The 144,179-nt window shown below is 44.2% G+C and overlaps 1 protein-coding gene and 1 long non-coding RNA gene across 2 annotated transcripts; one reads left to right on the top strand and one right to left on the bottom strand.

Annotated features, from left to right (window-relative positions):
- The first annotated feature begins 26,540 nt into the window (after positions 1-26,540).
- AREG (amphiregulin) lies at positions 26,541-36,786 on the top strand. Its single transcript, XM_038400259.2, has 6 exons — positions 26,541-26,716; positions 27,400-27,582; positions 30,577-30,769; positions 31,234-31,392; positions 33,994-34,093; positions 35,678-36,786. Exons 1-5 carry the CDS (start codon positions 26,656-26,658, stop codon positions 34,079-34,081), a joined length of 684 nt encoding a protein of 227 aa, XP_038256187.1. The 5' UTR covers positions 26,541-26,655; the 3' UTR covers positions 34,082-34,093; positions 35,678-36,786.
- Positions 36,787-71,090: 34,304 nt separating this feature from the next.
- Positions 71,091-143,660, bottom strand: LOC119854962. Its single transcript, XR_005292708.2, has 3 exons — positions 143,540-143,660; positions 74,626-74,700; positions 71,091-72,878 (listed from the first exon to the last, which is right to left on the bottom strand). It is a non-coding gene; the product is annotated as an uncharacterized LOC119854962 (long non-coding RNA).
- Between the last annotated feature and the right edge of the window lie 519 nt (positions 143,661-144,179).

Raw genomic sequence — 144,179 nt, 5'->3', positions numbered from 1 at the left:
AAAGGGTCAGGTCTGGACTAGCAGGGGTGTTGTGGTGAAGTGTTAGCAAAATGTACAAATCATTTACTCAAAGCAAAGCTGGACTAGGCCAAAGCTAGTTGTCCCTCTCTTTCATGGACACTAAAAGAAAGAAAGAAGAGCTCCATCCGTAACTATAGAAGAATTTGGTCTTGCACAAATAGCCATAATTAATTTAATGGAGCTGGCGCCAAACCTAAATTACCCAAGCACTCCCATTATATAATTCCATTCTGTATGATTAAAGCTTTCTCAGCAAACCCAGAGATCAAAACACAGTGCTGGTGCAAATTTCTAGGACAGCTCAAAAAGATTGGGAAATCTCTATATGCTGCCTGGAACGATGCCAGTCCGATCCTTCTCAACCAGCGATCCAAAGGCACCACCTGTCCAAATGCTATCAAGCATTGTCCAAAATGTTACCAAGTCTTTTATAGTCCAGATTTAATTACGGTATGGGGCAGTGGTTCTCCAACTGTAGTCTATGAAGCATTTGCTAGTGGACCACAGAAAGGTGGCAGGTCACATGATGCTGGCTCTTTTTCCCCCCTCCAGCTGCTTCTGTGGCCCCATTGTCAGGTCCTTCCTTACAGAGAAAAGCCTGGACAGCTGTAAAAACAGTTGGAAACAAGGAAGAGAAGCCAGCTTAGCTGCCTCCACCAGAGGCTGCTGCTACATCACTGGAAGAGGAAATAGGAACTGACCTCAAGGATTGGAGCTGTCACCCAGTGGGGCCAATGGGAGATGAACGTCCACCAAGACAGTGGAGAAGATGGTATATCCACAGAAGAAGGGAACCAAGCAGCTGGGCCAATTTGCAGGTGAGACTGGGAAAGTGACAGGGCACTGTATGGTGGAGAAGAATTGGACCAAGCAGGGGAAGCATGTGTAAGTGGGCTGGACACAACTGAGGTACAGAGCAGATTGGAGCGGGATTAAATGAAGAGAGAGAGAAAGAGACAGTGCGACTAGGAATTGAGGGTAGTGAACATCTCACCACACCCTGGCTGAACTCCAACAGTTGGCTTTTATTTCTCTGTTCCTCCCCCCCCCTTCGCCCCGCTCTCCAAAACCAGTGACCTTTGGTCTGAAATGATGAGACCAAATGTGGAAAGGTTAAGTCCCAAAGGAAACTTTTCAGCAAGTTAATACTCCTACCCAGTTCTTACCTAGCGCGTCCCATCAGTAGATCTCAAAGCACTTCACAAAGGAGGCCAGTATCATTATCCTCACTTTACAAATGGGGAGTCCCAGACACAGAGATGAACTGGCTTGCCCAGGCCACCCAGCGGCAAAGCCAGGAATAGACCCAGGTTTCCTGAGTTCTGTTCCAATGCTGTAGTCACCAGGCTGGAAGCATTTAAACACGTGAGGTCAGATTCTCAGCTGGTGTACATCTGTTAGTGGAAGCTGTAATCGTTAGAGATGATCCTCAACCAGCCCCCTGGCTCCCATCACTCCTAAACTTCTGGACAGTTTCTATCCCGATCTGAATGTTGTCAGTCTCGAATAATAACCCCTTTGTATCAATTTTTGAAACATCAGGAGAATATGTAATGGATTTTAAATCCTGACCTGATCCACAGTTGCTTCTCCTTGTTTGCTTAGCAGCCAGGGAAATGCAGAGCTATATGCAGTCACCGGCGGAATGCTGGTATCTAGGGCACCAGACTCTTTGTCACCAATACCAGACATCTCCCTTCTTCGCTACTTCCCTTGGGTGCTGCACTAACTCTGCCAAGGCCATGGTTTCCCACCTCATCACCTTGTGCTGACTCACTGAATTCCAGCTCTGCTGCTGCCTCAGCAGATTCATCTCCGCATGCACTCTGTGATGCACTTCATCCCGAAAGGAGTCGAGCCAGTAGCTCCATAGCCAAGGATGCCGCACTTTTCATTTGAAATAGAAGTGGCTGGGAATTTTGCGATGGAAAATGCAACTTCCACAAATTTCTGGCTTTGTCAGGAAAATCAAATGAAGTATTTTTATTTGGGGCTGGTTTGGCTTGAATCAGAATATTTCAATTTTTTAACTGATCCAAAACATTCTGCTCTGAATCAGTTAAAAAAAAATGTAACTGCATTACCCTATTGCACATTGTCTTATGGGGTTTTTAGTCCTGGCCCCCATTATCCTTGGAGGACTACATCTGTCATATCGCAGTGCGGATTGTCCTGTGTGGTGCATCCTGGGAGTCACGTGATTCTGGATGCATTACGGAAGATGTAGTCCAGCCATAGGAGAGAATGGGGGCTGGAACTACAATTCTCATAACGCATTGCATCATGGACAACGCAGTTTAATGTTGACATGACTTGAAAGGAATGCTTCCAAATCATGTCAACAAACTGAAACATTTCAGTTTTTGAATTCTGAAACGAAATGTTGCAACATATCCAAATGGAAATTTTTTTGGAATTTCTGTTCCACCAGATATTTTGAAATTTCAACTTTTTATTCCACTCCAGGGGAAAAACAGAAGTTGAAATGTGGGAATTTCCCATGGATGGGAATTCTGAATTTTGTTCAGCTCAACTTTGAAGTATATAATAGTTCTATAATGATCTCATCATGCATTATGTTTCATGACCTCAATTTAATTACAACTGTTTAAGCAAGACCAAGAGCCTCCACATTTTACTAATAGAGCTTTCTGTCCGTCTTTCTCTCTCTAACTTTATTGGCCACAATATAGAAGGACTAATAGCAGTTGGTTATGTAGGTGCTGTGCAACCAAACTGACTGCTTCTAAGAATTGACCCACAAGACCACTGCTACCCCAAATCCCGGCTTCTCTTGAACAGAGGCTGGAAACTGTGTCAAATGACATCATTGATTTTCAGAGCAGATTTTCCTGCAATCTCACCAATTTCGAAATGATCTGCTAAAGCTCATCTGAGAATGTAATAGTCACTGTCCGTTTGCTCCTGGACACTTGGCATGACATCAGCTGGGAGACATTTAGCATCCCAGTCCACCAGCAAGTACCCAGAATTATAAAACCAGTGAGTGCTACTATAGTAATTCTGGAGCCTCATTGGCTGAGGGGCGGGGAGGTAGCAAAGGGTTACGTGTGCAGTTGGTAGCGCATGAAGAGAAATGGTTTTTCTCCCTTTCCTTGCATTGCTGTGTATGAGCTGATGTTCAGAATAGCATCAAGAATGGTCTGTGGCAGGGGGAGAGGCAGGCTGGCGTGTCTTGGAGGGCAGCTTGGGAGGACCCTGATGCACTCTCTAAGCTTTATGAGCAGAGCGAATGTCTGGTGCATGTGAAACCCCTTGGCCTCCTTGCAGCCCCTCACACAGATTAAGAAAACAGTCACCTTAGTGGAAACTGAGAGGCCACCATTATATCCCATTCTGAGCGTGGGGGAGTAAAGGAGAGCTTTACTGGGTGCCCAGAAGATTCACCCACAGAAGGAACCCTCCAAACGTAGATCTCCCCATTCCCATGTGGAAGGGTGGCTCAGCCTTATCCCTGAGCCCTGAGCTAGCCCCTCTGTCGATGGGAGGTGAATGCACAGCAGGAGAAGGAGAGTAGTGGGAAGGCTGAGCCAGGACTGCGGAGAGTCACATGTTGGCCCTCTCCAGCCCAGTCAGCCTTACTCAGGAAAGACAGGCTGTCTTATGTTTTCCATGGAGCCCCCTGGGAGCCCGGATCCCTTTCTAAGATATGGCCTTGGAGCCCAGGGCAGGCCAGTAACATGGTTCCATCTGAGCCACACTGCTGGGGTGGGAAGACCTGCCAGGAGAACAAAGCTGCAGCAGGCCATTGGGCCTGCATGCTGTTGGCCCAGGCACTGGAGGTGGGTCCCATTGCTCTGCCATGTGGAGAGCAAACCTGAGCCCCTGGTGGAACAATGCGGAGGAATCCTAGTGAAGGTGAATGTCCTCTTGGAGACTTCCCCCTGTTGCAGCAAGGGCAGTCCAGCCATAGGGTAGTCCAGCCGTATGTTTTTTCATATACCTCTATGGGGTAATTCTGGGTAAACATTTACTTTTTGATTAATCACCCAGCTGATCCCTCTGAAATGTTTGTTCATCTATGGTTTAGGAAGAAGACCCTTTGCCTTTTGGCCCGTGCTCCAGAAATGAACTTGCTGTCTGTGTCATGCATCTCAAACAAACTATTCCATTTATTGGCAGAGTATCTTTAAAAGCAACCACTCTGCTGTTTTCAGGTAAGGAGGTGTTTACATCTCTCAGTTTCTAGTACCAAGGGCAACCTGAGTATGTTTTCAGGTAGCAGCAGAATTTTGGGGTGCATGAATTTGCCTAATGTCAGCATTTTGGGGGTTGCGCCTCTGTGGAAAGTTGTTTGCAAATGTATTTTTCAAGCTGAATCTGTGGCCCATTCATAGTTAGAGATTGCACCATTCCCACCTGACTATTTCAATCTTATGTCCTGCTTGCTTCTGTCCAATTAATCAGCAGCTTGCATGGGAAAGGGGCGTTGGCATCTACTGAAGATGAGCAGTCACAAATGAAGGGCAGCTTCTAATCAAATATATATGGCATGCAATCCACCAAAAATGCCCGGAATCAATATGCAAATTGCTAATGTCACACACTCCACTTTGAAAATGTAACTTTTAAGTTTTATACTAATCTTTTGTAGTCTGATCTCTTCCGGTAGGGGAAATTAAGGCTTAGTCTATGCTTAAAGGTTATATCAGCATAGCCACCCCTAGCAACATAGCTACGCCAGCAAAACCCCCAGTGTAGTCGCAGCTATGTCAATGGAAGAATGTTTCTGTCAAGGTAGCTAATGTTGTTTGGGGAAGTGGTGTTCCTACATCGAAGCTGAGCCCTGATTAGGGGGTGGGGCTTCTAACTAGAGGTCCTATAAAGGTAGCCAGCCAGTCAGGCAGCGGCACAGACTGCTGTAGTGGCACAGGAGCTAGCAAACAGAGCTGTAAACAGGGGAGTTTGAGTGGGAGTTTGAAAGGGGAGTTTATATTGTGGTGCTTGTTTGGGGTTTGCTTTTGCTGGGGAGGGGGTGGTCTTTTTGGTGTGACTTGTGTTTCCCAGATTAACAGGACTTAGGTGGGAAGGCGATGATGGATATGGAGGCAGCAGTGGGAGTGACTCGTGTAGTGGAAGACACATTGAGGATGACTGTATGTGGAAGCTGTGGTATGTACATGATCCTGGAGGGGGGAACCGGTAAGAGTTTTGTCTGCATGAAATGCCGTCTGATAGAGCTGATGGAGGAAAAGATCCGAGGTTTGGAGATGCAGGTGGAAAGTCTGGTTGAGTTTAGGAAGGGGTTTGAGCAGATGATGGAGCAAAGATATGAGGTATCTGAAGGGAAAAGCTCAGACTCACGGATGGAAGCAGGGCTGGGGAATTTTGAGGGGAGACTGGGTGAGGAAAGTGGTCAGTGGAAGCATGTGACTAAAAGAACCAGGCAGAGGAAAAGACGGGCTAGTGAAGGAGAAATAGAGCTTAGGAACAGGTTTGCAGAGTTGAAAAATGAAGAAGGGGCTCAGCAGGTACTTGTTGAAGGTGGAAGGGTAAGGAAGAAGAGAAGAGAGGCTAGTCCTATAGGAAAAGCGGAAGAGTCAAGGGAGACTACACCAAATATGAGCCCCAGGAGGATACAGGATGGGTTGAAGAGGATTATAAGGGAAAATAGGAATGGAAAGAACTTGCAGCCAGAGGGAACAGGGGAGAGACTGGAGAATAGCACCGTCACCAGGAAAAGGCAGGTTTATGTGATCGGGGACTCTTTATTGAGAAGAATAGACAGGCCTGTAACTAGAGCTGATCCAGAGAATAGAAGGGTGTGCTGTCTTCCGGGTGCTAAGATACGGGATGTAGACCTGAGGTTGAAAAGGATCCTAAAGGGAGCGGGAAAGAATCCCCTAATTATCCTTCATGTGGGAACAAATGACACGGCTAGATTCTCGGTGGAAAGTATTAAGGGAGACTATGCTAGGCTGGGGAAGACGCTTAAGGAAATTGAGGCTCAGGTGATCTTTAGTGGGATCCTTCCTGTTCCTAAAGAAGGGCAACAAAGGTGTGACAAGATTATGACTGTCAACAGATGGCTTAGGCAGTGGTGCTATAAGGAGGGCTTTGGGATGTATGGCCACTGGGAGGCATTCATGGACAGAGGACAGTTCTCTCGGGATGGACTTCATCTGAGTAGGGAAGGAAATAGACTTCTAGGATGGAGGCTGGCACAACTGATAAAGAGACTTTAAACTAGGAATTAGGGGGAGATGGTTGGGAGATGTCCAAGTAATCTCCACGCCAGATTTTAGCACTGAGAGGGAAGAAGACGAAGTAAGAAAGGATACAGCCGTGGGTAGGAGAATGTATATAAGGAGCGAGGGCAGTGTGGATACTAGTCTAATAGGTTATACTGGCTGTAGAATGACTGTGCCTAATAGGGTAGAAAATGTGAGCGAGGCCAAACAGCAAAAATTAAGATGTTTGTACACCAATGCGAGGAGCCTAGGTAACAAAATGGAGGAACTAGAGCTACTGGTGCAGGAAGTGAAATCAGATATTATAGGGATAACAGAAACATGGTGGAATAGTAGTCATGACTGGACTACAGGTATTGAAGGGTATGTGCTGTTTAGGAAAGACAGAAACAAAGGTAAAGGTGGTGGAGTAGCATTGTATATCAATGATGAGGTAGAATGTAAAGAAATAAGAAGTGATGCAATGGATAAGACAGAGTCCGTCTGGGCAAAAATTACATTGGGGAAGAAAACTAGTAAAGCCCCTCCTACGATAGTGCTTGGGGTGTGCTATAGACCTCCGGGATCTAATTTGGATATAGATAGAGCCCTTTTTAATGTTTTTAATAAAGTAAATACTAATGGAAACTGCATGATCATGGGAGACTTTAACTTCCCAGATATAGACTGGAGGACTAGTGCTAGTAATAATAATAGGGCTCAGATTTTCCTAGATGCGATAGCTGATGGATTCCTTCATCAAGTAGTTGCTGAACCGACTAGAGGGGATGCCATTTTAGATTTAATTTTGGTGAGTAGCGAGGACCTCATAGAAGAAATGGTTGTAGGGGACATGAGCTAATTCAGTTCAAACTAAATGGAAGGATTAACAAAAATAAATCTGCAACTAGAATTTTTGATTTCAAAAGGGCTGACTTTCAAAAATTAAGGAAATTAGTAAGGGAAGTGGATTGGACTGAAGAATTTATGGATTTAAAGGTAGAGGAGGCCTGGGATTACTTTAAATCAAAGCTGCAGAAGCTATCGGAAGCCTGTATCCCAAGAAAGGGGAAAAAATTCATAGGAAGGCATTGTAGACCAAGCTGGATGAGCAAGCATCTTAGAGAGGTGATTACGAAGAAGCAGAAAGCATACAGGGAGTGGAAGATGGGAGGGATCAGCAAGGAAAGCTACCTAATTGAGGTCAGAACATGTAGGGATAAAGTGAGACAGGCTAAAAGTCGAGTAGAGTTGGACCTTGCAAAGGGAATTAAAACCAATAGTAAAAGGTTCTATAGCCATATAAATAAGAAGAAAACTAAGAAAGAAGAAGGGGGGCCGCTAAACACTGAGGATGGAGTGGAGGTTAAAGATAATCTAGGCATGGCCCAATATCTAAACAAATACTTTGCCTCAGTCTTTAATAAGGCTAAAGAGGATCTTAGGGATAATGGTAGCATGATAATGGGAATGAGGATATTGAGGTAGATATTACCATATCTGAGGTAGAAGCGAAACTGAAAGAGCTTAATGGGACTAAATTGGGGGGTCCAGATAATCTTCATCCAAGAATATTAAAGGAATTGGCACCTGAAATTGCAAGCCCATTAGCAAGAATTTTTAATGAATCTGTAAACTCAGGAGTAGTACTGAATGATTGGAGAATTGCTAATATAGTTCCTATTTTTAAGAAAGGAAAAAAAAGTGATCCGGGTAACTACAGGACAGTTAGTTTGACATCTGTAGTATGCAAGGTCCTGGAAAAAATTTTGAAGGAGAAATTAGTTAAGGACATTGAAGTCAATGGTAAATGGGACAAAATACAACATGGTTTTACAAAAGGTAGATCGTGCCAAACCAACCTAATCTCCTTTTTTGAAAAAGTAACAGATTTTTTAGATAAAGGAAATGCAGTGGATCTAATTTACCTCGATTTCAGTAAGGCATTTGATACCATGCCACATGGGGAATTATTAGTTAAATTGGAGAAGATGGGATCAATATGAACATCAAAGGTGGATAAGGAATTGGTTAAAGGGGAGACTGCAACGGGTCCTACTGAAAGGCGAACTGTCAGGTTGGAGGGAGGTTACCAGTGGAGTTCCTCAGGGATCGGTTTTGGGACCAATTTTATTTAATCTTTTTATTACTGACTTTGGCACAAAAAGTGGGAGTGTGCTAATAAAGTTTGCAGATGATACAAAGCTGGGAGGTATAGCCAATTCAGAGAAGGATCGGGATATTATACAGGAGGATCTGGATGACCTTGTAAACTGGAGTAATAGTAATAGGATGAAATTTAATAGTGATAAGTGTAAGGTTATGCATTTAGGGATTAATAACAAGAATTTTAGTTATAAGTTGGGGACGCATCAATTAGAAGTAACGGAAGAGGAGAAGGACCTTGGAGTATTGGTTGATCATAGGATGACTATGAGCTGCCAATGTGATATGGCTGTGAAAAAAGCTAATGCGGTTTTGGGATGCATCAGGAGAGGCATTTCCAGTAGGGATAAGGAGGTTTTAGTACCATTATACAAGGCATTGGTGAGACCTCACCTGGAATACTGTGTGCAGTTCTGGTCTCCCATGTTTAAAAAGGATGAATTCAAACTGGAGCAGGTGCAGAGAAGGGCTACTAGGATGATCCGAGGAATGGAAAACTTGTCTTATGAAAGGAGACTCAAGGAGCTTGGCTTGTTTAGCCTAACTAAAAGAAGGTTGAGGGGAGATATGATTGCTCTCTATAAATATATCAGAGGGATAAATACAGGAGAGGGAGAGGAATTATTTAAGCTCAGCACCAATGTGGACACAAGAACAAATGGGTATAAACTGGCCACCAGGAAGTTTAGACTTGAAATCAGACGAAGGTTTCTAACCATCAGAGGAGTGAAGTTTTGGAATAGCCTTCCAAGGGAAGCAGTGGGGGCAAAAGATCTATCTGGTTTCAAGATTCTACTTGATAAGTTTATGGAGGAGATGGTATGATGGGATAATGGGATTTTGGTAAGTAATTGATCTTTAAATATTCAGGGTAAATAGGACTAATCCCCTGAGATGGGATATTAGATGGATGGGATCTGAGTTACCCAGGAAAGAATTTTCTATAGTATATGGCTGGTGAATCTTTTCCATTTGCTCAGGGTTTAGCTGATTGCCATATTTGGGGTCACAAAGGAATTTTCCTCCAGGGCAGATTGGAGAGGCCCTGGAGGTTTTTCGCCTTCCTCTGTAGCATGGGGCATGGGTGACTTGAGGGAGGCTTCTCTGCTCCTTGAAGTCTTTAAACCATGATTTAAGGACTTCAATAGCTCAGACATAGGTGAGGTTTTTTGTAGGAGTGGGTCGGTGAGATTCTGTGGCCTGCGCTGTGCAGGAGGTCGGACTAGATGATCAGAATGGTCCCTTCTGACCTTAGTATCTATGAATCAGCAGGAAAAACTCCTTTTGTTGATGGAGGCTGCATCTACACTATGGGACTATGTTCGCATAAGCTCTGTAGTGTAGCCCGAGCCTTGGAGTATATAGCTTTCTCCTGTAGAAATCTTTGAGATAAGCCGTATGACTATGTTCTGGGGTAAGTCATTTTTGAGTCCGTTATTCTGCTCTATAGCAAAAATATATCAGGAGGCAAACTTGTGTTACTCTAAATAATCACAGTCAAAATCTTCAAAATTTTGGGTGCCAACTTGAGACCCTTTAAAGAGGATGGCTTTTCAGAAAGCACCAGGCACCCACCCTCTGAAAACCAGGCCTCTTCCATGGCTCTCAAGTTGGGCCCCCAAAATCACATCACTTTAAAACATCGTGGCCTACCTCCCATGGCGGGAGCGTGGGAGTTTTAAATGCACTCAGCTTTGGTCTAAGTCTGCTCCCACTGAAGTCAATGGTAAAACCCTAGCCAGTTAGACCAAGACTGAGTCCTTTCAAAAATCCTGTCTTAAGAGCGTAGCAACAGATGTCCAGCCATACTCATCACATTGCCAGCTCTGTCTTACATTAGGTGATCTGAACAAGGTCATCCAGGGGTTGGGCCTGCAAAATGCTGAGCATGCCAGTCCCAATCCAGCAAAGCACTTAAGCACATGCTAAACTTTAAGCACATCGCGATTTCCATTGACTGCAATAAGACCACTCACAAAAAGTTAAGTATGAGCTCAGGTGCTTTGCGGGATCAGGGCCAGAATCATGGACTGCACCCTTATTGGTTGAGTAAGAACTGCTGCCAACTGATTCACTGTTGACCACATTCTTTCCGCAGGAAGCCACCATGCACTAGACACCTATCAAGAGATTTTTATCAGTTACAGAGGCTACCCCATCCTCTCATGATGGCCTTGCAGTAACTGCACATGCTCAGATACTGCAGCTCTCTGAGCAGGGCTACTCCACCATTTGGAATGAAGCAGCATGTTTGTGGAACCCACACCCACGCGGGGCGGTGCTCTGGCCCCAGCTAATGGTGGTTGGACCACAGATAGAGGTTGATGATCCTGCTATGGCCTAATAGAGTTGGGCCTTTTAGCTCCAGGAGTAGGGTCTCGTAGTTTAAGATCAAGAGGTTGCAGGTTCAGTCCTGGCTCCAATAACCCACCCAGGGGTGTTGTGTTACAAGTGGCTGCCTGTGTGAGGCTTGGAGCACAGTATTACATTTGCACAGTATCTGGAGCTACCACGATGCCCATCCTCCCTCACTGGCTACCTTTATAATGGCCAATTGATTTTCATCTAAGACTGGTTTTTAAAGTACGGAATGTTGCACAACCGGGCTGTATTCCAGACCTGCTCCTCTAGCTTTAGTTTAATGGGTATCTGGGTACGTGCACACCCTTTAAGGATCCCACCGCTGCAACTTGAGTCAGTCAAAGCTGAATTTTCAAAAGAGCTCAGCTCCCATTTATGCTCCAGAAATAAACAGGCAGATTTTCAGACATGCTCAGCCTGTTCTTTTGAAAATCTGATACGTTTTCATCCTGCTTAGAAAGTGGTCACAATTTTTCCAAAATGTGAAGTTTCAATGGAAAAATTTCAGGACAATTTTTGGAAAAGTTTTGCAAACGGCTTTTTGCATTTTTTTTGACCAGTGCCATCTTTGAAATGCATTTTAATGTATATGTATTATGCAATACAGTGCCCTGGGATCATAAGTGTATTTATGTGCAAGGGCTTTATGATTACAATTATTGATGATTTCTCTCAATATTATTACATTTTTTGTTTGCAAAATTCTAAAATAACTTACATTTCATATTTATTTTTGCTCTCGCTCTCTCTCTCTCTCTCTCGGGTGTACAATGGTTTTTACTTCTTGTTTGCCGTGTTGTTGTACCCATGTTCCTCCCATGATTAGAAAGACAAAATGGGTGAGCTTACATAGAGCTTCTCAATAGACCTGAAGAAGAGTTCTGTGTAGCTCAGAAGCTTGTCTCTTTGACCAACAGAAGTTGGTCTTTTTACCTTATCTTTTTACTTCTTGGCAGCTGTCAGATTGAGAAAGGTTGGAAGTAACTTGTCTAGGTTATAACTGAAAGAGGAGACCATTCATTGTCAGCGATGCAGGTAAATCAGGAAAAAAAGGAGAATTTTCCTATTACAGGAAACGTGTTAATTATCCAATTCCAGTCATAATAAATCCATCCTGCCCCCACATAGACAAACACCTATCAGGGATGGTCTAGGTATACTTAATCCTGCCTCAGCACAGAGGGCTGGACTAGAGGACCTCTTGAGGTCCCTTCCAGTCCTGCATTTCTATGATTCTGTGTAAAATTTAAACATTTAACCATCATTGACAAAAAAGAGAGAGAGAGAGAAATAGTTTTGTATCCAAGTGGCAGATTTCTACCACAACCCTTCTCCTGCTCACCACCAGCACGTTTCTTCCTCCAGGGACTGGTGCTCTGAACCAGACTTTCATCTCACATCTCCCTAGTTTTACACCAATTTATTTCCATTGACTTAAGCTAAGCCACCTGTAATTTAGTAGGAGAACAGAGACAGGCTCTAACTCTTCAGGGAGATGTAAGCCGGGGCAGTCCAAAATGAGGAGAAAGAGGAGTCCAAAAAGTGATGTCCAGCATGCACAAGAGTCTGCCACCTTCACTCAGCTTGCTCCAGAGAGAGTCATATTGAAATCAATGGAACAATTAGTGACGGGACATGTGCCGATACACTTAGTCATGTTGATTAGCCCCTTGCTACACCTGAAGAGAGCTTCTCAGGGTGGACGGTAAAACTCATGTGAGAAGGGTATCAAATCCAGCTTAAAAAAAAATTGTTTTTAAAAGGAGTGCTCAGTGGCAGAATGGCTGAATGTGGCCTTGAATAAGCAGAGATATGTGGTAATAGATGTTTGAGGACAAGGGAAGAGATAATCAGCTGAACATGAGCTCCCAATGTGATGCTGTGGCCAAAAGAACTAATGCGATCCTGGGATGCATAAACAGGGGAATCTCGAGTAGGAGCAGAGAGGTTATTTTACCTCTGTATTTGGCACTGGTGCAACCACTGCTGGATACTGTGTCCAGGTCTGGTGTTCACAATTTAAGGAGGATGTAGATACATTGGAGAGGGGCCAGAGAAGAGCTAGGAGAATAATTAAAGGATTAGGAAACCTGCCTTATAGTGTAGTCTCAAAAAGCTCAATCTATTTAGCTTAACAAAGAGAAGGTTAAAGGGTGACATGATCACAGTCTATAAGTACCTACATGGGGAACAATTATTTAATACTGGGCTCTTCAGTCTAGCAGAGAAAGGTTTAACATGATCCAATGGCTGTGGAAGTTGAAGCTAGACAAATTCAGATAGGAAATAAGGTGTACATGTTTAATGGTGAGAGTAATTAACCATTGGGTCGTGGGGAATTCTCCATCAGTGGCAATTTTTAAATCAAGATGGGATGTTTTTTCTAAAAGTTCTGCTCTGGGAATTACTTTGGGAAGTTCTCTGGCACGTGTTATACAGGTGGTCAGACTAGATGATCACCGTGGTCCCTTCTGGCTTGGAATCTATGCATCTTGGATGTGTGACCAGAACCCAACTCTCCAGTCTTCCTAGCCATGTGTTCTGTCAGTGGGGCTTCTTCATGGCTTAAAAAAGTAGCACTGCTTCTATACAATTGCGAACTTCTCCCTGCCAGAGGAAACAATTAGCTACCGAGTGTGCCTTGGAAGCCTCATTCAGGGCCTGATTGCACAACCTCTATGCTAATGAGCAAGTACTCACGCAACAGTCCCCATTGGTGCTCCCCAAGGTGAGTAAGTGATCCACAGTCCAGCCCTGCTCCCTGTGCATATGAGCTGCTCTAAGAAGTGGAATTGATCATGGGTGTATGCACAGGTTGCAATATGTTCAGATTGGGAGGTTGGTAGTAGCCTTGCAAAGCAGTAACCCCTCAGTGCTATTTCAGCATGTCAAAATCAATGGCCGTATATGGCCGTGGTCGACTTATTCCAATGACACTTTTCACCTTTACAGCACATTCATTAGGGCCACGGCATAATTAATTAAAAGCCACCAACGTCACAAGAGTGACTCCTATGCAGGTACTCCCAAAGAACAATAGGATTTCCAAGGAAGCAAAACAAACATGACTGTTAAATTGAATGTGCTCTCTGGTCTCTTTGCTTATTCACAGTTTGTGGGACAACAAAATCCAGCGAGTCTGCGTAATCATTATGTACGTAGAAAGGCTTGCCTGGGCTTTGTTCTGGTGAAGTTTCTACTTGGTAATAGAGCTAGAAAAATCTAGTTTTGGCAAAGATGTAGAGGAAAGGAATTTTTAATTGCTTCAGTTTTTGCTTTGTGATTCATTGTTTCTAAACATGTAAAATTCCTTTAGCAGGTAAAGTAAATAGGACATTCAGTACTCAGATGGGAAAAGCTAAATGCAGGGGATACATAGTATAGTCCATTCAGAGTAATGATGACAGTGAGATGCTGGCTCTGATCCTGCACTCCCTGAAATGGGTGTAAATCAGGAGGAAATCTATTCACGTCAGTGGGGATATATGATCCACATTTACACTGATGCTCTTTTATGCTGCTCAGGCAGTGGGAAGGGACACTAAAGTGAATGTAAATGTACCTTATGCCCACTCTCAGGGCTCTCAGTGGACAGGAGGATCAGGCCCACACAAATGTAAAACTGGTCCAGATGAGAGGAAAATAGGAACTTAATGCACAATTCTAAACTGATTGATACCCTTTGGGCCTACTTCTGATCACACCATTGAGTTCGGTGAAGCTAGCGTACTCCTGGGTCACCTGGTGTAGGATGATCAGCCACTGCTCCTCCACTGTAGACAATGGGCTTGCAGAGACAGTAGGAGTACTTGGGTCCTGCTTTCGCACAGCACTTAAGCAGGTCCTTATTTTTAATCCCATGCTTGAGTCTCAAGGAAATTGATGGGATTTAAGGCCATGTTTAAAACTAAGACCCAAGAAGAGAATTGCACCCAGGCTATTTACCAACCGCAAAGATCAAACTATCTGCAGTGTCAAAAGATGATTCCAAATGATTTCTCAGATTTTACTGTTGGCCCCACTGAAGTCACCGGGAGTTTTGCCATTGAATTCAAGGAGGTAGGGGGAGGTCAGGATTTCACCTCAGATGTTTGTATATGCACAATAGAGCGGGAGCATCTAGGCACTACCATCATAATAACAAACAAATAAATAAATAATATTTAATAATGATTTTGCATTTCTACGTGCTGAGAAAGGCGTTTCTTTTGAAATTCCACCATGGTTATCAGAGGGAAAAGGGTCCACTTTCTCATTAAATAGCACAAAACATAGGAGAGAAAAAATATGATTGCTCTGTCACGGGCTGCCAACAATTGCCTAAGACTACAATCCCCAAAGTGTACAAATGCCCTAGACCTTGCTTGCATGCAGTGGTTTGCATGGGGACTTTTACATTAGCTGATACACATTTTCAGATGCATCTTCCTAGTGGCTTCATATCTAAGCCACTCATATAGAAGTATAATTAACCCTGCTGTACAGAAGCAGTTATTCTACCTATGCAACCTTCATGTTTTGGACTGTGCTTTGCACTCAAAACATCCCCTTCTGGGAATCCTTTTGCTCAACCCGGAATTGGTGCTGCTCCAACCTAGACCCCTTCTGGATAGATCGTCATGATTTATGCATTGCATCAATGTGCCCATCATAATACCTCATTTAAATGCTATCTCTGATGGCAGGATTGAGCCCTTGATTGTATCAACGCAAACATGCATTTTATGGATTAAGACTAAGGTTGGACCGTGGTGTTTAAAGATTATTAACGGCAGTAGCACCAAGCACGTGCACTGACAGAAAGTCTTTTATCACAGTTACAGGTAACATGATCATCAGGAAGTAGTGGGAGATGAGCGGAATAGAAGATGCATGACTAACATCCTAGGAACTAACATCCTAGTAGCCAGACTCAAGCCTTTAAAAAGCATTGCCTGATTTAACATGTTGACAATTTCTCTTTAAATGTTCAGCTCCATGCTCGGAATTGGCTATCAAACCCTTGGGAGACTGATGAAAATGCTTATTGTATTGAAGTATCATCATCATTGTCCAACTACTGTACTGAGCATATAATTGCAGTCGGTCTATACATCTATTGTGTTCTGTACAGTAGCAGTCAGCAAGCTGCGAGAACTTTGAGACCTATTCAATTGCTATAAAGAAGACCGGGCCTTTGAACTTTCCAACATAGCGCCACATTTAAATGGAGGAGCACTTAGAAAATGACATGTTGGCCATATCGCAGTTTGGAAACTTACTAAGAGGCTGTTGTACTATACGAGTTGCAGGCTGGACTTCATCTAATGCTGATTACTGCACAGAAATTTTACAGGGCGAATGCATTAAGTGATCCTAGTGTTAGTCTCTAGCAACTAAATAGGTCTATTAATATGCAGGTTAGCAGCCACTGTTTTATTTTCAAAGCAGCAACAGCCCATGGCATGATAGACAAAGAGCCAGATGCTCAGAACATCAGTGAAGCTGCAGTAAATCACAAATTCACCCCCAGTGAGGATCTGGCCCCAAATCGTCATGTGACCTGTAACAATGACCTGGGACTGTTTATTTCTTTTAGTTCCATAGTGCCAAGCCAGCACAGTGACTAAGACTGTAGCATTCTGTATTACCATGGAGATCTAGGGTTGGCAGGGAACTTGAGGACTCAGTCCCATGGGTAGGGCTGAGCACTGAGATGCTCCCGGAGGATTCGGCAGAAAGTTTCCCTGTGCCACCTTATCTATATCTAGTAGCGACTGGAAGAAAGGACACAATTTATATTGCTTTCAAGCACGCCAATAGGCTGGGTCATATAGTACTCTGGTGGAAGTCAGCTGCGGGCCAGATTCTGATCTTAGTGATATACCAGCATAAATCCAGAGTAACCTCACCAGAATCACTGAGTGAAGTTCCTCTCAATGTGCACTGCTCTAAATGAGGTCAGACTCTGTCCCGAGTGTCTGCAAACTATCCCTGCACAGAGCTGGTTAGCACCGATGAATGTATTTAGTTATATTTTACATAAGAAGATGCTCTATGCACCATGCATAGAATAAACACACAGCCCGAAAATACAGCAATAATACGCCGGAACTTAGCTCCAACACAACAGAGCTTCTGTGAAACCTTTCTTGGCCTCCAACAAGGTCTCTGTCATGACCTCATTCCTGGGAGAATAGGTGAGCCTTGCAGCATGTCTTGAAGATCACTAAATCTCAGAAACTCTGCCAGTTTCTGCCTTCACGTTTGTCCCACCCACAGAGCTCCAGTAAGCACAACCATGAGGGCAGCATCTGATCAACCAAAGAGCTTTGCTAGACCACATGGAATTTTGGATGGAATGGGTGATTGGACTGCACTTCAAAGAGACTCGCAGCTCCCTTTGCATTGCTCCTTCAGCACAAGGGAGTGGAAAGCAGCCAGGGATTCCCTTGGCATGGAGAGCCCCCAGCTGGCATAGAACTAATGGAGCTGGCTCCTCCACCACGTCCCCATCCTTGCAGCCTTGGCAGTGTGGGTTGGGAGCCAAGAGGACTGGGTGTGGCTGGACTGTTGGCAGACAGCCATTTGGGGGCCCTAGCCAGCTGGCATAGTTTAGAGTCTAGATTGTGCTAACCCTCCCTCTCAGCTGCACTCTGAGAAAGCAAATGGACAGCAAGGGGGCCAGAATGTGCCCCAACATATGCAGATATTAGGCACCATTCCCCAGTGCCCTGCCCCTTGGGTGGCTGTTTACACATGTACAAAGCAGATGTTAAAAATCCTGCCATTCTGAGTTGGTAGCATTTTACACCCACTTTGCAGAGGGGCAGGGCTGTGGAGAATCAGGCCAACTGGCCCAAATACTTTAGCACAGTTGTATGTTCCCTATCTGAATGAATTGCTACTCTATTCAATTATGGGCCAGATTCTCAGCTGACTTTCCCAAGTTTAACTTCCCAGGGTAACTCCACTGGGCCAGATCGCCAGATGGTGTAAGTCAGCATTATTCCACTGAAATCATTGGTGTTATGTCAGTTTACACCAGCTGAGGATCTAGCCCATGATTTTAATGGGGTATTTCTGAGTTACACTGCTGTAAATGAGAGGGGAAGCTAGCCCTGTTTGTCATGTAGACCCCTGGGTTCAGAGCTTCTATTGTATTTTTTGGAAATGCCATAAAATTCACTTTTTTGGGGGGTTGATTGTTAAGACACTCAAAATACATGCAGCCAGACAGCTTCCCATTGGCTAACCAACTGATGATGGTCAAAGGTGTCAATTATTCCATCCCCAATCAGTTTTCAATTACACAATCATGCTCCAGTCCAAATCTTTCTGGGAAAAGATAGAAAAATTGCAACAGTTTGGAAATTGCATCTCTCTGGGGGCCAGATCACAACCCCATTTGGAGGCTGTGAGCTCAAAATGCATACATCATGTGGATCTGGAGATCTTGGAGGCTGTGAGAATTTTCATTGACCAGCAAAATGGCTACACTCAGGCCTTCGCTTGCATTAGAAATATGACCAGATCCTCAGCTGGTGTGAAATCTTGCCACCCCATTGTCTTTGCTGGGGCTGTGCTGATTTACAGGAGCTGAGGCTTGGGAAGGCAGGTCACAAACCCGATTGCAGCACTTTTACCCGATAGATGAGGGCAGCAGTACTGATACCAGAAGACAGTGACATTTGCCAATCAAAAGCTGAGAGAAAGTCCAGTGAGCCACCCAGACAAATGCAAATTCCGTTTGAGTCATTGCTTTTAGCAGGTTCCCATGCAGTAAGTCATATCTGGAATGGTGAGAAAGGATAAATCATGCTCTAATACCCAGGTCAGTCATGCCACACCCTTAGAAAATATACATTTTATTCTGCTGGAGCAATTGATGTGTATGCACTTGATCCATTTCCTTTACATTCACGCATTTCAGTGGCACATTAGTGAAAGCAAATCGGATGAATAATGAGAGATCTTAGTTGGCACATGTACTGAGGATGCAGGCCCAAGCCCTTTGCATCATGCCAAACTGTTGTCAGGCTCAGTCAGTCTTGGGCAGAGCTCACGTTCACACCACTTACTGTCACATTCACTGGCATTCTTGAGTAATGGCCTGTAAAACAGAGCTTGTGCCTCAGTGGCTACTGGATTGGGGCTCTGCATTGTTGGGGGGAGCAAAACTATGCAATAAACTAAACCAGGACAACTCGGGGGACACATAAGGCTTGATCTTCAGCTGTGGCTGAGATACGCTCAGAGCTGAGGAGTGGGATGAGAGAAAAGGGGGTTCTAACCTCCCCAATCCTTTGGCTGACTGGGGGGGTGCCATCCTGGGACATAATTTTGCTCTAGCAATATATAACTTCACACACCCCTTGCACGTTACCTCTGGAGCTTTGCTCACTCCATCTCAGAGCGTCTTACCTGGTGTAATTACCTGGCGAGCCCAGAAGAGAATGGTGTAACAGGAAAAAGCAACTAATACCAGGTGTAAGTTAATACAAGATCTGGCCTAAATCCAGGAGCCTTAAAATTCCACTTGTTGTGTAGCAAGAGAGGGTCCTGTTAACATGAACTCAATGATAGTCAATGGAATTCACCATGTAGCTAGGAAATTCCTGCAGAACAAAGCCTGATTCTTCATTCTGTTATGCCAGCTTATGCCAGTGTGGCCTTATGACTTCAGGACTAGACAACAACAGCCTTTTTATTTATTATGAAATGCAATTGTTTTGTTAGATGCTCAGTTATTCTATGGTGATGAGCATGGGATAAGTGCGATTTGGTAGGTAGACAGATTCACTTAGACTCCCCTGTGAATTTGGTCTACTGAATCAGAACGTCATCACCTGTGCTGCATTTCACGAAAACAGCACCAGGATAACATCCATCCGTTGGTGTCAGTAACAGATACTTTATACATTGTGGGCTGCTTCAGCAAGTCAGTGTGTTGTCAAAGTTTCACATGCCCCGGGTTTAACAAAGCCACAATAAAAGTATTAGTATTACCTGCATGGTCCTCGGCCATTCGTTTCTGTAGGGAAAACTGCAGCACCCATTCCTCCAGCATGTCGTCCCCTAACTCTGGCCGGGGTGATGGTGGCCTAGCAGGAAGGGAAGGGCTGGGGTCTGTAAACCAGCACTGGATGGAACCTACATATCCCTGGCTAGAGCCACCCATCAGAAGAGCCTCCACTCTGCCTCCAGCTCCTGGCTTCCCATCCAGCAGCACAGCTGGTTGATGTGTCACAATGGCACTGGCTGCTCCCTCCAAGGAGGACTTTAATGCCTTGGGGCAGGGACTAAGGCCGGCCTCAATAGCATTAACATCCATGGCAACTGGCTGTGGCATTTCCCAGAGAAGCACACAGTATAGACGAGCTACTCACTGGCTCCACCCCTTTCTCCTGCCAGCCTCCCACCCATGTACAGCAAAGCCCCAATCACACGGTGTTGATGCAGAATAATTCCCAGCTGCTCAAAATAAGGAGCATGTTTCAGAGATACCAAACCCTCCTCCTTGATCCCCCATGAGAGAAGAAGGATGGTCCAGTGGTTACAACACTGCTTGGCTTCAGTTTCTTCCTCTGCTACAGACTTCCTGTGTGGCCTTGGGCAAGTCACTTTAGACTTACATCGCATCAGCTCTCCACCTGTAAAATGAAGATGATAGCACTCCCCTGCCTTGCAGGAGTCCTATGAAGATAAATACACTAAAGATCGAGCTGGTCAGGTCCCATAATAAGGATATCTAAGACTGGCATGTTTTGTTTCCACCCTTCTGCCTTGCTTGTTTGCCTTCCTCTGAACTGTTCACCTGAAGGGTCGCTGCTGTGAGCAGTGCGCGGCCCTCGTTCTGCAACTGTTTTGAAGTGAACGCTAAGATCAGTTACACTGATTTGAGACGCTTGCTCCAATGTTACCTTTCTTCTCTGATGTGAACGATAATTTTATTCAGGTTTGCAGTCACAGCAATGGAGGCAGGGATCGTATCAGGTGTCCTGAACTACGCAAACTAATGGGTTCCCCATCCAGGAAAATCCAGGTGCTGCAGGAACGAGGCTGGTGATTCAATAGGCGGCACCCTTCCCTCCGTCGGCGTTAGCACTGAACCAGTGTCCTAATGGAATGCTGGAGGCGTCCTCCAGGTGCAGCCTACGTCCATCACCCACAATGAAGAACAATAGATCTTTAAGAATGTTATCAAAACCGATCTTTGAATTATTGCTGGTGAATGATACAGGATGGACAGTCCTGGTATCCTCTGTTTAAACAGAAATCAGCTATGGGATGAGCAATGGCAGTGCACATTTCCCAGTGCCCCTGCCAACCTGGGCATGAGAACGGAACTTGGTTTCTAAGACCATTTCATCTTTGGCTTCTCTGCTGAGACTGGCCAGAAGAGGCCAAAGACTGACAAGTGCTGGTGTTTTTCGTGATGCCACCTTCTGCACACGTTTGACACAGGGCATCAGGCAACAATAACTTTCACTTACTACCCGCCCGAGGCAGAGTTGTACTGGCAACCCAGCAGTGAAAATGTATCTATGTCACAGCCACATCACCAGTCCCTTGAGCCTCAGAGGGACTTGATTATAGACCCTGATGCTGTGGGGGTATCTGACACTGGACTCAGGTGTACACGTTGTTTCCCCAGGAGTAATGGTCCCATTAAGAGCTCTTGATGCCGCTAAAACAGTCCATTGAGAAGGGGCCTTCCAATCCTGCAGTAACACTGTGGCAAATCAGGACGATTGTCTCCGTAGTGCATGCAGTGAGTTGGGGTATCTGAGATCAGGGACCACAGGCCAAAATCAAAAGGCCATGAATGAAAGAGGGGGCAAATCCTGCCAACTTCACTCAGACAAAACTCCCAGTGGCTCCAATGACAGTTTAATCTCAGTAAGAATATGGTGAGCACTTCAGGATTTGGCCCTATAGATTTGAAAGATGGGATTCTCTAAAACAGAGACTTCTATGGAAGCAGAATTAAACCAGTGCTGAGTGCTTTATGAAGATCCCACCCTACTTGTCTTGTATTAGACACCCTTGAAGAATGGCTACCCTGGGGAGCAATCAAGTTCAGGAGTGGTTTCTCTGCTTCAGATTTCAGAGGCATGAGTTGCATTCTTCCCCAAGCATGAAACCCCCAGTATCTACATTACTGAGTCAGGGCCGGGTTCTGCCTGTCTTACTCATTGAGTAGCACCTACCCCATAAGTAGTCCCATGCACTATCCTGCATAGTGCTGACACTGTGGCTCTGAGGAAGTCCACAAGGCCAGATGGGGGCAACCACTATAGCTCCAGGGGCGTGGTGCCAATTTTCCCAGGTGGGTATCTGGGCCTTAGGTTTCAATGGGACTAATAATATGCTTAAAGTTAAGCCCTTAGATGCTACTCGGGGTGAGTAAGGATGGCAGAGTTAGGCCCTCAGTAACAGAAACTAATTGAAATGGGCATTAATTTGCAAGGCATGTGTTTATTACATTTCCAAAAGGGTTTAGGAATTCTCATGATGTTACCAGCACTCCCACTGACTAGGGACAGGAGACCGTGGCAATGAATCGAGATTTGGTCAAACTATCATCTTCCAGAGAAATGAGTGAAGAAAGTTTTTGCATCCACCTTCCAGGGCCTCCAATGAGAGTAATCACATGCCCTTCAATGGCCTTATTTCCCCAAGTAAGGCAACCAGAATGTGACTCTGAAAGCACATGGAGAAGGAACAAGTATAGGAAAATATTTGAGATTAATTGAGCATGTATCCAGATTCAAAACTCCCTGGAAGCTAACAAAAGAGGCAGATAAGGCAAGCTTGATGACTCCAGCAGAAGCGAGTAAATGGTGGCATTTCTGCTTTTTATTTTTAAAACCAGACAAGTTCTGAAGAGTGTGAATTAGGCAAATAGCACAGTTCACTATCACAGTTGAACCTCAGCAATGTCATAAAGAACGCCAAAGCTCTCCAAAAAGTTCATTTTTCTTTCACAGGGGGAAAAATGGTTTGCTGAATATTTCACATATGTGAAATGTATTGGAACAAATTCTCTGCTGCTGTGGATCAGGGAAGCTCCATTGGCAGGAGAGATGGTATAGGGTAGAGAACTGCACTGGGAATCAAGAGACCTGGGATTTATTCCTGCCACTGACCTGCTGCAGGACCTTGAGAAGACATTTCCCCTCTGTTTCCCTTCCCACCCTTTGTCTGCCTTGCCTATTTAGGCTGTACAAGTAGTATGCTCCTTGGGGCAGGGGTTGTCTCTTAGTATGTGTTTGCATCTAGCACAATGGGACCCTGGTGTTGGCTGGGGTCTCTAATCGCTGCTGTTACACAAATAGTTCCAGGCAGCGCTACCAACTAAGGTTGTCCTGTTTCCAGTGGCTTGTAACTTTGCTACCTTTCATCGTTCGGGTTGAAATTTTCCACGGCCGGTGTCTGTCTCAGGCTGAACTTTTTGAAAAAGTTTCAGCCATTTCTGAGAACAAGGATAGGTAAAAATATATTGCTTTGCCAGGACTGAAAAAAAAATGCTTACAGCCCTTTCACTGAGATGGAGCACCTCCATGCTTGGGAGCAGGGACTTGAAATTTGGAGGGGGTGGGGGGTTGACGATATGTCATGGATGTGCCTTTGCTGCCCTATGAAAAAACATCCACATTTGGCCAAGTTATAAGCCTTCGGGAAACTTCAGGTCACACACACTCAGGGGAGACTTGTTCGAGTTTGGCATATAAAGTCTCAGAAGATTCCGTCTAGACTGAGCATGTTCCACCCAAGGATTGCACGGGCTGATTGGGATTTTCTCTGCAACTACTGCTCCTGGCTGCTATGGAGAAGGGCACTGGAGCTGAGAGTGCAGAGAGCGTGGAAAAAATAGGATGTGATCATGTAATTAAAGACTTTATCAAAGTGCACACACGCAAGGGAGCCACATTAAGGCTGCCCAGGCGACTGTAACTCTTGCATGTCCAAACGTCGGAGTGCTTGATTTTGCAACCTTTGTGTTCTTTTAATGCATTTCCTTGGTTGTTAAAAAATTCCATCCTGTGTAATCATTAACGCCCACATGGGTCATCAGCTGGGCTGGAATCCCCCTCTTTTGATCTCCCTCTTTTAATAAGCCTGTGTTTTGTGGGTGACAGCAATTAGCAGACATTGGTTGACAATTTGGCCCATTGTCTCTGGCTCAGATTGACCTGGATCTAAATATAGAGCTAACCTGAGTTGGACACCTCTCTGAGAGCTATCTATCGCCCTTCGCAGTGTGTAACACAAGGAAGAAGGCGGGATGAATGAATGAATAACATGGAACGCCACCAAGTTCAGCAGAGGATTTTATAAATTTACTGAACTATAAATAAAATATCAACCTATGCAGATTAGAGGAAAAGAGCCAATGCAAAATATCCCTCCAGTTCCCCTTATTCATTTCCAGGAAAGCATGTCCTTGCTTGAAACCTAAATCTTTAGGGGGCCAAAATCTCTCTCCCACAGAAGCTAATCAAAAGGAATCGAAGAGATGATTCACCTCTCATGGTGAAAAACCTTGGGGTCAAATTCCCAGGGCTAGCTTGTGCCTGACCCTCGCCCGGAAGTGCACGTGTGGTGGAAGGACTCAACGAGCCTTCCCTTGCCCCCCTTGTGCGGCCCATGCACTCTACAGACCTTATCCCCTATCTGATGGAGTCAGTGGAGCTGTGCTTTTTTCTAGTGGACACTGGGAGCACAGGGTCAGTTCCCTCCCTGCTAAAGGGGAGCACAGTGTGTGCCCTGGAGATGGTGAGGAGATGAGGCTATAGCTCCCCTACACAATGGCCCAGCAGATCAGGGACGCTATGCAGTAATTCAAGCTGCACCCTGCAGAGAGGTGTAGTAGCAGTCACCCAGCATATGTGCACCTGGAGTTCTAGGGAGTATTCTGTCTCTCCAGTGTAAATACCCCTCTCCCTCCCAATCCCCTTCCCTCACCCCCCACCCCCGCCTAAGTGACACAATGCAGCTGTTACTCATGCCTTACTCAGGCAAACACTCACTGGCTGAGTAAGGAGATCAGCATCTGTTCCTTTAGTTGCTTTTTTGCTGGTGAAAAATCATATTCACTATCATAGCTAGCGTGCGTTCACCCACGTGGCCGGGGGGGGGGGGGGCAGGGTGATTTGCTGGGATCATCCCTGCAATAAAATCCTCATTCCTCTGGGTATGACAAACAACAGGTTCCTATGGCAACTCTTTGCGGCTTCAAAATATTTTCACTTTATTGTGTAATTGAGTCACAGCAGAAACTGGGGGTGTAGGGGTGTCAGGCGTGGGGAAGGACTGGCTGACACTTGGACAGAGAATTTTTCGGAGGACTTTATAACATCTTATACGGTCTACATGTGACAATAGTAATAACACAGGCCCTGATTTTCAGCACATGCTTCAAGTTAACAGGATGTCAGCACAGGTTTAACGGTAAGCAAGAGATGAAGTCCTTTGCTGAATCGGGGCCTGTTTGACATGGTTTTCAGTCTGGTTTCTAGTCCACGACTGGGATGTAGCGTTGCTCTCTTAATCACAGAGCCAGGGTGGCCAGAGCCTTGCCAGGCTCATGGGCCAAGCAGAACGGCAATGGGGTATTTAGGTAGTCCTCTCCTCTGAACACCCTCAGGAAGCCCCAAAGGGGCAGGGAAGGGATGGAATCATGGCTCCATCCACAAGGAGGAAGCCACATGGGGGCGGGGTGGGGGTGTCATCAGGGCTGCACACCCAGAAGCATTGTTCCCCCAAGGCCGTGCTCCCCCCTGCAGCACACTGAGAAGACAGCGCCCTGGGGGGGAATGATACAGAGGCAGAATGGAATGCTCTGGCACTGGGGATTTACCCATAAAACTCTAATCCTTCCAAGCCTGCAAGTAAGGAAAAGCCTGGCCCTGCACTAAATCCCCTACAATCTTAGGTCCAGATCTTGCAAACCCTTATGCACCATCTTAACCAGGCAGTCCCATGGACATCCAGGCGAAGTTTGGGCATAAGGTTTTGTACGGCTGGACGCTGGCTATATGGGGAGAGCCAGCAGAGGGCTATAGCAAGCCATCCTTTCCAGGCAACAGGTGCTAGCAATACCCACTTTCCTTAAAAAGAAAAGGAGGACTTGTGGCACCTTAGAGACTAACACATTTATTTGAGCATAAGCTTTCGTGAGCTACAGCTCACTTCGTCGGACTTTCCTTAGGCACCCAAAGTCTGTTCTCAGAAATAAAAGTCAGTACGAACGACACTTAGAACAGATGCAGAAAGGCGGGGAAATCTTATCGGCACTCCAGATGTTGCTCTCCCCAGAAACTGGCTGAAAAGCAGCAAACACTTGTCGGGATCTTTTTGAGAACAACGGGGGGGAGGGGGGGAGCATTTGCCAAAGATTTCGACATTTGCCTTCTTTGGACCAGGTGTAACTGGAAGGAGGCCAACCTAGGCCAGCGCCAGGGTCAGTCAGCGGGGGGGGGGGGGGGTGCGATCAGATGATGGCCCAGGGAGCCTCTCCGGGGGGACAAACCCGTGCCCTGAGCCCGCGCGTGGGCCGGGGTGGGTGCAAGGCGCTGCAGGGCACGTGTAAGAGGAAGCCCTGCCCGACTTTCACGGCCTGCCCGGGCTCTCCCCACACCCGCGGCCCCGCTAGCGGGTCCCCCTTTGCTCCGGGCCACGCATTCCTCCCGGCGGCCGCCCTGCGCACCCAAGGGTGGCGCCTGCCCCGCCCCGCCCCGCCTCCAGCCGCGATCCACTCCGCTGACGTAGGCCGACGCTCCTGCCCCAGCCCCAGCCGCTGCCGCCTATATAGAGCGGCGGCGGCGGCGGCTCCCTATTGAGCGTAGGCAGCTGGGGCCCGCAGCTCAGCGCGCACAGGGACCCGCCCCGTAGTGAAGCCGACCGGGAGGCCAGGACGCCGCCGTCTCCAATGCGAGCCCTGCCGCCGCCGCCGCTGCTGCTGCTCCTCTCCGCGCTGGCCTGGCTCTGCGGTGAGTGCGGGAGCCGCCGCGGTCCAGTGGCGGGGCGTTCCGCCGGCCCCCCGCCCCGGGGAGGGAGGCGCGTGGCTTCCCGCTGCAGGGCAGGCAGGGCGCTAGGGCTGAGCAGCGGTCAGGTCTCCTAACCCGTGGCTTTCCGGGCTGGACCTGGCTGAAAAAGAGCCCCCGGTGCTGTAATCCGGATTAGAAACCCCTGTTTCCTTCAGCCCGGCCAGCAGAGTCGGTTTTGCTCATCTGGTAGGACTTGCCATGGGCCGGTGTTGCGCTGTCCAGGGGTCAGCTTTCCGCTGGTGGCCAGATGGAGGAAGGCTATTCACTCTTCAGCAATTTGGAAACGGCTGGTATCACTCTAGAAACTGACTTCAATCAACCCCTGTTCTGCCTTTTGTGGGGTAGCATGGCCCCCTGCAGTCCTCCTGGGTTTTGGGTCTGTCCCTGCTAAGAAGAAGAAAAACTAAAACCCAGTCTTCGTTTGTTTTACATCATTGGACTGGCATAAGTGAACTTGCCTTTGAAAAGCTCAGCGCTGCTTCTTTAGTGACTAACTTGTGAATGATGGCATGTGTTCAGTCGCCCCTTAATGTGTGCACCACGGTTGAACACTTTTGCTGGCTTTGATTTGAGGGGTAGGCCTGGGATCCTGATTCACTTTAACACGTCTTCATTCTGTTCTGTAGGGTGCCCACCTGCAGCTGGATTAGGACTAAATGCGACCGAGCAGGAGGAAAATGTGCCTATGGTATGGGACCACAGTGTGGCTGGGAGCACCGTGCCTTCAGGAATGGACTATGAAGATGCTGAAGAGGACGAGGAGGAGGACCCAGCAGCGCCTGTATATATTGTAGATGATTCAATTAGAGGTGAGTTGAAGTGATGCTTCTGCGTGTTGCCCCCCAAGGATCCCAAATCGTGTTTGACCAGGATAATGTATCACATGGACACAGGTCACTTAAAAGATGGAGAAATCTCTTTGAGTGAGCTTGCTCAGTACTTGGCTACTAACTGTTACATGCAAGAATAATCTTCTTGTTCTAAAGATGACTATTTTGACACGCCTTGAACTTGCCTTCCATTGATTTGTGCATCCTAATATTACACTGCTTGGTTTGAAAAATATATTGGCAACCAGTGCCAGTGCAGGACGTTGAAGCATTTTAGCATTCCCCAAAAATCTAAAACTTTTTAGCTGGTATTCTCTGCTGGTGTAGTTACTTTAAAGTCTGACATATGAAGTGGATGGACTTTCATATGTGCCCTGTACTACTTGCTCTCACGAGGTGCTAGTTGGTGTGGAGTTCTTGCAAAAATCTGGCTTAGAATTTTTTGACTTGCAATAAAATCAATGCAACTTCTCTGCTGGGAAGGAGCTACCAGGTACCTAGTAAGCACCAGTTTATTGTCCAATGATTGGAGTATGTCTAGACTAGGATAAAAGGTGGGTTTTTAAATAGTAACTACTGGTCTTGTCCAACGTGTTCTTAAAACATTAGTGTAGGTGGGGCAAGCTTGTATTGTAACATGTTAGCTGGTTGAGGTGAACCCTAAATACAGCTTGTCCACACCAAAGCTTTTAACTTAAAATTCACATTAGCAAACATTATAATCTTTGTGTTTAGATGAAGCCTCCAAGTTGCTCATAACTGTTTTGTATGACTGTGATCCAGGAAAGCACTAATATATCTAAAATGGTGACTAATAGTACAGGGGCTTCTCCTGTTTGGCCCATGCCCTTATATGTTAGGGAGGCTTAATAGGGAATGGCAATGGAAAAAGTCAGAGGGCTACTTACAGGACTTGAAGTCAGATCTGCAGTCTATAAGGTTGTCCTTATATTTAACATCCAATAGTCTGCAAGCTCCAGTGTGCTATGGGGCATAATCTGGTTGCCATTAGTCAGTGGAAAGATGCCCATGATTCCAGTGATAGTTCAAAGGATCTGGCTCTTAGACACAAGCCTGAGCTACAGTGTTCTAAGTAGAACTTGCTTCTTGTGAAGGTGGATTTTGTCTGGGCCCATCTCTGATCTGTTGTGCTGAATGGTCTACGCTTCCATGAGAAAATGAATCTGTCAGCATAAGTTGGGCCTGAAATGTATTGGTTCAAGAGCTCATGGTCTAAATAATAGTTGCACTTGAAACTGGGCTGTTAACCAGAGGCTGCTGTCTTGTTGATGGGGTATGGACTTTTTGCACTGGGCTGCTTAAAGCCCCACAAACTTAAATTCAGCATCAGGTTGCTTGCCATGCCATACCCTAAGATGCCTAGGCAGCTTTAAGGATATACAACTTGCAAACTATTGTTGGTTTGTATTAATAAAACCATCAGGACAATTGGACAACAGTCTTTTCCTTTTAAACCCAAACTGACAGGTTGAGTCCTGTAAGGTAAGGGATGAAAGAAGGACCTACTGTCAAAGTAGATTGTCTTGATCTGCCAAAGTTAACTGAACAGCTGACACCCTTGTCCTGACCATAGTGACTATTGATGGCTTTATTCTTCTAGGGGAAAAGAAACTAGCCAACCAGGCCAGCACTTTTTGGTTTGCCTGCTGGTATAACTAATATCACTTCAGTCAAACGTCTGCTAGCTGAGGATGGTGTCTTCTTCTGAGTAATCAAAATACATGACAAATGTAGTTAATAACTTAAAATGCTCAGGTGTATATTTGGAGGCTTTTCTGCAGCTAAGCAGACTCTGGTTTTATGATAACCAGGGAGTTGAACCAGCCTTTATGAGAACTGTAAGGTCATGAAGCAAATGACTCTCAATCTATGGCTTATCAAATTGGTTTGTAAGTTGCATCATGCCGTGAGAGAGTAAAATATTTATTTGAGAATATGGTGTACTGCTTGCACCCATCTGTAAAGCAAGCAAGTAAGATAAATAACTGTAGTTATTTAGTTCATGAAAAGGACTAACAGTATAAATTGATTCTCCTTGCTGTGCATTCATGTGTATATTGTCTGCATTCTAGAGGCTGCTAGGACTATATATTATAGCTAAAGAGAAATAGCTTGTCCTCAGTATTTAAGGATGTTACCATCTTTCTTTTGGAATGTAAAGAAAGGCAGTATAATTGCCTAGGCTAGCAGTTGAAGTTAAAAAATCACTTGCAGCATCATTAGTTTCTGAAATGTATCTAATCTGGGATGACAATAGCAACAGCAGAAGTAGTAGACCTGAAGTGACTTTAACTCTGGTGTGAAATTTCCTTTCCAGTATAAGATGTGAAGAGCTCTGAAGTAGGCATAGTTACACACAATCTATCGTATTGCACGTTTCTTTTCGATCAATGTATCCAACATAGCCATTGGGGATATCCTCACTCTAAGGTGTGAGGTCAAAATCTGCCTTTATAGGTGCATGCTGGCACCTGATTGACAAGTGCTACCTCTGCTCACTGATGCGGTGGGTTTGGGGGTGGGGGGGGAGTCCTAAGTCAGTGGTTGCGGAACTTCACTCATAGTAGACCAAATCCTGTTTGTCTTGCAATTATTGTGAATAGTCCATTTGGCCAATTCTTCATCTTGGCTTAAACGTGCCCCTGTAAACTAATACAGCAAGGACACCTTAATCAGTGTTTTATCTGAATTAAAAACCATGTGAAACAATGCTTAAGTTTTCCCTTCATCCTTCTATAGGGGTCATGTTTGAGGCTAAGTGAAAGAATCTTGGCCAAAGAATGCTTAGTTATAAATGTTCATTTGCATATAAATGGTTGTGTGGTTCCCCTCCCCCCCCGACTCATTTCCTCACTCTTTTGCTGTAGGGTTAAGGCCTAAGGTATAATTCCATGTTGAACGGGATTAGCTGTTATAAATTCTGGACTGAACATGACTTTATCTCTTTCCCAGTTGAACCTGTGATTAAACCCAAGCAAACAAAAACAGATCAGGAAAAGAATCCTGATAAAACAAAAAAGAAAAACAAAGGGAAGAAAAATAAAAAGAAGAAGAAGAAAGGAACACCATGTGAAGCAGAATACAAAAATTTTTGCATTCATGGTGAATGCAAATACCTAGAAGACCTCAAAGAAGTAACATGCAAGTAAGTTACAACTCAGAGGTTGTCTAGATTATAAAAGTGTATCTGAATCTATGGCAAGGTACTCATTGCGAATAATGGCTTAGTCAGAGGGAAATCAACTTGGTTCAACCTCTTGGATTGTCATGCAAAAGAAGCTTTCCGCCATGTAAACTAAATGATGGTGGAATTCATAAGCTGCATAACGAGCCACTGAACTCATCAGTTGGCCATAAAATTGAAAGCAGAAAGAATGAAAAGGTGTGCCTTCCTGAAACATCACACCCAAACTGATCTCAACTTGTTTTAATACCAACAAACCTTGGGCTAGAATGATGACTGCATTTCCTGCAAATTCTCTAATATTAGCACCTGGACCCCATGTCAATTGACTGAAATGTCACCTGAAGGCGCCTGTTTGCTTGGCTTCAGACAGGCCACCCAATGTTGCTGGAACTAATGCTGATATTAATGTGGGTTATTTTCAGGTGTCATCAGGATTATTTTGGTGAACGCTGTGGTGAACAGTTCATGAAGACTCAGAAGAAAAATGACATAGGCAACTATTCAACAACGATATTGGTGGTGGTAGCTGTTCTGCTGTCCAGCATCAGCTTCATTGCGATTGTCGTCATTGTTATAGTGCAGTAAGTAAAGCTAGACGGATAGACTTGGAAGTGCTAAATTAAATAGTAGCTTGTGCAGTATGGTACCATTACAGAACAATACTCTGGGGTTACACTGCTGCAGAGCAGGTTAAGTGTGCTCAGCCCTTCATGTGCATAAAATAAGACTGGTCCCTGCCTTGAGGAGTTTACAGTCCAGCATGGATTTAAAAAAAAAGTAAATTGATCGATCAATGGAGATGAGGTTGTAAGGTGACCACAAAAGTGGTTGGCTGTGCATTGAGCACAAGGAGTCTGGGTCGGTCACTCGTGTTCGGTTGTATAGCTTTGCCATAGCTGGGAGCAGAAGTGACATTGGAGGACACGGAAGTGGAGACTAGTGGTGAAAAATGCTAATGCTAACTTGTTCAGTTGGACAGTCTCCATTACAAGTGGATAATGTCGTCTAACAGGAACATGGAGCTCCATTGATGTCCAAGGGGAAGGTGGGAAGTGGAGGTGGAGTATGACTGTATAGAGCTCTAAATGTACTCTTAACTTCATAGGAGTAGGCCATCTAGATCACTAATCCCAGACAGAAAAACTGTAATATATATGCTTAGTGTAATCTCTATGGACAAGAAATTGATTTGCAAGAAACTCAGGCAAAACTCTGCCTCTACACTCAACCAAACCTCAATATATTGGACACGTAATGGGGGGACCAAAAGTCATTCTTGTCAAGAGCAAGCTATCAGTTTACAAACAAACTAAGTTGCATAAGTAACTGCCTCTTGAAAAACTGAACATGAGGGACATGGAGTAATTGCTAACCCAAAATCTTGCTGACTTTACCAGCATTTTGGTTCAGGTGGTGATCTAAATGACATTTATCTTGGATAGGCACATGCGAGGGGGGGGGGGGGGAGTAAATGGGAACTATTGAGTTCCACCATGCCAGGTTCACAAGATCATGTCTTCAAGGCTGGTGCCCAGAAAGCACAGTGAACTTGTGCTCTGGTATATTGCCTTGATTCTTATCTCAGTGATGTTACTCATGCAACTGGGTGACCACAAATAAAGTAATTCCATTGTTACACTGGGGAACTAGAGCCCAGTCTTCAGTGAAGCGTTCCTCATGTGGGCATGTGTCAGATATCTGTCCCTCCCTCTATTCCTCTAAAATGTACAGAAACACCATTCCCAGATAAAGGCTGAGGGCATTGAATGTAGCCAAAATCTGGAGCTCTATCCACAATAAACCATTTGAAAGCTGTTCTTACTAATCCTTTGCAAAATTTGCCAGTTCTGAGCACTGCATTGTAGCTGATGTGTGAAATGCATTGATGACACTCTGGTTTGTGCTTATGTTCCACTTTTAAAAACTTTCATGTCAGTTAGGGCAGGCTGCTATATGATGTGTAGTGAACTAGCGTATAATGCCACTGTGGCACTTAAGCTGGCTACGCAATAAGTCATACTGTACTGCAGCCTGGGTTAATGCAAAGCAAACGCCAAAGTCAGGATCTAAAACTAGACTAGACAGACTACACTAGAATAACTGAATCAGGTACATGTTGTATCTATTCCTGCAATTCAGAAAACAAAGGTGTGCACTTTTGTCTGTTTGTTGCTTCATACTTAAGTCTCATTTAAGAAATGCTGATGCAGACACAAATGGCCTTAAGTATTCACCACATTACAGATGGGATACTTTTCATACTCCATGGTATTGTGAAGAGTAACTAGCTCACATATGAGAAGCATGGGGGTGATTTAAAATAGGGATTATATATTAGTGTGGGATAAGACCAGTTTAATTTTATTTTATCAAACTAGGACCTTCCACAAATGCACCTTTAGGCATAAGCTTCAGGTTTGCAAAAAACTGACTAAAATCGTCCATATCTGAAGACACCCTTGGAAAGAGCCGCTGGTGCTGAAAGTTCATTGAGCATGCTATGTGGTGTCAGAGTACTTCATCTTCAGAGCAAACACCCTTATAACAACCACGTGGAATAGTTAAATGCGACTTAATTTTCTGTTAGATATGGAAGCTGCTTCTTTCTGAAATAGAATGTGGGGTTTGTTTTTTGTTTTTTTGTTTTTTTTTTTTACATTCTCCTGCTGACCTATGGTTTGGGCAAGAAGCCCTCAAATTCTTAAGAACAGTAATAAAAGACAGTAGTTAAAGCAGGCGCGGTTGCGGGTGGTGGTGAATTCTTGGCTTCTATTCCAGAACTGTTGTATAATCTTGGACAAGGTACTTGGGGTAGAATTTATCAAAAGCGCTCAGCCTTGGCCTGTTACCTTTGGAAATCAATGGGGGAAACCGATCAAAATGAGGATTGTGATATTTAACCCTTTCTTGTAAAGCACATGGATGAAAAGTCCCATGGAAATGTCCAGTATTCTAGAACTTGGAATTTCCTTTTGCTGGACCCAGCCCTGGAGCTGTGCATGGATTACAGCAGTGTACGGTCCAAGCTGGAGAATGCTTGGCAAACAAAAGCAGTTCTCCTGCTTTCCACAGGCTGGTTCCTTAGAGCTACAGCCTGACTACTGGAGGATACACTTTAGGGATGGGGGGGCAAACATACGCACTCAGAATGAGCTCTAAACCCTAATGCTTTGACTCCACAGGCTCAGGAAAATGTATCCTCAATGTGAAGAAAAGGAGGAAAGAAAAAAGCTCAGACAAGAGACTGGAAATGGCCACGTCGGCGTGTAAAGGAGAGCACAGGTACAGAAGGACATTGCGTTAGTTTGATATTCTAAGCTTGTACCATCCACAAATCACTTGCACACTTCATAATTCTGCATAACCAGGAGTTTTAGACTCTTGCTCTGTGCACAGCTGTTTGGAAACAGGATCCTAAACTCCTGGTGTGGGTAATAGCCTTGTTGGTACTCGCAGAACCTGTTGTCTTTTATGCAGAGGCAAGGGATGGGAAGACCCTGAAATGCCTGATCACAGGTGAATGACCTGGTAGCCTCTTGTCTCCATCAAACCTTGACAAACCTAAAGCCGCAGGAATTTCTGTGTGGGTCTAAAAGCATCCAGGCTCCCTTCTGTGTCTGCTTTCCCCTGGTTCACAGGAGGGGCTGGAGCTGAGGGAAAGCCTCACAAAGGGGGCCATTGGCAGAATGGGAGTAGTACAGAGCCTCCCTCCCCATGGGCGCTCTGGCAGTTTGAAGCATGTGCTCCCTCTGAGGTCACAGACTGCTTCTGAGTCATGACAGAAGAAGAGATGGAACGTGGGCCACCTGAGGGGAGGGTGCCAAGCACTCCTTTCCCTGTCATGGGCTTTTCTACTCATTCGGTTACCGAGGGAGGCTGCGTAGTATCTAAATAAGTGATGTCGGCACTTAGCTCCATGAAAGTCATTCAGACTTTGCCTTGGAGACCAAATTTCCTCCGTACAAGAACAGCACAAGCTTCCTAACAGCTTGTCCCCGCCTCGGCCTGCAGGAGCCATATTTAAACGAGGAAAGGAAATGTCTAGTCGGTTGATACAGACATTGTCCACTTGAGTGCCTACAGTTCTGCCAGCCTGCCATGATGTGGGCATCTGTCCTGTTGGAGAACTGACACCACCAGCATGTATTTGCATGGGGGGGGATAAGAGGAGAAGGCAGCACATGGCCTAACTGAGTGCTGTAAAACAAATTCTCTTGCATGTCATGCCTTGGCTAAAACCTTGTCATGTCCTAGCTGTATTTAAATATGAACTAGTGACCTCCATGTGACTTGATATCCTGGCAGCTCTCTGAGCCATCCAGTTCTACTTGGTCTTTCAGTCCTCCCTAAAATCCCTTTAAAATCTAGCTTTATCCCACCTACTTATGCAAAATCCAGATGGCATTTTTTTTAATGCAGTAAGCTATCACTTCCCCCTCATCTCAGAGCCAAGGATGCCTGGCATATCTAGCTCATTGACTATAAGGGGCTGATGCAGTTGGCCAAGAAATAACTGGAAAGAATAATCTTGAGTACAAGCCATGGGGCCACATCTTGAACTGTTGTAAACTGTAGTTGGTGGATATATGCAGATTTACACAAGCTGGGGATCTGGCCCCATAGCTTTAGATTTATGCCTGGACCAGTTGATGCTTACTGCTTTTTTTTCCCCCAAGGAAATAAGTATTCAGGCCTTAAAGCTTCTTTGATAACTGCTAATAGAAGGGCAGTAAGAAACCCCAAATCTTTCAACATGTAGACTCTGACAGCAAAGACTGTGTTCAGTTTGTTGTGGCTTGACTTTTTTAAATCTGGTCATAACTTGCTTTGCCCTTCACATGGTATGATTTAGTCTTTCTCTTGCAGAACATGAAGCTGAAATGACCTTTGCCGAAGCTGCAGAGCAACTCCTTCATGAAGATACAAGCAGGAGATGGCCAGTGTTGGGGCCTCCTGGCAACAGCTCCTAGTGGCTCCACTCAATCAATATGGATCCTGTAAGGAGGCATCTGAAGAACAACTTGATGCTGAGAAACTAGCTGGGCAGGGCTGCTGCCTCCACATTGGGCAGCCAAGATGTGTTGGATGTTGCAACTAGAGGGTTAAAAGCACCACTGTTAGGAGCTACAGGAACTTCTGACATTGGGCCCTGTCCAGTCATTGATGGAAGACTACTATCTTTCTGCTGCTACCTGGATAACATTCCTTCTGACTCTTGCTGTTTGCTGCGAATGTCCTGCAGTCAGGCTTGTTGTAGAAAATCTCCCTTAAATGGAGACCATGGCTTTAAGGAGAACAGAGCTTGATGCACCACTCTTTCCCATTTTTACATAAAAGGAAGTGGGACGAGATTTGATTAAGCTTGTTCCCCAGATCTTTGACTGGAGGTGCACTACAGGTGTAGGGACAAGCTTTCTTCTCCCACCCCTGTGATCCTACGTGCTGTATCTGCTTTATTAGTAACAGGCCAGGAATCTGAAGGCTTGTCTGCACCACAGGGGTCTGAATTCTAGTGTGCTGTGGACTAACTGGTCTGTGTCAACCTTGCTGGTGCATGCTACAGATTTACCTCGTGCGGAGTTGCATAGTCCTGTTTCAAGCAGTAATGCACACTGGGAAACTTGCAATGCCAGCAGGGTCCACATAGTCCAGTTTGCACATGACATACTAGTTCAAACTAAAACATGGTGTAGACAAGCCCTGACTCTGGTTCTTCCCCAAAATCTACTCATGATATCTCACTGAAGATCCCTTGTAATAAACCTGGGCCCTGATCCTGCGAACACTTAAACATGAGTAATTCCATTGACTTCAATTAGACTATTCATATGAGAAGTTATGCACCCATTTGCTGGGCTGAGTGATTGCTTTGGAGTCTCAGTTAGAATCATAGACTATCAGGGTTGGAAGGGACCTCAGGAGGTCATCTAGTCCAATCCCCTGCTCAAAGCAGGACCAGCCCCCCACTAAATGATCCCAGCCAGGGCTTTGTCAAGCCAGGCCTTAAAACCTCTAAGGATGGAGATTCCACCACCTCCTTAGGTAACCCATTCCAGTGCTTCACCATCCTCCTAGAGAAAGATTTTCCTAATATCCAACCTAAACCTCCCCCACTGCAACTTGAGACCAATACTCCTTGTAGATTGTCTCCAGGTTTTTCTTCTAGTACCTTGGACAATGAAAACCTTGATCTTATGAACTTAAAATTAGAACAAAGAACTATGTGCTGTTGCCCCAGCTAAGAAATACATTAAAGAAAACATGAGCACTCTGCAATTCCAGAAAATGTGGAATCAAACCCTTAGTTTTCAGGTATTCCTTGGGTCTTTTTTTTTTTTTTTTTTTTTTTACAGATCCTCTGCCAGATAACTTTAGTCATTTGTTTATGATCTCATTGTCCATAGCTTCCTCCCTGGGCTTCCAGATCTTGGTACACCGGACCCTCACTAGAACGTGGGATTTTGGATCCATGCATGGTACTGCGTTAACACAGGGACCGCATTAAAATGAATTGTAATTAAATTTGGCATCCATGGCCATGACTGCATTATATGTGAATTCGCCTTCTATAGATGTGCATTCTAGCAAGGGTCTGGTGTACTTCCAACTAAACCTCAAGTAATAAGATGAAGTCCTAGAAGCCTAAGATATAAAATGTTTTTTAGATTCAATAATAGAGAACCCCTCTTCTGGAGAAGAGCTAGAGTAAGATGCTACTGCTTGCTGAATATCAACAGTATCTTTTATAGATGTTGTGACTTCCCCCCCCACCCTTGAAATGCACAGAATTTTCTAAAGTACTTTGTCTTAAAAATCTCCTTTTGCTGATCTGTGTCCTTATGATCTCATTTGAGAACTTTCCTTAACAGATTCAAACCAAATCTTATGCATGAAGTATTGCATTCTTTTCAGGAGTCAAGTATGTTTATAACTTATTTCAGAGTAGCAGCCGTGTTAGTCTGTATTCGCAAAAAGAAAATGAGTACTTGTGGCACCTTAGACTAACAAATTTATGAAGTGAGCTGTAGCTCACGAAAGCTTATGCTCTAATAAATTTGTTAGTCTCTAAGGTGCCACAAGTACTCATTTTCTTTTTATAATTTATTTCAAAGGCTTAATAGAAAAATCTTTTCTGATAAGCAAAACTGTAAAATTAAATTTTATTTCTGTAAGTATGTAAGTACAGAGTTTTATACTATTGTAAATATTTATTACTGTATTTAATATTTAAGGTATGTGCATAACATAAAGGAAACCTATTTATTTTATAATTAAACTTTTTATGTAAATAGTCTAGTTATTCTGATCAAGGGGTGTCGAGATAAAAGAAAAATGATGACCCAAAACTTGATCCCTCAACTAGGGGTTGCAAACAGGGAGAGAGACTGTAAACACACCCCCTTCTTAATGAGAAGGGAAACTTCTCAGTTTTCTGTTGTGAATCTCTAGTTTCCATGGGCAAGGCTGCAAACCAGTGATCTAAAGAACTTAGAGTAAACTAGTTATACAGCCACAGATCTCCAGAGGTATGTAGCCTCACCCACATGCTGCTCTATCCAAATATGGAAAAGGAAGACACTGATTTGGTAAAATAGGAGCACTTTGTTCAGTAACTCCTGTAAAAGGAACTAATCTTCCAAGCCTTGCATTAATGGATGGTGGAGTTGGACCTAATCTCTTCTGTAGGAGAAGGAGGTCTAAACTCTAGTTGTACAGACCATCAGCCCAACAGTATGTAATGGGAGGAAAGCTATGCATAATAAGTTGAGAGATTAATACTATTTAGTCTTTACTATCCTGCAGCTCTTTAATGAGTTTAGTGGCACACTCTACTAGGGCTCATAGTCTTGAAATGGTATGTAGAACAGGAAAAACAGAATGTTTGAAGGTTATTAGTCTGTTAGCATGTTGCCTTAAAGCCACAACTACCCTTTGAATTGAAAGTGACTTGCCAGTTTTAGTCTGTGTCTTCTACCTCTTTCACCTTGTATTGCTACCTGAGACTACATTAGCCTTTATTGACAAGATTTCAGAGATGACAAAAACAGAAGTGTAGGCACTTGTAGGGTGACACCAAGGGCAGGGATAAGAAACCTTTCTGGGAAACATCACTCCGGATGGACTGGGGTACAGTCTTATCTCTTGACTTTTTCTAAATTAATGGCTGGATGTTACTGACTGCTTCCATTACAAACATCTCTGTAGCAGGCTGGGGCTGTGATTCTGTAAGGGATGTTGGTTCTAGAAGTACAGTCACATATGTCCCTTGGGAGGGCTGTTTGATGTTACTCCCTAGGCATTGCCTCAGGGGCCTTTACCACATGAGCATAAAACAAATTCCTATTTTTCTTCACATAAGCCTGCGGCCCTAATTATCTTAGCTGCACCCTATTACTATGAAACACTCCATGTACCTCACTCCTTCTGTCCTACTTGTGAGTATGAAATTGGATTGAACATCAAGGAGACAGCTTCCACCTGACCAGTATGTATTGCAACATTTTATGGCTAAGATTGTAGCACTTTGTTCCAGGGAACCAGCCTTTAAGTAAACAGCAGGCCCCTTCCCGCTCTCTTCTCTTCTCTTCTCCCCTTCCCCCCCCCCCCCCCAGTGGCTTTTCTGCTGTTACTTGCTACTAAAACTGGCAGGAAAGGCTGCCATCCTGTCTTAGGCATCATGTGAGTCATTTCCATTTTGCCTTAACAAGCAGTTTAAAGACTTCATGCTATGACAATCCAGGAACTAGTGTGTAGAATCAAACTGCCATGACCCTTTCCCTATAAGCTTCAGCAACCTCACAAACTCTCATTCACATGATGGCTGCCTACCTGCAGAATAAGTCCTATAATTTATTATTTATATTCCAGTACAGCCTCGAAGCCACCAGTCACAAACAAGGACCCCATGTGCTAGGGCCTGTACAAGCACAGAACAAAAAGATGGTTCCTGCCCCAAGGGGCTTAAACTGGAAGTATAAAACAAAAGCCAACAATTGCTATAGACGGCAGTATAAGGCAACAGTGAGACAAAACCTAGCACGAGAGAGGCTGGTGGCGTGCAGAAACTAACTGAAGTTTTTTGTAGTCATTACAGCAGACGAGAGAGTGGAAGGTAGCTCATGAAGTGGCTGTTTATGGGGAATGACTTCCAAGCATGGGAGAAAGCAGAAAGGTGGGTGTTTGCCCACTTGCTCAATTTTCAGTAGAGGCTGGAACTGATTTTTCTATAAGATGGATGGGGTCCAACAATTTTGCAACAAAGTGTTAATCATTTCCCCCCCTCCTTGGTGAGAATGGAGGGCAATGCAAGGGAAATTTCCACTGTGTAATCAAGCTGTTCACCACTGCCCGAGAACTGACTATCTCAGGTTATTCCTGCACTATGTGAACTTGTTCAGTTCCCATTACTCATGCAGGATACCTCCTCAGTAAATCAAGTTTATTATACCCTCTCACGGGTAGAAATTATGTTACCTTCCTAGTTCATGAACAAGTAGGGTGACTTGAATATAGCCCCCAAAAGCATGTGGCCAGGATTTGTTAAAATGACTAGTGATGCTGGAGGTCCAGGTTGAGTCACTGTGAAGAAGTCTGATTTTCCCAGGAGATTATACAGCATTTCCAGAAAAAATCAAGCTCCACAATTGCTAGCTGTATATTTCCATGGCCAGTAGAACCTCCAGAAGCATAAGTGGCCAGGTTTTTCAAAGAGCTCTGCTTCCGTTTAGGCCCATAAATAAGTAGGGCCCTATCAAATTCATGGTCTGCTTTGGTCAATTTCACAGTCAGAGGATTTTTAAAATTGTAAATTTCATGATTTCAGCTATTTAAATCTAAAATGTCATATTGTTGTAATTGTAGGGATCCTGACCCAAAAGGGTGTGTGTGTGTGTGTGTGTGTGTGTGTCACAAGATTATTATGCGGGGGGGGGGGGCGGTTTGCGGTACAGCTACCCTTACTTCTGTGCTGCTGCTGGTGGCGGCTCTGCCTTCAGAGCTGGAGAGCGGCAGCTGCTGGCCGGGAGCCCAGCTCTGAAGACAGCGCCACCAACAGCAACAGAGCAGAAGTAAGGGTGGCATGGTACGGTATCGCTACCCTTACCTCTGTGCTGCTGCTGGCAGGGTGCTGCCTTCAGAGCTGGGCGTCTGGCCAATAGCCTCCACTCTCCAGCCGCCCAGCTCTGAAGGAAGCACAGAAGTAAGAGTGGCAACACTCCAATCCTCCTTCTCCTAAAATAACCTTGCAATCTCCCTACAACTCCCTTTTGGGTCAGGACCCCCAATTTCAGAAATGCTGGTCTCCCCTGTGAAATCTGTATAGTGTAGGGTAAAAGGCCAGATTTCACAGGGAGACCAGATTTCACAGTCCATGCTGCGTTTGTCATGGCCGTTAATTTGGTAGAGCCCTGTAAATAAGGGATAGATTTTTTCAAACAGAACTAAACACCCAGCAGTTCTCATTGTGAAACACTTCCTGCTAAAATTTTCAATATAGCGCAGATTTCTTTTGGTGCCTAAAATGGGAGCTCTAAGCTCTTTGGTCCCCAGATTTCATAGTCTCTGAAACAGGTGCCTCAGCATTAGTAACGACACTTGCATAGCTGTCACCTACAGTGCTATTCAGCTGATTTCTTCTGGTAAATGTTGCACTTAGAGGTGGCCTCTGTGACGATCCCTGGCATGTGTTCCACGCTTGCCAAAACATGTCCTGTAAAGCCAACTAAATAAATAAAATGGTGAGCCTATGTTTAAGATCTGCAGCATCTGCCATGATGCGTTAGATTCCACTTAGCCTCTCAGTGTGAAGCACGTGCCACCTGGCTGGGTTGTGAACTGATGTAAAGGTTTATACGTTAAAAGTCTCATGAGTCAGATTAAATAGTAATTATGTCCTCCAGCCAAAATAGTCATGGTCTACAATTGTTTTTTAAACATGTACTAATTTTTCCCTCATACAGCCTTTAACACTGAATGATTACTGCCCGTTACCAGCTTTTACTATGAATCAAATATGCAAGTGCTGGCATGATCTGGTGCATGAATAAGTGTATTCATGCCAGTGGGCCAGCCCACACATCAACGCTGCGAGGAAGAGCTTTTAGCATGGATCCCCTGCTTTACACAGACGGGTGGCTCCCAGACTTTTTGATGCCATGACCTCCTTTGGGCTCAGTACTAGTAACACGGGCTCAGTGCTAGTAACATGACCTTCAGGGTCCCTAACTACAAGTGTTGGATGTGGGTTGGGTCAGAAACCAACCCAGCTTTGGGTTGGGCCAGGCTGGGTTCCCTCGCCTAGCCTGTGGGTTACGCACTGCAGCAGCTGATGCTTCCCTATGGCGTGGTGAGAGCGTGCCAACGTGTCGCAGCACACACAGTGAGGGGCCAGCGGAAGCAGGGCACGCCGCCATCTCTCACTGCGCTGCACACGTCTCACCACACTCTGGACCCAAAGTTTGGGAAATGCTGACAGGGAGGGAAAGGGAGGCATATGGAGGGTCGTTACTTGCCCAAGGTCCTGCAAGAGTCTATGGCAGAGCTAGGACTGTTGCCCAGACTATTTCCCCTGGTTTCTAATCACACCCATAAAACTAACCTGCCTCCAGTCAGCCTAGTTGTGCTTAAATAAATGCCATACCCAGGTTAGCTTTCAGCAAACCGTGCGGATGGGGCTTTCACAAAGGCTCTGATTGGATTTAAAAGGAGCCGAGTTGGATTTAAAAGGCCAATGCTGCGCGCCTTTGAAAAAATCCTCAACTGAATGTATATAAAGCAATTGCATCTCTCTCTGACAGCAAAGCACTTGTAGCTCTTTCCGTTGGAATCTCACTGATTGACTTGATACCTTGATACTTGGTTTAAATAAGGAGCCTCATTTCACGGGGTTTTTTTAACATTTTTATATATATATATATAGAGAGAGAGAGAGAGAGAGAGAGAGAGAGCACTAGAAAGGCCAATTTATTCCCAACACCAAGAGAAGAGTCTGGTAGGCTAGTCCCTTTTTCCTACAATGGCCATCAGGTACAAATGGGAGCCTATAAAGTTATTTGTTTTTGCAGCTTCTACCTATGAATGTAACACAGTGAGTTATCTTTCTCATATCATAGACTCATAGAATATCAGGGCTGGAAGGGACCTCAGGAGATCATCTAGTCCAGCCCCCTGCTCAAAGCAGGACCAATCCCCAATTTTTGCCCCAGATGCCTAAATGACCCCCTCAAGGATTGAACTCACAACCCTGGGTTTAATAGGCCAATGCTCAAACCACTTTCTCATATCCTTGATGGCATTTCCAGTAATGGGTGTAAGAACCATTTCCTTAAAATAACTCCTGGCAGCTTTTAAATCAATATGCTAACAACACTGATTAATAGGCCAAATCTTTTGGTAAACATCACACATCCGAAAGCTATATTATTGTCAGGAAGAAATCCCTCTCCATCTGAATCTTTATCAATAAAGACTCTCTAAGCAGCTGCTCGTTAAAAACATATGGAATGGTTACATACTACAAAGGGCTACTATAAGACAGCTTCAGAAGCACACTAGGCTATTGCTAGTCTGTGGAGCGGCATATGACTTTGAAAAAAAGAAAAGGAGTACTTGTGGCACCTAAGCCCTGGTCTACACTAGGCGTTCAGGTCGAATTTAGCAGCATTAAATCGATGTAACCCTGCACCCGTCCACATGACGAAGCCCTTTTTTTTTCGACTTAAAGGGCTCTTAAAATCGATTTCCTTACTCCACCACTGACAAGGGGATTAGCGCTGAAATCGGTTTTGCTGGGTCGAATTTGGGGTACTGTGGATGCAATTAGATGGTATTGGCCTCAGGGAGCTATCCCAGAGTGCTCCATTGTGACCGCTCTGGACAGCACTCTCAACTCAGATGCACTGACCAGGTAGACAGGAAAAGGCCCGCAAAATTTTGAATTTCAAATTTCTGTTTGGCCAGTGTGACAAGCTGAAGGTGACCATGAAGAGCTCATCAGCAGAGGTGACCATGCAGACTCATCAGCAGAGGTGGCCATGATGGAGTCCCAAAATCACAAAAGAGCTCCAGCATGGACCGAACGGGAGGTACGGGATCTGATCACTGTATGGGAAGAGGAAGCCGTGCTATCAGAACTACGTTCCAGTTTTCGAAATGCCAAAACATTTGTGAAAATCTCCCAGGGCATGAAGGACAGAGGCCATAACAGGGACCCGAAGCAGTGCCGCGTGAAACTGAGGCAAGCCTACCAGAAAACCAGAGAGGCGAACAGCCACTCCGGGTCAGAGCCCCAAACATGCCGCTTCTATGATGAGCTGCATGCCATTTTAGGGGGTTCAGCCACCACTACCCCAGCCGTGTTGTTTGACTCCTTCAATGGAGATGGAGGCAACACGGAAGCAGATTTTGGGGACGAGGAAGATGATGAGGAGGAGGCTGTAGAAAACTCACAGCAAACAAGCGGAGAAACCGGTTTTCCCGACAGCCAGAAACTGTTTCTCACCCTGGACCTGGAGCCAGTACCCTCCGAACCCACCCAAGGCTGCCTCCCGGACCCAACAGGTGGAGAAGGGACTTCTGGTGAGTGTACTTTTTAAAATACTATAAAAAGTTTAAAAGCCAGCATGTTTAATGATTAATTTGCCCTGGCATTCGTGACTCTCCTGGATATACTCCCAAAGCCTTTGCAAAAGGTTTCTGGGGAGGGCAGCCTTATTCCATTCAACATGGTATGACACTTTACCACTCCAGGCCAGTAGCACGTACTTGGGAATCATTGTAGAACAAAGCATTGCAGTGTATGTTTGCTGGTGTTCAAACAACATCCGTTCTTTATCTCTCGGTGTTATCCTCAGGAGAGTGATATCATTCATGGTCACCTGGTTGAAATAGGGTGCTTTTTTTAAGGGGACATTCCGAGGTGCCCGTTCCTGCTGGGCTGTTTGCCTATGGCTGAACAGAAATGTTCCCCGCTGTTAGCCACGCGGTGGGGGAAGGCAAAATGCAACCTTGTAACGAAAGCACATGTGCTATGTATGTAATGTTAATAGCAAGGTTTACCATGAAAGAGTGTACCCATTGTTCTATAAAATGTGTCTTTTCAAATACCACTGTCCCTTTTTTTTTCTCCACCAGCTGTATGTGTTTCAAGGATCACAGGATCTTCTCCTTCCCAGAGGCTAGCAAAGAAGGCGAAAAAACCACACTCGCGATGAAATGTTCTCTGAGCTCATGCTGTCCTCCCACACTGACAGAGCACAGATGAATGCATGGAGGCAGACAATGTCAGAGTGCAGGAAAGCAAAAAATGACCGGGAGGAGAGGTGGCGGGCTGAAGAGAGTAAGTGGTGGGCTGAAGAGAGGGCTGAATCTGAAAGGTGGTGGCAGCATGATGAGAGGAGGCAGGATTCAATGCTGAGGCTGCTGGATGCACAGATGAATGCGTGGAGGCAGACAATGTCAGAGTGCAGGAAAGCAAAAAATGACCGGGAGGAGAGGTGGCGGGCTGAAGAGAGTAAGTGGTGGGCTGAAGAGAGGGCTGAATCTGAAAGGTGGTGGCAGCATGATGAGAGGAGGCAGGATTCAATGCTGAGGCTGCTGGAGGATCAAATTAATATGCTCCAGCGTATGGTTGAGCTGCAGGAAAGGCAGCAGGAGCACAGACTGCCGCTACAGCCCCTGTGTAACCAACCGCCCTCCTCCCCAAGTTCCATAGCCTCCTCACCCAGACGCCCAAAAACGCGGTGGGGGGGCCTCTGACCACCCAGCCACTCCACCCCAGAGGATTGCCCAAGTAACAGAAGGCTGGCATTCAATAAGTTTTAAACTTTTAAAGTGCTGTGTGGCCGTGTCCTTCCCTCCTCCACCACCCCTCGTGGGCTACCTTGGTAATTATCCCCCTATTTGTGTGATGAATTAATAAAGAATGCATGAATGTGAAGCAACAATGACTTTATTGCCTCTGCAAGCGGTGATCGAAGGGAGGAGGGGAGGGTGGTTAGCTTACAGGGAAGTAGAGTGAACCAAGGGGCGGGGGATTTCATCAAGGAGAAACAAACACAACTTTCACACCGTAGCCTGGCCAGTCATGAAACTGGTTTTCAAAGCTTCTCTGATGAGCACCGCACCCTCCTGTGCTCTTCTAACTGCCGTGGTGTCTGGCTGTGTGTAACCAGCAGACAGGCGATTTGCCTCAACCTCCCACCCCGCCATAAACATCTCCCCCTTATTCTCACAGATATTGTGGAGTGCACAGCAAGCAGTAATAACAGTGGGAATATTGGTTTCGCTGAGGTCTAACCGAGTCAGTAAACTGCGCCAGCGCGCTTTTAAACGTCCAAATGCACATTCTACCACCATTCTGCACTTGCTCAGCTTGTAGTTGAACAGCTCCTGACTACTCTCCAGGCTGCCTATGTATGGCTTCATAAGCCATGGCATTAAGGGGTAGGCTGGGTCCCCAAGGATAACTATAGGCATTTCAACATCCCCAATGGTTATTTTCTGGACTGGGAAGAAAGTCCCTTCCTGCAGCTTTTGAAACAGACCAGAGTTCCTGAAGATGCGAGTGTCATGTACCTTTCCTGGCCATCCCACGTTGATGTTGGTGAAACGTCCCTTGTGATCCACCAGTGCTTGCAGCACTATCGAAAAGTACCCCTTGCGATTTATGTACTCGCTGGCTTGGTGCTCCAGTGCCAAGATAGGGATATGGGTTCCATCTATGACCCCACCACAGTTAGGGAATCCCATTGCAGCAAAGCCATCCACTATGACCTGCACATTTCCCAGGGTCACTACCCTTAATATCAGCAGATCTTTGATTGCGTTGGCTACTTGCATCACAGCAGCCCCCACAGTAGATTTGCCCACTCCAAATTGATTCCTGACTGACCAGTAGCTGTCTGGCGTTGCAAGCTTCCACAGGGCTATTGCCACTCGCTTCTCAACTGTGAGGGCTGCTCTCATCTTGGTATTCTTGTGCCTCAGGGCAGGAGAAAGCAAGTCACAAAGTTCCATGAAAGTGCCCTTAGACATGCGAAAGTTTTGCAGCCACTGGAAATCGTCCTAGACCTGCAACACTATGTGGTCCCACCAGTCTGTGCTTGTTTCCCAAGCCCAGAATCAGCGTTTCACCACATGAACCTGCCCCATTAGCACCATGATGCCCACATTGGCAGGGCCCGTGCTTTGAGAGAAGTCTGTGTGCATGTCCTCATCACTTTCGTCACCGCGCTGATGTCGCCTACTCGCCCGGTTTCACTTTGCCAGGTTCTGGTGCTGCATATACTGCTGGATAATGCATGTGGTGTTTAATGTGCTCCTAATTGCCAAAGTGATCTGAGCGGGCTCCATGCTTGCCGTGGTATGGCGTCTGCACAGAAAAAAGGCGTGGAACGATTGTCTGCTGTTGCCCTGACGGAGGGAGGGGGGACTGACGACATGGCTTACAGGGTTGGCTTACAGGGAATTAAAATCAACAAAGGGGGTGGTTTTGCGAGAAACTGAATGGCTGCCTCAAGGATAGAACTCAAAACCTCAAGGATAGAACTCAAAACTGGGTTTAGCAGGCCGTCAATTTCACAGAGGGAGGGAGGAGAAAATGAATACAAAACAAATCTGGTCTATTTCTTGTTTTGAGCCACTTCATCTATCTTTATACATCATGCTGGCAGCAGATTGTGCAGTAGGACTGCTAGCCATTGTCACCTCCTGGGTGCTCGGCAGAAGATGGTGCAGTATGACTACTGGCCATCGTCTTCTGCTGGCTGCAAATTAAAAGACAGTGCACTGCCAGTAGGACTCAATCGCCATGAGACGAAACAAGGGAAATGACCTGGCTGAGTCACTCCCATGTTTGCCCAGGCGCCCGGTTAAAAGAGAACCCAGGACTACGTCGACGACGGCTACCAGTCATACTGCACTGTCTGCTGCCAAAAGGCAATAAACTACTGCTGTGTAGCAATGCAGTACCATGTCCGCCAGCACCCAGGAGACATATGGTGATGCTTAGCTGAGCGGGCTCCATGCTTGCCGTGATATGGCGTCTGCACAGGTAACTCAAGAAAAAAGGTGCAAAACGATTGTCTGCCCTTGCTTTTACGGAGGGAGGGAGGGAACGGGGGCCTGACAATATGTACCCAGAACCACCCGCGACAATGTTTTAGCCCCATCAGGCACTGGGATTTCTACCCAGAATTCAAATGGGCGGTGGAGACTGCGGGAACTGTGGGATAGCTACCCATAGTGCAAAGCTCCGGAAGTCGACGGTTGCCTCGGTACTGTGGACAGAGTCCTCCGACTACATGCACTTAGAGCATTTGTGTGGGGGGACACATACTCGACTGTATAAAAACGCTTTCTACAAACCGACTTCTATAAATTTGACCTAATTTCGTAGTATAGACATACCCTTAGAGATGAACAAATTTATTTGAGCATAAGCTTTCGTGAGCTACAGCTCACTTCATCGGATGCTGTAGCTCACGAAAGCTTATGCTCAAATAAATTTGTTAGTCTCTAAGGTGCCGCAAGTACGCCTTTTCTTTTTTGCGAATACAGACTAACACGGCTGCTACTCTGAGCTATCGAGTGGTTTAATGAGGCATCTATCATTTGTCAACATAGAACAGTGGTACCAAGCTCAAATATTTTCCTGCCAATGCACTGTCTTGCAGCTCCAAGTCTGGTGCAATTTCATGCCTTGTGAGCAGTTTAAAACAAGAAATGAGCAAGGGGAGCACTAGTCACCTGTGAATTTGCATATTCATCCACAGTCACATGAGTAAAAAGAAAAGGAGTACTTGTGGCACCTTAGAGACTAACAAATTTATTAGAGCATAAGCTTTCGTGAGCTACAGCTCACTTCATCGGAGCTCACGAAAGCTTATGCTCTAATAAATTTGTTAGTCTCTAAGGTGCCACAAGTACTCCTTTTCTTTTTGCGAATACAGACTAACACGGCTGCTACTCTGAAACCTGTGAGTCACATGAATGCAATCAATGGACAAAAGTGTCAGACAAGCTTTAATAAGCAAAGCTACATCACTCCTACTTTGCTGGCTAAAGCTGTGCATACCTATCATTCTCTCACTTGTTACAGTGCCCTGAAGCAAGCTACCCTCATTTACTGCAGCTCTGGCTTTGCCTGTCGCTAAAGATTGCTCCTTTTAGAGCACTATATCTAGGAGGGTTGAAGGGAAACAGTGTCATACCAGCCAGTGTTCACTTGCTGTAGATGTACAGCCTGACAGAAGCATGAAAGATGTGTAGCATTCTCACTCAGACATGCCCTAGAAGCTGAGATACCAGTGCCAATGTAGCATGACTATTTCAATAGCGTTGTCAATGTTTTTTTGTGTTTTTTTTTAAACTATAGAAAAAGGCATGATTCCCCCCTCTCCCCCGAAAAAAACAAATGTCAACAACTTTTAGGGTATGAACACACTTCAGTTTAAATTGGTATAAATTATGTCGCTCAGGGGTGTGCATAAGCCACTCCCTGGAGCGATTAAGTTATACCAACCTAAGTGTAGGTGTGGACAGCGCTATGTCGGGGACAGGGAGTGCTTCTCCTGTCACCATAGCTACCGCCACTCGCAGTGGCTGGAGGAATTAAGTCCATGGGAGGGCTATGCACTAGCAGTGCTACAGGTAGTGCAGCTGTAACCTCTGTAGTGTAGCCATAACCTTCATTTGAAAAATTTTCACCTGCTTTACTGGCCGCTGTTGGGGGCCAGAATGTGAAACCACATGGTCCATTGGTCTGATTCACTCTGGCCATTCCTCTGATCCCATCCGTATTCATCTTCTCTTCATGCATAATTCAGACACGGTAACATCAACATAGCTTCCATCTGCTTTTGGCCAGAGATACTTTGGGGCCAGATTTTTCAGCAATAGTATCCTTCTTGCACGTGCAATTTTCGAATCCCAGTTAGCTGTGAGTGCAAAGACCACAATTAAGTACCGGATTGAAACCACAAATCAGGTCACTCTAAATGGTGACCCTTCAAACTTTGCCAGTTTTACTGAAGACAGATAAGCTATAGTCAGCCTCAGAAGTATTCCCTTGTACTTATTAAAGGCAAGCCCTTGAAAACTGCAGCTAACTAATTTCAAAAACATATTTAGTTAGCTAAAACAATTAGCAAGTTTTTAAGGGCCACGACTGTATAGTCTATCTACTAAGTGCTTTGAGATCGATGGATGAAAAGCACTATATAAGAGCAAGGAAATGTTATTATATGGCTCCCACCCCTGTAATGTCTGAGCACCTCAGAAACATTCACGACTTTCCCCTCACAAGACCCCTGTGAAGTAGGCAGGTGTTCTCATCCCGGTTTCACCAATGGGGCCAGAGGTACAGGATGATTACATGAGTTGCCCAAGGTCTCACAGGAAGGCTGTAACAGAGCCAGGAATTGGCCCTTGTGCCAGTCCAATGCCTTAACCATGAGACCATCCTTCCTCTCACAGCTATCATCTGTGTAAGTGGCATGATTTGTGCTCACAGCTTGTGATTTGTGCTTACAGGTGTGACAATGCAGAGGGAAGTAATTGCAAGCGCAAATTTCTGACCTAATTTTCAGAGGTGCTTGAGCATCTGTGGCCTCCACTGACTTCAGTCCCTACTTTTGCGTTCTAAGATCTCCACCAGAACCCCTTGGCTCTCTAGGTTTTAGCTGAACACTTTGTATGAGGGTGATCTCACATTTATAGGGTTCCTTCCAACCACCTGGATTCCCAAGCACTTTACAGTCTATGCACAGGGATCACTTCAACCACTTCTGAATGCAGCCACCTCTTGGGTGAAGCATGGCAACTGGCTTACAGAGTTGAACAAAACTGCACCATGGTTTTGGACAAGAAACACCCTCCCAGTCACCCCACTATTCATTTATGATGAAAGCCAAGTTGAGAAACATGAACATGAACTGTGAGTCTCAATCTTATTTAGATGTTATGTGAGCATGTAGAAAAATTGCCTTAACAAGATAACAGAGTTTGGGATATTATAATATTTCTAGTCTTGCAGGTGGAGTGAGGTGAGTGAATAGTGTCAAAACAAAACAGCCAGGAATCAAAAATAACTCCAAGGTGTTACATCTTGGTAACAGAACCATAAAACTGCCATGAAAAATGATACAGGATTTTTCAATCTCTAAATACAACAAAAAGATAATTTGAATTAGTTCTATCATGAGATTTAAATCAACACTTTAAGTGTTAAATGCCCAAAATCAGACCGAGGTTTTTTTCCCCTATCTCTTTGCCAAGCCCATGCAGATGTTAAAAACAAAACACCATCAATAAGCCACATTCTATTTTTAAAATAAAACAAACAAAGCATCCATAACACTGTCGGCATTCCGGTACATACAGTCCACCCTACATTAAAGACCTTTGTACCTCTGTGCAATAGCAGAATGGCATTATGTGAATGAGGGAAGGTAGTGCGTACTGTGACAAGAAAACAGATTTACCTTTCAAGTTTCCAAGAAGTTCATATAAACAGCTGTGAGAATAAAAAAGGATTATTTAAAAAGCGGGAAAGCACTTAGAGAATGCACCCTTTTGAGCTTTACCAATTGCCACATAGGTATGAGGAGTTTTTGTTCTGCTATTTTTACAGTTAACATAAGACCATAAGAACGGCCATACTGGGTCAGAGACCAATGGTCCATCTAGCCCAGTATGCTGTCTTCTGACAAGTGGCCGGTGAGAAGATGCTTCATAGGAAATGAACAGAACAGGGCACTTACCGAGTGATCCACCCTTGTCATCCACCCACTTAGAGGCTTAGGGACACCCAGAGCATGGGGTGGCTCTGAAATGGCTGAGGAGCTACATAGATAGCAAATAAACTGTAATTGTCAGCCACACAACCATCTCTTTCAAAGATAAGGTCAATGTTTTAAAACAAGTTTGAGATCCAAAAAAAACGTCAATCTGGACGTAGGTTGCACACCCAATGACTGCAATTGCACATACAAATTAGGTGCCTATATGCACAAAGGGGTTGTTAGGTGAATTTGTATTTGCAACTGGCCAGTTTGCACACACAGCTGTAATTCAGATTGCAGCTGTACAGTTGCAATTGAATGCATATTTTCATGCATGCCCTTTGGATTTTCTTCTTTAAAAATTGGGCCCTAAAGGTCTGTCTATACTGCAATCAAACACCTGCAGCTGGCCCATGCCAGCTGACTCGGGCTCACAGGGCTTGGGCTGGGTAGCTGTAAAATTGCAGTGTAGACTTTCAGGCTCAGGCTGGCACTCAAGCTCTGGGCCCCCACAATGGGGCAGGTCCCAGAGCCCGGTCTCCAGCCTGAGCCCAAAAGTCTACACCACAATTTTGCAGTGCCATACCCTGAGTCCCGTGGACCTGAGACAGCTGGCATGGGCCAACTGTGGGTGTTTCAATGCCGTGCAGGCATATTCTCAATGTCTATGTCAGTGGTTCTCAACCTGTGGCCCAAGCAGCACACAGCTGCCTCCCAGGTGACATCCTCAGGGCCATACAGGTAGTATAGATATTGTGTGGACTTGGCCCACATCATATATAGAGAACTGCATGTGCAGTCCACAAAGGTAAATAGGTTGAGAACCAATGGTCTGTTGTTCTCTTGGTTTCATCAAAGTGCACATAGAGAGTTTTCCATTGTGGCAGTGCAAACTGGACCTAAATGAGTTACACTGTGGCTCTTATGATTGACACAAGCATTCCCATAATGCAGTGGCTTTGTGCAAACAGTACAAAACCCGACAATGCCCCTCTGTTACCCAGGCTATCATTAGGAAAGCCAAGGTGGGATTTTCATAAACTGTCAGCATTGGCCTAAATGTTCCGACTGAAATCAAAAGGAGTTTTTACTATTTACTTCCAACAGGACCGACACTGAATGGATTTGAAAATCCAAGCTTTACTGCTGCTGTGTCTCATGACAAAGTGTTCTTTAGGACTTGATTAAAGCACTTCATACTTCTCACTTCTGGAGATTATCCTGCCAGTGTTTAACAGCTACTTTCACTCAGGAAAATATATATGGCTGGATAAGGTAATTCTGTTGTGTTCAAATGTACTTTAAACACACTGTTTTAATTTGCATCCCTAATTGACTATGAAAACCTTGTTTCTTGAGTTACTTTATTTTGTGTAAAACCTTATTGAAGAGACTTGAACCAGGTCCAGTTCAGTTGTTACCTATAATCTTCAGGTTGCATTTAAATCCCAATTCTGATAAGTGGGTTTTAGCCCACGAAAGCTTATGCTCAAATAAATTTGTTAGTCTCTAAGGTGCCACAAGTACTCCTGTTCTTTTTAGGGAATATTTAGTAATCCAGAGTGAGAATGGGATTAATATGGACATCAAACCAGACCAGTCCTTTAGCTGTCACATGGGAATGTTGCATAACAGCAATCACAAACTCTAAATGAGATCCACATTTGCACATGCATGATTGCAATACATCTCCTCCATGTATGTATTGTTAGGGTGACCAGATGTCCTGACTGTATATAGACAGTCCCAATATTTGGGACTTTTTCTTATATAGGTGCCAATTACCCACCACTCCCTGTCCCAGTTTTTCACACTTACTATCTGGTCACCGTGTGTATTGTTATTATTAAACATGTTTATTACAGTAGTGTCCAAGGACCAACCAAGAATGAAGCCCTGTGTACTCTGTACACAAGCATAGAGTAATGGACAGTCTCTGCCCTGATGGGCTTTCAATTGAAATAGACCAGCCAGACAGCAGGTGGTGGAGAGTAGCAGAACACATATACAGAATGAGCTGGTGATGGAGGAAAATGTCATGTTAGTTCCATGGTTTTATTTTAAGGTGGGTTTAATTAGGAACTGATCTGGTGGTCCCTCTTGGCTTTAAACCCTACAAGGACAGGATCAGCTACATGGAAAGAAAAGGGACGAGAGAGGAGACATTGAAGCGAAGGGGGGTGAGGGTAGGTCAGGGGAGAAGAGGGTAAGGAGCAGGTGTGGAGTGACCCTGAGGTGAAGAGTCTGGGAAGGAAGTGGGAGGGTTGGAGCAAACAGCCAATCAGCACAGGGCACAAAAAGTCCAGACAACACTGTAACTTCTCTGCCTGTGCAAAGGGCCTTGTTTTGGCTGCTTCTGTTCCCACCAGCCGGAGACTCTTGCTGGTTCCTCTGCAATTTTCCCACGCTACAGAGTATGGGGGAGGGGAAGGACTGCCTGGTCTTAGTTTCCCTAGGATGTGTATGGGGGTCTTCCCTGCACAGTTATGGGTCCTGGGCTGGCTGGCATGGAAGGGTGGCTCCAAGTGGGCCCCATTTTATTCCCTACCCCCAGTTCTTTGCTTTGGCTGCTTTTACTGCTGCTCTGACCACTTGGAGGTACGCCCAATGGAATGGTCAGCCTGTAGGAAAACAATACATACAATCCATTATTTGTGAAGAGGAGCTGATTAATTACACCCGCTATCATCAAATGCAACTTCACACATTTTCATTTTTATGGTGCTTCGAACTGGAAACCTTTTGTGCGGCCTTACACACCACCCAGCAATTCTAGCTAACCCCCTCCCAGCCAAATTCCAAGAGGCAACATTGAGTTTGGAGCAAGGGTCTGAGCCAGTCCAGAGGGACATGGTTAGAAAATAGCTAGCTATTTTGTTAGGAGATTTAATTCAATTGCACGAGCACTGGAGATGGAATGCTCACCGAGCTGGAGAGACCAGTTCTGATGGTTTCCACGAGACTCCACCCACCGAGGCTCCAGCATGGCATTTCAATTATAAGCATGACATTGCCAGACCAGACTCTCATTGGATGAGCCAGTGAGCCTGAAAGTAGAACAGTGTCACCTGGAGAAAAAAGACAGCGAGAAGATTAACTCTTTCATGGGTGTGGGATACACCACAGGTAACCTGGTGAAATAAGAAATGGCACCATTCAAGTAATGTTGCCATCCCGGGCAATAACCAACCATCCCCAAAGTGATAGCTACATCACCACAAAACAGATGGGGCAGATTCTCAGCTAGTATAATTTGAAATCAATGGAGCTATCCTCACCTACACCACCTGGTCCCAAACATGAACCCCACTTCAGCTTTTCCAGCAAGGACAGCTCTGATTTACTATGTCATCTGCTCATGATTTGATTGTGAGTCTCACCCTTTTGACAAAAAGAACGAGGAATACTTGTGGCACCTTAGAGACTAACAAATTTATTTGAGCATAAGCTTTCGTGGCCTAAAACCCACTTCATCGGATGGATGAAGTGGGTTTTAGCCCACGAAAGCTTAAGCTCAAATAAATTTGTTGGTCTCTAAGATGCCACAAGTACTCCTCGTTCTTTTTGCTGATACAGACTAACACAGCTACCACTCTGAATCCTGTCACCCTTTTGGGTATATTTCCTAAAGCCCCCGCTCCCACTATCCTGACCATCTCAGCTGTCATTAAAAATAATACATTTCTAGCCCTCAGGGCTGTGCCGGAAACCTTGAAAACATGAAGAGCATGCAGCCCAGTTGCTAGGAAATTAGAAGACAAATAAAAAGCACAATAGATAGACAATGATTTGCAAGCCAATCTCATGATTTTTGGGGGCATTTCATGTTTTTTGAATGCTGGGTAATAACTGCCCTATAGCCGGGGGAAAGAACTATGGGTCCTCAAAGGAGAAATGCCCATCTCCTGTCCAGTCCGTGTTAGACCATGAGATAGTCAGAGGTTCCAACCTGCTGATCTCATGTGGAGTGATGGGAAGTAGGGCAGTCCTCAGCAGACAATCCCACAGGCCTGGTTGTGAAACATACATGTACAGTACCTCCAATTACAAAGCGTACCAAGGCCCACAGCTGCAGTGAGTATTTTACTAATTATGTCCCTGCCTGTGCAAGGAGGTGTCTCGCTTCCCCACCCCCACACCATTACTCCTGTCTTGAAAATGCTGCATTGGGAATGACATTGCAGCCTAGAGAATGCTGATTAAACAGGTGATATCACAGGGTAGTGCCACAGAGTGGCCACAGCTACCGCTCAGCTGTCTTTGCAAAACAGGATACATAATACAACACACATTGTCAGCAGGCACAGCCACATCATTCAGTGCCATGGAGCCAAGAGCTTGGATGGTCTGTCATGGAAGTGCAACCTCACCCATAGCTATGCTGCCTCTATTAATGGAGATTTTGGCCCTCATACCTCACATACATTGCCACAAATATTTCAGACATGTATGTTAGCAAACCTGATGATAACAGCAAGAGCCAGTGCAGGCTGCCCTGAAGATTTTGGAATTTATGCCACTCGATCATGGGAGAATTCCTCGCTCCGTGGGCATTCCCCAAGTACACCCACCCTTTTCTCCATGTTACATTCCTGTCCTTGACGTGATGCAGAAAGTTCTGGTTCCAGCTGCCAACATGCTACTGATTAGGTGTTTCTGTCTTATGGATGCTCTCCTAGGCATTCCAGTGTACTCAGCTACTTCTCACAGAGGGGCCTACCCAACCAAATTCAGCAGCACCTACATTTCCTCTCTACCCCTAGGTGTTGAAGGACATGGTGCTGGTGTTCACTGGACAGGGGAGGCCGTGCACCTTGCGTACTCAGTAACAGCTGTGCAAAAGGGGTGTGTCACCCTAGCATGTCAGAACGAGGCAGTCTCCATTAAAGATCTCATGATGCTTTTTCACTAGAATAGGGGGTGTATCCCCAGTGTTCTGGCCAAATTGCAACCTGGGTAATTATAGAGTGCCCGCCTGCCTGTCTTCCCCCTAAAAGCTTTAATTGGTGAAGACATTCTTCACTTGCAATCCCATACTTCAGGGGTGTCGTGTGTTGTTGATGCAGTTGGATGACAGGTGATGTGATCCCTGTGTGATTACTGGGGGCCCGCTAGTTATGTTTGCAAAGTATTTGGAGATCCTTCAGGATAAAAGGAGCAATTCAACACATACAATATACTTACTGAGGGTAGCCTAATTTGAAGATTAAGCTGCATGATTCTCCTTGACACTAATTCTCCTTCCACTACGCCACTCTGGCAGCAGAAATGTAATGCCCTCCACCACTCTCTTCAGACATTTTCAGTCTGCCACAGAGGTGCAAGGGGGCCTCCCTGCAAAGGAGAACCAAGCCTTTCTTGTCTAGCCTGCAGGAGACTACCAACAAGGTGTGTAGCATCACTTCAGGCACTAGCCAAGAATATGACACTTGGTTCTAAATGGCTGCTGGTTTCAGCACTACTAGGACACCATCTCTCAGTGCCTCAGCTTTGAAATACAAATTTTAACCTTGGGTAAAAGACACCAGGGTGATTTGCACGCTATGGCTATAGTGCTCTCTATATACCATAGATAGATAGATAGATAGATGTTTCACCTATTTATGGCTATTTAAGGTTAATTTCCACCAAAATGAAAGTATTGCATGAAATTATAGTCCTTGCACACCAGCATCCCAAAAGGAATCTAAACCTTCTAGAGATACACTCAGGAAAGAATAGCTTCTTAGCTCTATACAGGTCCTTTGTGACCATCATCATCAATGAGGCACATAGGTTAATACCCCCATGGATGTGTTTCTCTCCAGCTCCCACCCAAATGTGGGACAGACTTAGCCTCACAAAGGGACCACAGAGCAAATCTTTAAAATCCAGCCTCCCTTTTTGTACTGGCTATAAATACTTATAGTTTCACCCCCCTGTAATTATGCGCTGGAGCAACCGATGTTTAACTAGCTGTCACGCAGGCACAGTCACAGAGATGTTTAAATTACACCAACTGCATGTACAATAGTTTTCCAGCTGCAAAAGTTGAGGCCCAACAAATGAGCCTGGGTTGAGGTCCCATTCGAAATCAGGCCTTTCTTAATGTGCATTTCTACCGGTGGCCAGAGGGGCTTTTTAATAAGCTGCAAAATGCAGTAAACAAAAAATTACAAAAGACTATTTCCTCGTATCTAGGAGGAGTGCTACGCAGCCACTTCCAGTCTTTGTTTTTTCTGTGCCACCCGGACAATGCATAGAGTTTCTGTAACAGGTTCTCACCAATCCACTATTTCAGGATCTAGGTGTATCTACATATTAGCAAAAATTTATATAAGTTAATTCCCACACTCCCAAGTCGTGAATCATTAAGTGAACAAAGAAAGGTGCCTCCTTTTAAGCATCATTGCCACCTGCATTATGAACATACGCCCAGGAATACCTGCTGCCTATTTAACCCTTTATGAAAGTAAATATATACTGCAGTCTGCTCTGGGATTGCCTTAATTTTCTGACACATATGCCAAGAGGAAATAAATTCCTGCATCTAAAAATGCTAATACAAGGGTGAAAAAAAATCCCATGTTATACTGGCTGAGCTATGCAGCTAAGTTTTGATCCTCAGAAATGCTAGCAGTGTCAGCTCCCGTTAATTTTGATGGGAGTCTAAGGATGGGCTGCATCTCACAGGTTATGCTTAGCACATTGCAAGATCAAGCCCCAAATGAGCTCTTCATGCTGACCAAGCTTACAACTCTTATTTAGCTATTCACCTTGCTAGTAACTGATCCCTAGTTTAAATGAAGTTTTTGACTTTGTCAAAGCCAGGCAAGAGGCAGGCTCTTCCAGCTACAACTTGCCAGTTCTTCCATGGCTTCTGGTCACCAGTACTCCAGTTTAGGGTGTCATCTTGAGTTAAGAATCTCCAAGGCAAATGAAAATAGGGGTAGGGTCATAACCTTTGTGGCTACATTTGGCACAGAACTGCAGGCTCGGTTGGTTTCTGTGTGAAATGTTGCAAATAGGCGTGCCACAAATGAATGAAATGAGATAAGCTCGATGTGCTGTATTAGCACACGAAAGAAAAAGCAGCAGACACAGCAAAGGATTGCCACATCTTGCTCACATTTCAAAATACAATATGTTGGTAGCAAGAGGCAGGTGCTTCTGGGTTATTGCTGCTGGTCACTCCTCCAGCTTGAGGAATCTTTTGTATCATCATTCAGTTTCATGGTACTGTGGACAACTCAAGTGTGAAGTGGGAAAGGAGCAGATGAGCGATCAGTGCCCCTGCTAAGAATTGTCAATATTCCCATTATACTTTTGTTGGTAAGGATGGGCCTGAATCTGAGTGGGACGTAGGGATGCTGGGGCCAGATCTCAGCTGCTGTAAACTAGCATAAATCCATAGAAATGAATGAAGCTATTTATACCAGCCGAGGGTCTTCCTCCAATCTGTCATGGCTGGGTTAAACCAGGACCCCAGATTCAAACGTGGCTGTATTTTGGGAACGTTCACATCGAGAGCTGAATCTGCACTTTGAGAATCAAGCATCTCTAGTCTTAGGGATTTATAACCAGGCTCTAAAACTTTGTTCCATTCTAAAACCTGTCGTCTGGCCAAGACGCGGTTCTAGCCCAGGACCAAACATCCATTAACGTGACTTTGTAAAAACTAGGGAGAGATCCCTAGCTAGTCCATATCAGTGTCACTCCATTCACTTCAATGGCATTTGCAGCACATGTATTGACTCTTTCTAAGGAATGATGATGAGAACCTTGTCTTCCCACTCCCTTGTACCTTGTGTAATCCTATACACTGGTGCAAAGTAAGCCCGATTCACTGGTGTCACTGGCTACTTTGTGCCTCGCTAGCAATGCAAAGTACCTGTAGAACCAGCCACTTAAACTGAGATTATAGCTGCATTGCATTGCCAGAGCACTGCAGATCAATACTGCTCTCACTCTTGGCTCAGGGTGTTTTTGACTAGTTTCTTTGTGTCTTTGAAATCCTCCTTTCTAAAGTTTAGTGTCACTGTCCTAGTTTCTGGTAGATGGTTCTTCCTCCAAGAAGGTTAAATTTAATTATATTGTCACTTTTCTTTAATGGCTTTAATCTTACCCAATACAAACTCATAAAGCGTTAAGGTTCGGTTTAGCACGTCCTACACGTCTGCTGTGGATTATGCATTTCAGTGGGGGTTTACGTGATAGAGTTTGTTTGATTGATTGGGCGATGCCTCAGGACCCATCTACAGGAATTGTTTGAATGGGAAGGTCATCGGAATCTTGGTCTCTTAAAAAAGATTGATGTTGATGAGTCAAATGACATTTAAAGCAATGAAACCAAGTGGGATCAAGAATTGTGGTGGTTAAAGTGTCTGGCAGCCGGGACTGAAATGCTATGCCAGGGAGCTCAGCAAAAGCTAGTGATTAGAAATAAGACTCAGAATAAGAAAATCCCAGCAATAATTTTTATGTATCTAGCACATTCTGCTGAGTAGCCCCAAGTGCACTGAAAACATTCATGAATCCAATAGGCAGTAAGTCACTCTTATTACCTTTCTACAGATGGGTAAACGGAGGCATCAAATTTACCTCCTGCACATCGTCAGTGACCTTGCTTAGTCAGAAAGGAGACACTTCCTCCCTTTGCCTACAGCCTAGGATACAGAAGCCTAGAACACATAAGGGCCCTAACCATTTGGCTATCGAGTATCCTGTCTCAAACTCATGTGTCCCCAGCCTGTCTTTCACCTGAGGTCCAATCTTCTGGGTGCACTCTGAGAACACCAGCAGGGCCAGGCCTTGCAGGGGGCTAGGTTTGGGAATGCTTAGTCTGGGAAAGCTGCGTGGGCTAAAGCTCCAAGCTAAGGGTGACATCAGAACTTAGTCAGCTTTGCGCCTGCCTCCTGGTGGGAATGTAGGGGACTTTAGGCCGCAGCTGAACAGTGGTTTCAATAATGTCAGCGGCAGCTAAATGTTGGCGTTAGGTGCCCAAGTACCTTTGTGGCTCTGGCCCCAACTGACTAGGAAGCCTAAATCACATAGGTGCTTTAGAAACGGTGCCTATTAAGACTTGTCTTTGGATAATTAGGCCCTTGAATTCTGGCTGTGCAGACACAGTAGCTGATTTTGAAACATCCTTCTCTGTGTCATTTGGAGGCTTGCTTCACCACTGCCTGGATCCAGTTGTATGCAGATGTCGCTGAGCTGAAATCACAAGAGCCATGCAGTGGTGAATCAGGCTGCTGCTTGCCTTTCCAGTGCATGAAAATCAATCCCATGGGCTCATAAATTTTTAGAAATCAAAGCTACTTGTTTTTTCATTGGGGGAGGAGGGGAACTAAGCAATTTCTTATGAGTTGAGGGAAATGACCTATGTGGCTGGTAGATCTACACAACCTACTGATTCACTGCATGGCAATCAAATCATTGAATCAATAATTGTGTTTGGCTGATTACATGCAGGCCTGGCATTTGGTTCCCCTATGCAGCCAGGTCCGGCAGTTGCCTAGGATATGCAAATACCGGGAGCAGCAAAATATTTGGCAGTTGTTTATTGTGTGTGTGTCGCTGCGATCAATGAAGGGCATAGATATGCAAGTTTGCCTAGGGCAGTGAAGAGGGTGAGGGTGACCGGTGAAAAGGTTTCCTTCTGTGTGACCGGATATTTGCTTTGTGAACACTTTTATATATGATGTTTGCTCTGGGTGAATGTGGGGTGGGCGTAGCTCAGCCTTTATTGATCCAAAAGCAGTTCCAGCAGAAGCTACATAGTTCTGATTATTATGCAATACTGTACACAGAGAAAGGAATTTCAATCCCATGCTGTGCCAAAGCGAGATGCCTTCAGTAGCCTTTGTCTTTAATACAATGGGGATCACATTTTTATTATTCTAAAGTATACTGCCAGGCTGAGAGAGATTCCCCCATACATAGCATAGCGTATAGGAATAGAGTAGTATCCCTTTACATAGTCTGTGTGCCCATCTGCGCTGTGTTTTAGAAGAAACCAGTCAGAGCCACATTCTCTATATAGCTAGGCCTTGTGGGTTTGTGGATAGTGAATAAACGTGGTTCTTTGGGACCAACTCTGTATGGGTGGTTCTTCATCTTGCTTTTGTGGGGTAGAGCCCAAAAGACACTTCACATGTTGCTCAAACACTGCCAGGACTGGTGAAAACTTTCATGACCCTAACAATTCAAATATTTGAGTGCAGTAGTGAGAGAGAATGTAAGAAGCTGCTTTTGAATGAATCTCAAAGGCCTGGGATAGAATGCCTTTGGTACTTGTTCTTTGGTTGTTTCAATAAGATAGCCATGAAATCCAAGAGGTGGGAGGTGGAAGGGTTCTCCTTGGTGGGATAAGGAGAAGAATTGTGATGCTAATGAGACAGGTCTTCAGCTGGTTTAAATGTAATTTGTGCCTAGTGACAATGTCTTTTTGGAATATATCAGAAGTCCATTGCCATGGTGTAGCATTCCTGTATGCATGATGAATACAATGCATCCGATGAAGTGAGCTGTAGCTCACGAAAGCTTATGCTCTAATAAATTTGTTAGTCTCTAAGGTGCCACAAGTACTCCTTTTCTTTTTTAGTAAAAACCTAGTCAGTGAGTATATAAATTGTATATATGTTGCCTATTCCTTTCTCCTTTCTCCTGACCTCTGTTGGTGAGCTTCTCAGAGCAAGGACTGCCACTAAGAATTTGAAAATGCCCACCACATCGTGGGTGCTACCGCAAATAAATAATATGACCACCAATAATGTCTATCATGCCCTTCTACTGGATGGAATTGGAACTGCATATCTGTGTATCATGTGCCCTATATTGCTTACAGGCGCAGCGAGTTTTCTCATTGCTCAAGTTACAGGAGCTTGTCCTTATGGGGCAGGGCATCAATCCTGAGCATTTCCTATGGTCTGCAGCCTCTGGTCAGCAGTGAAGTCCCTAAGTGACCCATATTTGTTAGAATATTTTTTTGTTTCAGTATTGACTTTCTGCCCTTTTCTTCCCCTTGTGCCAGAGATTTACCCCAGATTGTATTTAATCTACAAGGGTCAGATGGGATGGAATATGGTCTGAGGTGCTGTGGGGCAATGGGTTTTATTTGATTTTTTTTTTTATAAAGAGGTGAAGCTGTTATGGGTGTGGCTTGCATAAATGTTGTAATTTCGAGTGACGGAAGGAGGCTCAGAAAGAGCCCAGGATGGGCCTCTGTATAGGAGCATGTAAAATCAAAATAAATAAATATACAATCCATGTATTCATGCAGAGTTAAATTCTGCCTCTGATGTACACACACAACTCCTAGGGACTTGGTGACGACTAATGCTGGCTTGGGATACATAAATACCGACATTCCTACAAAGGTATCCTGAGTGCACAGCACAGTTCTTGGACCTTACCCATCCAAGCACACCCCAAAGGCCAAAGCAAGTACCTATAAATAGCCACACCGTTTGGGAGCCTGCAGGAGAACATTGAAGCCGCAGCATTTGATCAAGGCAGAATTTACAACGCAAAAACATGCCCATAAAAGCCTGTGATTAAATAACCAAGGCTGGGATTGTCAAAAGCACCCAGCCTTCACCTAACCCAGGACAATGGGAGTTTTACCATTTCTTTCAATGGAAGCTGAGTTAAGCTGGTGCTAAGCACTTTAGAGTATTCTGCCCACTAAGTAATCCTTACCTTTCTCCACTGGAACCTGCTACAAGACAGCAGTCAATTACCACAGAGTGCCTAAACATGAGTACATGCAACTTAAACCTCACAGATGGCAAAGATCTCCATAGCATGTGAACGCCTGCCAGGTGTTTATGGATTTCTCCTCCCACCACTCTGGGAAAGAGGGAACGGCCATTATCCCCATATTGCAGCAGCTTGCCCAGGGTCACAGAGAGCCACCGTCTGAAGCCAGGTCCTTTTCACCTGATCGCGTCCACCTGCAAATCTGCAGGTCTACAATCATACACACAAACAGAACATAAATGGATTCAACACAATGTCTCACCCTTTGGGATGAGGTCAGGCCCCACCCGCTTTCCTCCCTTTGAACTCCAGGGATTAGGTAACTGAGAGCTGCAAGGCCGGCTGAGAAGGCAGGAGAAGGACATAAAGTGCTTCCTGTTCTCGCTAGGGAAGAGAGATCAGAGGGGAACAGCAGCTGTCTGGGGAAGCCCTCTGAGAGTGAGGGGTTTGGGTCAGGGCTGCCATGATTCCTGGTGGAGAGGAGGTCAGAAATGGATGGCAGGAGAGGCTTGCCTGAAGCCATTTGGGAAGGTGTGGGAGGAGACCTGGGGAAGAGCTGCAGCAAGGTGTCTGGATCCAGGCAAACAGTATCTCCCCAGGGAGAGGGAACAGGGGTGGAGGAAGGGCTTGGTAGAGAGCTTCTGGGGTAGGTTGCAGAGAAGGCTGAAGGAGATAGGGAGAAGTAGGAAGTGGCTCTGGGAACTGTGAAACAAGACAGTTTGGAGCTCAGGGCAGACACAGAGTAAAGGGTTCCAGCCCCATGATACATTCTGATATTTGGGTGTTTGCTTTTGTCCCAAATTGGGATGAAAATTCATGGAACAAAAAGGTCAGAGAAATTTCTTGGAAATGTTGAAACGTTTGGTTTCTACTTGGTTCAACATTGAATTGTGCCAGCCTGAGCCACTGTGGTGCCTCATGGAAGCTGTAGTTCAAGTGCCTCATGCCCCAGTTCTCCTCTATGGATGGGGCTTCCCCGTCAGACTACATCTCCCAAGATGCACTGTGGTCCTGGGACTCCCAGGATGCACCACAGTGGTTACGCTAGAAAGGACCCTGCAGTGCATCATGGGAGATGTATATCCAACCAGACATCCTGGCCCACAGAGGAGAATGAGAGCAGTAGGCATCCAAGCTACATCTCCATGAAGCATTGTGGTAGCTCGAGTGGACACCGACTAGTGTTGAACCGATCCAGTGTTTTGATTCAGGTCAACCTGAGACCAAATAAACTATTTTGTTTCAATTTTCCATTTGGGCAAAATTAAAATTTTCCTTGAGAAAATTGCCTATCGTCCCCCTCCCCCATCTCCTGTTCTGTTACACCAACAGAAAAGACTGACACTGATGCAAGTTATCGTTTGTTGGCTTAAAGTACATTCCACACATGGTATAAAGTAACCACTCAGACATCAGCGGCTCCTCCACCAAGTGGATTGACTAGCTAGATGCATCTTGAAAGAATAGCCCAGGCTAATACTCATGGCCCAGACTGAGCAAAAGCATGGTGTCCCAAACCCCATGCTTCCTTCTCTATGATTGTATGAAGTCTGGACATTCTGGGATACCCATGAAAAATCCCATGGAGTGGAGAATATACAGAGCATAGCTCGCAAGTCAGCCAGTCTGTTTAACCCAGTTTTAATCCATCACTGAAGATAGGAAATGTAGTGTTTGCTCCAAGATGTTGATTTACCGGAAACTTTATCACGTGTCTCCAGAACACTATCTAATAAGGATAAACTAAACATTGCACAAGTGACAATGGGCATTGAGTGCTGTTGCCCTGCTGGCCTGCCTCTGTGATGACTGTCTTCTACCCCAGAAGTGAGTGCATTTGAGTGCTGGGGACTTTCTGAATCTGAAATCTATCTGCAATGGAAATTAGCGGAATCTAGGGTGCATGAGGGTGGAGTTGCATATGTGCACCCCCTACAGGCGACTCATCCACAATACCAGCTAAATCCAGTTGTCTTGTGTAAGGAAGAGGTCTTTATGGATGCAGATGATCTGAGCAGGTTCTGCTATGGCCTGTAATGGTTCGATTATTAACTCGTCATCCTGCGCATAAGTTAGAGCCTGCTTACCCCAGGGCTGAATAGAGGGAAACTCTGCGGCCAAGGAACAATTGTCTGAATAGGTACTCCAAACATCTCAGGCTAGCATCTCCTCGACACCTTTGTAAATCTGGAGTAGCTCTATTGAAGGGAATGAAACTGTTGTTAAATAGATGAGACTAAGAGAACCAAACCCCTACTTCCTTGAATCTGGAGCTACTGAAATATTTCAGACATGCAGGGATCTAATGACTGCTACAGCATGCAGGTGTGGCCTACAATCTGGTTAAATATGCTGTCTGAGCTGTTCTGTAAACTGTAATCAAGGACAAGCTATGGGAGATGGGTGTACAGCTCAACACGACTGGCACAGGGAAAAACAGAGCCAGTACTCACTAATTTCAGCCTGGATAAACCACATTTTTCATTTTGATCCAGTTCCTCCATGGGCCCAGACAACTTTTTATTCCTATATTTATATCAGTTAATGGTATTAAAGCATATTTCTGGCCATTTGATATTATTTATTATTTTCATTATGGTTGTGCTTAGGGGCCCCAGTCAGGATCTGTTGTATCAAGTAGTTTGCATTAGATATAGGACTTCTGATTTTCAGTTTTCACTGATAAAATATCCCAACCAAAAGAAAATTGGCTGTTTACCCAATAAACAGTAGCTAGCCACCAGAAATGTTACTTGTATCTAAGGGCTTGTCTACATGGAGAAGTAATATGGACTATGGGGTGGGAGGTGATTTCTAAAGTGTAGTAATGTATTGTGCATTAATTGGACCCTGCTGGTGCGCACTAAAGGGTCCCTAGTGTGGTTTAACATAGAGCTGTTTGAAACAGTTAGGGTACACTAGAGAACATTACAGAGAGCTTACTTATTACAGTACAGTATATGCTACTGTAATTGGTAATGTAAATCATGTACATTACTCATTACAGTAGATACAAAGAGACAATTCTGAAAAATAAACCCAATTTTGGACATCTACATAAAACTCAACCATTGCTAAACATAAACTCCAAAAAATAAAATTAATAAACCCTGCAAAACAGAAGCCTTAATTATATACATATAGCATTTAAGGAACATTGATCCTAATTTTCACTTGCCATACTTCTCCATCTTACAGGGCCTGATCCTGCAATCCGAGATACTATGGCTGACCTTTGTGGCTATATGGAGCCCTATTAATTGCAGTGGGACTCCAGCAGGTTGCATTGGCCTGAATGGATCCTACTGCAGGACCTGGGCCTAAATATGGGATTGAGTCTGAGCCAAAGATCCAGCAATGAGAGGCAGAATAAAAATGATGAACACAAAAAGATAAATGAGCTGAAATTGTATTTTTAAATGACTCTGTCAGACCAATGTCTTTAGCAGAAGCAGTGCTGCTTATTGTAATGTTTGATAAGTACTCTGGTGTCTCTGGTACCCTGGTGTCAGCAGTAGCAACCTTTGATAATTCATGAGCACCCAGTTCAGTTTGAACATGCTCAGGCTTCTGGAGACACAAGGCCAGATTGTAAAGCTGGTGTAAAGTGATATATCTGTGCTGATTTGCACCAGCTGTAGAACTGGGCCATTGAGTTCACTCTGGGCATGCTCAGAGGTGTAACACAGGTATTAGACCAGGCACTCCCTTAGTAGCAACTTGGTAACTATTAGAGCCAAGTGAAATCCAGCATTTCCATCCTGCAGGAAATTCAACATTTGTTCTTTGTCCCATAGCACCATGATGGTCTCTGCTTGTGGTGGAGGGCAGGCAAATGCACCATGGAAGTTCCTGTCCACAGAGCGTAATGGGAGATGTAGTCTGGGGGAAGCCCAGCCTATAGAGGAGAATGCGGGCCAGGGAAAGTGAACTGTAATGCCCAGGAGGCACTGGGACAGGATATCAGATTCATTTGGGGGGATTTGGTTTTTGATTAAAAAAATCAAAATTTTCCATGGAGAGCAGGCATGGTTTGTGAAAAATACCATTTGGTTGAAAACCCAATTTGCCACTGAAAGCAGTTTTGGTGGACGTTTTTTGGCCAGCCGTGTTCTCTGCTTCATACATGCAAAGTTCACACAGGACCTGTGTATTACTTATGCCCTATTTTGAGGGCTTTCATGAGACTTAAATGGTACACAGGCCTTTTGGCTGGCCCTCTCCATGAGGGTGCCGTTCACCCAGAAGGAATGCTATAGTTATGTTAATTACTTGCAAACACTCATTGTAAAGATTCTAATGTATGTTGAGTTGCTGCCTGTAACAGCACAGAAGGACCTAGCAGGGAGACATCTTGATAAGGAGGAATGAACACAGGATTGGAAGGCACAAAGCCCTGAGTAGTAATCTTTGTTCTGACACCGATTTGCTCTGGAGCCTTGAGCAAGTCACTTTCTCTCTGTCACAGTACTGCAATCTCAACAATGGGGATGATAAAGCACATTAAGCTATCTCAAAAGGGCACTGTGAAGGTTACTTATGAAGTGCTTGAAAGCTCTATTGAAGTGTTACGTGTTGTTATTGATAAATAATGATCATTTGGCTTACAGAAGCCATGTGACTTTCTCATGGGACTGCACTCTAAGAATCTCTGCAGGTGTAGTGATATGTGTGTAAAAGGGAGAGAGGAAAAGTATCATTATCCAGCATAGGTGCTGACGTCTAGTTTTTCCTGAGGGTGCTCCACCCCCAAGGCCCAGCACTATTCTGCACCTTCCTCCAAGGCTCCGCCCTCGCTCTGCCTCTTCCTGCCCCTGCTCTGCCTCCCTCCCCTGAGGCCCCCATCCCCTGGCTGCTCTCACCCAAGCCCCTCCCCGAGCTGCCAAACAGCTGTTTGGTGGCATTGCCAAACATCTGTGGCTGGTGGGTGCTAAGCACCACCACTATTTTAATTCCGTGTGCGCTCCAGCCCCAGAACACGCACAGAGCCAGCACCACGGCTATCCAGAGCTCCTAGGTTTGGGATGACTTCGGTATTTGAGTTGGTTTTTATTTTAACTTTGCAAGTCCCAATTCCTGTAAATCCACATTTTTTGAACATTTCACAAGATCTGTTTTATTAATAGATTCTTTGATTTTAAAGCCATTATGATCATGTAGTCTGCATAATATGGGCCAGAGAATTCCAACAGTGAAGGGGGAATTATCCTTCCTGGCTATGTAAGGCCTGATGTAGTAGGCCATATTATTCATCAAAGCACTTAAACAGGTGCTCAAATGCTTTGCTGACCTGAATACTATTGAGCGTAATAATCAGTGGGTGAAGTAGAAAGACATCCAATCTTCATTTAAAGACTCCAAGTGATAATGAATTTACCATTTCCTTCAGTAATCTGTTCAAATGACTGATTACATTCCTGCTTTAAAAGTTGCATGGCAGGGCAGGGTATGTCCCAGTTCTAATTTGCTGCAGTGTTGCCAGCTCTTGTGATTTTTACCATGATTCTTGTGATATTGGGGGGGGAGGGGAGAGGGGAGGCATGTTCTGAAAGTCCCAGCTCCTGGAGTCAAGTGAGAATCACAGCTTCATTTGAAAAACAAGTGTGTGTTTTTTGGCCCTCATAATTGCAAAAAAAAAAAAGTGTGAAAACATGTCTCCTGTGCGCCCTAAAGGCTCAGCATCCAGAAGGCAAACTAAAATAATTCAAAAGGTACTATTTTAAAGCCAAGCTCGTGGTTTCTGAAATGTTGTGGTTGGCAGTACTGCTGATGTGACCTAACCAGCAGTGATACTACCGGCAGTGGCGAAAAGTATCAGTTTGCTTATTTGAAAATAAGCACAAAGTTGGGCCCCAGGAACTCCTGAATTCTAATCCCAGCTCTGTCACCAACTCATTGTGTGGTTTTCTGCAAGGCCCACCACCTCTCTGCCTCAGTTATCCCCATCTGTAAAACAGAGATAATAGCACTTACCTACTTAATGCATTGCACACGTAAAGTGCTTTGTATTATCCCATTCTGTGCACAGGTTCCAAATGTCTCCTGACCTTGCTCTTCTTTTTTGAAAATGAATGGGCTCTAGTTATTTGTGTGTCTGTCTTCCCACCTCGTGTACTGTGTATATACCACTGCCCTCTACTGGACGGAAAATGTGTGTTTGCCTTCTGGGGAATTAAAACAGTAGTGAGCAGTGGCTGTATAGAAATTACATATTTGTACTGCAGGTACGCAGAGTGGTTGGGGCAAAATTGTATAACAATCCCAGGGTTGGTTTTTGGTGGGGGTTTTTTTGGTTCATTAACTGTAGCAGAGCTTCTCTTAGAAAAAGCAGTAGCTTTCTTAGGATCTTTTTGATCATGTACTCTCTGCTCCAACACCACTTTTTATTGGCCGAAGTACATCTCACTGGTCCTCCCAAGGATGGTTCCCTATCCCTGTTCATTACTGGCAGGCTCTGAAATAAACAGGCTGTGAAGCTGCTAGGGAAACAATCTCCATGCATGTAGGTCTAACAGCACTGATTTTGCTTAAGGAGGATCACTGTCCTGAAAAAACACCACCTTTTAAAACAAGGAGGACGAGAATACAGTTACCGTCCCATTTGACAGCCAATTCCGTGGATTTTAACTGAAAGGCAGTGTCAAATATTATCCTGAGTGCCCCCCTGCCACTCACATTTTTAATTGCCTTTTAAGGGCTGTTTGTATCCTGAGTTGCCTCTGTAATTAGGGTGAGAAACAAAGAGGGGACAAACCCATAATGTTTTGTGATGACTGTAGGTATAGCTTAATGAAGCACCTCATCATGGAAATTGCCTACTGTTGAACAGCTGGAAAAGTCTTCCTGCCGCCCAACAGCCAGAGGGGTGGGGGTGTGGGGAAAGGATGGCTGTGTGGTTACGGCCCTGGTTTGTGACTAGGGAGATCAGGGTTTCATTTCAGTTCCCTGATCTGTGTGACCTTGGGTAAGTCACTTAATCTCTCTTGTGCCTCAGTTCCCCAGCTACAAAATGAGAAGAAGAATACTTTTATGTGTTGCCTATTTAGACAGTAAATTCTTTGGGGGCAGGGACTCTCTAAGGTGCCACAAGTACTGCTTTTCTTTTTGTCTCATTATGTGTATTCACAGCACCCAACACAATTGGGCCTCTAGGCACTCCTTTAGTACAAATAACAAACAACAGTATTTGGTACTCTGAAGAGCATTAAAAACTGCTATTCATGACAACCCTAGATCTAAGTACACTCAGCAAGGAGAGAAGGTAACTCAATGAGTTGTACTTTTTGTCTTTGATTTACTTCTCCACTGAGGATCAAAGTTAATGAAAATTGGAGCAGATTACACACAATTCTACACTTTGATTTCTTTTTTTAATCCTTGCTCTAATTTGGTCTTCTCAGATCCACCTATTTTTGTTCTTCAACTGTACTAATGTGGTTTTCCTCCTTAAATATACATTAGTCCATGCTAGTATGTGCCAGGATCACACGCATTCTTCAGCTTCATTCATGGTTTATTTGCCTCCTTTCTTTTGCTAAATCTTAACCTTTCTTTCTCTTCCTTCTGTAAAATGTTAGGAACCCTTTCCACCGGAGCATTGTGAACAGGCTGTTCTTGTAAATAGTCCCTTTGTTCTCACATTCCTTCATTAAACAACCCCAAAACTGGATTGTCAAAATGTTATGTTTGTAAATGTCAAGTACAGTACTTAAACTAACAAAGGCTTATTTAAAAAGGACAAATACCCAGCTTCTATTAATTCTGAATGCACACAGCCAAGTTTATTTTTAGCCATTATTACTAGGTATTCAGAATCAATTTTCATTGCCATTATATTAAGTGTGTAAAGAACATGCCAAACCTGACCCAAAGCCCATACCAGTCACTGGGATGACTCCCATTGTGACCTATAGGCTTTGGATTAGATCCGTGGATTAATGCTTGCTTAGCATTCATGACAGGGTTAGAGAGGACCAGAAACAATGCTGAGATTGCCTATAACACATGTAGGCAGATGTTCTGCTCATGGGAACAGCAGTGAAATGGTTAGCAGCCTCGAAAGTTAGGGCCATGTTTGTAAAAGACAACAATGAGGTCCTACTTCCATATGTAAAACACATGGAGAAGAGTGTACAGTTATCACAACTTCATGTGCAAATGCTAGTTAAGTTTCTAAATAACACAGCAACAACAACATAATAATAATTAATAATACATAGCTCTTATACAGCGCTTTTTCATCCATAGATCTCACAGCACTTTACAAAGGAGGTAAGTATCATCATTAAAAGCCTCTCATCACATTGCATATAGTTTTCTTTGCAATCATGAGGGCTAGCAACTTAAGCCAAAACTCTCAAATTGTGGCAACAGACTCCTCAATGAAAGATGTGCTTACAGCATTGGGTCATATGAGTTTATCTGTTTCTATCACTTATTCCCTTCATGAAGTCATAGGTTTCTGTTTGTGACATCATAATCATCTCCATAGCAACAGGTTGTGACTTATAAACAGAGATTTATAGCTTCAAGTTAAGAATAAGTCACATGAACACCTGAACTCTTAATAATACACAGCATGCAAAAAAAAGAAAAAGTCAAGGAAACACAAAAGTAGGACCCTGCACAGTATGAACTCTTAAGAGAATGTTTTCCCCAAGTCATTAGCAGGCATTCAAACATATTCCAAATACTATTTTTTTAGTGACTATATTGAGCCTGATTATTGCAGAAAGGGAAATTCCCAGTCTGAGCATGTGGCAAGAAAAATTCTTTTAAGGCATGCACAAAGATATGTACTCACTTCCAAGTGTCAAATTTTGAAAATTATGCCACTTGCTTCTTATTTGTCTTTCAGTGATCTGTGACAATGTAAGGATCAATAGAGACTTATCAGTAAGAAAAGCTATTTAAATTAGCCATGGAATTATTATACCCTCACCAATGGAATGCTAACATAAAATCTGACTACAAATGAATTTTATCATCTGTTTATATTTTGTTGCTATTTGCTCTTAGCGATGATAATCATCGGGCTGGTTGGAAGCTGACATTTGTACTGTATCAGCTATCTGGGTTATTTTTTACTATCCCTTTCGTGTTTTATTTGCTGATTTATTTCACAAGTAGAGCTGGATGAAAATTTTCTGATGGAACTTTTAATGCCTTTTAATCAAGACTGAAATTTTCCATGGGAACATGTCAATTTTGATCCAATTTTGTTGCAAAATCAAATATCGGAATAGTTCTATTTCAACCGTATCAGAACAGAACACTTTGATTTTTCATTTCAAAATGATTTTTTGTTTAGAAATGTATTTACTTTATATCATAAACCAGGGATCGGCAACCTTTGGCCCGCGGCCCATCAGGGAAATCCACTGGCAGTCTGGGTTGGTTTGTTTACCTGCAGCGTCCACAGGTTCGGCCAATCGCAGGTCCCACTGGCCGCGGTTCACGGTCCCAGGCCAATGGGGGCAGCGGGAAGCAGCACGGGCCAAGGAGAAAGCTGTTGCCGCAGGTTTCCCAGACATGGGATTTGAGTGCTGGAGTTAAAAAAAGCAAAATGATCTTAAACATCTTGCAAACTTTTCTCACTAGATCATATCAGTTTTTAAACAGGGCAATTTGTGAAGGGCTTAGTTATTTGACAGTACAGTACCTTGTTAAAGCCAGATGCTCATGACCAGTTATCCAATGTATATATTTGTGGTTTATTTTTCACACTTTATATTTAACAGAAAAGGGAAAGTACAAATGAAAGTAGACTAACATTTATATTCCCCAAACCACTAAGCAATTCTTCTAAACCCTCAGCCATTTAACTCCAGCTTTCATGTTCCAAAACGGTGAAGAAATTTGTCTGAAAATGAAGGATTTCTGCTTTTGCAGAATGTCCGAAAAGGAAAAGAGCACTGAACATCTTTAAACATGCTGCCACCACAAGAAGGAGTTTACCCACTTGGCCAGCGTTCTTATAACCGCTGCTGCCTCACCTCAAAGTCTGGCTAACTGTATGAGAACCCGAGAAACAGTGCCAGATCCTCGGCAGAGGTGAATCTGCCTAGCTTCATGCGGGTAGATCACAGTATGGTCGGTCACCCCTGGGAATCTGGTTTTCTGTGACCAATACGCATAAAACTTTTTCTTTATATGAGTATCCCATGTTTAAAGGACACTGTGAGAATCATCTACCAGGTTCATTTATAAGGAGAGACTAGAGGAATCCGCAGGGCATATTGGCCCACGGAGGGGGAGGGGGGAAGGGGGTGCTATCCTCCACCCCTAAATCTGTAGAGTTTCTGTGGGGAAGGAAGAGGGCTGTTATTATTTACTTTACTTGGCCTACACTACTTCTGCATGAAATGTCAGATATCAGTGTCTGGCACAAGAGGAAAGGAGTACTTGTGACACCTTAGAGACTAACAAATTTATTTGAGCATAAGCTTTCGTAAGCTACAGCTCACTTCATCTGCACAAGAGGGTCATTCTGATGCAGTTATCACATGGCAACAATCTCTTTCCTGCAACCATAGCAAGCTGGAAATCCACCAGCTGCACCCAATGCTTTGTACCCCTTCAGAATTTGCCACCTTTTGTCATTCCAGTGAAAAACAACTTAGCTACACAACAACCATGACCAGCAACAGAAGATAGAGAAACTCACTGTCCTTTTAGCATTTAAGTGGCTTCATTAGGCTTCAACATTAACATAACCCTGTTCCGGTGAAAGTTGCAATCTCACCCTCCTTTCAGTGTTGGTGTCACTCTCAGGCTCCCTGCACAACCCGAAGCGCTACTAACTTCATTAACCTTTACACTCTAGAGACAAAAGCATTACCTGTGAAGAGGCTCCAGCTCTCTCTTTTTTTCATGCCTGTGGATTTTTATTTGCCCAGTGTATAAGTCTTTTACAAATATTTGACTGGAAATGGGAATGCTAATGGCAAGCCAGAATATGATTGTGTAAATCTAGTGCTAACACAGCTGTTGCTGAGGAAAGCATGCCCATAGAGATCTATTGGGTTGCCTTGGAGATATTTTGCAGTTGTTCAGAGGGCGCAGTTTAGTATATATACACGATGTGGCTATTCCTGAGAAACTGTCTGCAGCCTCTGGATTGTATTCACATATTTGTCCAGTATCAACTTGGTTTGAATATATGAAATAAAGGCCATCACGTCTTTATGGCTCATCCCTCTCTCCTACCCCAAACTCAGGCAAACTTGAAAAAGGTTCCATTACCATGTGACTATAATGTCCAAGACAGTTCTTTTAAAGATTAACCTTCACCTGGTGGAGGTGGTATATCGTGGAATCCTGTCTCAGAGTCAGTTCTTCAGTTCTGTCCTGCATGGAGATCATTTCCTGGTCAAAAAGAAAAGGAGTACTTGTATCCCTCGTTGCACATTCCCCTATTGCTATACTCCTCCTAACATTACTGCCATAAAACATCCCTCTTACTCATGCAATATAATTCCTAGATCCACCTTCTCGCCTCCCTTGTTAATTACCATAATTAGCTGGCTAGACAAGTGTGTCATGGGATTAGAATTTCATCACAAAACAGGGTCATCTCAGGAAGTTTTTGCCATTTGGTTTTCCGTAAATTTGTCATCTCTAGAGCTAAGAAGGCAATTCTAAGTCTCTAAGTCTCCTGGCAATTCACATGGGCTGAGTAGAGGAACACAAACTCAGACATGAGTCTCCTCAAAAAACACTGGGTGAAATCTTGGCCTCACTGAAGCGAATAGGATGACTGCACTGGACCTCAGTGGGGCCAAGATCTCACCCACCCTCTTTTACCTGCTCAAGGAGTCATCTTCTAAAGACATGTAGAAGTGTATACATGAGCTTGCTAATCAGGTGCACTAACACTTACATATACTTTATCACCTGGTTAAAGAGTTTTAATAGTATAGAATTGTTATATTTTATTGGGTATCCTTCATCTGTATGTCACTTCACTTTACCCCAGTAGAACTCTGTTGAAAGTGACATTGTACAGTCAAAGTAATAGTGAGGAACTAGGTCCGTCATTTTAAAAAAAATGCCCCGGTTTGACCCATTGTCTAGTCACCTGGGTCCATATCCTCAAAGGTATTTAGATGCTAAATACCTCTAAGGATCAAGGCTCTGGTGCATTAAAACCCTGTTCCAGCAAAGCACTTGAAGCACATGCTTAACTGCTCAAGTGGTTAAAGTTAAACATGTGTTTTTATGGGCCTGAGCTGAAGACCAATGAAGTCAATGGGCATCCTTCCATTGATTTCAGTGGGTTCTGGATCAGACCTGAAGTGCTTTGCTGGATCAGGGCGTAGGTGTCTGAATTGCAATGTTTATCTATGAAGGCCAAAATGTGCAAACTTGGTGGCCTACATAAGGCTCCTACAATCCATATTTAGGTACTTAATTCAATTTGGCCCGATTTTCAGATATGTCCAGATATCTCCAAAAAATCCCATTAAAATCAATGTGAGTGTTGGGCCTTACCACCTCTGAAAATCAGGTCTAAATGTGCATTTAGGAGCATTAAATGGCAGCTCAACTTGGAAAAGTGATGTCATGAAAACAGCAACTTCTTACTCATCAGAACTACTCTGTTTTTATGCCCACTATGCGGCTAGCCCACTGGCTCAAGAAACAGCCGCTCAATTCTCTAGGGCACTGTTTCTGAACTGGTGCATTGTGATGCCCAGGGTGTCATGAAAAGCCATTGGTGTGTGTGTGTGATTTTATTACAATCTAAAACAAAGAAAATCTTCGTATCCTACGTACCCTTACCCTTCAAGGTCAAGTATTTCTGACAATCTCATGAAACACACAAAAAGAAACTCTACAGGCTTCTCAGAGTGATCTTTGATACTTTTTTAACTTTTATAGTGAATGCAAGGGGTTTGCAAAAAATTTTGACACCGAAGAAGGGGTTGCCAACCTGAAATGGTTGAGAAACTCTGCACTGGCCTGATAAGACCTCTGTATACTCAGCCACCGCTAATTTCTTTAGTGACATGATTTTTTACAACTCTTTTAGTGCTACTAGCCCTGGAGAACCAACATAGCTATGAATCTGGATTCTGTTGTAGCTCATGCATCAGCAACAGACTTGTTAACTCAGTATCAAATGCAGGGCCAAATTTTCTTCTTAGTCACACCTGTACAGACCTACCAATGACTTGAGCTGGCTGAAATGTTGTGCATTTTTCAAAAAAAAATTCAAAACTTAAAAAAAAATAATCAGGCAACATTTCAATGAAATGTTTTACTCGGTTACAAAGCAGCTAAAAATATTGCAATTTCCATGAAATGTTCCCATTTTTTTTTTTTACTAGCTCTAAAGAAGACTATGGGAAATAAAGTTGAGGGCGTGATTTGAAGACAGTAGGATTTAGACGTGGTTGACTTTTTTTTTTTTCAAATTAATGTTGTCAAGTTCCCCCCTTATTTCTTTAAACCCACTATCATGGGAACACAAAAAGAACAGGAGTACTTGTGGCACCTTAGAGACTAGCAAATTTATAAGAGCATAAGCTTTCGTGGGCTACAGCCCACTTCATCTGATGCATAGAATGGAACATATAGGAATAAGATATATATATATATACATACATATATATATATATATATATATATATATATATACACATACAAAGAAGTTGGAAGTTTCCATCTAGCAGCCTATTGTTCACATTCCAACTCTAACTCCACATTCTACAGGCAATTATCCTCTGACCCCACAGAGGATTACCAAAAGAAGCTATACCATCTGCTCAAGAAACTCCCTGAAAAAGCACAGGAACAGATCTGTGCAGACACATGCCTAGAACCCCGACCAGGGGTATTCTATTTGCTACCCAAGATCCATAAACCTGGAAATTCTGGACGCCCCCATCATCTCAGGCATTGGGACCCTAACAGCAGGATTGTCTGGCTATGTGGACTTTCTCCTCAGACCCTATGCTACCAGCACTCTGAGCTATCTTCAAGACACCACTGACTTCCTGAGGAAACTACAATCCATCGGTGATCTTCCAAAAACACCATCCTGGCCACTATGGATGGACTATCTACACCAACATTCCACACAAAGATGGACTACAAGCCGTCAGGAACAGTATCCCCGATAATGTCACGGCTAACCTAGTGGCTGACCTTTGTGACTTTGTCCTCACCCACAACTATTTCACATTTGGGGACAATATATACCTTCAAGTCAGTGGCACTGCTATGGGTACCCACATGGCCTCACAGTATGCTAACATTTTTATGGCTGACTTAGAACAACGCTTCCTCAACTCTCATCCCCTAATGACCCTACTCTACTTGCACTACATTGATGACATCTTTATTATCTGGACCCATGGAAAAGAAGCCCTTGAGGAATCCACCATGATTTCAACAATTTCCATCCCACCATCAACCTCAGCCTGGACCAGTCCACACAAGCGGTTCATTTCCTGGACACTACTGTGCTAATAAGCGATGGTCACATAAACACCACCCTATACCAGAAACCTATTAACCGCTATACTTACCCTACTTGCATCCAGCTTCCATCCAGGAAACACCACACGATCCATTGTCTACAGCCAAGCTCTAAGATACAACCACATTTGCTCCAATCCCTCAGACAGAGACAAACATCTACAAGATCTCTATCAAGCATTCTTAAAACTACAGGACCCACCTGCTGAAGTTAAAAAACAGATTGACAGAGCCAGAAGAGTACCCAGAAGTCACCTACTACAGGACAGGCCCAACAAAGAAAATAACAGAACGCCACTAGCCATCACCTTCAGCCCCCAACTAAAACCTCTCCAACGCATCATCACGGATCTACAACCTATCCTGAAGGACGACCCATCACTCTCACAGATCTTGGGAGACAGGCCAGTCCTCACTTACAGACAGCCCCCCAACCTGAAGCAAAAATTCTCCAGCAACTATACAACAAAAACAGTAACCCAGGAACCTATGCTTGCAACAAAGCCTGATGCCAACTCTGTCCACATATTTATTCAAGGGACACCGTCATAGGACCTAATCACATCAGCCACGCCATCAGGGGCTCGTTCACCTGCACATCTACCAATGTGATATATGCCACTATGTGCCAGCAATGCCCCTCTGCCATGTACATTGGCCAAACTGGACAGTCTTTACACAAAAGAATAAATGGACACAAATCTAACATCAGGAATCATAACATTCAAAAACCGGCAGGAGAACACTTCAACCTCTCTGGCCACTCAGTAAAAGATTTAAGGGTGGCAATTTTGCAACAGAAAAACTTCAAAAACAGATGCCAATGAGAAACTGCTGAGCTTGAATTAAAATGCAAACTTGATATTATTAACTTGGGTTTGAATAGAGACTGGGAGTGGCTGGGTCATTACACATATTGAATCTATTTCCCCATGTTAAGTATCCTCACACCTTCTTGTCAACTTCTAAATGGGCCATCTTGATTATCACTACAAAAGTTTTTTTCTCCTGCTGATAATAGCTCATCTTAACTAATTAGCCTCTTACAGTTTGTATGGCAACTTCCAACTTCTCTGTATACATCTTCTTACTATATGTTCCATTCTATGCATCCGATGAAGTGGGCTGTAGCCCATGAAAGCTTATGCTCAAATAAATTTGTTAGTCTCTAAGGTGCCACAAGTCCTCCTGTTCTTTTTGCGGATACAGACTAACACGGTTGCTACTCTGAAACATGGGAACACAGTAACTCAGAGCAGAATCTGGAGACAGGGGCTCTGCACAGATGTAAGTAGAAGCAGGTTTTCAGAGTGGAACTACAATAGCTACATCCCAGGACCCCAAACCAGTGTTTGGACATGTACATGCCCATCTCACCCTAACTGACTAACGCAGTTAATTGACTAAAGCAGCCAGCTCTGGGATCTTGGCATTCTAGGTATAGAATCATAGAATATCAGGGTTGGAAGGGACCTCAGGAGATCATCTAGTCCTACCCCCTGCTTAAAGCAGGGCCAATTCCAATTAAAGCATCCCAGCCAGGGCTTTGTCAAGCCTGACCTTAAAAACCTCTATGGAGGGAGATTCCACCACCTCGCTAGGTAACCCATTCCAGTGCTTCAGTGTTTGTAGGATATAATGTTTGCAAACAGAGGGCTCTCTTAGCTGCAGCTCCTTGGCGATATGCAGATGGGATTCCTGTTTTCTATTTCCTACTCCAGGAAGGGTCTTGATTTTTTCCTGGTGGCTGGTTGATTTGCCCATGATGATGTGGTTTCATTTGCTGCTTGCAGAATAAGGCACATGAGTGACATTTTCTTGCATATAATTCCCATCTTTATGCTATTATCCTCCACAGTGTTTCCTGCGATTCCTCTTTGCTTTAAGCACCATTGGCAGTTTTGCTGGAATCTGTTGCACTTTTCAGGTAGTTACCCATTGCTGTTGGACTGTTTTATGACTGTAAATGTTTAATTTTTCCATTGTGTTTCAGGTCAGCCCGTGAGACGAAGCAATCTGTCTCTCTATAAATCTCACATGACGGCATCATTTGCATGCTAACTAACTGTCCAGACATACCAAGGAGTACTATGGCACTACTGCACAAAATAGCTTCATGCCTTTTAACAGACCTATGGCACCAGGAAAATTTTATATTACCCCATTAATACTGCAAAAAGAAAACAAGTGCAGCTGTAGGTATAACCAAGCAAGACACTCCCTCCTTCAGCTACGGCAGCAGTTTAAATTAGAGATGGCTCTGGCAGTCACATGTCTCATTAAATGCCCCTTAGAACTTCTACAAAAAATTGTTAATCCTCTGAGATGCCTCAAAATTCCTGGATTGAATTAAGCAGATCAGGTGAAACAATAGGTGTGTTGTATTTAGTTTCCCTAGGAACTAGGGATTTCTACAGAGACAATAAGAGATTAGAAAAATCCTATAAAATGTGTGACAGAGAAATCCAATAAGGGTCATTCAACATTCAGTAGGGTCCTGTAGAAGTGACCCTAAATACATACAGAGTTTAATAGAGAAAGATATACTTTCTAACAAAATTTTAAGCCACCTGTAGAATTGAACAATTATATCCCCTTGCTATAGAATTCTATAGGAGGGTTAGGCAAAAACCATATTATTCTCTATTAAATTATAAAAGACTTTTCTATATGTAAAAACAACGAGGAGTCCTTGTGGCACTTTATATATTTTATGCCCAGATAAATTTGTTAGTCTCTAAAGTGCCACAAAGACTCCTCGTTGTTTTTGCTGCTACAGACTAACACGGCTACCGCTCTGAAACCTGTTCCATATGTGATACATATTTAGCAGTGGCTTCTAGAGCCTGGTCCAGTTTGCTGGTTTTCCTTCTACAACGAAATTTTCTTATTTGTTTTTGTAGTGTGGGTTTCTGAGTGAGATCCAAAACTACCCTGGTAATAAACTACAGCTGTTCACTGGAAAACTTCCAACTCCTTCCCATCTTTGATCTAGAATGTCTGTGATTCTGCAGGTAAAGCGGGAGACAGAAATATATTGGGGCCTTCTTCTGAGCCAAAACAAAGTCCCAGCATTACACATGTTTCAGAGTAGCAGCCGTGTTAGTCTGTATTCGCAAAAAGAAAAGGAGTACTTGTGGCACCTTAGAGACTAACAAATTTATTTGAGCATAAGCTTTCATGAGCTACAGCTCACTTCATCGGATGCATTCAGTGGAAAATACAGTGGGGAGATTTATATACACAGATACACAGAGAACATGAAACAATGGGTGTTACCATACACACTGTAAGGAGAGTGATCACTTAAGATGAGCTATTACCGGGGGCGGGGGGGGGCAGAGAGGAAGGGAAGAAAACTTTTTGTAGTGATAATCAAGGTGGGCCATTTCCAGCAGTTGAGAAGAACATCTGAGGAACAGTGGGGGTGGGGTGGGGATAAACATGGGGAAATAGTTTTACTTTACACACACGTACACCCTCCGCTCCAACATTTAGATGCAAGAGCGTATCTAAAATGTGAGGTTGAAATTTTTGAAGGTGCCTAAAGGAATTAGGCACTCAACTCTTTCAGAAACATAGGACTTGCCAGACTGGATCCGACTCCTTGTTGCTCTAGTCCATTGTCTTGTTTCCAACAACAGCCAGAACGAGAGTGAATGAGAGGAAGCTGCCATTTGTCATAGTAGGCATAAGTGTGATAATCTGCCCTCTACATGAGATCTCCTTCTAACAATAGAGACTCTAAGGTGCCACAAGTACTCTTTTTCTTTTTTTAGTAGAGACTGTTTAAGTCCTGAAGCATGAGGTCTAATAGCTCCTCCGCAATTTACAGTAGCATTGTCTGTTATAGTCAAGCTAGTCAGAAATATTTTTAATATATAATTTTGACAGACGTCATTTTATTTTAAAACATTTTAATATTTTCATTGACTTAAATTTTTACAGTTGCCCAAAATTATGAGGTTTTACCATTATTTTTGGTTATTTTTATTGATTTAAATCTTCACAGTTGCAGGAAATTATGGGAGTGGGCCAGACAATTATTTACTGAGCATAGACATTGAGAATCCAGAAGTTAAAACACAAATTGTCAACATCAGACATCAAAATAGCCAAAGTAAATATCTTTACATCAACAAATCATACCTCTTTTTTTTTATTCATTGGTTTGTCCATTTGTAACAAGGCTAATGCAAAAGTCTAAATCATTGGATTTTGACGCTAAGAAGTTCTCAAGTAGCATTTTTCGTACTTTGCCTATCTGTACATTTTGATGAGTATCAGTGGAAATATATTTTTGTCAGTTTGTGTGTGGCCAGTGAAATTAATGTGTACTGACATTTACAGATGACAGTCTCATCCTGCCACGTCTAGTTCTAATGCTGGGTAGCCAGCTACATGTCCACTCCCTTTTTGAATCTTGCCAAATATTTGGCCATAGGTGCCTTTGAAATATCACCCTACAGAGAAGCTCAGCTCCTTCCCTTCACATTTTCTCATTCTACAAATTTTGTAAGATGACCAAAAAACCTGCTGAAAGAGGACGCTTCCTGGTAAGGGTATTCTTGTTGCATGGCACCAAACAAGGATGGGTCACTGTCAGAAGGGATCACTGTCAGAGGCGCTGACTCCATGGGTGCTCTGGGGCTCAAGCACCGACCCAAAAAAGAGTGGGTGCTCAGCACCCACCAGCCACAGCTGTTCGGTGGGGCTGTCTATCAGCTGTTTGTTTGGCAAAAGCTGTTTGTTTGACCTCCTGCAAGAAATCATTTGATCCCTTTCCATTTGTTACTGATACACCGGCTGATTTGTGAGTTCTGAGACCATCTCTCCCTTTGTTCTTCACTGCAGCCGCTGTGTGCCACATGGCTAGTGCAGCTGACGGTTTCCAGGCTTGGGGGATGAAGACAGGGCCTTCTCCATGAAAGGCCCACAGCTGTGGAACATACTACCTCCGGACATTAGTATGAGCCTGAATCTTTCAGTTTTTAAGACTCAGCAACATTTCTTGTGGAAAACCACGAAAAGCAATTCACTGGGGATCATGACTTCCTGTGGGTCATGGGGACATCTTGACGGGAGACTCTGGGTCCTAATTATTAAACAAAATAAAAATAGAAGGGGTCTCACATGTCAGAGCTGAGGGGCCTCGCCACAGTTATTTGAGGAAAGTGTATGTGATTATCGCCATTCCTATTAGTTTGCAACCTTCATGACCACCATATTTACTGATAATGTTAAAGTCTCACTAACAACCAGACAGAGTGACAGAGCTCCAGGCATTAAATTCACTCACCATCACACATGTCTTCACAGAGTGCTACTTGTCCCCACACAGGGGGGAAAAAAAAGACTTTCATCTTTCAACTTTCAGAGTAGCAGCCGTGTTAGTCTGTATTCGCAAAAAGAAAAGGAGTACTTGTGGCACCTTAGAGACTAACAAATTTATTAGAGCATAAGCTTTCGTGAGCTATAGCATGATGCTCTAATAAATTTGTTAGTCTTTCAACTTGTCATTTACAACTTCATTTAGACTGTTTAATAGGATGTTAGAGTGACAAGGTGGGTGAGGCAATATTTTTGATGGGTCCAACTACTGTAATATTGCCCCTGGAGTTTGTTAGGAAGCTAATTACCATTTTACTCATTTGTGGAGTCCTCCTCCATGAAGGTTTGGCATTATCCCACTAGCCTGCTGAGCCAAGGACTACAAAAGAAAAATAAGGGCTTTTCAGTGCTTTCTCATCTCTTCTCAAGTCCCTCATGTGTTGTTTATTGCTGAAAAATTTCTCATTTACAATAGATATCAAGAATGAAAAAAAACCACACCCATAAGCCTAAAAAGTTGCCTTCTAAAGCCACCTTTTGGCTTCAGCTCACATCAGCGGGAGCTGATGGTTGCATGGCATTTTGAGAATCAGGGCACTTATTTAAGTGCCTAACTGAACACAATGCTAAATCAGACAGAGCAATGCATGCCTGGACCTGTCGTTTCTGTGAGCTACATCTCCACTAAGAGGACAGGTAAATGTACTGCATTGTAGAATTCTAAAGGCCACACTCTGGCAGCACCACCCTGATTAATACTCCTAGACAAAAACTCTATGAAGACAGAGCTAAGGTTGAGAGCACATCTCAGTAATTTAGGGCAAAAGCATCACAGAGGTGTTGCAATTACGTCAAAACCAAGCATTATAAACCAAGAAATTCAGAGCTATGGTTAAACTCAAAGGAAATCCAAACATAGTAAGGTATGGGAATGCACTGTTAGGGCACCCAAACAACCTTCTCTCTGCCCTATCGAGAAGGCACACAAAACCTCCATGGTTAGGCTTATGGAATTTTAGTATTGGCAGACTCAGATTAGATTAGGCTGATTGTTCAATCACATTCAATTTTTAACTTTCCCCTTGCGGCGTCACTACCAGGCACAGGTAGCATTGTTCAAATTCTTTCGGGATCGCTCATTCTACGTTCTTGCCATGTGCAGACTACCCATCGCCATCACTAGGCTGAGTATTTGGGAAGAAGGCAGACTGGTGTAAGCAACCCCACTGCAGGGAGACGCTGTGACGACTGTCGGGTAAGGCACTGAATGGACCACAAGCCCAGAGGCAAGTGTGGTAGGCACTCTAAGCTCTTCAGGAGCTAGCCCTCGGTGGGTTCCCCAAAACTCTCACACATGTCAGAGCGTAAGAGTCTTTTACAAGGGCTGCCATAAATAAACACACGAGGCACGATTGCTCTGAGAGAGACAGCAAAAATGCTAAATACAACAAGTTCCCAATCTAGCCTCCAGGCTAGAGGTACGAAAGGAAGAGTCCCTGTGTTGACCACTCACAGCAGTGTGTCCTCCTGCTGCAGCTACCGCTAGCCCCTTGCCACCATCGTCCAGCTCTTGGACCTTCCAGCCGCACCACCCGAGTTGCCTGGTCTCCAGCCTTCACAGCCAGCACCCAGACGTCTGTGGAGCCCTCTACTGGCTAGATGCTGAAGTGGCTGGTTGCAGCACCCAGGAACAAGCCAGCAGGCTCATTACACGATGTCCAAGATCAAACTGCTGCATGCCCTCATCATGGCCATCCTATTAGCCATCTCCTTGAGCCGCCTGGGCTAGAACTGACCCCTGGGCAGAGAGGCCTGCATAATGCCCAGTGCGCACCACTTCACTCTCACTGATTGGGCTTTGGGTGAGCTTTCTGCACAAGGGTGAATTTCACCCTCCATTCTCTTCCCAGTTGAGATCCAATGGCCAGCACGGTAGCTCTTACCCTGTGCGCTTTGACAGCTCTCTTCTCCCCAACTCCTCTATCACCTGCCTTCCCCAGGAAAACCAAGCCATCTGGGCATGCATGCTGATCAGAAAGCTAGCATTCTCCAAGGAATTCGGGAATTTTATGTACTTAGTTAAATAAAAAAATTAATAAATGAGCTTCAGTGTGGAAGTGTCAGGAAGCAAAAGCCTGGCTCCTTTCCCAGCCAGCAGATTAAAGGGGGGAGGTATCCAACACCATCCTGTCATTCTGGCTGAGCAGGTTCAGCCTCAGTTCACAGGCATGAAATCATGGGGTGCATGCCTTCGCTGGATTTATATCCTGTCAGTCCCTAAGGAAGGTGACGCTGCCTTTCCTGCTGGCTGCTTGAATTCAGGTACAAAGAAGAGAGCACCACCCCACAGACAAAGTTTGGCTTTCGTTCTACATTTAAGTATTTGTCTAAAAAATAACTAATCTGTTTAGAAACTGGGGGCCTTCTGATTGCGGCTGGCTAGTGACTGGGCTTTGCTTAATGCTGCAGGGCCTCCCATGTCCTGCTACATACATGAAATTCCATGATGAAAGATTTGACAAGGCTGCTCAATAATCTCTATATTCAGAGGCCGGATTGGGATAGGAAGTGCCTGGACTTTTTCCTGCTGGTGGCCATTTTGTGCTCCACAAGGGCAGGTCCTCCACCCCAACTGCAGCTGCTTTGTTCTAAATGGCCAACCGACAAGTTCCCCTTGACAGATGAAGGGGTGCGTTGGGTGCTGGGTGCTGCCTGATCTTCATCTGAAGCAGCAATTGAAGTTGCCATATGTTGGAGCAGATTTATACTGCTTGATAGGGGATTTTTCTTCTCCAAGCCAGTTTAGAATTTGAGGTGTGCAAAGCTGGTTTAGACCCACCTTTCCCCATCATTCTCCTCAGCCAGGCAATGTGTGAACTCAGCCCCACAATGAATCTGGCCCTAAACCTGTAGCCATTATGACTGTGACAGAAAACTTTTGAAATGTTCACAATGCAGTGATGTCTGTCTGCATCTGCAAGCCACCTGGAAGGATAGCTCAGAGCAAAATGTGCACTTATTCCATTCTTCTCATCCAGATGTTGACTCTGCAGCGTGTTGACTGTTAACAGATATGCCACTGACCCACCCTTACGAGCCAGAATCAGCAAGCCTATGACTATCTCCTGCACCATCTCCTGCAGGTGTAATTTCATGAGTGGGTGAAATTTGGTCTGTGCAGGGAGTATCTCAGGAGAGTATCGGCACTTGCTCTGGTCCCCTAAACTGACCCCAATTCATATTAACAATGCATCTGTAGCCTTCTGAGAAGCCTCCTTCACTGAAGTTACAAGGTGGAAAGAGACTGCTCACAGGATACTATTAACAGTTTGGAAGCTGTGGCCATGTGTACCCTGATCTAGATCCTCAAAGGTGTTTAGGTTTCTTACTTCCACTGATTTCAGGGGAAGTTAGTAGCCTAAATACCTTTGAGGTTCTGGGCCCTCAGTCATATGGCTGCTGGTCCAGAAAATCCTGGCACTTGAATGAACCTGTCTTCAGGGGTCACTCCGATGAAGAAGAGAGAGAGGTTCTGACTAAAGTCCTTGCCAGGTGTCTACAGAGTATGGATTTGCCGATCCGTAACTGGCAGCTCTTTCTGCACAACGCACTTCCACGCCATTTATCTGGAACGCATCTCATTTCAGTACATGAGATGTGGCCTCCAGGATGGGATGGGTGGCCTCCTTCCTAAGTGCACTGAGGTTAGCGAATTCCTCCTCCAGCCCTGTTACGTTTGCCGCACTGAGCAGGGGACGCACACAACATGATAGCTTCCTTCACTAGCATCTCTGCAGCCACATGTGACTGCCGGCACCCCACCAAAGTAGCCTCGGGACCAGCACCGTCCGCTTATACCATGATATTGCAATGTGACCGTGCAAGGACCCAATGCTGGGATACAGTGCTGCCCTTGCCCTTCCAAAGGGTGGGGGAGGGGATGGAGGCACCAGGGAGATCACAAACCTTAAGCAACTGCCTAGATTTTTTGTTGGGCTGCTTAATTCTCTTTCTTCCCTTAGAGTTTAGAGAGCTTGGTTCTGTGTCTCAGCCTGCAGCTCCCCTTCAGCTTGACAGGCATGCCCTTCCCTCACTCCCAGACAGTCCCTCGCCACCCCAATCTGATTTCCACCAGCCCCAGGAGGAGGGATGCTAATGTCGCTGGTATAAACAAGTTCTTCCCCCAGGCAGAGTAACAATAAAGTGCAGCATTTATCTAGCTCTTTCCATCTTCAAAGTGCTTTATAAACATTAACTAATTAATTAAACAGCCCTCTGGGGGCGCTGGAAATAGAGGCATTCTGGGTGGAGCTCAGTCCCCTTGGGAACCTGGATATTTTTTTGATGGGTCCACAGAAGTCTCTCTCTCCACCCCAGGCCCTCTGCCCCATCTCCAGCACTGACAACATCTCATGCTGCTGTTTACCGAGCCTCCTGTACTTGGCTAAACAACATACCAACTCTGGAGAAATTATCCCCTGTGTACCATGCCTTGCAGTAACGGACTCAGGGGGCTCAATCTTTTTAGTTTAATAAAGAGAAGGTTAAAGGACGACTTGATCATGGTTTGCAAGTATTTACATGGGTGAAAAAATGCTAATGGGCCCTTCAATCTAGCAAACAAGATCCAGAGGCTGGAAGTTGAAGCTACACCAACTGGAGACTGGAAATAGGGTATACATTTTTAACAGTGAGGAGAATTAACCATGGAACAATTTCCTAAGTGTCATGGTAGATCCTCCATCAGTGGCGATTTTAAAATCAAGATGAGATGGTTTTTAGAAGGATGCACTCTAGTTGAAAAGGAATTATTGTGGAGCAGTTCTCTTGCCTGTGCTATAAAGGAGGTCAGACTAGATGATCACAGTGGTCCCTTCTGGCCTTGGAATCTATTAATCGATAACCTGTTACCTCTGCTCTACCCATATGAGGCAGTGAGGCCTTGTCATTTTCTGCAATGATGCTTCAAACCCTACATCTTGGCAGGGGTTAGACGAGATGACCCTTGCGGTCCCTGCTAACTCTGCGGTTCTATGATTCAGAGACAAGTTCCCCACAGACCAGGACGCACCAACTCAAAGCAGCACCAGACCTGCAAATGCAAAACCCGCAGACATATCTCCACTGCTACAATGATCAACACAAACACAAACACACCTTTCAATATCCAGGAGTGCTACACAGGCCTATCACAATATTTGGTATACCTCATCCAGTGCACTCAATGCCCACAAGTATATGGGTGAAACTGGATCATCACTACGCTCTCAAATGAACTCGCACGGGAAAATGATAGAAGACAAAAACACCCCATCACCTCTGTGTGAACACATCTCACAAAGTGATCGCTCCTTATCTGACCTCGTCTGCAAAGGAAACCTGCACAACACTTTCAAAAGCTGAGCCTGGGAGCTTCACTTCATTAAGTTGCTGGACACTAAAAATCATGCTCCTAATAAAGACACTGGATTTACGGCTGATTACAACACTCTATAACCCACTAACCTCCCTTTTTGTCCTCTGGCTACAGGGGTGGTAACAGGCCACTTCAGCGTGAATGGTCCATTAGAATATGTGCTAACTACTTATGGTAAAAAGAAAAGGAGTACTTGTGGCACCTTAGAGACTAACAAATTTATTAGAGCATAAGCTTTCGTGAGCTACAGCTCACTTCATCGGATGCAAGCTTATGCTCTAATAAATTTGTTAGTCTCTAAGGTGCCACAAGTACTCCTTTTCTTTTTGCGAATACAGACTAACACGGCTGCTACTCTGAAACCTGTACTTATGGTAAACTATCTGTTTGACCTAGTATTTAGCTGTGACAGGCTGAGTACCTTTCCCAGACCTGAGGAAGAGCTCGATAGAAGCTTAAAAGCTGTCCCTCACACCAACAGAAGTTGGTCCAGTAAAAGATATTACCTCATCCACCTTATTAACACTTTAGTGCAAGGACTGTTGGAGAAATAATTGAACATGCCTTTTTTTAAAAAAAATTGTTTATTAGATTTGCAATCTCCAATACTGGAACCAACTAGGTCATGGTGAGATGGTCAAACTCCTTCCTTGTTTACAACATCCCAAATCAGTGTTACATTGACACATGAAGAGGGAAAGAGGAGGAAATGTTCTGATGCACACATGCAAATAGCAGACATGAAGCAACTGTTGCCTGAGCATGTCTTTACGGGAACAATATATCAGATCTGCCTGTTGACAATGCTATGTGCAGCCACACCCTTCACCTGGATGAAACTTACTTTCTGGAGGAAAACATCACATCATTGCTCGCTCTGAACCGTTATGAACATGTCAATGTAGCTGAGAGTCAATCCAGACAGAAGAAACTGGCTGATTCTTCAGACCTCAGAGCAGTGATCTGGGATACTGCCACCTTATGGTAGCTTGGAATCATATCAAGGCAGTAGAAACCGAGAGAGGAAAAAGATGGGAGAAGAGGAAGTAGTTATTGTACATGTGTGTCTCCAAGAATTATAGCATCCCTCCCCAGCCATGTACTGCCTTGGTGCCACTGGGTTCTCTGGATGTGCTGGGACAGTACACAAAGAACAGACAACTTTACCAAACTTTCTTTGGCAAGTTGGACAATGCTGGCGTAACAGGCTTCCTAGGTGTTGAGATGCTATCTGCTCAGAAACAAAAGGAGTACTTGTGGCACCTTAGAGACTAACAAATTTATTTGAGCATAAGCTTCCGTGAGCTACAGCTCACTTCATCGGATGAACCTATCTGCACAGAGTTGTTCACACTGTATTTGCCATTCTCTTCTCAACCCACCAGAAGAGGGAGGAGCTCCCTGTGCCCTGGTGATGGCTTGCCTGACTGGGAGGCAAATGCTTTAAACAAAGACATTACAGCAGGGAATGTCAGCAGGGGATACAGGTAGCGTTAAGCAACCTGCTGTCCTGCAAGTCTAGCTAACCATTTTGCTGCTCCTCTAATGTTCCATTGGAATACACAGAGCAGTTCAATGTTTGGGATGGCAACCACATCAACAGATGTGAAATCCCCATGGTGGCACCACATCATCCTTTGCATAATACAGCCCTCCCCACCTCTTTGAAAATGGGCAAACAATGCCTCTGCTCACGCACCCCAAATCTGGAAACCTGGCGCAAATCTCATTTGCAGGCTAGATGCAAAGACATTTTTCAGGCAATTAATATAAGGGGTTACTTCTATTGCTTATTAGATTCCTTGACTATCCTACAGTATAGAGGGGAGCAGATGGGAAGGGTAACACCAAACCATTAAGGGCTGGGATTTTGGAATGCTTGCCTCCTCCTTAATGCACGGTTCTATTTGGAGACTGACAATGGACAAATAGCAACTTCTTGCTATACAGATGTGCTTCCTGTGTGCATTCAGACTCAGGTCAGCTCTCTTTATAACAAGTAAGAGTTTTTTATGCTCTGCCCTCCTGTTATCCCACTCAGATAAGAGAAAGTGAACTGGAATCCATCCCTTCTTGTGCATCACCAGCTGGATTGTTTACAACATTTCAATCAGACAGCCAATCAGTTATGGGGGTGCAGCCACCCCGCGGAAGGCATCATTTGAAGATGGAGGTGTTGTACAGGTGTAAGTGAAGACAGAACTTGCAGAACTTGCAGCATCTTTAATATTGCTGCACAAGAAGGAAGGAATCTGACTTGATCTTCAGATTACAGGTTGAGTTTGCAAGGCTGGGAGTTAAAACAAACAAGCAAACATACAAACGACCATCATTTTACTTGAAAACTGAGCATGTTTGACATAGAATCACCAAGGGACAATAAACATGGAGCCAAACAATGGTGTTTTACAGTTGCAGTATGCCCACAATCAAGTGTTCAAAAATGAGTTTCCCGTCCTGCAAAAAAATCTTAAAATTGTCTTTAAAATAATGCAATGTTTAAAATCATTCGTGTTGGAATGCGTTAAATTTGTCTTCTGGTCTTTGGGGGGGGGCCACATTTTCTAAATTCTCTCTGAAACCATGAAGGCTAGAAATGTTTTTTTTTTAAATGAAAGCTGAGATCTCACATATGCACTTATCTCCAGGAGCTGGGTTTTAAGGGAAAAAAAGTAAATATTGCAAGACTAATGATAAAAATCACGCTAGCTGATAATACTGTGAGTCACTTTCAGAGCAGCCCCATATTGTAAGGGGCATGAAGCCCATCTATGGCCTTGGGAAACTCAAACCTTTGGATTTACTTCTTAGCTTTTTTTTTTCCCCTGGGATGTTTTTATTGTTTGGGGTCTAATCCTGCTTCCATTAAAATTAATGGAAAAACTACTAACGACATCGGTAGGAGCAGGCCCAGACTCACTGCTGGTCAATCAGACCTTTCTGCAATATCATTTCCAAATACTGTATTTATTGGGCCTGGTTGCTTGTCAGCTTGCAGGCAGACATTCTCCGCAGAGCTTACAGGCCTTTACATTTCAAGACTTAGCACTGACAACAAGTGATTGAAAATCATGTGCTTTTATGTAACCCTTCTGCCAGCTGCCAACGGCGGAACCAAGGGCAGGTTCAATGCATCTGGGGTGCCTTTTCTAAGATGAATAACACTTATAATAATAAGATAATAGCTCAAGACCCCAACCGAGCCGTACTCTCACTGCTGACTCTTGGAAGTTAAAATAAAACTGCTCTGGCCGTCCTTGCAGGAAGATGTTCTCCACTCATAAGTGCTCAGGAGTTTGTTAGGAATATGGAATAGACATATCTTTTTATTTGGGGAAAATGGGGGAAACAGTCAGAAGGACCATGAAAAACTCAGCATTTATATGCGTTATGTCCAGCTTATGGAGGACCAGAACTCTGTCTCACCACAGTCCCCACCTAGCTAAACCCATGCACAGATTAGTGGTAGCCAAGAGCATCTGGAGGTGGCTCTCCTCTGCCAGCCTGCTCCAGTCCTGACAAAGAACTGCTCAGCCAGTGCAGCTATCTGGCCCAGTTCAGCTCTGCTTCCTGCAGCAAGGTAGGCTGGAGCACTGGGATGTCACTTCTGCTTTGTCACCACTGGTACAGTCAAGCCTCACCTTGGAGCCAGCTCTGCTGCCACCAAAACTGTCTCACAGAACCCTCGACACAAGGCACGAGATCTCTAGCTAGGGAGCTCAGAACAAATCAGAACCCCTGGACAGAATCCCTGCTCCTTAGAATAGCCCTCACCCCATGACAGCCCTTTCCTTCTCTGCAGAGCCCAGCTTTGTTACCCGGTCAACATCCATTTCTGGTTCAGTCAGCGTGACCAAGTCACCCAAGGCATAGCTCGCACAATTCCCATGCCCTTTCATGATTACAGTAATGATAACAACCCATTATCACCATGACACATCAAAACAGAGACAAATTCCAACCCACGCAACAAAGCTTAGTAGGTGGAACCATGGATACATAACATTATAAGTCATTTAAATTAAGCTAGCTTTTACCCTTCTCCCCAACAGAGGATGCAGAGAGCTCCATCCCTCTTGGTCTAGCCAAGGGGCTTGCACTTAATTATTGTGGTATTGTGGGAATACTCAAACAGAGGATACTTCTGCCGTGAATTTACCATGTGCTGATGGCACAGCTGACAAAGCTTCACTGTGTGCAGATGCCAGAGTTTATTTCAGAGGGGTCTTCGGAGGTCATGTGGTCCAATGGATAAAGCATGGGGCTGGGAGCCAGGAGAACTGGGCTGTATACCTTGCTCTGTCACTGTGGAAACGTTACTTGAATTCCCTGCTCCTCCTACTCTTTTGTCTATTTAGATCATAAGATCCTTAGGCCAGGAAGTGTCCCTCATTATGCACCTGTACTGCACTAAACATAATGGCGGCTGCAATCCCAGTAGGGGCCCTACTGTAGTACTGATAATAGAAATATATATGAGGAATTTCCCACCAAGAAAAAAAAATCACTCCTGGTCTTGTTTCTGTTACCAAACTCAGAGTATGTATAGTATTAGAAACTACTGCTTCTGGTCTATGTTGTTGGAGAGGAATGGCTTTTTAACAGCACTGGAATGACATCAACACATGTAGCAGGTCTTCCCAATGCATAAATAAATTTTCCCTAGAGTATAACAACGTCTCTTTTGTGTTTATTGCATCATTGAACTAAAAGAGACAGGTGGTTCACACCAATGGAGAGTGGGTGTTATGCAACTGGGTGGGAGATACGGTCAGCATGAATTTTTGTGTTAGGGAATTGCAGATGTACTGGCCAACCCCGCAGTCCTTTTCCATCCAAACCTGCCATTGAATTCAACGCTGGACACATTACACTTGATGTACAGTTCACATGGCGATAGACATCTTAGACCCACGTGCATTCCAGTGCTGATGAACTCAGAAGCTTCTTTTAGTGAAACTTGATTGCACAGCTCGTATGCTCCCACAATAGGCATATCCTGTTCCTTGAAGTCAATGGGAGTTTTGGGCGTGGTGAGAATTCAAGATCAGGCCAGTAAATAAGATGATAAAGAGCAGTGAATCAGCGGGAAATGCTTTTGGGGAGTAATTTATTCCTTTCCCATAGACCGAAGCACAAGGAATACCAAAGTACTGCACTTCATCAACATAGTGCCCTAGGAATGTTTTGTAATAGATCCAGTGAATGGAACACACTTTCCCTAAACAACACTATCCTTGTCATCCAAAAATATCCGCTTCTGGAGAATGTGAACGATTGCTTAAAAAGCTGTTTTCAGAATTCTTGGATCGTGCAGACATGTTGTATGTAGCAGAAAACAGTCCATCAAAATGGGACACGAAGATCTATGCCTAAAAAGAGCTCAATGTGGCTATCAGGGGGCTGGGGCATGTTGTTTTTAAAAACATTTCTCTAGCAGAAACATCTACTTTTTCCAACATGACAGTTTATAATATCTAAGAAGACTATAAGTCAGTGGACTGAATATTATATATACCATAGCTTGTTTGCTTTTTGCTGTCGCTATCTTAAACTACACACATTGGGTGACATTTTCAAAAGTGCTCAGCGTTAGCCTAATTCTACTCCCATTGAAGTCAATGGTAAAACTCTTAATGGGAAGGGAGCTAGGTGATATAAAGGGTCATTCAGTTCTTGAGCATCTCCCAGTGGCTGGGTGTGGTACCACAGTTCTTTTCTTGCACCTGATGCTCCCTGCAGGCGGCCAGCCAACCTTAGGCCTAGTCTACACTGGCAGGTGAATAACGTAGCTGAAGTCGACGAACTTAAACTTACTCACCGCGGTGTCTTCACTGCTGTGAGTCGACAACTGCCTCTCGCAGCGGTGGAGTACCGGAATCGACAGGAGAGCGCTCGGGGGGGGGGTCAATTTATTGTGTCTAGACTAGATGCAATAAATCAACCCCCGCTGGATCAATCGCTGCCTGTCGATCCAGTGGGTAATGTAGACAAGCCCTTAGTGGGTCTTCAGTGGTTTGACCCTCCAAGTGAACCCCTTCCAGGACAGTAAAGAGTCCATCAAATAAACAGTCTCCTTGCCCTCACGAGGCTCTTCAGCCTGGCTCTGAGCCCTTTAAACTCAGCCTTTTGTCCAGGCTCCCAAATAAACCCTACTCCCTTTGGGGGTTTATGCTACTTTGCTGGTGGAGGAACCCAGGCTCACCCACTACTCCAGGTTCCAACTCAGGGACCCTGGACACAGCCACCACATTCAGCTCAGTTGCAATCCTCTGCTGCTATTTCTCTGGGCCTCTTCCTATAGGGCGTTTTATCCTGAACCCTAACTCAGAGCCTGTGTTCTCAGGTCCTTCCCCCTCTGCAATAGCTGTGCAAGTTCGGCCAGCCATAAACTCTGGCTACTTGTTGGGCTCCTTTGGCCAAAACAAAGCCCCCTTCTTCATCCCTTTGCTCCCAGATGGGAACTGACCTACTGAGGCCCTGCAACTCCTTTTATCTGAGCCTGCTGGGCTCTGACTGATTGTTACTACCCTTCTAGCCCTTGGAGGACCACGGCTCTCTAGCTTCCAAGATGGCTGCTCCAGTCAGGCATCTGTAGGCAGGCCTGGAGGAACTGCCTCAGATGCTCTTTTCCTCCCATCTTGCTGCTTCCTAGGATTGGGTGTAGCAGGGCAGCAGGGCCTCCAGCAGGGGACACACAGGGCTGGTTTGGTGAGCGCTGAAAATCTCATCTCTAACGTCTAGGGAAATGCATCCATTTTGCCTATAGAAAATTCAGAGATTTTTTAACAAGATGTTGCCATCTATGCATATGAAGGTGATTATCATGGACCTCCAGAAGTGATGTAATCCTCCTACACTGCACCACCCAATTGGATTAGGAAGTGGGTTTGATTAAGAAAGCTAACTGGTATCTATGAATAATACACAAGATTGGGACCTCACAGAACCTAGCATTAAAGCAGTTGCACCCTCTGAGGGCGTGAGAAAGAAATCCACTCTGTCTGGCCTGCATTAAGAGACAGTTTGGCAAAAACACTGTTACCAGTACAACTGGAACCCCCTGTTATTAGACAGATAAGACAGCCAGACTCACACATTTACTGGGCATCATTGACAAGGATACGGCGGCACTGACAGATAGCTGGAAAGCTATAGGTGTGTCCAGTGTTGTGCATCTATTTCATTATAATATATGACCATCCACCAAACTACAAATGCTTTGGTCACTTAAGGGGAAGATTTTTAAAGACATAGATGGGAGTAGGGCATCCAACACCAATGGGAGTTGGGTGCCTAACTATCATTTGTGCCACTGAAAACCTCATACTTTATTAATGCTAAGTTAAAGCAATACACGGCAGCTGTGAAAGGCTCTCTAGCAGAGCTCGGTGAACATTTTCAAATTTCAAAATTGTGATAAATAATTTTATTGAAATTTTTGAATTTCAAGAGGAAAAAAACACCTTTTTTTTCATGTTTATCGTTTCCTCTTAATTTTCAACCAGTATCAAACTGGTCAAAACTTTTAAAATGTTCCCCAAAAGAACAGGAAACTAGTTTTACAACATTTTCACAAAGTTTCACTCTGTTTTAAAACCAGTTCCCAGGTGGGGATTTGCAGATGTGCCTAAATTCCTAAGGTAATATTTATAGCATGTGATCCCACACTTTGCATGTTGCTTTACTCAAAAGTCAGACTTATCTCCTTTCCGCTACCAGTTTTACACTTTTCTCAAAGAGCTCTTCTTTATTGTCTAAGCCCTTTGAAAGTCCTATTTCATGCTGGTTTTGCTTGATTTGTATTACTCATCATCTCTCCCATGCCTCCACACTAGTCTGTGTTATAAAAGCTCAGCTTCCTTGGATACTTTTATTCTGTATTTTCTTTAATGCTCATGATGCAATGTTTGTGGAGGTGACAATCTTTTTAATGGCATTGCATCATGTTCCTTGGATCATGAGCAACAACAAGGCTAATAAAGGAATCTTTGAATGTTCTGCAGTTGGAAGATATACTGGGCAAGGCTACCTTACCGAGTTGGGTAGGAAGTATCTAAAGCAGTATCTATCCGCTCAAGTTACTTCCTACCCAAGACGGGCTACCGTAGAACAAATCTTCAGACAAGAATACGCACACCTTGGTTTGCTTACTATTTGTGCTGTTTTAGGATGGCTCCCTCGCTATGTGCCAAAGTCTGTCACCCTTACATTCAGGCCATGTCTGCAGGACAAAGTTTTGCCAACACAAGGTTCATTGGCATACAGCCACCACATTGCTAGTGCGTGTGCACACTTGGCTCCTTGTGTTGGTGGTGGATGTTCTCACCAGGAGCAGTTGTATCAATACATAGTGCAGTGCACCATGGGTAAGTATCCCACTGTGCAACCAGCCACTGTCCAGCACAGTGTGTTTTACCAATGCATGGTGATGCAGAAATGATTCACGGAGGGGAGACTGGGAGAAAGAGGTCTAGTTCCCAGCGTGAAACAGCCTCCCTCCCAGAATGCCATCGATAGCCAATCATTTTAGCAATTTTTTTTTCAAAATCCCACAATTTTACACAGCCTTCCTCATTGTCCACCATCTCTGATGCATGCATGGGGCCTGCACAGCTTTGCACTATTGTCATAAGCATTGCAAGCACAGGACACACGATGCTCTGGGATTTGCAGAATCACAAGAAGAACCGAATCATTGGGGAACATGGTGATTTCTTGGAGGACAGATTGATGTGGGACATACTGAAAAACAATTCAAAGTTGTTGGTGGCATTCACGGAGCTGGTGGAGTGCTGCTTCTGGGCCTAAGAAACAAGCACTGACTGGTGGGATTGTATTGTAATGCAGGTTCGGGATGATGAGCATTGGCTGCAAAACTTTCAGATGTGCAAGTCCACATTCCTGGATCTGTGTGCTGAGCTCATCCCAGCCCTCCAGCACAGGGACACTAAAATGAGAGCTGCATTGACAGTACAGAAGCAAGGGAATGCCAGATTGCTACCAATCAGCTGGAAATCAATATGGTGCTGGAAAATTCACTGCAGGGTCTGTTGTGATGCAAGCGTGCAGGGCCATTAATTGCCTCCTGCTACGTAGGACTGTAACTCTTGGCAATGTGCAGGACATAGTGGATGGATCTGCAGCAACGGGGTTCTCAAACTGCAGAGGACCGATAGATGGCACATATATTGCTACTTTGGCTCCAGGCCACCTAGTCACAGAGTACATCAACAGAAAGGGCTATTTTTCTACAGTTATGGAAGCATTGGTGGAGCACCAGAGATGCTTCACTGACATCAATGCTAGCTGGTCAGGGAAGGTGCATGAGGCTCGCATCTTTAAGAACACATCACTATTCAGAAAGTTAAAAGCAAGTACTTTCTTTCCTGACTGGCAGATTACCACTGGGGATGTTGAAATGCCAATAATGATCCTGAGGGACCCAGCCTACCCTGGCTCATGAAGTCATACTCCGGTCACCTTGACAGCAGCAAGGAGAGATTCATCTACTGGCTCAGGAGGTGCAGCAGGACAACTGAATGTGCTTTTGGTAGATTGAAGAGATGCTGATGCTGTTTACTCACAAGATTGGACCTCAGTGAGAAAAATATCCCATTGGTTATAGCTGCTTGCTTTGTCCTGCATAATATCTGTGAAGCAAAGGGGGAAAAGTTTGCACCAGGGCAGAGGTGGAGCAATTGTCTGCTGAGTCTGAACAGCCAGACACCAGAGCTATTAAAAGAGCTCAGTGTGGAGCTATCCAGGTCAGGGAGGCTTTGAAAGACCATTTTAACAGTGAGCCATAGTAATACATTTTGTTGTATTGTGCTCTGCCTGGCCCTGCAGTTTTCTGGCCTGTGGTGATTGCTATACATGTATGAATATAACACTGTCAACGCACCAATTAATTTTGTTTGTGACTGATCCTATGAGTTGTGTGATTGTGCAGTAACAAGTAATCAGTTGCTTTCAAAACTTCTGAACACTTGCTAGCATATGTTGTCACCTAATAAAGATGAATTATGTTCCAAATAATAGAATTTTATTCTGTAACAAAATCAGTACAAAAAAGTGCAATTTAAAAACAAATACATTAAAAATTTAATAAATTAACAAACTATAATTTTATGTGCTTTGGTGAACATGAACTCACAACGCCCCTAGGAGGCAGGTGTTATTATTTCCATTTTACAGAGTGGCAACTGAGGCACAGAGAGATTTAGGCCTCAACCCTGACAACATTTACATTTACATAACTTTACACACTGTGAATTCAAGGGAAGGGCATGATCTTATGTTTAAAGCACATGCTTGAAGTCAATGAGACCATTTGCGGTGCATAAATTTAAGCGCGTGCTTAAGTCTTTGCAAATTCACGGCCGAAGTGATTTGCCCAAGGTCACAAAGGGAATCAGTAGCAAAGCCAGGAATAGAACCTGGGTGTCCTTATCTTAATTATAGCATTGCCCCTTTCCTTTTCATAAATGCAAATATTATGTGCTCCTACAGCAACATTCATGGAGACAATTGTTGCCCAATAATAATGTAACAAAAATATCTTTACTGTCAATGCCATTGCATCATCTGTAGACACTGAATTATGTTCTTTTCCAGGTCTGAGGCCTGATCTTTCTCCAACTGAAACCAGTGACAAAGCTCCCATTGTCTTGAATGGGAGCAGGCCACAACCTGATTCTGTTACAATGCCCAGTGCAACATTTCGTTGTGTACAGTACACCTTTTACTGTGTAAATCTGAAATCTTTGCAAAATAAGGTCCATATGTGAACTATAGATTTTCTAAAAGGCCGTTTAAGACATCTCTTCTGTATTATTACAGTTGCTACAGAGTGCACCTCAGTGTAAGGAACCCAGGTAATAAACGGGCAGGACCTACTGCATACTTTGTCTGTACAGTGCCTAGCACGACCGGTACCTAGGTTGAGATTTCTAGTTGCTACTACAATAAGGGCTGGTCTATCCTAAAAAGTTAGGTTGTCCCAGCTACATCGCTCAGGGGTGTGAAAAATTCACATCCCCTCGGAAACATAGGTAAGCCAACCTAAGCATAGTGTAGACAGTGCTAGGTTGATGGAAGAATTCTTCCATTGACCTAACTGCCACCTCATGGAGAGGTGGATTAATTACAGCAACAGAGGAACTCCATCTGCAGCTAGCAGTGCAGCCGCACCACAGAAAAGTTTCTAGTGTAGACATAGTCAAACTGTTATGTGTGACCATGCCAGCTACACACTCCAGCCACGCTCTAGCCTGGAGTAGACAGGAGATATTGGAGCTCCAGGGCCTGTCGGGAGAAGAGGCTGTGTAAGCAAAGCTACGGACAAGCCACAGAAACACCAAATGATTGCTTGGGGGATGCAGGAGGAGGGGTACAACAAGGACCCGCAGCAGTGCCACTTGAAAGCCAAAGGGCTGCGGCAGGCATATCGGAAGACCAGGGAGGCCGACAGTCAATCTGGTGCAAAGCTCGTAAATACACACTGTGGAATGATATGGGAGTGACTGAATGGATACAAATAAATGATGTATTCCATCAGAAGTGATGAAGTTTATTAACGATACACTCCTGAAATACTGTGTTTTACTATGTCAGTGACTTAAAGTGGTTCAGCTAGAACCAACTAGAAAATTTCTGACAAAACCACATCTTGTTGCTGGAACCCATCTGTCTCAGCTAAAATTTCCTCCAGATCAGGCCAGGCTGACTTTTCTGGTCAAAGAAGGAGAATTTAGCCCACCATAGAAGAGCCAGTTGCCGAATAGCCAGGTAGTCCCCTGAGATGAGGGAGATCCCAGCTCCAAATCAAGTAGAGAAGGAAGTTGCACTTCAGTCTGCCACGTGTTAGGCAAGTGCCTTAACCACCAAGCTATTGGCTATTCTGGGGTGAGTCATTCTTGTTGGAAAACTTCAAAAGGTCTCCGGTTTCTCCTGACGCCGAATGGGAAAAAAATTGAAATTGTGAACATTTTTGCAGGATGGGAAAACCATTTCCTGTCCAGCTCCAGGCTCAGGCAATTGAGAAACCAGCACTGGTGTGATAATAACAGCAGGAAACAGGAGGGGAAAAAAAAACCCACCGCGGCAGATTCCCTCATTTTCACCAGTGTAAATCTAGCGTCATTCCACTGCAGTCAAAGAAATGGCTCTGGATCAATTCTGGTGCAATTTAGAATAGAATTGGACCAATTACTATATATAACTGAAAACAACTCAATCTTTTCTGTAATTAAGGACATGCCAGATGTTACTCATTAGTTGTTGTTGGTTCATATGTAAATGAAATTCCCAGAGATTGCTATCTGTGGCTCAGTAAGAATAAAGTTTCTGATCTGTGAACTTAAAGTTGCAGGAAGTTGCCTACAGTACCCAAATTTATATCATGTATTCAATGTGGTGGCTGTATCATGATAGGAGCTTGCAGAATGTTTTAGTTAGTGATGGACAAAGTGCTGAAGGTTCTGGGGCCCAAAGAGGTGGATGGAGCTGCCGCTAAGCTATTATATTGATTTTAAACAGTGTATCCTCCAGTTCACTGTGTCTGAGTCCATCTGGTACCCTACTGCATTCAGGGTTCTGAGGTGGTATCATTTGTAAATCATCTGGAAGAAGCAGTCCCACTTGAAAAAGTGAATGAGATGAGAAAATAGGATTCCAAATGTACACATTTGTAGGATTCATTTATAGAGCTACTCCAAAAAGGTGGTGGAGAGGAGAATTCTGTAAACATATTTTCCCCCAGTTGTTTCAGATTTTTAAAAGTCTTTTTTTTAAAACCAGCACTAGAGTTGGGTATTAAAAAGTGAGCTTCAGAGAGACACCCGAAGTGTAGATGCTTCTTTAAACAATTTAGGCCCGCTTGAATTGGTCTGGAACTCTCCTGAGATTGTAAGACACATCCCAGGAAAAGATCTTGTGATGTTGCAGCTTTTTTATTGATCCACGACTACAATAGCCTCTAGGAGCCCCAGGCCAGCTTGAGACCCCATTATGCCAAGCACTGGCTGTAGACACAGTGAAAAAATTCTCTGCCCTGATTAGCTTACAATCTCAATAGCCAAGAGATGTAAAGAACAAGAGCTCAATACATTTCAAAGAGCTCAATCTATTTAATTTAACAAAGAGAAGATAAAGGGGTGACTTGATTTCAGTCTATAAGTACCTCTGTGGGGAATAAATACTTGATAATGGCCTTTGCATTCTAGCAAAGAAAGGTCTAACATGATGCAGAGGTTGGAAGCTGAAGCTGGACAAATTCAGTTTGGCAGTGGATCATGGTGGATTCTCCATCACTGGCAATTTTTAAATCAAAGTTTAAAGTTTTTCCAAAAGCTTGGCTCTAGGAATTAGTCTGGGAAAGTTCTATGGCCTGTGTTATACAGGAAGTCACACTGGGTGATCATAGTTGTCTCTTCTGGCTGTAGAATCTATGAAATCCAACATGGATGAGACAGAAATAGATCACACCAACTCCCTTATTCACTCTCTCCTATTATACAGGATGTTGTGGAAGAACAAAGATGTATGGAAGCCAGAGGCAAATTTCTTGTGCAGCAAGAATAAAGAAAATGGAGGAGACCACCTTCACATACGCTTAGAGGACAAGTGTTTTTATCATTGATTTCCATCTTTTTGCAGGAAAACAAGCAGAGTATGATTTAATTAACTCATACCTGTTTGGCAAATTGAATGACCCTTAACCACTATGTGGAATTCTGTCAATATAAGTGCCTGGATTTACTGAAAATGAGAAAAGTGGGGCATAACTGTTGCACGCTGGCCTTGTGTCACTCACTGAGATTGAAATAAAGCCCTCTTCTCATGCCTTTAAAGTTTTTATGAGCCTATAACTGATGCAGGAATTTCTTCCCAGAAAGAATGACATCAGCTTCTATTTTCCTGACAGCTGTAAATACTAAGCAATCGTCTAATCTAATCTGACCCAACCAGTGTTTTCCAGATTTTATCATTGTACCAGGTAATAAATACCAACAGAATTCCACAATGAAGCCAACAAGTTCAAGGGAAACCAGTCCACGAGGAAACACAAGGAAGAAATGCAAGACCTAATGCCGGGGTTTCCAAACATCCCATGCTACATCTTATTATAGTGATTGTCTCTAGACCACCTTCCCTTCCATTCACACTCTGTGGGTGACCTACATTTTCATGTAAGCAATCGCCATAGTTGCCACAGAGATGTTTTGTGATGATGGCTTCAAGGGTAACATCAGGGAAGTGTCTGTGTAATTGGATTGCGTTCAGCTTGCCACGGGGTTTAGTCCTGTTTGAAAACAAGCTACCCACACTGCCTACCTTTTCATTTTACTTCCCTTTCTGTTCTGTTCCTCTCACATCCCTTGCTCTGCTGACATACCATCCCCAGCTCCTGCACTAGTCTCTTCTTGAGGCAGATTCCCCATCTGGAGATCCCCCTAGGATGGTGTGACTGAAATGCCCCTTGGATATACACAAGGATCCTGCCCTGAAAAATCCCATAAGGTATTTCTGAGGAGGAGGTCCGTTAACCCACGGGTGATAAGCCAAATTCCATCTGGAGTCATTGCCTTCTCCAAACTCCACTGTACTTCTTATTATTTGTACCCACCAGTAGCACCTAGCTCTTTTGACTGAGAATAGGGCCCATTGTGCTGGGCACTGGACAGACACCTCACAGGAAACAGTGCCTGCCCTTCAGAGCTGAAGGTTTAAATAGCCAAGACACTCAAAGTAAAGTCTATTCCAGCTGTGAGAAAGGTGACATGGAGTCTGGTGGTGAAGGAAGCTCCCTGCTCTCTCTTCCCTTGCTTGTGTTTGCTGAAATACAAATTGTTTTGTTTCCTACCATCTCCTCCCACTGCTGTCTTGACAGTCTTGTTTACTGCATATATGTAAGATGAAGTAAACACTTGTTCCTTTGTTTAGGCAAGATCTGTTTAACAACTCCCCCGACACACTTGGTTTACACACATTTTAGTCATAATTCCAGCATTTATCCATAACTCTTCATACCCATTGCATACATACATTACACAAGAGTATTAATGATCAGTGGGTTTTTAGTTTTCAAATGATACCTCGATAGGCATGTTTTGTACAAAGATTATTACAACAGTGAGTAGGGTGTGAATACAGGGGAGCTTCATGTCACAATAGGATACTGACAAAGTACTTGCTCTCACTAAAGCAGCAGAAGGGTTGGATTTTTGCATAACATTTTACGAAGTTACTGGATGAGGTACTGATGTTCTCATTGCTTCTTTGTGTTCCTGTCTCTCAGTCTATACCCACCTCGTCTCTTGTCTTACATTTAGATTGTAAGCTCTTTGGACAAAGCACCCAGCACAACCTCCATGACAAATAAACAACAACACATAATAAAAAAGAGGGTTGGTAGCAATGCGAAGAGAAGGGATTCTATTGAGACGTTTCCTGCCGAGCAGAGAGAGCCATTGAAAAACAACTAAACTCTCTCTTCATTTTCTATACAGGAATTCACCAGCTTTCCCGAAATCATTTGATCTCTTTATTGTTTCAACTGCTCATTCTCCTGAAACTGCAAGAAAGCCGTTTCACTTCAGCTCTAGTAGTTAATGGCAGACACACAGTAGTGGGTGTGGAGGATCTGTGTGCTCTAGGAACATATGTTCCAGTTACTATTTATAGATTTTGTTGAACTTTTATCTATTTCAAAGGTTATTTTAGGGCAACAAACGTTCCATCTCTCAGGGTAACTGCATAAGCAACATAGGAGAGTGGAACTAGGAAGAACTTCAGCCTTAAACTCAAATATTTAATGGGCTAAGGAAAACATTGCCTTTACCAGAAAGCCCAAGTAGTCAAATAAGCAAATGAGAGTGAAATTTCCTCCTGGAAAATCAGACTAATCTCGCTGACAATTGGAGTGATGCAGCTTTGTCACATCCCTCCTGACAAATTTTTACTAATTTAACCCCCTTTGCCCCTGGATGCACCTTTTAAAAGTTTCCCCGTAAACTAACAAGTAGGTTTCTCCATTGACATGAATCATCATCACCACCAAAGCAAGCCTCATGGGGGGACATCTCCTTGCAGATCAAGGATCACCTGGGGCATTCTCTAGGTAGGTCCTCATGTGCTCCTCATCCCAGGATAGCAAACTGATTAGGAAACGTTAAAGGCCAGAGCTGGGATTTTTATATATGCCGAAGGGAATTCCTTGGAATTGGTCACCTAACTTTCACAGGCAAATCTGAAATGGTGAGCTATTTGCACAAAGGCTCCCGTTCTCTTTAGTGGAAGTCCTTGGGAAGATAATTGCTCCCCAATGGGAGCAAGGGATTAAAAACCTGGCCCTAAGTAACTAGAACTCACAACAGCCTTATAAGGTTTTTGACCGATTTTTCAAGGGGATAAACTGAAGGGTAGCAAGGTGAATTTGCCAAGTGGGCATAGTGAGGCGGAGGCAGAACAGGGAATTGGTACCCAAGAGTTCTGAGTCACAGTCTCCTCCCCTAAGGCCTGGACTCCTAGCCCTTCCTAATTACCTGCTCTGGTCTAAGGGGAACTGAAGCATGAATCCAGTCATGAATGCAGCCTCTAATAAAATGAGAGGGCAGCCCTGATAGCGGCGTGTGTGTTACTGCTACAGAAAGCCCACATTAGTGATACTGGGGATCTAATACTGTAAAGAGAGGGTTACCCTGGCAGTGGAAATCACTACTGAGAGTAGGTGGTAGTGATAAGCATTTATCTTCTCTTATATATTTGTCAGTTAATCATCAGCTCTCAGCTCCCTTCCCATAGGCTATAGAAAAAAGTGATAAATGTTTTATTAACTTGTCATGCTAGCCCCAGTGAAACAACTTTCATTAGAACGGCTGATCAAATGGATCCACTTCTAGTGGGAAGCACGAGCCTGATGCCCCAAGAACTGAAGTCCTTTTTATCCATACTGCATGCAGCAGGGGCTGAAATGGTGTAAAGAGGGAGCTAGAACACCTAGCTCACAGCAATGTGTTGAGGCTGACTTCGGAATTGTCTGCGTGGCGCCTAAGTTAACATTTGCAAAGCTCTGGGATGGATGGAGCTGGGTAAATGGAAAAATACTGTTTCCTCCAAATGGATCTGCCAGCATTCCTCCTACCTAAACTGTAGAGACCACGCGTAGGGTTGAATCCTGACCCCGATGAAGTCTGTGGGAGTTTTGCCATGGACTTCCGTGGGCCCAGAATTTCACCCGCTGGTGCTTAAGAGGGCAAGTCAGTCCTTAGCCTCTCTTGGCCAGCCAGGATGCTAGCTAGTAGCCATTGTGACAGTGATGTTTGTGAGGTGATCACTGAGCATTATTTAACACAGCAGGAGCCCTTTTTCTCACAGGCCATTGAGTTGCTAATTTATTTTATTTGTTTTTTAAACTGTATAAAGTTTACTGTTGCGGAAGCCTCATCCCTAGTAACTGAGCACCATGCAAATCCAACTAGTAGGGGAATGGAGCCAGCTCCCAAAGACAACAATAAAATGAAATCAAAGGCAGTCATCAAGGCCTGCCTTGTCTAGAGAGGTTAATACTCCCCCCACAATAAGACGTTTGCATTAGATGACCTGGTCTGGGACCCTTCCAGTCCTAATATTCTGTGGACCAGATCAGCAGCTGGTGTAAGTCAGCTTAGCTTCATTGACTTCAGTGGAGCTATACCCATTTACACCAGCTGAGGATCTGGCCCATTGATTTCAATGGCGCTATACCCATTTAAACCAGCTGAGGATCTGGCCCCAGGAGTTTGAGAAATTGGTTTATGTCTTAGTTAATTTTTCACAAAGTGAAAACTGATAACTGCTCACAGTTAAAGGGCCAGGTCTTGAGCTGGTATATCTCAGGATCATGCCAGTGAGGACAACTGTGCTATTCCGACTTACATCAGCTGAAGATCTGGCCTCGTGTCTTTAGGGTTAATTATGTAGTTCAAGAGATTTGCATCGCTGAAGGTATCTTAATGCTTCAGGGGTTTAAACAATGATTTGTGTTAACATTCCCCTGAATGTATCCCAGCCATGCAGAGACTGCAAAGTTATGGTTTCTCCAACTTAACATAATGCTCCAAATTAACATCATTCCGCCACTACATTTGGCCTCCCTTAATTTGTCAGATCACCAGTTTCCTCTTGTCATCCTGGCCAACTACTAAAATATGGAAAAAAAAAACAAACCTAGAGGGACTCCAAACAGTAATATCCCCTCTCTCTTCACATCACAGACACTTAGTGCCATACATCCCAGGATACTGAAATGAACTCACTCTGTATACAGTGACCTCAACAGGACAAAGGCAGATCCACTTAAGTACTTGAACCAGTGCTGGCTTCTAGTGGCTGATCTCCAGTGGCTGATCACCTAGTGCAGTGGTTTTCAACCTGTGGTCCTTGAACCCCTGGGGGTCCACAGACTATGTCTAAGATTTCCTAAGGGGTCTGCACCTCCATTCAACATTTTTAGGGGTCCACAAATGAAAAAAAGTTAGCAAACCTCTGATCTGGTGGCTAGCCTCATAACAACTAATGGGGCAGAGGTTCTGTGGAAAAACAATGTGATTATGTAATGAATGAAGAGGAGAGGGCTGAATTAAGGTCACAGGAGCATCCTAAATTCTGACACCTCCTAACTTTTGAGTGCTTGATTTTGCAACCTTGACATTCTTTTAATGTAGCTGTTTTGTACATCATATTACGAGTACTTGGGGCATGTGTTGCTGGAATAGAAGGTCCCAAGAGCTGTTTCCTGCATTGTAGGGCTCAATCCAAAGCCCACTGAAGTCAATGGGATTTAGTGTGTGCTGAATCAGAATGCATGCGTGTAGTTTACCTAGTGGTAATAGTTTCCACAGATACGCATTAGCTACAGTTGCTGGGACTTTCAAAAGGGAGTTAGGCACCCAACTCCTACTAGCTTGGAGAATCCCAGCCAGTGTTTCTAATACCAACTATTGTTTCAGTCCAGAAAATTCTCTCATTTGAATAACATTTGTGTAGGGACTCCCGGAGCATAGTATGAAAAAAGTTTCAAGTCAATAAAATGTCAGCCTTACTCTAAAAAACACAGGGTAACTTCCTTTGTTCAGGGAAAAAAAGAGCCACTAGGAAATCCTGTGCCTTGGGAATTCCCAGGGATAGAGATGAAGTGTCTGATTCATCCACTAATAAAGGATGGAAAATCCTGAGATGACAGCCAGTTACGACTCCGAGATCCTCCCAAATCCCTGTGGAATGGTGCCATCTGTGGCAAGCATCTTTCTCTGCTATTTGAGGGGCACCGTTTGCTGCTGTTTTCTCTCATCTCATTCTGATCCCGCCTACTCCTATTTCTTTGTTTACTCAAGCTCTATTTATTGGGTTATTTTAACTACTAGCAAGAACAGTCTAGCTAGGGTAGGTACTTAATCCTAAGGGCATGGAGTGCTGCATATAGCTATTCCACAGGTCCCAATCTGTGGGGCATGCCCTCCAAGAGGGCACTGAGGAACATTCGGGGGGGGGGCGTGGCTGGGACCCAGGCCAGCTCCCATGGGGGAAGCACCACTCTGCTCCACACCTGGCCCCGGTCCCAGCTGCTGGCCCCACACCTAGGGCCCTGCGCCCATCAGCCCCATGTCGCACTGCATTCCTGCCATCAGAGCCTTTCCCCTCTGCCTCTCCCTGGCCAGAGCCTTTCACCTCCACATGTAGCTAAACACAAGGTGTGGACTCAACCTGCTTTTCACTGCAGCGTGTAGCTACACACACCCTCAACGCCCCTGCAAGGGGTGTGTAGTGTAGACACAGCCTCCTTCTAGCTAATGTTAAAATAGGTTTGAAATGGGAAGGTAAAATATCTCAAAGTGCAACCACCACCCAAAACTCACAACGGTGGTTTTTATTAGACTCAGTGTTTTTCCTCATCTACCCTCTCTCGTAGCAGGTGTAGCTAATACAGGCTTTGCACTAATTACAGGATGCAGTACCTTACCTGCTTTAAGTTTTCCTCTAAACTGAAGGTCTAGCAGGCCCTTTCACCCATGGTGCCGAATTCCAACCAATAGGAATGCATTGCCATTCATTACATTGCCATTCATTTCCTCTCAGTTTATGCCAACTAAAGTGTCTCTCTACCACAGCATTTGAGCTAAAACAATTATGAACAAACAGCAGCAAACTTCCCTCAACCCACCTCCCTTTCTATTCCAGGACTTTGGATTAGACAACCCAATTCTCCAAACCAATTAATTCGCCATCTTTCTGTTGCCCTGGGCCAACACTAAAAATATTTTCCCCCCCGAGCCCACTCTGATTATGGACAAGAAAACAAAAATCTTGCCCTGTCCTATCAGCTGTTTAGAGTATTGGTACCAAAGTGCAGTCAAGGTAAAGTTTCTTGCTATTTAGAAAAAGGGCTTTCTTAGGTTCATAGATTTTAAGGCCATATGAGACCATTCGATCAGCTAATCTGACCTCCTGTGTAACACAGGCCAGAGAATTTCACCCAGTGACCCTTGTACTGAGTGCAATAACTTGTGTTTGATTAAGGCAAATCTTCCTGAAAAGTATCCAGTCTTTGAAGTCATCAAATGATGGAGAAGCCATCATTTCTTCTTTTTAATTGTAATCTGAAGGTATCTGCTCTGGAACAGAGGCAGTAAATAGGTACAGCAGAGCCTAGATTGCCTGGTGATCGGTATGTACTAGACAGAGAGAGCTAGAACCCACTAATCCTAATTCTGCAGTCATTTTCAGAGGAGAATGACTTTTCAAGGGTTTTGCTCCATAAACCTTGTAGCTATCTCTGCTTCAGGATTCGGATTTAAGGTGGAAAGCAAACATTAAAGGGAGAGCTATCCTGTGACTAGAACTGAAGATGTGCATACATATCCCAGCCTCTCCAAGGACCTGGGGCGGGGGTCACTCACACTTCTATAGGCTGGCCAGGGAGTTTGATTCTCACACCTTTATCTATCATCCCTGCAAAGGCGTTGCCATGTTTTCTCTTCGACCGGCCTAACCAGGCATTGAGCAACTGGACTGTCAGTCCGGAAATTCTGACTAGCCTGGGTGTGTGCTTCTTGCAGGAATTACTACTGGGAATCCTTCAAAAGAGCTCGATAACATGGTTTCCAAATATTTGTTACCATACAGGGTGCATTTAAGCATATTGCATGACGTGAGTCCAAAACACAACAGGCCAGCTCATCTGCTATTTTAATACATGATCTAACTCTTTTGAGCTGTGAGCTATTTGCACATCTATCATTTATATATATAGTTTGTGTGAGATACACAGGGTCTGGGCTCATTTGATTTCTTCTTTTATTACAGAGTTATAGCAGACAATGTATAGCCCGTGTTACCCCAGGAGTATAATGTGTGTCTTAGCAATGTTATTTAGCCTCTGATTGTCAGGGGACATTCCCAGGTAGGGGGTTACATTGTGGCAGGATCTTAGCTTGAGAAAGTAAGGTCCATCCAACCCCTGAATGGCTGGGATTGGCATGGATCCTTGGTTCAGGCCCTGGCCCGTGGAGCTGTCTGGACATAAGTGGGAGAGTCTGATCCATCTGGTAATGGGCTGGCACAGCATATTCCCCACACCAAACAACAGAAGAGGTGGAATTGTGCTTCCGTGAGGTGACTGTAAGGCACAATTCCTTCCCAGGGCTTATGCACAGGTCTCCTAGCTCCATGCCAGTCCTCACTCAGGGTGGCTTAGTCTAGCCTTGGATATATTGGGCTTTAGCTGACTTACACAGCTAGCCTTATTGTCCACCTGGTGCTATACTGGAAATATGGTCCAACCACATTTATCCAGAGAGGATCAGGGACATATGATACCTTTGGATAAAAGGACTCATAGACAAAGAGGGGACCAGTGCGCGGATGGGAGGAGCCAATCCCTTACTGGATCATAGTTAACGTTCTGTTAATGAGACTTGGGAGTGATGCCGCTGCATTGAATCATGAGAACTGTCCAGATTTGCAGATCAACAACTATATTGATGTATATTCACAAACACATTCTGTTTGTGTGAAACACACCAGAGTCAAGGCTCTAGAAGCTTCTGGAAAAGCGTAAGGATCCCATCTACTTGATTTGATCATGGCTATGCTTATGACATTGACCAAGCCAAAGGAACAACTGTGCAACTACATAACCACAAGGGGGGGTTTCTCCGCTTACCCATGGTACCTATGGCAAGGTCTGGATAACGAACCTTTATGTTTGACATGGGCTGTTGTCCTAGGTCTTCCTTGGCATCTCTCGTGCTTTGAGTTCATTCAGAGTTCAGGTTTCACAGCAAAGCATTTGGGCAGGTGGTTGTATTGCATGTACATAGACCCATTGGTCTCCCATTGTAGTGAATGAATCTTTCTATTGATGTCAGTTGGAGCTTGATGGGGCCATCAGCCTCTGCCTTGACAAGAAAGTATTAGAGTGACTTTTAATTGGACCATTGGTTAACATGTGATGTTGAGTTAAATTAAGCCTTGATCGTTTCCTGCATATCTGACAGGACAATTCCGCCACTGACCATTGAACACTGCTGAAACCTGAATTCCATTTGCACATGCAAATGGGTACTTGTGTGTGCACATGAGCTGAGCATCCGTCTGTTCTGCATGTGCAAGTACTCATTTGCTAAAACAAATGTGGCTCTTTTAGTGCATACAGTAGATGTACATGCAATACATGTACATGTAGAACCGATGGGTCTCCTGGAAAGTACCCTGGTTTTACATATACATGCAAAATTTGAGTCCACAGCTTAAGCTTGGTCCGGTGGTTGTATTGCAGAGGCTGGACACAGATTCTCACAGTGCGGATGATGAAGCATCCAAGGAAGTGTTTAAGTCATGCAAATCAGGATGATAATTATTGTATGCAGGCTAAAGGCTATTAACCGTTGCAACTGTCCTTAGTGCATGAGTGCAGACCTGCCAGGAGGGAAAAGGGGATATTCCATCCCCTCCCCCAAGTGATCTTCCTGGGGCCACAAATTATTGTCAGAAAGGTCAAAATATGTACAAAGTTATCCAATGTGAATCAGTGGAACAGCAACAAATAGGAAAGTCTTTGTTCTTGTATAGGAATCACAAAAAAATACTGACAATAAACACATTTTACTTTTTAAACTCTTAAAATCCAATATTTTCCAGGGGTCTAATTACCACTCGACTCCTGGAAAGTTATTTTTTAACTAGCGACATCCAGGGGCCCCAAAAACGCATTTACCCCTGCCCTGCAGTAATGACATCCTAGAGCCAGCCTTGGACGGATGTCTTGCTGAATTTTAGTTTTCTCTCCCTGTGCCAAAAATTCAGCCATCATTAAACCTCTCGTCCAGGATGCCAAGTTAAGACAGACATTAACGGGAGAAGTACTCATTTGCCTATACGCTATGTTGGTGTGTGTACATACTGCCCCCTAGTGCCCATGTAGTACAATAGCGGGCCTAATTCTGATCCGACTTAGGGTACATCTACACTTAAAATGCTACAATTGTGGCGCCATAGTGCTTTGTAGACACTCACTACAGCGATGGAAGAACCCCTCTTGTCACTATAATTAATCCACCTCCCCAAGAGATAGATAGGTCCATGTCATTCTTCTGGCGACCTAGCACTGGCTACACTGAGGTTAGGTCGGCATAGCTACCTCTCTTAGGGATGTGGATTTTTCACATCCCTGAGAGGCATAGCTATGCTGATGGAAGTTCCCAGTATAGGCCAGCCCTTATACTGATGTAAATCAGAAGCAACTCCCCTGAACCAAAGGGAGCCAGGCCCCCATACTGGTAAGAATTTAATATTACTTTCATCCCTTCTGAACATCAGCCACTTTTTGATCCTTTTCTAATGTGTTTCTTTTGATTTGCATTGCCCTATTGGTCTGTTGGGAACCGGTGAATGGGAAAGCCTCAAAAGGGCTTGCATTATAAGAAAGACAAGGTAATGTCTAGGGATGGTAGGTGACTTCTAGCAGTGTGCAGTCGGAGGGGGTTTTATTTCCTGCGTTGAAGCAGGTTCTCTCAGAGCATTTGGGGGGCCCATTCCACAATGTGATTTACTTCTCTGATGGAGTGTCTTGGTTGGGCGTGTTTACATGTATATCCCAGATTTCTCCTCAGAGCATATTCTCTGGCATCTGAGTGCCTGGCTGTAAATAACAGATTTCTTAGTGCGTTTGCAGTGGTTACTGGATCTGTGAATTCAAGTCAACAGGACCTGATGCTATTCACCCCACGGTGCTGAAGGAATTAGCTGAAGAAATCTCAGAGCGACTGGAAAAATATTTGCAAACTCATGGATGACAGGAAAGGTCCTGGAAGACGGGAGAAGAGGTAACGCAGAGTTCATCTTTAACAAGAAGGAGCCAGAGAACTACAGACCAGTCAGCCTGACCTTGATACCTGGGAAGCTACCAGAGTAATCTATAAAAAATTCAGTTTTCAAATATCTAGAGAATGAATGGGTGATCACTAGCAGCCAGCCTGGATTTACTAAAAACTAGTCATTCCAAACCAGCTTGATTTCCTTCTTTGACAGGGTAACTGGTTAGGTGGACAAGGGGAATGCGGTGGACATAATATACCTGGACTTTAGCAAGCTTTTTGACACAGTCCCACATAACATTCTCATAAGTAAGCTGGCAAAATGCGGGCTTGATAGAACTACCATTAAGTGGATACATAATTGGTTAAACAACCGCAGAGAAAGAGTAGCTATTAATGGAATGATGTCAGATTGGAAGTAGGTCTCAAGTGGCATTCCACAGGAATCTGTTCTGGGTCAGGTGTTGTTTAACATCTTTATTAATGACCTGAGTGTAGGAATAGCGAGCATACCCATCAAATTTGCAGATGACACAAAGCTGGGGGGGGGGGAAGGGGAGTTTGCAAAGACTTTGGAGGACAGAGCTAAAATTCAAAGGGATCTTGATAAATTGGAGAACTGGGCAGTAGACAAAAGTAGGGTGCTATACTTAGGGATGAAAAGCCCAATGCACAAATACAGCATGGGGGATAATGGCTTGGCAGCAACACTGCTGAGAAGGATCTGGGAGTTGTGGTGGATCACAACTTCAACATGAGTTAACAGTGTGATGCTGTTACAAAAAAAGCAAATGCAATTCTGGGTTGCAATAACAGATGCAGAGCACGCGAGCCATGCCAGGCGATAGTACCACTCTACTCGGTGCTGGTTAGGCCTCAGCTGGAGTAGCGTGTCCAATTTTGGTCACCAATGTATAGAAAGGATGTAGAGAAACTGGAAAGGACCCAGAGGAAAGTTACAAAGATGATCAAGGGGATGGAATGCAAGTCATAGGAACAAAGGCTGGAGGCACTGGGTATGTTTAGTTTGGAAAAGAGGAGATTAAGGGGGGGACATGATAGTCCCACAGGGGGCAGGACAAGGGGCAATGGGTTAAAACTACAGCATAGCAGATTTAGATTAAATCTCAAGAAAAAATTCTTAACTGTAAGGACAGTAGGACAATGGAACAGATGCCTAGGGAAGTTGTGGAAGCTTCTTCACTGCAGGTTTTCAAAAGGAGGAGCCATCGGTCTTGGATGATTTAGATACTACAAATCCTGCGTCTTGGCAGGGGGTTAGACTAGATGACCCTTGTAATCCCTTCTAACCCTATGGTTCTATGATTCTAAATAGTGAAGATAAGAATACTAAATAAATGTACAAGTACTGTTGGGAATTAAAGTAGACAAAAAGTAACTGGATGCCACAAACTCCCACATGCTAACAGGGTCAAAAGATAGGTAAAAGAGTTGGCTAAAAAGGAAGGGCTGGAAGAAATTAAAATCTTTAGACCTGGGAAATCAAACTACAGCTGGATGGTTGTCTCTCCAATTGTGGATGTGGAATTATATGATAAAACAAAGGAAGGAGCAGGACTGTCAAATACAACTATGATTTATGAGATTATACATGGCAAATGGGGTAATCGTGGCCAAATCTCTGATGACAGCACGGATGGAGTGGGAACTGCCTTTTTGTATTCCTGAATTTGAAATTAAGAGATCTATGAGACTATCTAATTTTGTGGCCACTATGCAAGACAAATTGATGGGCATATTATTGGCATTGACCTGGAAAGGATGTACACTCAGCTCTGACTGTTATCCTATCTGACTCTTTATCAAGTATAATGGCGATTACAAAGGTAGCCTCAGAAAGCAGGAATGACTTAATCAATTAAATATTCTCCTTAACGACAGAGATAGTACAGTTGGGTTACATCTAGTAATAGTGTGGGTTATGGTGCACGTCAGGCTACTGGGCAATGAAATGGCAGACAATGCAGCAAAAAAATACCATACGAAATGAGGAGGTTGATCTAAAGAGCCCTCCGAGTAAACAGGTCTTCAGAAGTTTGGCTGAGAGAACTTATAAGGAATGGCAAGAACTATGGACCAAAGAGGAAAGGACAAAGGTTCTATGAAATGTGTCCTAAACTTGAGGATAATGGTATACTTAATAGCTATGACAGAAGAAATGAAGTGACTATATTTAGAGTGCTAACGGGTCACTGTGACCTGAATGGCAATTTATATTTACTGAACAAGCACAAAGACGGGTTGTGCAACACATGTGAAGTTCAAGAAACAACTGAGTATCTGCTATAATAATGCAGGGAAAATTACTCCAAAAGAAATATACTTTATGAAGAACCTCAAGGTGAAAGAACATGGTCTGAAAGGACTGGTGAGAACAAAGTGGAGTAGCATTAAAAAAGCATTTCTCCACTTTAAGGATACAGGACTGGGTGAGAGGATACAGATATTTTGCTTGTGCAAAAACTGTGGTAACTGGTGGTCATATGCTCCCGTGCTGAGGCTGCTGCACCATAAGACGACAGGAAAAAAAAAGAAAGGGGGCGGAAGGGAAAGCAGTCTGCAGTCACTCCCTGGGAGAAGGGAGATATGTCTGAGGACTATAGAAGCCAAAGAAAAGAGCAGTTTACAATTACACTCTGAGAGGAGGGAATATGAGGATCGAGCTGGGAAGTAGGAAGAAGTCCACGGAAACCGCAACTTGGTCTGGGAGCAAGCAACTCATAGTTGGTAGACACAGGGTCCCTGCACTGGAACCTGGAGTAGTGGGCAGGCCCAGGTTTCCCTACCAGCTACTGGCAAAGCAGCACAGGGCCTGGCCCTACACTGGAAGACCGTCTGGAGCCGTATGAGGACAGCTGCTCCAGTGGGACTTTGATGCCCCGAGAGGGGAGGACTTGTACAGTGACTGGGGGGATGAGTCATGAAGGGAGAGCACTGCGAGTCCCGTAGAGAGAGGTAGAACACAAGGTGAGAATCCATCAGACCTGAGTGGAGCTAAACACCCAGACCCAGCCACAAGGAGGTGCCCAACAGTGAGTGAACACAAAGGCCATTGTTCAACAAAATGGTTGCGTCACATGTCAGAGTGGTTGTCTCTCTGGCCGTGCTCCAGCCAAAGCACCTGTAGTTGCATTGGCAGAGGCAGCAAAAATGTAACCAACTGTTGCCTAACGGGCAACTGGGTCAAGGAATTTCATTTTATGGCAGAAATTTAGAACCAGTGCCTAATGCCTTGGTGCCTAGATGCCTTCCAACCCACTGCATCAAATACAAACCAAATGCCAGTCTCTTCACAATAAAGAGATTCAAAAAGGCACCTTCCCACCCAGCTGCACTGCAAGTCCAAGGCCTCACCAAACAAGTGAATCAAGTGCTGTACCAGGAAATTTGCCAAAGTCAGGCTGATGTACTGCAAGTGGCAGTAGAAGTCAGAGGTATGGGTGCTAGAAATGCCCCACTGTGAACCTCAGTTCTAGCATCTGACATCAATGCCAGCCTGGCAGATGGCTACAATAGAGCACTGGGGAAGAGGTGATCTCTCATGGGTTATTATTAAATGTTTGTTTACATTAGTGTCACATCTCAACAATAAATAAGGGACACCTCAGCTCGGAAGAGCTCAGAATCTAATGATTTGGGAGGAGGGATAGCTCAGTGGTTTAAGCATTGGCCTGCTAAACCCAGGGTTGTGAGTTCAATCCTTGAGGGGGCCATTTAGGGATCTGGGGCAAAAACTGGGGATTGGTCCTGCTTTAAGCTGTGGGTTGGACTAGATGACCTCCTGAGGTCACTTCCAACCCTGATATTCTATGAAAGATAGACTAGTAGACAGAGGTGGCGGGGGGGGGAACAACAACAGGCAATTTATGAGAGACATCTAAAGTCACAGTAACCAACATGGTTACTTACCTGCATCATAGGATTTAACTGTTTAGCCCAGAACTCGGGGCCCCTTTGCAATATTTTGAGTTCAGACAATTTGCCACACTGAACCATTCATTTAAAAAACCCCACCCCTGAAAAAAAAGTGTGTTCTGCCAAGAATGACATTATTTCCTTGTACAGACTGGAATGTGCTTTCTATATTCAGAGACACTCCGAGACCAACCCAAAGAGAGCAGGTAAGGTCATGGGAAAAAATCTCGCTTTTCTAAATCATAAAGAGAGCTTGTGTGAATATCTAATTAAGGATACCAAGCAACAGAGTATGTTCACACAATAAGAACATATACCCTGGAACCCCAAACCATCATGAGAAAAAGGGGAAAAGATCTTGGTCCTGGACCAAAATTCAGTGTATTCAAGTCATGCGCTGGGACTGGAGCCCATAGTCTTTCCTGGTGGTGTAGTGCTTTTGGGCTAAGTAGGGGGTTGGGATTTTCATGGCAATCCGCTGTACATGAAGCAGATCTCATTCTCACACTTCCCAAAGACCTCATTACTGATCCCTCTTTCCATATGACACAATGATACTCAACCCTATGTCTCCTGATTGAACAAATAATAAATAAAGCCACTACAACAGTATGTTGCACCTTCTTAGAATTCATAAGAAATAAGGAAAGCCAACACGTAAACACATTTAAGAGCTGAGAATTTGAAGGGAACCACATGTGCTTAACTTACATCATGACTATGCATGCAAATCAATTTGCACACATATATAACCATTTACACACACAACTAGCCCTCTGTAAAAACACCCAGTTTGCACAAACAGTTGTGGTGTCTGTGCATGCAATTTTGCTATACTGTTGTGAAAACTCATCTATGAAATTCAGACCCCAAACATGTCTGATAGAGAGGACTTGAGATAGTAACCAGGGGCCCATGGGAGACATTTATAAGTTCCCCAAACCTGAACACTGTCCTTTCTGAGCTTCCTGGGTTAGTAATTTCATCTTTCTTTTAATGTGGATGCTGGTTTTATGTGTATGTTTGTTGTATATGTATTATATTCTATCATGGTATCTTTTTAAAAAAGTTAAATTCAGCATATGCTTATGCTAGATTATTTTTGCACAAAGAAAAGGAGTACTTGTGGCACCTTAGAGACTAACAAATTTATTAGAGCATAAGCTTTCGTGAGCTACAGCTCACTTCATCGGATGCTCCGATGAAGTGAGCGGTAGCTCACGAAAGCTTATGCTCTAATAAATTTGTTAGTCTCTAAGGTGCCACAAGTACTCCTTTTCTTTGTGCGAATACAGACCAACACCGCTGCTACTCTGAAACCTATTTTTGCACAGTTCATGCATATTTTGTGCATTCTCTTAGACATACTTTTCCAATATAAACATTATAGTTCATGCATGATTCTATAGTGTGCATAGCATTGCAGTACTGAGACTGGATTTGTGCAATCTTGTACATAAAGCTACAGGTTTTTGCAGTGCTGCTCTTGGGCTTTGCATGAGCTCTTAAATAATTTTCTCTATTCCAGTATTACCAACGCTTACAATTTTAATCACAAGTCTTGTGATGTTTGGTGCGTTTTGTAAAGGCTCCTGAAGGCATGTGATTAGGTGGAAAACCTCAGCTCTCGCTTTTAAAAAGTAAATTCTAGCTCTCGTGGTTGCAGAGAAAAGCCTGAAAACATGCTCTGGGTGCACTCTAAAGGCCTTAAATTAGAACAAAACAAAAAATTCAAAATGTATGACCTTATTAAAATCACGATTTTTCAGCTAATCTCATGGATTTTGGGAGCCTGACTCCTGACACTTAAATATTTGGGGTTGACAACCATGATGTCTTGGTGCCAGACTTTTGCATGATGCTATTTGTTTTAACACTATGATTCTAGGCGTTGCACGATTCCCTTGGCGATCCTAGAAGCAGGGAGAGAATTATTTCAAAGGGAAAACATGACGATTCTTCCAGTTTGCATCACGCAAGTGAGCAGCTGCCACTTGGAAAATACGCCATGTTACTCAAGAACAACTGGTTCCAAACCAAAACTGGGCTGATGATGCTTCAGCAAAACCACTCCCGGTTTTGCCCATTTCTAATGATAAGCCACTGGCATGTTTTTCTCTCATCTTTTCTGTAGGCTGATTATTGATGTGCTACTCTCTAATTAGACCAATCCCATGTGTATGGAGGTGGCAAGAATGTGAATAAACGTAACTCTTCATTGCATCTACTGGGGTGCTTGGATTGCTGTCCTGAAGGGGGGAGCGTGTACATGTGCACACTTGTTTTCTCTGAGCAGCAAGAAGATGAAAGCAATTCTCTCTAGGAGATGATTGTGTACAGAAACTACAAAGTGAACACAGTTAGCCACAGGGGCTGGTGATAGCCATAGCCATAGCCAGACAGGGTGAAATGCTGACCCTATCATAGTCAATAGGAATCTTGCCATTGACTTCAGTGGCACAGGATTTGAGTTGGCCAGCAATTTTCTAACCAAATCTTTTTTGGTTGGAAAATGCCAGTTCAGCTAAACCAAAACCATTCGAGGGAGCAGGTTGGCTTCAGTGACTCTCCCAGTTTAGAAAATATGTTGACTGGGGGTGTTTTGAAATATTATGAAGCTGTCCAGCATTTTTCAAACAAAAAATTTAGGTTCAAAGCAACTTTTTGTTTCAAAATTTTCGTCAATTTACACCAAAAAAGATGGGGGGGGTGGGTTTTAAAAAAAGATCAAAATTGAAATACAGCATTTCCGCTGATACAATCTGATTTTTTTTTCTGATATTCAGTTTACAAAAATGTTCAAGATTTTGACTTTTGGGGGGGTAATTCAGGATAGGGAAAATATTTGAAATCTGAAAAACTCTCACTAGGTGGAAAGATTTCCCTCGCAGCTTTGGCCAGGACATTACCCATACAATGATGGCCAACAGTGAGTAGTTGAATATTTTTCCATCATTTTAGTAGGAATGGGAAGACCCGTTTCAAAAGTTGACATCTGGCCTCTCTTTTTGTATGTGCAATTTGCACCTGCAAAATGACTGGAAGCTGCAAATCAGAGTACTCAGGACCCCCAACTACAGGACTTGCCTGCAGAGTTATTAGCCAGTGGTGCAAAACTAAAGGTCACAGTTTGCATCTACAAATTGCCATCTGCAGAAGAAAGCCAACAATTTTCAAAACGTGGCCCCAGATGAGAACTCACCTAAAAGTTCTCCTAGAGCTTGTATGGCACATATGGGGGTTTTCTAAGGTTAGAAAAAGTTTGAGACACTTTTTTGTTTCTAGATTTTTGTGCATTTCTGTAGTTTCTGATTTTGGCCAGAAGCAGAAAGACTGTAAATGTAGGCTATTTTCACAACAGTAGTGTAGAGCCAATCCAGCAGGAGAAAGGAATCACAGAGGACATAATCTTCTCACCACACTTGGAGCAAGCACAGCTGGCCAAAACTTCCCATTTCCCCCTTTCATGCTGCTGTGCATGAAGCCTTCACAGACTAGAGGTCCACATTGCTAAGAGAAGTGCATGAGCTCTCAGAGCCAGCCCCCACTTCTCTAGCACTGTATTAGGTGCAATGCTATTTTAGGAATCCTTCCCAAGTAGGGTTAGCTGAATATTTTCAAAAGCAGGACATTTTGACAACATTTTCCCTCCAAAGATTTTTGTCATTTTGTGACCAGCTTTACAGTCCCAGCCACTGAAGAAAAGATGGGATTGGCCCCAACATTTGCACATTTTTTTTAAAGCATGCTTAGACTTCACTGGATGAAATAACTTTATCACTTTTAATGGGAAAACCACAACCATGCTCTGATGCATCGGACACAAACTATAGTTCCAGACCCCGTTGGCCATTCAAAATACTTGGGTGTTTGCATTCCACAGAAACCATTTTCACCGCTCCAGTCCTTGGCAATGTCACCCGTAATTAACACTGGGCTTTGCCATGATGAAACTGCATTCTCAAATGCTCTTTGATAGCAGAATGCTTTATGGTGAACGTCATTATAATGCCTCACAGAGGCATTTTAATTCAGGTCTGTGAAGTGCTTTGAGGTGAGAGATGTTGCTACAATTACAGAGCAGAGCAACTGGCCACACTCCACAACTGAGCTTTGTCCTAACCTCCCAAGGCTCCAAGAGCAAGCCCCAGCCTTGCTGGAAGGATTGTCCAGTGGCTAGAACACTAGCCTGGAATTCAGAATTTAGTTCTATACTCGATGGCAGACTTCCTGCCTGACCTCAGCCAAGTGACTTATGGCAGTGGTTCTCAAAGCCGGTCCACCACTTGTTCAGGGAAAGCCCCTGGCGGGCCAGACCGGTTTGTTTACCTGCCGCGTCCGCAGGTTTAGCTGATCGTGGATCCCACTGGCCACGGTTCGCCACTCCAGGACAATGGGGGCTGTGGGAAGCAGCGTGGTCCAAGGGATGTGCTGGTCGCCCTTCCTGCAGCCCCCATTGGCCTGGAGCGGCGAGCCGCGGCCAGTGGGAGCCGCGATCAGCCAAACCTGCGGATGGGGCAGGTAAACAAACCGGTCCGGCCCACAAGGGGCTTTCCCTGAACAAGCGGCGGACCGGCTTTAAGAACCATTGACTTAGGGTACAATTTTCAAAAGCACTAAAGTGACTTAGGAGTCTAGATCCAGCTCCTCAAAGGTATTTAGGAGCCTAACTCCGATCTGGACCTTAAGACCCATTTTCAAAAGACTTTCAAGGGGAATGAGGTGCTTTTGAAAATTTTTACTCAAAGGGTATGTCAACACAGCAAAGATAAACTCACAACTGGCCCATGCCAGCTGACTTGGGCTCACGGGGCTGTGTCACCCACCCCACAGGGTCTCAGAGCCCAGGCTCCAGGCTGAGCCTGGAAGTCTACACAGCAATGGAACAGCCCCGTAGCCCGAGCCAGCCATGGGTGTCTAGTTGCTGTGTAGACACACTCTTAGTCTTTCTGTGCCTCAGTTCCTCGTTTGTACAAGGGGTACAATAACTCTTCCCTACCTCACAGGGGTTGTGAGGATAAATGCATTAAAGACTGAAGTGCTCAGATACTACGGTAATGGAAGCCAGATACATATCTACGATACATAGATAGATTACTGGAGTAACAGCTCCCCTTAAGACGAATCCACAGTCCCATTAGGTTACTTGCTTCCATAAGTCAAAAGGCTGCCCTAGGCATCAGGCCCTGCAATCAGCTCCTCGTAGCCAATACAATTCTGTCTTTTACAAAAGGTCCGTCAAGTAAAGGAGGAGCCCAAAGTGGTGCAGGAGTCAGCCTGTGCGTTATTGAGCTAACCGTGAAATTCACTCACAGGCAGAGCACCAGCACTCGCCCTCATAAATCCCCCAGACTGGGCTTAGTGGCACAACTCTTCCCCAGGGGTCAATTGTACTCCTGGATTTTAGTATTGATTGAAACAAATGGGGTGGGGATTTTCCCGAGGGCCCAGCATTGGCCAAACTCTGCTCCCATTGAAACCAATGATAAGCCTCCCTTCAAGTAACTGGGGGGAAAGAGTTAGACCACAGCTGAACAATTTGGAAAACCCCACTCACAGAGTAGCACTTTTGCCTTGTGGAGACCGAAAAGGCGAGGGGTACATCCCTGCTAACACTTTACCTGCTTGTAGGAAGATGGGAAAACCAGGCAAAAAAGCAGCCCTGGCTTCTGTTGGAAGGACCAGGAGTTAGATTCTTAGCTGGCTACAGCTTGTTGGCACAAGTTAAATTACCCCGTTTAAAAAAAAAATGCTGACATGTTCTCTCCTCTCATGATGGTTTCCCCATTATTGTAAGGATCCGGAATGCTGACTGGGTGCTAAATCCTGACTCATCACTTGCTGTAATTTGCTTCTTCTGAAATACAACTCAGAAAGCGATGCCAAGAATGGGAGGCTCTCAAATTAGAGCATTATATGCCACTTGCACTGTATAGATTCATACTTGCTGCACATGTAGCACCCCAGCACTTCTGTGGAGGGCTGTAAGGGCTCCCCTTGCTGCAGTGGTGCAGTCTGGTGGGTAGGTCTGGGAATTCGCTTTTATCCCTGTGACGGGTTGGGTCACAGAGACAGCTTTGGAACTGCCACCTGATGTGCTGGGACTACCTCTGAGCCCATTTTCCCTGCCAGACTGGGTCTTCAGTACTCTGCCTTGTTGAGCCAAACACGCTAGCCTGCTACAAACACAGGCCCAGGTCTGAACCACATGCCCCAAAAGCTGCAGGCTTAACTGAAAATGGCTCAGAAAGTGCTCCTGTCTCTAGCACCCAGATACCCAGCTCCAAATAAATCTGTTTTACTCTGTATAAAGCTTATACAGGGTAAACTCATGAATTGTTTACCCTCTATAACACTGATAGAGAGATATGCACAGCCATTTGCTCCCCCAAGAATTAAATTACTTGCTCTTGGTTAATAAGTAAAAAGTGATTAAATACAAAGAGTAGGATTTAAGTGGTTCCAACCAATAACAGACAGAACGAAGTAAGTTACCAAGCAAAATAAAATAAAAAAATACACAAGTCTAAGCTTAATACAGTAGGAAACTAAATGCAGGTAAATCTCATCCTCAGAGATGTTCCAATAAGCTTCTTTTACAGACTAGACTTCCTCCTAGGCTCGGTCCAGCAATACTCACACCCCCGTAGTTACTGTACGTAGTTTATTCCAGTTTCTTTAAGGCATCTCTTTGGGGTAGAGAGGCTATCTTCTGAGACAGCTGAAGACCACAATGCAGGGGTTTCCAGGGCCTTATACAGGGTCATCACAGCCACAAGATTGGGTCTCTAGCCACCTGGGCAAGTCACATGTCTATGAATGATTCAGCTTTTTTCAGGCCGACACCATTGTTTACATGTTAGTTTGAACATTCCCAGGAAAGCTCAGATGTTGATTGGAGTCTCCCAAGGTCCATTGTTAGCTAAGTACTCCCAATTACTTGAATAACCCCTTCACACTATGTTGACCAAATCTGCCTTATGTGCTTCCTATAGCAAACACTTTAAATACAAGCAATGAACCAACACTCATAACTTCAGATATAAAAATGATACATGCATACAAATAGGATGAATATATTCATTAGTTCATAACCTTTGCAAAGATATGTTACATGGCATATCTAGCATAAAACATTCCAGTTATGTCATATTTACACTCATAAGCATATTTCTATAAAGCATTATGGGGTGCAACATCACAGCCCCCTCATCAGTTGGTTGTGTTGTGGGCCCTCTTTTCTCTTGGCAACTTGCAGCGATCCCTCTGTGTGACTCAGTCCTCCAGCTAAGTAACTACACAGTCCTCCCCTGCCATGGTCCTAAAATCCCCCCAGACAAGCTGTCCAGAGAGTCTTCCATTCCACCACTAGATCCTGTGCCATTTACCAGGGGCTTGTATGGGAACTTGGGTCCATCAATAATGCCAGGTTCCAGCCCAGGGACCCTATGACTAGCCATCCAGATCTGCTCAGTCTCAGTTTCCATGGGCTCCTTCCTACCCTACCTCTCTACCTCCTGGATATCTCTGGGATTACCAACAGAGCTTCCTCTGCTCCCTCGAGATACTTCACTCCTCTTGGCCTCTTGCCAGACTCCATAGTCCATGAATCCAGGACTTCTGGACTCCCCACCCTTGTCCCTGACTAACTCCCTTTCTCCCTAGGAAGTGACTTCAGGTCTCTTCCCTGCAGCCTATTCCAGCTCTCACTTATTGGCTTTCTAATCCTGTTCCAGCTGCCCCCCTCACAGAGCTTGATTGCCAATAGGCCTTACCAGGAGCTGGCACCCCTCGAGGTGCAGATATAAGGCTAATTGGCCCCTTCTGGCCCACTTTAACCGGCTCAGGGCTTGTGCAGAGTGAATGGCCTCTCACAAAGATGCTAATGCTTGTGAGGAAAAGCTGAGACAGAATCAAACCCTTTTTAAAAAAAAAAAAAAGTTGAACTATGTAAGTAAAACAGCATTGTGGCATTGCTTTGTCTTTGTTTACCAGAAATGGAGCATTTGTGTGGTCACTGCCATCCTTAAAAGTTGGATTTGTTTCCATCACTTTCAAGCAGTTTTTAAATTTGTTTGAATGTTAGTTTATATGACCCTTCAGATTCAACACCCACAGTAGGGGGATGGATGAGGGTGGAGTTTCTTGTACCTGGCCTGATGTTAACCTCTGCTGGAGACAGAAAGCTGGACCAGACAGATCCCAGGTCCAATCTCGCAGGCAATTCCTATGATCCTGATTTTGAAGAGTGACCAGAGATTTTGAGAGCCCAACTGGTAGTGTTGACAACAGTCGCTTATTACAAGGGACGTCCCTTATTTTTTCCATCTCTGTACAAGATCAGGAGTTGCCAAGTGCTGCTAAAAGCAGCAGGAAATACCTCTGGCAAATGTGGGTGAGTGTTGCTTATTAATTAATATTAATAATATCGGGAGAAGGGGTGGGGCAAGGGTACGAAGAAAAAAAAAATCTCTTATTTTTGAAAGACAATGTTGGCAGCCTTTCTGAACAGTTTCTGGAACTCAGGCCTGTTTAAAGCGCCTCAAGTTAAGCACTCAAAAATGAGAAATCACTAGCCACTTATGAAAATCCAAATCCAAAATCACTAGCCACTTATGAAAAACGTGGCCCCGAGCCCAAGCAGTCTAAAAGAACCTTTTCCCTGCAGCACAAGCTGTCCTGCTAGCATGGGAGCTGGTAGGGATGGGATAACAGAGCGGGAATATGAGCCTGACAAAACCATTCATAGGGTCTTTCTGAAATATTTCCCTGCTTTCTCAAGAGAGGAAATCAAAATAGGTTAGTCCAAGCAGATCAATTGGTGGATATATTTATTACAGTATGAAAAATGAAACATTGCACTGTCAGCCCTCTGGCTTGATGGCTCTCCCAGGGCTGGCTGACTCATCAATAGCCTTCTCTCTACTCGGAGGACTTAGTTTTTATCTCCCTTGCAGCAAATTCCTTGCCTGTTTAGGGTGTTATCCCCTCTCCACCAGCTGCCTGGACTGTATGGTTTGGTAGCGCTAAGAAGCCATAACAGATCAGGACCCCAATGTCCAAGGTGCTGTATCTACGCCTATACGGAGATGGCCATTGCCTGAAGAGTCGACAGTCTAAATCGGCAAAAAGAAGCATGGTTGCCCCTATGTTACAGGGGGATCAAAGGGGAGATTTTCAAAGGTTCATTCGGAACCTAATTGCCAGTAGAAATCACTGACCTCGCTGGGGTGGGATGAGACTTATCTACCTCAAGGGGCTGTGGTGATGCTTCTTTAATTAAAATGTTTGCCAAGCACTTTGCAAAATCATGGCTGGATCCACACAGAATTGCCTGCTTACTAGTGAATGTGAGAATAATTCTTTAGCTTCTAGACACTGCAGGACGATGCAGCAGCTTTAGCACAAGAGAAAACACAGTTTTTCTGTTTGAACTATGGAGAGGTGAGGATTTTATCAGACATAGAGGGGATGCAAGCTGAAATGCTCTTTATCTCCCAGCAGACTTGCTATGTCCTACGTGAGAACAGCATGCCACTTATGGATCTGATCGACTGTTGCATGTCATTCGGCAGTGGCAGAAGCTACAAAAAGTTACAAAACAGTGTAAGGCTAGAAGCAAATGTACATTCCTTTGTTGTGCTGGGCAGAAAGAAAAATGGCTCGGTTCTGACAAGTTTGCAGACAGATTTTTCAGACAGCAAAAAGACAAAGCCAAGATTGAAATAGTGACCGGGTAACTACAGGCCAGTTAGTTTGACGTCTGTAGTATGCAAGGTCATGGAAAAAATTTTGAAGGAGAAATTAGTTAAGGACATTGAAGTCAATGGTAAATGGGACAAAATACAACATGGTTTTACAAAAGGTAGATCGTGCCAAACCAACCTAATCTCCTTTTTTGAAAAAGTAACAGATTTTTTAGATAAAGGAAATGCAGTGGATCTAATTTACCTAGATTTCAGTAAGGCATTTGATACCGTGCCACATGGGGAATTATTAGTTAAATTGGAAAAGATGGGGATCAATATGAACATCAAAAGGTGGATAAGGAATTGGTTAAAGGGGAGACTGCAACGGGTCCTACTGAAAGGCGAACTGTCAGGTTGGAGGGAGGTTACCAGTGGAGTTCCTCAGGGATCGGTTTTGGGACCAATCTTATTTAATCTTTTTATTGCTGACCTTGGCACAAAAAGTGGGAGTGTGCTAATAAAGTTTGCAGATGATACAAAGCTGGGAGGTATTGCCAATTCAGAGAAGGATCGGGATATTATACAGGAGGATCTGGATGACCTTGTAAACTGGAGTAATAGTAATAGGATGAAATTTAATAGTGAGAAGTGTAAGGTTATGCATTTAGGGATTAATAACAAGAATTTTAGTTATAAGTTGGGGACGCATCAATTAGAAGTAACGGAAGAGGAGAAGGACCTTGGAGTATTGGTTGATCATAGGATGAATATGAGCTGCCAATGTGATATGGCTGTGAAAAAAGCTAATGCGGTTTTGGGATGCATCAGGAGAGGCATTTCCAGTAGGGATAAGGAGGTTTTAGTACCATTATACAAGGCACTGGTGAGACCTCACCTAGAATACTGTGTGCAGTTCTGGTCTCCCATGTTTAAAAAGGATGAATTCAAACTGGAGCAGGTACAGAGAAGGGCTACTAGGATGATCCGAGGAATGGAAAACTTGTCTTATGAAAGGAGAATTAAGGAGCTTGGCTTGTTTAGCCTAACTAAAAGAAGGTTGAGGGGAGATATGATTGCTCTCTATAAATATATCAGAGGGATAAATACAGGAGAGGGAGAGGAATTATTTCAGCTCAGCACCAATGTGGACACAAGAACAAATGGGTATAAACTGGCCACCAGGAAGTTTAGACTTGAAATCAGATGAAGGTTTTTAACCATCAGAGGAGTGAAGTTTTGGAATAGCCTTCCAAGGGAAGCAGTGGGGGCAAAAGATCTATCTGGTTTTAAGATTCTACTTGATAAGTTTATGGAGGAGATGGTATGATGGGATAATGGGATTTTGGTAAGTAATTGATCTTTAAATATTCAGGGTAAATAGGACTAATCCCCTGAGATGGGATATTAGATGGATGGGATCTGAGTTACCCAGGAAAGAATTTTCTATAGTATCTGGCTGGTGAATCTTGCCCATATGCTCAGAGTTTAGCTGATTGCCATATTTGGGGTCGGGAAGGAATTTTCCTCCAGGGCAGATTGGAGAGGCCCTGGAGGTTTTTCGCCTTCCTCTGTAGCATGGGGCATGGGTGACTTGAGGGAGGCTTCTCTGCTCCTTGAAGTCTTTAAACCATGATTTAAGGACTTCAATAGCTCAGACATAGGTGAAGTTTTTCATAGGAGTGGGTGGGTGAGATTCTGTGGCCTGCGCTGTGCAGGAGGTCGGACTAGATGATCAGAATGGTCCCTTCTGACCTTAGTATCTATGAATCTATGAAATCCTAACTTCCATAGGGCCAGAATTTCATCAGAGATTTCTAGACTTTTGAAAAGATGGCCATATAGTTCACTGACCTGATTTTCTGTGAGCAGGATTCAAATGAAAACATACCTATTTTTTTCCTCTCACACACACACGCACACGCATGCGATTAAAAGCTTGAAAGAGACAAGGATTCCAAGCTATCATGATTTAACTAACTACCACTAACTGTGGTAGACTTCAATAGCTGTCTCTTGTCCTCAAGAATAATTAGGCACAACTAATGAAAATGCCAGGGTCCCAATTCAGAAAAGTTCTTCCCCATGTGCTTAAGTCCATTGCTATTCAGGAAAGGACTAGCCGTGCATAAATGCAGTGCTATTCAGGAAAGCATGTGCATAAGTCCATCTGTATTCAGGAAAAACATATAAACACCTGTTTAAACAGGTGTTTAAAGGAATTTCAGCACATCCTTGAATGCTTTCCTCAATAGGGATGCATGCTTGAATTGAGATCCAGCTGAACTGATGTTTCCAATTATTATGGAGCCATGTGCATAGCTCCACAGTTAATGTTGTGACCAGGTTTCACCCAAACTGAAACTGGTAAAAAACACACAAGGGGGGAAAATACTGAAATATTTAAGGCAAATTTTTTCCTTTACCGGAATTTGAAATGGCAAATGAGATCTCTTGTGGATATTTCATAATTTGAAAAACAACCACCCACCCCAGAGCTGGCCAAAACCCTTTCTTGTAAAAAAAAAAAAAAAAAAAAAAAAATCTAGTCCAAATTTTTTCATGAAATTTGAAATTTCAATTAAAATTCTCATCAAAATGTTGAAATTTGAAAGATTTCACCAGCCCTAACAACCACCTCCACTCTTGCTGGTTTTTCATTTTGACTAGAAAAGTGGATTTTCCTTGAAAATTGGCAGATTTACTCTGACAGCAAGAATTGTTTTGACAAGAGGAGCTGAAGTGCTGCTCCAGTCAGGAGCAGCGGACTCTAGAGAGGTCGGTGTTCTTTTTACAGCCTATAAGCAGCGTAGATAAAAACTAGAAGCTTGTAACAGGACATTACTTTACGTCTAAGAGTTTAGGAGAAGAACCCACAAGAACCCAAAACCAGAAAGAGAAAAAAGCAGGCTGCTGCCTAAATCCGAGAAAGCCAACTTAATACAAGTGGATAGAGTTGTGCATCTGTGATACTTTGCTGCAGAACCCCCTAGTCTGCAAGAAAGATCAGTGATAGCTTGCAATTCCAACAGTTCTTAATACAACACAGCCTGATTCTCATTTATAGAAAGGTGCTTTTACGCTAGACCTCAAAATGGATGTTAATGAAGGATGCAATTTACGCCCACTTTAATGCCCCATTACACTGCCAGACCATCTTTGTGTAAATGAGAATCAGAGCCTGCTTTGAGCAAGGGATTGGACTAGATGACCTCCTGAGGTCTCTTCCAACCCTAATACTCTAGAATTTTAAGATGTCATCAATTGTTGGCAGTGGATAGTAACATCTTTTCAATACCCAGTTCAATGGCTTTGGATCTATGCTGACGCGTAATTTCCCAGATGGCTTCTTTACCACCACCATATTTGCTTGCCCAGATTGTCCTGGCCTCTGTAGGTGCTAGGATACCCAGGCTTTGCAGACTTTTGAGCTCCTCATATACTGGATTATGTAGTGCTTCTGGAATTTTCCTTTACGGTAAACACACAGATTCCACTGTGGTGCCTACTTCCAGTCGCAGCTTTCCTTCAAGGCACCCGTTGCCTTTGAAAACATTCCCATGTGCTTTTTGTCTCCTCTGCCCATGGGATTTCCTCTAACTTCTTGCAGTGCAGTTATAACATTCTGATGCTGCACCCTGATCAGCTCCATGGCTTGCACGGTTGTATTGTTACCATCTGCCACACACTTCTATTGGTACCCTATTTCTCAGGTTCGTTACTACGAGGTCACATTTTCCACTCAACTACAATATGCTCTCATTGTACTTTATTAGATGGCACCTGCTCTTTGTAATGGGCATGTTCAACTCCAATTCTCCCTGAGGAATCACATCGCAGGAGGCCCCACCACCCAGCTAAAAATCACACAGGGTGTTTCCGTATTACCATTGCTGCAGGCACAGAGGTTGGTGATATCGCTTGCCTGTCCCGACAGTCTGAATGCGATATGCTGTCGGACTCAAAGTGCTAGTGATGATGTCATTACTGCTCTTACGTGCCATCCCCCTTTGTTACAAGTCTATCTCCATCTTTCTGAGACTGTCTTCTGGTCTAGCACACACTGCTCCACTGTTCCACATTCCTTACAACGCTGCCCTAGTGCGGAGCAATTCTCCTTTACCCGCTCATGCTGTCTCCCACAGTAAATCCATCTCACGATGGGTATGGAACTCTGGCCATTTGCTCTCCTTTGTCATCATCTCATTGCATGTATTCTGGGGGTGTGGTTCCTCCCAGGGCTTTCATCCTCTCTCGAGGCTTCTGGTGCATGCTCCATGTCTAAGCATCTGTCTAATGTGAGATCACTTTCCCAGAGCAGCTCCTCCCCCAGGTGGTGATCCCAAGCGCTGCAGACCATCTTCTCCCAAATTAGGGAATCAGTCTCCGAAATAGCATAGAGCAATGCTTCTCGAGCTATCTGATGTGGGGGACCAGCAAATTTTTTTTTCCCCAATGTGCACGCAGGCTGGCAGCCAATGGCTCACGGACTGGCACTGGTCCACAGATCACCACTTTGAGTAGCACTGGCATAGAGCAGCCACAGTGTGTGTGTAAGGCAGTAGTAACAGAGGTCTATCCCCTCCCCTTCAAATTGGTCTCTGTTGTAAAACCTTGTGTCACTCCACAAGTGTCATATGGCTTTGAGGAGCAATAGGTCCCCACTGCTGTGAGGCTTGGGGAATTGGTGAGCGTCAGCATGCTGCAGACCATTCTGCCTTGTTCCCCAATAAGGTAAAGTAACAGTTTTACTTTCCTGCTGTTTTCATCATCCTGCATGGCCAGGCCTGTTAGAGAGCTTATTCCTTCACTCTCCCACTTCCCTGGTCTTTCTCACATGAACAGAGAGCAACAATACCCGAAGTCTGAAGGTGCAAACAATTCGATGTTTATCGGGGTGAACTTCCAGCAAGCTTAAATCCAAGTTCCTTTTTCCTTATTTTCGAATCCCAACTTACTTCCTGTTTGCCCCTAATTTATATAATAATATTCTTATCTATACCTTAACCAATCATTCTACTGAAATTTAACTAACCAATCCTAACATATTGTAACATGATTAGCTAACCAATTATATCCCACCACCTTAATTAGTTTACACCCAGCAAAATTAATTATACAGCAGACAGAAACAATCACAGAACCAGACAGAGACCATGCCAATAAACAATAGCAAAGTGGGAACTATAATGACAAACAATACAGAAGTGAGGATTTCACAACTACATCTATAAAGACATAAGGGTTTCCCAGCTGTGTCTATTGATAAGTGAGTTCTTACCAGACAGAAAACTATCAGACTAAATTTCCTTTTACATCTTCTAGGCTCTTCCCTTTCTCTGGAGGTGATAGATCGGATCAACGGCCTAACAGCCCCATATTGACTAGTTTGGAATATGAGAATGTGACCGGTCGCTTCCCAGCTTATGACTGCCCCTGCTGCTTAGCCAAAGGCATTGGCCTAAGAACAGGGCCTCAGACTGTCACAGTGAGAAAAGGCCCTTACACAGATTCTTTCTTGTATACCTCTATTACTAGCTAAATGATAAACATACACCTACATTCTTAGAGTCTAGGCCTTTACAGACAGGCCTGAATATCTATATCCTAACAAGGCCTGTCTACAGCTGGAACTCCTCCTTCCATGGGTCCCATCACTGGGCTCGGTCTGCAAAATCCAGGGCTCCGGAGGGCTTCAGACCAAGTTCCATGGCTCCATGTGCCAGCTACTGCACTGCAGAGAACACCCACTCAGATGCAGCCACCGTGTTTAGTTCGCAGAGAGAGGTGCTGAATGCAGGTTAAGTTGAACGAGCGGAGTTTTATTAAACCTTGTGCACAGTTCTGTCCATGTGGTCGAGCTGCTTCCAGCCTAACTCCCCGTGTTCCTGGTGTCCCCTCAATAACAGTCCTTCCAGCAGACTGTGCGCTCTCTGACTCCAGTTCCACTCATTGTGATCCCCCCTCCCACACACAAAACTCATTTGGCTCCAGGTTGGGGGAAGACCTTAGCCTGCCTCTTACAACTTTGATTAGCTATTCTTCAGGGAGGCAGGGAAATAGGGATGAAGAATCAAAAAGGGGTTTCTCCTTGGCAGGGCTGAAATTCATGACAGGGTTGGAGTTTCTCACCTCACCACACTGGCTCCAGCAGGGGCAAAAAAATCACCTGACTTGTGATTAAGGCATGAGAGTGCTGGCAACACTGCAATTTTCAGCTGAAACAATTGAAGGTCATTTGTGACATAATCACCTTGCAGGAGGCCTTGCTACCTCGCTAAAACTACCATTGTTGCATGCACCAAGGTTGGTATTATCCCTTGTTGCACGGATCAAGAGACACCTGCCTTCCTTTCCATATATCAAAGATAAGTTATAGTTTCAATGAGGGGAACACATCACTGTGAAACCAGGGACATCCTCCCATATGTAGACAGTCCCAGAGTTTTAAAAATAGCAACATTCAGTGGAATGATGGGGAACCTCAACAGGTGCAGAGTTCAGGTTTGATTCATCCAAGCCAAGTAGACCTTCAGAGTCAGCAAGACTGGGCTGGGGAAAAGCCTCATGATTATAGCCACTCCCGCAATATTTCGGCACGCCTGGCACTTGAAAGCCAACAGGAAAAACCTTATCTAAATTCAGTTGTAGAAAGGGCTGGGTGGAAATTATCACAAATATGCAGGGCTGACGTGAGCATTTGAAAAGTTCTCTCCTTAAGAGGATATGGAGTTTGGGTGCCCATAGCAATACCTTGTTAGAGCAAGATGGGTATGGTCTTGAGGGTGCACTGTGATCTGGGAGGTATTATGGGCACACTTCAGAAACACACAGTTGTGCAAATTAGACTATTTGCTGTAGACTTGCAGTGTGGCCTTGCACAAAGCACTTCACCCTAACTTAAACTTAAAACCTGTGAAGTGAAGAGAGGTAGACAGTTGGTTTTCAATAGGAATTCAGCACCTTACTCCCCTTTGGTGCTTTAAAAAACACTAGGATAGGGCTTTCAAAAGCTCCTCTGATGGAAGGTACTATAAAAGTGCATAGGATCAGTTGAGACTAGCATTTTCAGAGCCACTACTGATTTTAGGCACCTCAGTTTTCAGGCTCCCAACTTCAGACACTTTTAAGGTCGGATTTGCAGAATGTGATCGTGGTCTCAAAATGGGCCCCTCAAAACTGAGGAACCTCAACTCACTAATCGCTTTTGAAACTCAGGCCTGTAACAGCTATTTTGTTGCCCCTAAAGTATCCAGAAGAAAAATGCAGAGACAAAGAGTTGTTGATTGAGGAGAGACAAGCCAAAGAATCTTTGTAGAGAGAACAGCCTATGTCCTCAGAGAGATCTGGAATCCAAGTCCATGTAGAGTGAAATGTGTAGATTTCAAACTTTGGGCCTGAGTCTCACTTATGATGAGACAACCTCACACCACAGTGGCAAATTCCATTTATCCCCACAGTGGGTATTTGCCCCACCATCATAAACCTGTGGACCTGGGCTGGGATATTCACTCGCAGATGCGGAGTAGCCATACCCTCCAAGGCCCCTTTGCACAGCTTGAGTGATGTAAAGTGCCCTTAGTATAAATAAGAATTAGGCCCTTTGTCTTCATCAGATCAAAGCTTTTGCTGAAATGAATAGAAAGGTCTCCACCTCTATGGGTAAGTCTGTTTAGGAGAAAGCAGTGTTCCATTTGTGACATCACCAGGGGGTTTTGCAGCAGGAAAGCGTATTAGGGATAAACTGGTTTCATATACCCCATGAGAGTTAATAGTTTAATTCTCTAACACAAGTTGAGCTACAGGTTATGCCATTAAGCTGATTAAGGTTAAGTTGAATAATTAAGCAGAGGTCATGGTGGATGGACAGCCTTGTGAGGCTCTGAGTTCCCCACCCCCACTTCAAAGTAGCTGAGTGTTGGAATTGCTTCATGTTAGCATCTGTCTGGAGCAAGTTTTTCTGTGGTGTTGCCAGGAAGATTACAGCAGAGGAGGTCAGGTTGCATAAATTAATTAATGGAAATTTGTGGGCTGTGACCATTGTCATGCAATAGAGTTTCCCATACCTCCTGCAAGGTCCTTGTTATGCTGGAAAGTGTTAATGGCTGCTACATCAAGCAAGCCTTTGATCTATAGACAATCACAGGCCAGACCTGTTAAGCACCCATCTTTCAGGCTGAATGGAAGGATCAATTAAGCCCCTTAATGTAGCAAGATAGGCGGAGACAACAGAAGCCACCACCCAAGGCAAAGGGCAGCCTGACAAAGCCTGACCTGAAGCTAAGGACATGTCTTTATTAGCAATGTTAAACTCCTGCCACCTATTCCTCCTGAGGGGAATAGCTACCAGCAATGGGAGCATGGCTTAATGTGATGCACAACGGTAATAACAAATAATCAGAACTGAACACAGGTGGAAAGCATGTTGCTCGAGCAAGTCAGAGTGAAATGTTTTTGTATGAAATACCCGTTGATTGGTTTCAAATCATGAACACATTTATGAATATGAAACTGTTAGTCAGCAATAAATTTTCCTTCCTTGTTTTTTCCTATGTTCAACTCAATGAACAGTTTCACAGAAAGTGTCTGCTTTCTTCATAATTTTTTTTTTATTTTTGCATCAGAAAACTGAAGAAATGAAAATCAAAATGTTTTGGCTGAAACCTGAAAAAAAAAAATGGGCCAATTTTGTTGTTTACTTTCATCAGGTTTGGACTGAAAACTTTTGGTTTGCAGTAGCTAAAACACTGGCGGGGGGAGCAGATTGGGTGGGATGTGGGGGTTAAGTTAAAATTGTCCACTGAACACTGACAAAAATTTAAAAAAATCAATGTTTTCATCAAAAATTTGTTGGAGGGGAAAAAAAACCCACCCACACACACACACTCCATTTTCTTACCAGCTCTCTCATTAATATTTGGGAACCCAACTAAACTAAACTGGTAGAATCAAAGATTTAGAGTGAAGGGAGTGATCCGCAGTTTAATAGTTTCTGCATACAGCAAGTGCTTCATATAAATAGGTAGATGTTTAAGGCCAAAGGGGAATTTATTAAGACCTAGTCTGACCTCCTGTATAACACAGGCCAGAGAACTTTAAGTAATTTCTGCCTAAAGCCCATGAGAGAGAGAGAGTTATAGAACTTTAAGGGTACGAAAAGTAAAACACTGCCAAAAGATTTAGCAAAATATGTTAAGATTTTCAGCAAACACAACCAGAGCATGATTCAAGGCATTGTTCTCAGAAGCAAGTTGCTACAGGCACAGGTTATCACGGGGAAACAGAGCACATGCCAATAACCACCTCTCTAATAAAAAGAAGTTTAATTTCCTCACTAGGTGTGGGTAAATATTACATGCTGGCTTGTTTGACTAGGTGGGGAAGGAACCTTTTCCTGGTGGATATAAGATGTTTGCCTGGGATACTGTGCGTGTTCTAGGCATCAGCACAAGCCTCTAAGACAAACAGAGCAATCTGTGGAAAATGCTGCTTATGGATAGAAACCAGGTGAGGAGCGTTAGTGATGGAACAGTCAGGGGGTGAGCACTGAAAGAGCTTGAGTAACCAGCAGATCCAATAAGCTACCCTTACACCTGCTGCGCCTTACTGCAGGAGTAGTCCCATTGTGTAGGGGCATACTGGGGCCCTTTTGTTCCTCTGCATGGCCTACTACGTGATAGATCTTAATGCAGAGGGAGCAGCTGCTATCCAGCTGCTGCTACTCCTCCTGCAGAAGTCAGCCAGGAATGGGTGGGTAGGGCTGCAGAACGTCTCTTCCCCCAGCACACTGGTCTGTGTGGCCACAATGGGACAGAGAGGGGAATAAACTGTACTGGGATAAAGTGCTCCTGCAGATTATGTCCTGCCCACAGAGCAAGGAGGCCAAGCATATTTAGGCAAATGCTTACAGCGAGGCATGAGCTTAAGTGCTTTGCTGGACTGGGGCCTAAAATTGCTCAGAGACATTTCCACTCATTTAAAATATAAAAGTTTTAATAGTTGCACCAGTTATTGAACTGATTATTCACCAGGTCTTTAAAGAAGTGTGGCATGCGGTGGGGAAGGGGAAGGGTCGGCCCTCATTCTGAAGCAGTGAGCCATCGGGTTCAAACCTTTAGCCTGGTGACTGCAGCGTTATCTGGGTAGAAAGTCAGTAGAACACTTCCCATCATCAGGCTGTCGGATTCCCACCAGGGACCTACACTGCCCCGAGCTATAAGGCTAATACAGGTGGTCTATTGCATCACTGAGCCCTGTCTACACCAGTCACAATAGTAAGTATCTAAAGCTACTTGCCAGGTGATTCAGTCTCATCAATACCAAGCCTTTAAAAATTGAGTCACTGCCCCAAAAATCATGATTTTTTTGTTTTTTAAAACAAAAAAAACCCAACACTTTTTAATTGCCTTTTGAGCTCTTGGGGTCCACTCGGGTCACATTCACAAGCTTTTCTCTGCAGCCATAAGAGCTCAAATATGTTATTTTAAAATGAAAGCTGGGGATTTAAAAACCATGCCAAATATTGCAAAACTCATAAGAGTTGGCAAGGCCAGGTGACCTCATTAGGGTCTAGGTGATGCTTTTGTGGAGGTCTGCACTGCTTAGCACACTGCCACTTACAGACAAGCTGGGAATGGGAGTCTGAGAGGCAGTTACTGCATTTCTAAGCTATCCATCCTGCTTCTCCCACTCAGGAGGGAAGTGTTTGGAGTGGGGAGGCCTACACATCCTGCAGGTCCTGGGGCTCTGTGGGAGGAGGGAAGCCGCTTCCCCAGAGAAAGAGAGTGAACCCCCCTGTGGCGATGGCTGACCTGGAGCTCCAGGGACCCATACAGCAGCCGCCATTTCCACACCAGACCTGCGCACACACCTCCCTCGCTGATCGGCTGCAGGCAGGCGTGAGAGCTAACGTGGTATGGAGCAGCGTTCTCTCTCAGTTATCCGCTTGGCTAAAGAGGGGCAAGGCCCAGACAGTGGCTGTTGCTCTGGTCCATGGAGCTTCTGTGGTCTCACCATGGGAGGGAAGGCTGTACCACAGAGTTCTTGCTACCTACTTCCACCCACCCCTAACTTGGATCAGCTGGGTTCTGCTCCCTTCCACGCACTGTAGAAGAGGGGCATGTTATAGCCCTAGAGGGAAATCATAGCCTTACTCATAGTGAGTAGAGCTGTTACTCAGTGAGTAGGCCCATGGGAATCAAGATAACTCTTTGAATCACTTTGCGGGCCGATTCCCATTGGTGACCTGCACGCCACTGGCTGCAAGATTAAAGCAGTTCATCTACTGTGCCACCATCTATCATCTCAGCATGAGTAAAGGGATCAGAATCTGGCCCATAGTAGCTGGGAGTTTTAGCCATACACTCCATTTACAATATAATAATAAAAGCTAGCCAAACAGTCTAGGGATCTTGGACAAATATTTAAAAGTACATTTTAAAAAACCCCTAAAACCTAATACTACTAAATAAATAACCAGACAGCACAAAAATATACCAGATTCCCCATTTCCCCCCTCAAATTCTCTAGCCGCTGCTACCTAATGACATGCAAGATAAAGAAAAGGAAAAGTAAAAAATCAGAACAATTTCATCACAGTGTGCAGGGAAAGTGCCATAAACCACAACCCTGGTCACCCTTATTGAACACTCCCAGTGGAAGCCATTGTTGAGAGTGTTTGGTGAGCTTTTCTAGAGTAGCTGGGTTTGGATTTCAAGGTACTGTAAAGAAAAGAAAAACAGGGGCAAGCACGAAAGCCAATATATGAATAACAGAAGGCACTAGCATTCCAGGTATGCAGCCAGGTGGGTGGGAAAAGAATGAGTCATTATCCTAATGAAGAGTTACCCCAACAATAAATGTATGAGTAAGCATAAAACGACAATGACTCATGATTGCATAGGCAGAACTGGAGCAGGTTCGTTAGGGATGGGCACAGTTCAGAGTTGAAGATTGGCTGTTCTTGGTTAACCATACTGGGTCAGACCAGTGGTCCATCTAGCCCAGGATCCTGTCTTCTGATAGTGGTCTGGGCTAGATGCTTCATAGTGAATGAACAGAACAGGGCAATTATAGAGTTCAGTCCCTGACCATCCTGGCTATTAGCCATTGATGGACCAATCCTCTGAACTTATCTAGTTTTTTTGAACCCTGTTATATCTTGGCCTTCACAACATCCTCTGGCAAGGAATTCCACAGGTTGATGGTGCGTTGTGTGGGGAAAAAAAAAAAAATACTTCCTTTTGTTTTAAACCTGCTGCCTATTAATTTCATTCAGTGCCCCCAGTTCTTATGTTATGAGGAGTAAACAACACTTTCAGAGAAACATCCACAAAGTAGGATGCTTATGCAAAACTCCACTGAAGCCCCCTGAATAACTGCAACCACCACTTCCAAGTAACCTCATCCCTCAGTTTCCTTCACTAACCCTGCCCCCCAAATGGGATCTATCTTGCCCATTCCTAGTTGTAGACTTCATTTGGCAGAGAAGCCAAACAGCTAGCTAGCGCTTCCAGATCTTTATAGGGGCCATCACTGGCAAAATGGATATTTCTAAATGGCACCAGAGAAAGAGATAGGAAATATTTCAGAACCTCAAAAGGTGAATGTTTGGCAGGATGGGGCTTTTTTTTTTTTTTTTGCAAACCTCTGAACCAGTTCACCCATCCCTGCACCTGGATTAGATTAGACAACAAAGTTAGTCCTGGTCCTATACATGCCCATAGGACAAAAATTGTGTCCTGAGTGCTGCATGTTCAGAGAGTCACAAATGGCATCCTACAGGTATGTTCCTGGTCCTCTCCATTAGCAAGCAGCAGCTCTCCTGGTGTGAATCAGTGTCCGCTAAGAGCCAGCTGAGATGATGAGGGAGGTGACCTGATGTGGGTAACATTATTATATTGGTTTCAAAGCAGTAACCATGTTAGTCTGTGTCAGCAAAAACAACGAGGAGTCCTTGTGGCACCTTAGAGACCAACAAATTTATTTTGGCATAAGCTTTCGTGGGCTAGAACCCACTTCATCAGGTGCATGGAGTTGAAAATACAGTAGCAGGTATAAATACACAGCACATGAAAAGATGGGAGTTGCCATATCAAGTGGGAGGTCAGTGCTAATGAGACAATTCAAACAACAGTAGGATACCAAGGGAGGGGGGAAAAATCACTTTTGTAGTGGTAATGAGAGTGGTCCATTTCAAACAGTTGACAAGAAGGTGTTACTAACAGTAGGGGAAAATTAGGTTTTGTAATGACCCATTCACTCCCAGTTTTTATTCAGGCCTAATTTGATGGTGTCCAGTTTGCAAATTAATTCCAGTTTTGCAGTTTCATGATGGAGTCTGAAGTCACCTACTACAAGACAGGCCCAACACAGAAAGTAACAGAATGCCACTAGCTGTCATCTACAGTCCCCACCTAAAACCTCCCCAGCGCATCATCAAGGATCTATCCTGAAGGATGATCCCTCACTCTCACAGACCTTGGGAGACAGGCCAGTCCTCGCTTACAGACAGCCCCTCCCCACAAACCTTAAGCAGATACTCACCAGCAACTACACACCACACAACAAAAACACCAACCCAGGAACCAAACCCTGCAACAAACCCCAGTGCCAATTCTGTCCGCATATCTATTCAAGGGACACCATCATAGGACCTACCCACTTCAGCCACACCATCAGGGGCTCATTCACCTGCATATCTACCAATGTGATATGTGCCAGCAATGGCCCTCTGCCATGTACATTGATCAAACCAGACAGTCTCTATGCAAAAGAATAAATGGACACAAATCTGACATCAGGAATAACATTCAAAAAAACCAGTAGGAGAACACTTCAACCTCCCTGGTCACTCAATTACAGACCTAAAAGTGGCAATTCTTCAACAACAACAAAAAATTTTCAAAACCATACTCCAATGAGAAACTGCAGAACTGGAATTAATTTGCAACTGGACACCATCAAATTAGGCCTGAATAAAGACTGGGTGTTGATGGGGCATTACAAAACCTAATTTCCCCCATACTAATTTCCCCCTACTGTTACTCACACCTTCTTGTCAACTGTTTGAAATGCGCCACTCTCATTACCATAACAAGTGATTTTTCCTCCCTTGGTATCCCACTGTTAATTGAATTGTCTCATTAGCACTGACCTCCCACTTGATATGGCAACTCCCATCTTTTCACGTGCTGTGTATTTATACCTGCTACTGTATTTTCCACTCCATTCATCTGATGAAGTGGATTCTAGCCCACGAAAGCTTATGCCCAAATAAATTTGTTGGTCTCTAAAGTGCCACAAGGACTCCTGGTTGTTGTTATACTGATTATGTGATCCCAGGAGTCACGCATCTCTTTGGGGGCCAGGAGCCATGCTCACAAAAACAGACCCTGTTCGACCACACAGCTAGCCTTCTGAGCAGACTAATGCAGGTTTAAAGTTGAGGGCTTGCTTCCTGCTTATTCTAAAGTGTGCACACATCATGCTATTTCCCCGCAATGTGTAGCATGTGGCAGGACTGGGCAGGAAACCCAGCGATGCGGTTAATGGACAGGAGGAACATGCTTGGAGAAGCCATCCAATCGGTACTGATGTTGCCTCTGGAGGACGTTGTGACCATCAATGACTGTTGTGTGGCCTCATGTAGCTCCAAACCAAGTTCCTGACTGACTGGTGAGTCCAGCCTGTCCAGGGCAAATGTTCCAAGTTGTGAGTCCAGTAGCCTCCAGGCAACTTATAGCCTAGCCTATGTGGTGTAGCACACACAATTCTCCAATGTAGCGTGATGCACACAGACAGCTAGGAAGCCGCTCTATTGTTCGTCTGCACTCCATCAGCTAAAGGAAACTCCATGCCACCGTCACGCTTGTGGCACGCATGGCAAAATCGGGTGACAGCCCACGTTGTGGTTTTGTTGTTGCCGCCAACAGCCCATCAGCACTTTCAGGGCGTGTGGGTTTGCTGTTGCTGACCAATGGCTTTGGGGTGTGGCTATGTGGGATGTACATCACATCATGAAGGCAGCATGGTGATACAATTGCTACAGAGGCTTTGCACAATTTGCTCCTATATAAACTTTCTGCTTCATCCCTAGAGCGGACTTGTGGTAGACTGGTCTGTGGCCTGTACCTCTAGGGAGGAGTTGCTGTGTGTGAACGTATGGTCAGTCTAGGTTCTCATAGGGCCCCCCCTCACCAAGGTATCTGGTCATAGCATGTTTGATGGGTGAAAATCCTTTCTGCATTTGACATTGTTGTCACAAATATGGCAGTGATTTATTGCGGGATCACTTCTGAAGGTCAAGGATGATCTTCAGCTACACAGAGAGCAATGCTACTTATAAGGCCATCACCCTACTATCTGAGCACCCCATCCCACCGCTGAACTCATCCTCAGAACGCCCCTGTGAGGTAGAGCAGTACTAATATCCCTGTTCCTTGGGAAACTGAGGCAGCGAGCAATTAAATGACTAGACCAAGCTCACACAGAAAGAGAGCCAGCCACAAAATAGAAATAAAATAATAATCCAGGAGGAAAGGTCCCCACCTCAAAAAGAATGGACATTTTCAGTTTTTAATATGAAAATAAAATGTTTAGTTTTTCCAGTGTCTGGGGTGGGTAAAAGCCACAGAGAAAGCATTTTCCACAATTTCAAAACAAAAACATTTTAAGGTCTCCTTTTAAAATTTGTTTCAAATTTTTGTGGAAGAGAGAAGCAAAACATTTTGTCAAAAACATTGACTTCTGAAAATTTTCAGAAATGGGGTTTGGTCAAAACAAATTTTCAAAAACTAACTTTAGTCCCAAAGCATCAGTCTGGAAGCCTCCAGAAGAGCTGGGAATCACATCTTCGTCAGCTGTTCTTTGCCTCACTGAGGCCTATTGCCTGGCGTGGCTCACCTCACCTTGCCATATCGTATGGGCAAGGAAGCGATTAGTGTCCTGGCAACGGTGTCTCAGTTGCACAGGCCCTATGCTGAACATATGCCAGCTGTGGGACTGAAGCAGATTTTCAGGCTAGCTGTGGCAGCTCTCCACCCCTTGTTCATTTCAGGGGATAGGTTGTGAGGGCTTGGCTAGCCTGAACCATCCAAAGATCACACCTTGCGTAGCCTAGAGCCGGCAGCGGCTGTATAGGGGGTGCAATCTGTATTCAACGCTGAACTTCTCCATGGTTGTGTGAGAATGATTCACTTCTTTAGGGTTGGCCAAATTCTGATTCTCAACAGCAGTCAGAGCAAAGAGACAAGCAAATAACAATATGATCAGGCTGCTGGGTGTGGATGCTGAGGAATCTTTGTAGCTCACAAAGAAGTAACTAAAGAGCAGAACATGAGCAAATAAAAAAAAAAAAAAAAAAAAAACCACCCAACACCACTGAATCAAATCTAGAGGCAATAAAGAGAACTTCCCCCTTCACTTTCTGAAGAGCTGGATACCTGCATTAAAGAGAAACAGGACTCATTTTGTTCAGCCCAACAGTTGAAAAGTTGTACACATAAAAAGCATTTGTCAACAGGTATTGTGAAATGTGTTTGAAAATTAAGGCCAAAAGTTCATCATCTAAATAACAACCTCAAATAAAAGTGGCCCAATGTGTTTGTACAATGTTTAGCACAGTGGGGTCCTGCTCCATGACAAGGCCCCTGAGCACAACAGGAATACAAACAATCAATAATAATGTTTCAGAAATAATGAGCCTGCCACTACATCCAGCAAAGTCAATGGGAACTTGAGAAAAATCAGGCCACTTTTATTTAGGTTCCTTAAGTATGACTCTCAGGTATCCATTCAGCAATTCTATCTGTGACAAAAGGTATGGTGAGGTGATGTCCTAGCCCTTCCAGCATACTTTTCTTGGCAGAAGGGCTAGTACACCACCCCTTGCCCCTGCTCTTGAGGCACCAAGTGCCCCACTAGTGGCCTAGGAAACTTGTAGAGAAGGGAAGGGGTCTGGGTTTATTTCTCACTCTGAGCCCCAGCAGGTTTTTTACCTTCTGCCCCCTTGGGTAGGGATACCCTCCATCCTTGACACTGGGGCAGAATCTCCCTTTCTCTGGTCTTTCACTTGTCAGCAACACACCTCCAGTCTTCTCTCCTTCCTCACTCCACCCTGTCTGCCAGGAGGGGAGGGGAGCAGGGGTTATTAGGTTCCTGACAGAGTCTTAATTGACTACAGGTGCTCCAATTAACCTGTAGTAACCTTCCCTAGTCTATAGGAAACCACTCCTTAATTAGCCTAGGGCATATACATCTCCCCTCTCCCACTGCACCGTGGCCCTGCTGTATCACATATCCTATTCAGCACTTGTTTAAATCACATTAATTTAATCGGATTTAAGCACATAAAGTTTAGCATGCATTTAAGGGCTTTGCTGAATAGGTAGGGATTTAATCCTGGGTTTTAATGCTTAGCTGAATCACTATTTAACAGCCTAACTTTGGGCACCCAATTTTGAAAATTTAGGTCTAAGGATTGTACTATGATTGACATTTCTGAATGTGCTGCTGATAATGGCCATCGTCTTGAGGAACAATATAAATTAGGGACAGACAGCAGTCTATTGTAGTAATTGGATTTACAAATCTACCCTGTGAGCTCAACTGTAAAATAATATATGAAAGTGATAACAA

The sequence above is a fragment of the Dermochelys coriacea genome, chromosome 4 (genome assembly GCF_009764565.3).
Source record: "Dermochelys coriacea isolate rDerCor1 chromosome 4, rDerCor1.pri.v4, whole genome shotgun sequence".
Classification (NCBI taxonomy): domain Eukaryota; kingdom Metazoa; phylum Chordata; order Testudines; family Dermochelyidae; genus Dermochelys; species Dermochelys coriacea.
Note: the sequence above shows the minus strand (reverse complement) of the source record. Positions and strands in the feature narration are given on the sequence as shown.

Bases quoted from the DNA above. Each gene is read 5' to 3' on its own strand.
- AREG (XM_038400259.2), top strand. From the start codon at position 26,656: ATGCGAGCCCTGCCGCCGCCGCCGCTGCTGCTGCTCCTCTCCGCGCTG. The intron at 27,583-30,576 runs GTGAGTTGAAGT...TCTCTTTCCCAG, and splicing joins TGTAGATGATTCAATTAGAG to TTGAACCTGTGATTAAACCC. The intron at 31,393-33,993 runs GTAAGTAAAGCT...TTGACTCCACAG, and splicing joins GTCGTCATTGTTATAGTGCA to GCTCAGGAAAATGTATCCTC.